This window comes from Oncorhynchus kisutch, linkage group LG2, assembly GCF_002021735.2.
Source record: "Oncorhynchus kisutch isolate 150728-3 linkage group LG2, Okis_V2, whole genome shotgun sequence".
In the NCBI taxonomy this organism is placed as follows: Eukaryota; Metazoa; Chordata; class Actinopteri; order Salmoniformes; family Salmonidae; genus Oncorhynchus; species Oncorhynchus kisutch.
The window spans coordinates 19,738,244-19,882,422 of record NC_034175.2 but is presented as its reverse complement, the minus strand read 5'-3'; the positions used below and the strand labels follow the sequence as shown (position 1 = coordinate 19,882,422).

At 42.0% G+C, this 144,179-nt stretch overlaps 2 protein-coding genes across 4 annotated transcripts; both read right to left on the bottom strand.

Annotated features, from left to right (window-relative positions):
- Positions 1 to 53,012: 53,012 nt before the first annotated feature.
- LOC109908957 (inactive phospholipase C-like protein 2) lies at positions 53,013 to 107,102 on the bottom strand. Of its 3 annotated transcripts, none has more exons than XM_031790104.1 (7): positions 106,741 to 107,102; positions 105,678 to 106,119; positions 72,780 to 75,263; positions 67,927 to 68,130; positions 62,274 to 62,349; positions 57,802 to 57,911; positions 53,013 to 54,996 (listed from the first exon to the last, which is right to left on the bottom strand). In XM_031790104.1, exons 2-7 carry the CDS (start codon positions 105,924 to 105,926, stop codon positions 54,790 to 54,792), a joined length of 3,330 nt encoding a protein of 1,109 aa, XP_031645964.1. In that variant the 5' UTR covers positions 105,927 to 106,119; positions 106,741 to 107,102; the 3' UTR covers positions 53,013 to 54,789. The 3 variants fall into 3 exon arrangements, with proteins under 3 accessions (XP_031645964.1, XP_031645966.1, XP_031645971.1); XM_031790106.1 differs by having other exon boundaries at positions 107,000 to 107,057; XM_031790111.1 differs by lacking the exon at positions 106,741 to 107,102 and having other exon boundaries at positions 105,678 to 105,968; positions 106,096 to 106,119.
- A 3,860-nt stretch (positions 107,103 to 110,962) lies between these two features.
- Positions 110,963 to 118,076, bottom strand: LOC109903725 (cysteine-rich venom protein-like). The gene is made up of 8 exons (XM_020500616.2): positions 117,963 to 118,076; positions 117,543 to 117,642; positions 116,047 to 116,147; positions 115,720 to 115,810; positions 115,271 to 115,413; positions 112,113 to 112,201; positions 111,906 to 111,988; positions 110,963 to 111,732 (listed from the first exon to the last, which is right to left on the bottom strand). The coding sequence occupies exons 2-8, from the start codon at positions 117,604 to 117,606 to the stop codon at positions 111,590 to 111,592; spliced, it is 714 nt and encodes a 237-aa protein (XP_020356205.2). The 5' UTR covers positions 117,607 to 117,642; positions 117,963 to 118,076; the 3' UTR covers positions 110,963 to 111,589.
- Positions 118,077 to 144,179: the final 26,103 nt, after the last annotated feature.

Sequence of the window (144,179 nt, the reverse complement as noted above, 5' to 3'; positions counted from 1 at the left end):
TAGGCAAATATGACATCAAATAGAATGTGGATCCATATACAGTCTTCAACCCCCAAACATTAATATGTGAGGGGAAAATAATGCTACAACTCCCCCTATATAAAATACCCAACACAAAATGTAAGACCAAATGAAACTAATGTATGTTTTATTAGATGCTCAGTGACAGTCTATGGGGATTGTATCATAGCCTATTGATTGAAATAAAAATGAATCCCATGTCGATTCATTTCGTGGCAAATCCAACCAATTGATTGCTGATGAATTAATTGAAGATGACATTGTGTCTTTGGTTGCAGCACAATGGAAGTTTGTCACTTTAGTGGCAGCTATTATTAAAAGAGCAGTAACCCGAGGCGACTAAGTAATCTAGTTGTTACACTCTAAATGCAGACCGTGTGTTAATATACAACAAGAAGGAAAAATACAGCTCCAATTTTGATTTGTCAGATTGACGTGCAGATAAAGCTGATACAGTATAATACAGTGATGGTATGACAATCTTGATGTTCGTTTTATGTAGATGAATCATTTTCAAATCCTTTTATCGATGATACCTCACGGAACATTTATGTTATGCTCTTGTTAATCCTGTTGAATATTTTCTCTAGTTTTTTTTCTCGTACTTGTCTATATTTGTCTTGTAAATAGGCTACTGAATATTTATCCTTGTCGAATTACAATATAGCTCAAATCTCATAATGTGATTAAATTCTTAAATGTTTTCTGCCTGTAACGTTCTTTAGCCTATTTGTTATTATTGCATTAGTTGTATTGACAACTATTGTTTTGATTAAGGTGATTATGCGACTTGATATTGTATTGATACAACACGATTGTGTGATCATTGTACAGGTCAATTTATATTGTAGATCTAATGACCCATTCATTTAGTGTCTGAGAACACTGAAGAATACTGAATACTGTACTTGAGGTCATATCCTCACAGAGAGATCAATCAACAAGGGCAGTCCTCTTGATAGTACTGCAACACAGTAAACCAAGCTATACAGTACAGTGCTTTTATCAAGATGCTTGAATAAAACACTGTATATAAATGTAGCCTCAAGGTAGGAGCGTTGTGCCAGTAACCAAAAGGTTGCTGGTTTGAAACCTGGAGCCAACAATATGAAAAATGTGTCACAAAATGATCTTTTGGTATTTCTTTTCATTCGTCCACTGTTGATATAGTCCCAAAAATGTTTTGCATATCAGAAGTCAAGTTTTCAAGATATTGGCCTTTCAAGAAGCAAAGTATCGCTGTCCACATCATCCAGATGATGATGCAAAATTATAGAGCGAGAGAGAGAGAGCACATAGACATACTGTCTTTAAAATAGAACATCTTACCAATCATGCCAGTAAACCAGCTACTTAAATTGCTTTTCTTTTCCTGAATGTACATGCTATATCTTAGACCGTATCTCCCACTGAACGCGAGAGGGTGAAACTGCAGATGGGCTTTGATGGTGTTGTGCGTTGAGGCAACAGTGAAGCCTCACATTATTGTAAACACTACACATGAACACAGTGCCATGTCCTTTAGTAGGTATGGTACTTTAGAACTGATCTCAGGCTTGATATGTTTCCCAGTATATCAACCTTGGCACCACCTTGGTACTGTAGGGCATTGGGCTCCGCCTGTGCAGGTTTGGGTCACAGGGGGGAGAGAACCGTGCTGGCCTGGTGAGCATTATTAAGTTTTCGGTGACATGAATTATGATAGATTATTGGTCAATAATTTAACATGTGCGTTAGATGGACTATATTTACAGGACCACCTGATGTTGCCTGAATAGAGGTTACACTATAGGGAGTAAATAAATAATACATCTCTTTTAGGCTGTGCTTTAATACCATTAAATATTCAGCTATTTGGATGATTGAATTTACTGCTAAATTACAGCTTCCCTGTTGATAGGACTAGGCGGAGAAGTGGCCGGTGTGTGCTGGGATGGGAAACCGGCCAGAAGTGAAGCAACGCACGCATACACACACACACACACACACGCGCGCTCTCTCTCTCACACAGACACACACCCGCACATACACACACACATACGCCCACCCCCAGGTGGCATATGCCAGAATAGACTGGTTACCTGATGATACTGTATGCATCAGTTGGCACATCTAGAATAAATACAGTACTATATTAACCCACGGTGGGCATGTTTCAGTTAGAGATTATTCACTGAACTGATTGCGTTCAGTCTCGCAAAAGAGGAATAGTTTTATTTTGCAACGCTGTATTAATCATATGATCCAAAATTATAGTAATACATCCACCTTTTTTAGACCATAACATGCAGTGTGATGATCATACTGTCCAGGGAAAGAAAAGGCAATGCTTCAAGACCTGATTCAGCTCCAACTCTACACATATTGTGTCTACCTGAAAGATTTGGCTTGGTATTGATATTTAGCACAACAATGATTACCAGCAATATTTTGGCATCCCGCCTCTGATTCCGGAATTGGTAACCAAAATGAGAAATGGTGCAATTAGAGGGGTTCACATACATTATTTAGCTCTCATTAGCTTCCTGTGACATTGCAGGCTCCGGACCAATGAAAAGTGTTGGCCGGGCTTAGGCAATTAGTACAATTAGTGGTGTCGGATCTGGCGTTGGTTCAGACCACATGGCCCGGAAGATACCAGCCTGGTGTCACTTGTGTAATTTGTAACTTTGCATGGGAAATAATGGGTTTGACTGGGGGTAGAGATGTGTCAACGTATTATTCTGTGCAACAAGGGTTGTATCATGGGGTACAGGTTTCCTGCAGGTTCCTGGATGGTGGGGGGGGAGGGAGTGGCCATTTTGACTCTGATGATGAGGAATAGGGACAGAGGTCCAACCAAGTGCTAATTAGCAGTCTGGGTTGTGTTTGTTTTCGTTAACGCATGTTTATGCTGATAAAGTTGGACTTGCCAAAAAATCCCAGTCCCACGTTGGTGCCCGCTCAAGCTGTTCTGCGTTCTCCTTTAGGAATGATGGGAAGTCTTGCTCAGTGCCACTGGTCACACTTGTAGTGTCAGTGTTAATCAGTGATTACTAGACATGTTACAGTGTTTTCTTCAGTCAATAACTGAGATTGATCATTATGTACAGATGTAGGATCAGAATTTGAGCCAGCTTGCTACAGTAGGAAAATAGTCCAGCAACAAGAGGAAATGTGAATTATTATGTGGATTATAGTTCATGGACATTTTGTTGATCAATGGACATTGATACATTTTTTGTTATGGCAAATCAAGTCTGATATTTTAAAGTGGAAATTACAAACTTTAGAAGCCTTTTTAAAAGTAGAATACGTTACAAGTTTGCATTTCCTGCACAAATTCTCAGCAACAAAAGAGGGATCAAATAAAGATGGTCAGTGATTAAGCATGTCTAGCAATCATAACTTGTCGTGAAAAGTCTCATTTGGTTTACCGTTATTTAATAGTCCACCTTAAGTCATATTACTATGTTATTCCAGACCTTGGACATGAAGTTCACATCCTGCTTCAAGTGATTAGGTCCAGATTCAGTATAAACTCATGGCTGAACATTATTTAAGAGCCCTGTTAACATTATGAGTGGGGGGAAAAAGAGCAAAGAAAGTAAACAGGTGTTGTGTACTTTAGAAAAAGCTAAAGCTAACGTGTTCCAGAATAGCGAGGCATAATTATACTGTGCTGGATTATGGAAAACATTTTGCATGTTAATTAAGCCAGCTATGTTCATTGATTTTCTGTTATAATACTTAAATTCACCATTAATAATTCATATTTCTGCCAGCCCTTCCATTTTTCACACACCTGGGTTGTTGTTGATTTGAATTAAGTGGATTTAAGATGTTTCCTCTAGCAGTGTCATCGCAGGGGATGGCTATTAACTACATTATGTAAAATAACTTTTGACAGTTTTGACACCCACATTATTATTATTTGTAATTTATAAATGAAACATGACACATCTGACTTGTTCTTTACATTCACAGATTAGAGGGGAAATGAAACACTCTTCACAATATTAGTGTCACGTCCTGACCATAGTTCCTTTTTTATGTCTCTGTTTTAGTTTGGTCAGGGCGTGAGTTGGGGTGGGCATTCTATGTTTTGTAGTCTAGGTTTTGTATTTCTATGTGTTGGGCCTGGTATGGTTCCCAATCAGAGGCAGCTGGCAAACGTTGTCTATATTTGAGAACCATACTTAGGGAGCCTGTTCCCACCTGTGTTTGTGGGTAGTTGTTTTCTGTTTTGTGTGTATCACCTGACAGAACTGTTTCGTTTGTTCGTTTTGTTCTAGTGTTCAGTTCCTTTATTAAATCTACCATGAACACGTACCACGGTGCACCTTGGTCCTCTTCACCTTCTTCCACCTATGACAACCGTTACAGAACTACCCACCAAAAAAGGACCAAGCAGCATGGTCACCAGGAGCAGCGTGGAATGGACTCATGGACATGGGAGGACATTCTGGACGGGAAGGGTTACTACACATGGGAGGAGATCCTGGCTGGAAGCGATCGCCTCCCATGGGAACAGGTGGAGGCAGCCAGGAGAGCGGAGGCAGCAGGTAAAGGGAGCCAGCGCTTTGAGGGAACACGGCTGGCAAGGAAGCCCGAGAGGCAGCCCCAAAATGTATTGGGGGGGGGGCACACAGGGAGTGTGGCTAAGTCAGGTAGGAGACCTGAGTCAACTCCCCATGCTTACCGTAGCGAGAAGTTGACCGGGCAGGCACCGTGTTATGCCGTGAGGCGCACGGTGTCCCCAGTGCGCAGGCATAGCCCGGTGCGCTACATCGCAGCACCTCGTATCGGCTGGGCTAGAGTGGGCCAGGAATAATCAAGTCGGCTCAGCGCATTTGGTCACCAGTGAGTCTCCTCGGCCCGGGTTATATGGCACCAGCCCTACGCACAGTGTCCCCGGTTCGCCAGCACAGCCCAGTGCGGTCTGTTCCACCCCGCCGCACTTGCCGGGCTACAGGGGGTATCCAGCCAGGGCAGGTTGTGCAGGCTCGGTGCTCAAGACCTCCAGTGCGCCTCTACGGTCCGGTCCATCCGGTGCCTCGTCCACGCACCAGGGATCCTGTGGCAGCCCCACGCACCAGGCTGTCTCTCCGTCTCCTCCCTCCAGGTGCTCCTGCCTGTCCGGCGCTTCCAGAGACGCCCGTCAGTCAGGAGCTGCCAGAGCCGCCCGTCAGTCAGGAGCTGCCAGAGCCGCCCGTCACTCCGGCGCTGCCAGAGTCGCCCTTCACTCCAGCGCTGCCAAAGTCACCCTTCACTCCGCCCTTCACTCCGGCACTGCCAGAGTCGCCCTTCACTCCGGCGCTGCCAGAGTCGCCCTTCACTTCGGCGCTGCCAGAGTCGCCCTTCACTCCGGCGCTGCCAGAGTCGCCCTTCACTCCGGCGCTGCCAGAGTCTCCCGTCTATTCGGGGCCGGCTGACGGGGTCCCCAGTCCGGAGTCGGTGGCAAGGGTCGCCTCTCCAAAGGCGCCACCTAAGTAGGCCCAGACTAAGGTGGAGTGGGGTTCACGTCCCGCGCCAGAGCCGCCAATGCGGACAGATGCCCACCCAGACCCTCCCCTATGGGTTTAGGTTTTGCAGCCGGAGTCCGCACCTTTGGGGGGGGTACTGTCACGTTCTGACCTTAGTTCATTTTTTATGTCTCTGTTTTAGTTTGGTCAGGGCGTGAGTTGGGGGGGGCATTCTATGTTTTGTAGTCTAGGTTTTGTATTTCTATGTGTTTGGCCTGGTATGGTTCCCAATCAGAAGCAGCTGGCAATCGTTGTCTCTGATTGAGAACCATACTTAGGGAGCCTGTTCCTATCTGTGTTTGTGGGTAGTTGTTTTCTGTTTTGTGTGTATCACCTGACAGAACTGTTTTGTTTGTTCTGCTTTGTTGTTTTTTTGTTCTAGTGTTCAGTTTCTTTATTAAATCTACCATGAATACGTACCACGCTGCACCTTGGTCCTCTTCACCTTCTTCCACCTAAGACAACCGTTACAATTAGCTCTAACCCTTCAGAGGGTCATCAGCATCATATGGTTCAGTGCAACTAGAAAGCTAGAGTCAAATGTATTTATTTTTTAAATTTCCTTTCTCAGGTTTTTGAAAAGAGGAGACAAGATGTTTCTTATCTGCCAACCTCACTTCCAGAACTACAAACTAGTAAATTAAATAAAATCAATGTTATTTGTTACATGTGCTGAATACAACAGGTTCAGACCTTACAGTGAAATGCTTACTTACAAGCCCCTAACCAACAATGCAGTTTAAAGAAAAATACGTGTTAAGAAAGTATTTACTAAAATAAACTGAAGTAAAAAATAAATGCATAAAAAAAAAAAAAATCTTGGTAGGCTGTTTGTGTGCACCAGTCAGTTTACAGTTTACTTACGTATATCATATTTCTAGGGAGGCGAGTGTGAGAGACAAACATCGAATTAGCCAAAACTATCAGTTCGTGTTTTTTGGCATGCTCTTGAATGCAGGTGAATGAACGATCCCTGCTTGTCCATTTCATCTTCTAACCCCATGTTTAACAAGATAGACTCTCGTCCTCACAGCCTAGGAACCATGTCCTCCTGCTGGCAAGCTAAATGACTATATCCCTCAAGGAGCCAACCTGTGAAACAATGATGGAACAAACAAGCAAACAAACCAACAACAACGGCCACCGCCGCAATCAAGTTTGTCCTTGAATTTCCACACCTGTGCTCGTGGAACGTGGCAAGGCCGTTTGTGAATTGGAGGAACGCGACATGTTTGTCCAGCGTCAAATCTGCGCGTGTTTATCCCCTCGTTTTTCCCAGCATTGTTTGTCTTCTCTTTGTGGCGCTGAAACGCTCAAATTGCATTTCTCAGATGTTTGTTCCCTGGAGGTGTGCGCTTGGCGGCAGGTGTCTGCGGGAAAGAGAAGGGGGGGGGGGACAGAGAGATAGCGAGAAAGATCTCCCACTCATTCCCCACAACAGTGTTGAATTTATGCTGAGATGCTTCATACATCTGCCATAGATGCTCCTTAGCAATGTAAATGCATGCTGATGATCTTGCATTTTCAATGTGGCACTCTTATATGCCTACAACGATTCTGAGTTAATTGTTTAGCAGAGGAACTGAAACTTCTAAAAAAAACTGTTTTGTAAGTGCATCTTCTTGTGCAATATGGCACAGATTCTTTCTCAGTCTTAATTCAAGATACTTAAGGAAACAGCTATAGATAACACCAGGGACATTTACACCACCAAATGCAGCAGAAACCACCTCCATTATTAACCAGATTCTCAATTCAATTAGCTAACCTTGACCTGAGCTTTATTGTATTCCTAGCAAAGAGCATTACAATACATTGCTGTCAACTCCTATCCTTTGAGCGGTCCCTCTGCAGGCTCTGAATAGCATATAATAGATATTGAACTGTAAATTTGAATTGAAAGCCCGGGTCATTGTGCCTCATTGACTTTAGACCACAAAAGCCAAATGATGTCTTAGTTGAGAGAAATATATCAAAGGATATCAACAATTATGAGTCATAAACACGCCTGGAGACGTGCCTGGCGGGCGTATAGCAGCGGGAATTAGCATGTTGAGCTGATAAATATGCATGTAAAGACGCTCCCAGAGGAATAACATGCGTGTGATTGATAGCTTTGGAATTGAAGGATGTGTAAATTCCTTTTATTCTGTGGTTGTGTTGTTGTACTGCCGAAATACATCTCACTTGTTAAAAGTTTTACCAACTTTATAATCCTTAATGCCACATCTGTTTTCTGTCTTTATAGCGCCTGTAAAACGCCATTAAATTATTACCACCAGCTGGCCTCATTGCACAATAACCTCACTTATCTGTTATTCTCCAGGAATACTTTTGATTTATAGACCCTCTTAGAATAAATGATATTTTATACATATGTATATATAAATAAACAAGGGGAAATGTGTTCTCTTAAATAATTCATGAGTTTTACTTTGAATAAGTTACTTGGTAGAAGTTTGAGTTGAGCTTGTATGATAGATTTGATGCTAGATTCACCCTACGTGGATGATGGACTGAGTATATGTTATTGATGTATAACTATTTGTATGCTTTTACATACATTCAAATGGATATACATGTGGAATACAGTATGTGAAAATTAGCATTTTTGTTTTAACGAACGAGTATGTATTTATTTACTGTTTTGTCATATTTTGTCATATGCAAAATACCTTTTACATTTGGAATAAACATTATTTCCAGAATATTCCTAAATGCACTTTACTGTGGATTGTATAGTATTGGGATTTAGATTTGGATGTCTTCATTCTATTCATCTAAATCCTTCTTTAAATGAAAAGTGTTATAAAGTTCTTAAAATGATATGAGATTTCAAGCTCTTTGTATCATCACAACTCAAATCAAACTCTCCTAAACATTTCCCCTCTGAAGTATTCCAGCACCCCCTAATGTCAATATGACGTTATAGAAATGAAATGAGATGCATGTCCAAATAGATAAATAGAATATATTTCAACACCATTTACATTAAAACACCCCATTGCTTTCTAATCTATAGTCAACATTGTACAAAACAGTATTTACATAATTGTAGGGAAAGGAATCAGTTCAACTTTGGCATTCTTTGTGATTATGGGGGTGCAGATAAGCATGCAGCAAAGCCCTGGAGTAGCAATAAAAGTTGTTTGTTTAGCTGCTATACAGTCTGTTTATTTCTAGCTACACACAGAGGAGGTAATGATATATTATTGCTCAAGGTTAAGGGAGCGTCAACCTGCATGTCCTTTGAGCACGGTCCTCTTGGGTTTCAGCTTCATAAGAGCTCAAATACAGGGAGGAAAATAAACCATGTAAAGATTAATCAGACCTGTCATTTCCTTGAGGTGTTACTTTTGCATTTTGCATTGTTATTACTATTATCTATATTTGTATCTTTGTTACAGTTTTCTTTCAATTATATGATCTTATAGTGTTGGTGGTCATTTTTTACACTATATCAGCCATCATAATCACATATTCAATTAGTAGTGATTCCAGACACCTTGGCACTCTGCATCTCACTGATTCATTGTATATTTTTCTGTCAACCATGATGTTTGATTTTTTTTTACTGGTCACAACAACAAAACACATATTTTGGCAGAAAGAATTCTAATTAAAAAGGAGAACACACACACACCTATAGCATCAGTCTGTAGCTGGGATTAGAGGAAACCATGGGCTTGGCCAGGTTTCCATGTCAGAAGCAGTGTGTTTGTGGGCTTAAAGAGGCTCTTTTTTCACATCCTGCTGTTTCCCCGTGATAATTTCACATCCATTTTCTTGCGTTTAGGCATTAAACCCTCAGAAGTTAATTCTTTGTGTTTGTAGTGTATGAGACTGCACATTGGGGTTGAGAAACACACTCTACTATGGGTTCTCTGTAGAATAGCACACACAGTGCAAACCAATAATCCCACTGAGAGAGGTTAAAAAACATTACAGCCAATTTGTTCTCCAACCGTCCTCTGATTTGGCATTTTGTTGTATCATTTAGAAAGTTGATTTGATCTGTTATACATTTGGATGTGCATTGATGATGAAGTAATAGTTATTAAAGTTATTGCAAAGTCGGTCCACCTACAAAACAATGGGCCTTATAGCCTGTAGACTCACAACCTGATCTCAGAGCATTTTGTATTATTCTATATATAAATCCGAGGCACTCCATTTTGTATGATATGGTACAAATTCACAAAACGTATGGTATTTTTCGAATTCTAGCTAGGTGACTAACTGAAGCTAGCTGGGGTTTAGGGTTGAGGTCAGGGTTAAGTTTAGGAGTTAGGTTAAATGGTTAGCTAAAATGGTTAAGCTTAGGGTTAGGAGAAGGGTTAGCTAAAAGGGTTCAGGTTAGGGTTAGGGTAAGCTAACATGCTAAGTAGTTGCAAAGTAGTTAAAAAGTAGTAAGTAGTTGAAAAGTTGCTAATTAGCTAAATGCTAAAGTTGTCCGGGATGAGATTCAAACTCGCAAACTTTGCGTTGCTAGACGTTTGTGTTATACGCCCACCCACCCACGTTTTTGCCTTAAGTAACCATGTGTCTTATGTAAGTAACCATACCAAACGTAACATATCATACTAATTGAAGTGTTCCAGATTTACATGTATTATGTTACGTCTAATCTTTGAGACCAGGCTGGTAGACTGCACAGTGTGAATACCTTCCCTTTAATTTGTTCCAATAAAACAACTATTGTTCATAAAATGTCCTTGTCGGTATTAAATGCATTGGCTCCATAAAGCGTCGGTTCCGTCCCTGTGCGGCCGACACGTGACGCAAACCCCTTGTTCACGACAGCACTTGATACCCGCTCTCACTCCTACTATGCCCTGGTAGTTCAGTACATTGTCTCTTCTCCACTCACACAGAGGAACAGCCATCCTCTGTGTACGTGTGTTTGTTTTTCCCGATTGGTAAACACACTCATTTGGTGAGAGTAGCACAGCATCTGATTTCCCATGGGGCCCCTGAGGGCCTTGAGCACTACCTGTCAGCACACCTGAGCTCCTCTCCTCTGCATTACCCAGCAGTATCGCTGACTCCACCGCCTGTGCTCACACAACCGGCAATACAAACAGGCACAAGGTTGCCTTGAGAGGGGCATCAGCATCATAGGGCTCAGAGTTAGTTAGGGGACTATAACTAACTCACCAGGGGAGGTGGTGACCATGTATGGTGCTGTTCAATGTTTACTGCGTGCTGGATTGGGGAGTAAGTTGTTATTTTAGTGACCAAAATGTGCAATTCGAACTCCGACCTGTGAGAGGAAGCAATACTTAACACAGCGTCTAGTCTGCTGGAAAGCCACACAAAGAAGATGTCATTTATGTCCACTACACTGTATGTGAATATACAGTATTATGACATTCTGAGGCTAGTCAATGGACATGTAAGACATATATAGTATTATGCTGTCACGTGCAGGGTTCATACTGTGGCAAACGGAGTGTTTCATGTTCCCTCTGAGCATTGCCTACTTACTTATCATGACATCTCCTGCCACAGCCAGCATTTCACACCTCCTGCTATGTGTAGCATTGTCATCTATTTTTAGGGGCAAAATGTCACAATATAACTAAGACTTAATTTACAAATTAAGAACCTGAGAAATAGATATTTTCAATGCCTCAAATCTCTGAGAGGTGGGAATATTTTGAGATGGTGTTGTGATCTAGCATATTTTTTTCTATTTTACTTAACTTGCCCTTTTGATAGTTAGACTGATACTCATTCTTTGCACAAACCACTTATAAAAGTATAACAGATTCAGTGTGCAAACATCACCTCTATGGTATTTTACAAGGGGTTGAGGAATAGTTAATCTGGTTGCTCATATGTTCTTTTACGGTGGTGCAGAACATGTCAAATGCTGAAGATGATCATAATCAGATCATGTCATATCTCTGAGCTGATTCAAAACTTTCCCACAATACAGCTGGCATGTCACTCAGGTCTGGTTTATCTAATTAATCCATGTCACCTACATGTATCTTCAACTGTCTAAACAGCACAGCCTTTGTTAATGGCTTCAAAAGATACAGTGTCAGGAAGAGGTCACAATCTGAGGGTTGACTGTACACACAAATAGGACAGGATGTGAATGGATGAACATGCTACTCTCTAAGGACAGAATCATACATATTAGTAAACTCGGCAAAAAAAGAAACGTCCTCTCACTGTCAACTGTGTTTATTTTCAGCAAACTTAACATGTAAATATTTCTATGAACATAACAAGATTCAACAACTGAGACATAAACTGAACAAGTTCCACAGACATGTGACTAACATAAATTGAATAATGTGTCCATGAACAAAGGCGGGGTTGAAATCAAAAGTAACAGTCAGTATCTGGTGTGGCCACCAGCTGCATTAGGTACTGCAGTGTATCTCCTCCTCATGGACGACACCAGATTTGCCAGTTCTTGCTGTGAGATGTTACCCCACTCTTCCACTAAGGCAAGTTCCCAGAAATTTCTGGGGGGAATGGCCCTCACCCTCCGATCCAACAGGTTCCAGACGTACTCAATTGATTTGAGATCCTGGCTCCTCGCTGGCCATGGCAGAACACTGACATTCCTGTCTTGCAGAGAACAAGCAGTATGGCTGGTGGAATTGTCATCCTGGAGGGTCATGTCAGGATGAGCCTGCATGAAGGGTACCACATGAGGGAGGATGATGTCTTCCCTGTAACGCACAGCGTTGAGATTGCCTGCAATGACAACAAGCTCAGTCCGATGAGACACCGCCCAAGACCATGACGGACTCTTCACCCTCAAATCGATCCCGCTCCAGAGTACAGGCCTCGGTGTAACGCTCATTCCTTCAATGATAAACGCGAATCCGAACATCACCCCTGGTGAGACAAAACCGCGACTCGTCAGTGAAGAGCACTGTCTGAGCACTGATGGAGGGATTGTGTGTTCCTGGTGTAACTCGGGCAGTTGTTGTTGCCATCGTGTACCTGTCCCGCAGGTGTGATGCTCAGATGTACTGATCCTGTGCAGGTGTTGTTACATGTCGTCTGCCACTGCAAGGACAATCAGCTGTTCGTCCTGTCTCCCTGTAGCGATGTCTTAGGCGTCTCACAGTACAGATTTAGCAATTTATTGCACTGGCCACATCTGCAGTCCTCATGCCTCCTTGCAGCATGCCTAAGGCACGTTCATGCAGATGAGCAGGGACCCTGGGCATCTTTCATTTTGGTGTTTTTCAGAGTCAGTAGAAAGACCTCTTTAGTGTCCTAAGTTTTCATAACCGTGACCTTAATTGCCTACCGTCTGTAAGCTGTTAGTGTCTTAACAACCGTTCCACACGTAAATGTTCATTAATTGTTCATGGTTCATTGAACAAGCATGGGAAACAGTGATTAAACCCTTTACAATGAAGATCTGTGAAGTTATTTGGATTTTTAGGAATTATCTGAAAAAGGAACGTTTCTTTTTTTTCTTAGTTTATATTCATACTGCAATGTGATCAAATCTTTTGCCATGAGAATTATGAGTTAAAATGTAGCTTTCCGCTTGGTTTAAACTTTTGTGCAAGGCAAGTACACAGATTGGTGTCATGACGTTGCCCTCTTTGGGTACAGCAAGCCCCATCCCCCTCTCCCTGCCTCCCCCTTTCCTCCTTCAACTAGGCTGCTGTGGTCAGAGAGAGGTCGTAAATTCCTGAGGATCACCTCATGGCCACACAGTATAGAGATAGAGTGAAGTTTCATAGAGAACAAAGGAATTTCTTCCACCTCACAGAACTCGAGGTCCGGCAAATTTCATGTTCCGGAGAAAGTATAAAAGATCGGTGAAGAATCCAGCTACGAACTAGTCCGTTTGTTACATCTTGGGGAACCTCATGGGAGACGGTGTGGCCACATTACCATAACGCTGTTTATATAATAGCCTCAGATATGATTGTTGTATAAGATGAATGAGTGAGTATGATACTGTTTACACAATTTTACAATGTGATTTTGGACTGTTTAATGAAGGAAAACTCAAAAAGGGAATTGGAGTTAACTAAATCAGAGGATAGCCCCTGAGCCCAGTTAGGGTCATGCATCCTGGGACAGCCCTTTTCTGCAATTCTGAATAAAAGGCAACTTTGAGAAATTATCACCAGACTATGTTTCTCTCAATCACTTGAGTACAAAGGTTGCAGACCATTGCTGAATCTTTTAACCATGCCACATGGTTAAACTCTTAGACTATCGATACCGACAGAATAAGAACAAGTCTTTGATATTAATTACTAGTCTGCAGCTAGGAATTCAGTATCATTGAATGCGAAGAACGACAACCACCGAAACATCCATCTACAAAAACATGAATGAATGTCGCTCCGAACTATCCCCTCTAACCAAGTCAGAGAGAGAGATCGATAAAACTCTCCAACAGAAACAAACTTTTCAACAAAGATCCCAACGACACACAGAGCGTAAATATATATATTGATTGCAATTGTTCCCGAATGAGTGAGCGTTAATGTGCAAAGGATTAACATTTCAATTGTTATAATTATCAACTTTGTAGTGTCTCATCTCACTTGACCCCCACTTCCCCTTTTGTCTAACAAGCCGCGATGCCGGTTTAGCCCACTAGGGCACATTCCCCTATCATTTCTTGTAACCATATTTACATTGTTTGTTTGTATATGCATTTCTGTGATTTACTTAGTTAGTAATAAATAAATGATTTAAGACAATTGATGTATGGATGACTCATAGTGAAGACTGGGTTCGTGCAGATAACCAACAATTTACGACATTTGGAATGAGAGTAACATGAGGTAAAGTAAATAATTCATTAATTCGAAGACTAATTGATCAGATAAAATATCTGAAAAGTTATTTTAGGAAATGATAGCTTTGTAATCTGAATATTTTCCTTGGTGCCCCGACTTCCTAGTTAATTACAGTTACATGATTAATAATTTTGATCGCGTAATACTAATTACAGAGAATCTTTGATAAAAACTAAAAGTCTTCAATTAATGATAGTAAAGACACGACAGTGGCTTCATGGACATTGCAGTGAGCAGATGTGTCCCTCCCCCACAAAGACATAGACCCAACTTCTCAGTGTAGAAACTAGAGCGTGACTGCAACATTTGAATATGAAATAGCAACAGATTTTGTTTCAGACACCTTGCACTGTGTGCAAACAAAGCCACCAATTCTACCAGAGAAAGGGAGAGAATTTAAAGCGTCCCTTTGTCATTGTTCAGAACAGTGTTGTCTTTGTTTCCACTTGTCTCCTTTTCTTGAGAGAATGGGATGAAATATTTTTAAACAGTAATTACCTGGCTGGGATCCGGCAGAGAGAGGGATTAATGGGTGATTGTGGTGCATCAGGTTCTGCATCGTTTGTTAGAAGGTAAGAAGAGGGAAAACGCTACAGACTGTATACAGCAACAAGGAACAGCTGATTTCTGGTGTAACCGTCTTTTCTTTATCCAAGCACAAGTCTCATGCCAAGTCCATCACAAATGAACAACACCGATTTAGCCCCCCGCCTCCCTCCAAATCCATTTGGAAGATGATTCTCTTTTTCCCAATCCTGTTTTTTTGTGCTATATTTTACCTGTTTGTCTCACAACTTGTTTCAGAGTACAGAATTCCACAAATGTGTAATCATGTCTCTGTGTATTTTTTCAAGAACCCTGTTTGGGTATAATTGACAATCGAAAGCCATTTCCAATCAAATCAAAAAATCGAATCAAATTGTATTTGTCACATGTGCCGAAAACACCTTACAGTGAAATGCTTGCTTAGAAGCCCTTAACCAACAGAGCAGTTTTAAGAAGAATACCTCCCCCCAAACAATGATAAAGTAACAAATAATTAAAGAGCAGCAGTATATACAGGGGGTACCGGTACAGAGTCAATGTCACATGTGCTCCTTCTCCGGCCTCTAGTTCACCAGGCTGCGGATTATTGTGCACACCTATCACCATGTCTGTGCCTTGTTTGTATTTTGTATTATGTTTCGTTTATTGATTAAATTATTCACTCCCTGAACTTGCTTCCGACTCCCAGTGCACATGTTACAGAATAACGCCTCACCAAAGAGAAGCATCAGGGAGTGTTTTTTTTGTGTTGGAGGTGATGTTGGGTCCGGGTGTCAGTTCCGGAGCTACCAGGTTGGCCTCAGCCGGTTCGTTGGACTCTCATGCCTCAGCTGGCTTGACAGGTTCCTATGCCTCGGCAGGTTCGACGGGTTCCCCTGCCTCAGCTGGCTCGACAGGTTTCCATACCTCAGCGGGATCGATATGCTCCCATGCCTTTGCTGGCTCGACGGGTGCACATGCATCAGCAGGCTCGATAGGCTCCCATGCCTCAATTGAGTGAACTGGTTCCCGTGCCTCGACAGAAGCAAACAAGGAGTTTTCATCCAGATCGTCAGGTTCTCACAGGTTTCTGCACCTCAGCGGGGCGTCCTGTGCGTCCTAGATTGGCGTCCTGTGGCTGGAGCCGCGCGCCAGGGAGTGGGTACGGTCATGTATGCTCTCTCTCTGGCGCTCTAGGTCAACATGATCCCGTGCCTCCTGCCAGATTGACAGGTTCCCGCTCCTCAGCAGAGGTGACTGGTCAACTCCTGATCCCCAGGATCGTCATTTTGGTCGTCGTCTTGCTGCTGGAGCCGCGGGTCGGGGAGGGGGTACTGTCACGTGTGCTCCCTCTCCGGCATCTAGGTCACCAGGCTGCTGATTATTGCGCACACCTGTCACCTTCATTATGCGCATCAGCGCCTAATGACACTCACCTTGACTCCATCACCTCCTTGATTACCTGCCCTATTTATGTCACTCCCTTTGGTTCCTTCCCCTATTGTTTCTGTTTCATGTCTGTGCGTTGTTCGTGTTTCTTGTTTTGTATTAGGTTTCGTTCATTCATTAAATGTATTCATTCCCTGAACTTGCTTCCTGACTCCCAGCGCACACATTACAGTCAATGTGCCAGTTAGTTGACATTATTAAGGTAATATTTACACGTAGGTAGAGTTATTAAAGTGACTATGCATAGATAATAACAGAGAGTAGCAGCAGTGTAGAAGAGTGGGGGGGCAATGCAAATAGTCTGGGTAGCCATTTGATTAGATGTTCAGGAGGCTTATGGCTTGGGGGTAGAAGCTGTTTAGAAGCCTCTTGGACCTAGACTTGGCGCTCCGGTACCGCTTGCCGTGCGGTAGCAGAGAGGACAGTCTATGACTAGGGTGGCTGGAGTCTTTGACATAACTTGGGCCTTCCTCTGACATCGCCTGGTATAGAGATCCTGGATGGCAGGAAGTGTGGCCCCAGTGATGTACTGTGCCATACACACTACCTTCTGTAGTGCCTTGCAGTCGGAGGCCGAGCTGTTGCCGTACCAGGCAGTGATGCAACCAGTCAGGATGCTCTCGATGGTGCAGCTGTAGAACCTTTTGAGGACCCATGCCACATCTTTTCAGTCTCCTGAGGGAGAATAGGTTTTGTCATGCCCTCTTCACAACTGTCTTGGTGTGCTTGGACCATGTTAGTTTGTTGGTGATGTGGACGCCAAGGAACTTGAAGCTCCCAACCTGCTCCACTACAGCCCCATCGATGAGAATGGGGGCGTGCTTGGTCCTCCTTTTTCTGTAGTCCACAATCATCTCCTTTGTCTTGATCACATTGAGGGAGATGTTGTTGTCTTTACACCACACGGTCAGGTCTCTGACCTCCTCCCTATAGGATGTCTCGTCATTGTCGGTGATCAGGTCTACCGCTGTTGTGTCATCGGCAAACTTAATGATGGTGTTGGAGTCGTGCCTGGCCGTGCAGTCATGAGTGAACAGGGAGTACAGGAGGGGACTAGCACACACCCCTGAGGGGCCCCTGTGTTGAGGATCAGCGCGGCAGATGTATTGTTACCTACCCTTACCACCTGGGGGCGGCCCGTCAGGAAGTCCAGGATCCAGTTACAGAGGGAAGTGTTTAGTCCCAGGGTCCTTAGCTTAGTGGTGAGCTTTGAGGGCACTATATTGTAATTATTTCGCCACTATGGCCTATTTATTGCCTTACCTCCCTTATCCTACCTCATTTGCACACACTGTATATAGATTTTTTCTATTGTATTATTGACTGTATGTTTGTTTATTCCATGTGTAACTCTGTGTTGTTGTTTGTGTCGCACTGCTTTGCTTTATCTTGGCCAGGTTGTAGTTGTAAATGAGAACTTGTTCTCAACTAGCCTACCTGGTTAAATAAAGGTGAAATTAAAAAATAAACGCTGAGCTGTAGTCAATGAATATCATTCTCACATAGGTGTTCCTTTTATCCAGGTGTGAAGTGGCACTGTGGAGTGCAATAGAGATTGCATCATCTCTGTAATCTGTTTGGGCAGAATGGGGTGGGTCTAGGGTTTCTGGGATAATGGTGTTGATGTAACCCATGACCAGCCTTTCAAAGCACCTCATGGCTACAGACGTGAGTTCTACGGGTCGGTAGTCATTTAGGCAGGTTACCCTAGTGTTCTTGGGCACAGGGACTATAGTAGTCTGCTTGAAATGCACTCATAACTTATGACATAATAAGCAATATAATTAGACTAAGCTTTATCTGGGCTTGATAGCCAGCTAGCTAGTAAGCTAACTGCAGGCTAACTATGCAGAGTATTGCATCACGGGAGACTAAATTCACCCTGGGAATCGTAGTATGCTATAGACGAGGGCAATGCAGACGCTTCAAAATGCCAAACAAGGAATTGTGCAGTATGATGAACAAAAACAATATAACATTTAAATGTGTAGCAAATATTACAATTTTACAGTGCATTCGGAAAGTATTCAGACTTCTTGACTTTTTCCACATTTAGTTTCAGGTCTCTCTAGAGATGTTCAATCAGGTTCAAGTCCGGGCTCTGGCTGGGACATTCAGACACTTGTCCCAAAGACACTCCTGCGTTGTCTTGGCTGTGTGCTTAGGGTCATTGTCCTGTTGAAAGGTGAACCTTCGCCCCAATCTGAGGTCCTGAGAGCTCTGGAGCAGGTTTTCATCAAAGATCTCTCTATACTTTGCTCCGTTCATCTTTCCCTCGATTCTGATGTTAACTGAGGAGTGGCTCCCGTCTGGCCACTCTACTTTAAAGGCCTGATTGGTGGAGTGCTGCAGAGATGGTTGTCCTTCTGGAAGCTTCTCCCATCTCCACAGAGAAACTCTGGAGCTCTGTCAGAGTGACCATTGGGTTTTTGGTCACCTCCCTTCTCCCCTGATTGCTCAGTTTGGCCAGGCGGCCAGCTCTAGGAAGAGTCTTGATGGTTCCAAACATCTTCCTTTTAAGAATGATGGAGGCCACTGTGTTCTTAAGGACTTTCAATGCTGCGGAAATGTTTTGGTACCCTTCCCCAGATCTGTGCCTCGACACAATCCTGTCTCGGAGCTCAGCTGACAATTCCTTTCACCTCATGGTTTGGTTTTTGCACAAAAGCATGCTCAAGTGGCAGAGTCAATATCCATGATAAACTAGTGTCTCTACAATACTAACAGCATAATAACTGGTCATAAAGTGGTGGTATTGTCCTTTAAATTGTTGAAGTTGAAGAACACTGCTAATCCACATGATACAAGAGCTCGCTAAGACCTGTTTTCAAAGTGTCTCTCAGCTCTGTACTGTAAGACATTTAGAAGTACAGGGAATGAAAAGTTGTGCTGATGCCAGAAGAAGAGGTGCTCTCACAGATGGTGTGTGATTCAGACAGTGAGGACTGTTACATGCACACAATATGATAAATAGTCAGATTAATATAAATTTGATTTAAACGTTTAGATGCTTTGCAAGAAGAATGATTTTCCTAATAATCCAATTTACAATGAACACATCTAAAATTAGGCTACCTGATGGGACTTTGATAAATGCAGAAAATCGCCAGTGAAAATAAATGTTCTATCACAGCGACCTTGTCATTTTTGTGAAGCATATTTAAGGTCATATTAGCATCCAGCTTATCGTTCCTATCTTTCAACACTCACTTTCTTTACTTATCCGTAATGTGTACAGTATTTATTGTCTGTTTGTTGACTGTGATGGTCAACCAGATCATGATTATGAGGCTTCCTACATCCAGAAATGTTCTTTCTACTCTGTCGTTTGGGGAATTTTCTCCCCATAAGCATTGTCTCTGTAAGTTGTTGAGAAAGTGACTACCTGTTTGAAAATGAGGGTCATGGAATTCCTTTTCTTCTTCTGCGTGACTTTCATCACTTCTGTTCAACTAGCTGCAGATTTGCGAAATTGTGCCTCAAAATGAGCATACTTCAATGTTCAGGTGAACTTTCTCTTCATGTGCAGCATCCTACAAGCTAATGAATCTAAAGGTATTATCACCTTATAGTGGGAAATGCCACAGTTTGAAACATCAGTGGTTGTTTTGGCAGAGCTTCAATAGACAAAACAAAGCTTGGAGACAGAAGAAAATCAAAGCACAGTTTTGACTGTTATAGAATTGTTTTGTCTAGTCTTTGAACAGAGACAGGGAAACTATCAAGGTTGTTTTACGTTTGTGAATTTGGTTTAATTGCTCATCTGTTCAGTGAAGCTGTTCTATGTAGGTTCATGACATTAGTTTGTATTGCAAGTTGAGTAACAAGGAAATGAGTGACACTTAACATTACTGGCCTAATACCGGAATGAATAATGTGGAATGAAGACGTTAAATATCCCTCTACTGATTGATACTGTAAAATACAGTTTGGCTGCAAGACAAGGACAGTCTAAAACAGGACAAAGGATTCACTACGATGTCAGATACCTTGTACCTTTTGGCTTTTTTTCACTACATTTTGTATTCACCTTATCTTCCTTTTTAAAGGCTTGAAAGAAAGTTTCCCTCTGCTTTCTGCCAATAAAGGTCTGTTTTTTTTATTCATTACAGAAGCAACATAAATAAACTTGATTTATAGTAGGCCATAAAGCAGTGCATCCCATAACCCGCCAATGCAATCTACTCTCTAATTACAACTCCAATCATAAAAGATCAGAAGAAAATGTAATATAAACAAAACTTCACATAAAGTAAGCAATATTGTAATGATGAACACAGATGGAACGATGCCTTTAAAGTTGTTTTTACATTTATCGGTAGATATCACAGATTATTATAGAAAATTGTCAGAAGTTTTGATGTAGCTAATTGTGATGAAAGTTCCAATTTGGGAAAATACACAGGATATTGTTTAATTTCTCTGGTGCCACTTTCTTTAACCAGTGTACATGTCAACACATGAAAATATAATTAGATGAGTAAGATTAACACAATTAAAAATATATTCTGAACAAAAATATAAACGCAACTTGCAGCAATTTCAAAGATCTTACTCAGTTACAGTTCGGCCCACCCATTTGGGAACAAGGCCCATCACACCTAGCAACAGCGCTGCTGGACATTCCTGCAGTCAGCATGTCAACTGTACAGGGGCATCCAAAAGTATTCAACCCCTTTGACATTTTTCCTATTTTGTTGCCTTATAACCTGGAATGAAAATGGATTTCTTGGGGGTTTGCATCATTTGATTTACACAACATGCACTTTGAAGATACAAAATATTTTTGTGTGTGAAACTAACAACAAATAATAATAAAAAAAAAGACAGCTTGAGGGTGCATGACTATTCCCCCCCCCCCCCCCCCCCCCCCAGCTCCTCCAGCTCCTTCAAGTTGGTTGGGTTACGCTGGTGTACATCAATCTTTAAGTCATACCACAGATTCTCAATTAGATTGAGGTCTGGGCTTTAACTAGGCTATTCCAAGACATTTAAATGTTTCCCCTTAAACCACTTGAGTGTTGCTTTAGTAGTATTAGGGTCATTGTCCTGCTGGAAGGTGAACCTCCGTCCCAGGCTCAAATCTCTGGAAGACTGAAACAGGTTTCCCTCAAGAATTTCCCTGTATTTAGCACCGTCCATCATTCCTTCAATTCTTACCAGTTTCCCAGTCCCTGCCAATGAAAAACATCCCCACAGCATGAAGCTGCCACCACCATGCTTCACTGTGAGGATGGTGTTCTCGGTGTGATGAGAGGTGTTGGGTTTGCGTCAGACATAGCGTTTTCCTTGATAGCCAAAAAGCTCAATTTTAGTTTCATCTGACCAGAGTACCTTCTTCCATATGTTTGGGGAGTCTCCCACATGCATTTTGGAGAACACCAAACGTTTTTGCTTATTTTTTTCTTGAAGCAATGGCTTTTTTCTGGCCACTCTTCCGTAAAGCGCAGATTTGTGGAGTGTACGGCTTAAAGTGGTCATATGGACAGATACTCCAATCTTCACTGTGGAGCTTTGCAGCTCCTTCAGGGTTATCTTTGGTCTCTTTGTTGCCTCTCTGATTAATGCCCTCCTTGCCTGGTCCGTGAGTTTTGGTGGGCGGTCGTCTCTTGGCAGGTTTGTTGTGGTGCCTTATTCTTTCCATTTTTTAACAGTGGATTTAATGGTGCTCTGTGGGATGTTCAAAGTTTCTGATATTTTTTATAACCCAACCCTGATCTGTACTTCTCCACAACTTTGTCCCTGATAGGTTTGGAGAGCTCCTTGGTCTTCATGGTGCCACTTGCTTGGTGGTGCACTTTGCTTAGTGGTGTTGCAGTCTCTGGGGCCTTTCAGAACAGTTGTATATATACTGAGATCATGTGACAGATCATGTAACACTTAGATTGCACACAGGTAGACTTTATTTAACTAATTATTTGACTTCTGAAGGTAACTGGTTACACCAGATCTTATTTAGGGGCTTCATAGCAAAGGGGGAATACAAATGCACGCACCACTTTTCTGTATTTTATTTTTTTAGGATTTTTTAAAATAAGTTATTTATTTAATTCACCAATTGGACTGTTTTGTGTATGTTCATTACATGAAATCAAATTAAAAATCCATTTAAATTACAGTTTGCAATGCAACAAAATAGTAACAACGCCAAGGGGGATGAATACTTTTGCATGGCACTGTTTACTCCCTCAAAACTTGAGACATCTGTGGCATTGTATTGTGTGACAAAACGACACATTTTATAGTGGCCTTTTATTGTCCCCCGCAAAAGGTGCACTTGTGTAATGATCATGCTGTTTAATGAGCATCTTGATATGCCACACCTGTCAGGTGGATGGATTATCTTGGCAAAGAAGAAATGCTCACTAACGCTTTTTGTGCATATGGAACATTTCGGGTATCTTTTATTTCAGCTCATGAAACATGGGACCAACACTTTAAATGTTGTGTTTATATTTTTTGTTCAGTATATATACACTTCACCATCATATTTTAAGTGCGAGCACAATTTTTCTGTGTGAAAGGGATTGTCATTGTTTTACATGTTCACTGATAAGATAGTGATGCAGGCTGGAGTCTGCAGTGAAGTCGACATTAATGTACTCTTTGGCAGATGCAGGATACAGATCGAATACAACAATCCCACTGCGTTTCACTGCCAGTGGAACCAGTTCTTTCCAGATAAAGAAGTCACATCAGAGGGGGTAATCAGATACAACGTTACATGGGAATTCAACATGGATATCTGCCATTAGGATCACAAATCAACAACAACAACCAGCAGACAAATGAAGGAGAACAAAAAAGATGTGCAGATAGAGGAGAAGTGTTCATCTTCTGTGTTGTGTCTAATCCTGTTGAGAGGTGTAAATACCTACCTTATCCACCACCTTAAAAAGTGCCATTCAGTCACTCTCTGGTACAAACTCAAGCAAAACAAGATGGCTTCCTTCACCTCCCCGTTAACTAGTGACAATGTCAAAGTGGGTTGTACAAGTCTATACCTTGCCATGTAGATGAAATGCAATTAAATGAGCAACTATACAAATGCATATAAACATGTCAATGACGGTTTGTAGTAGTTATTTTTTTAAACAGTTATTTACTTGTTGTTTATCTACTTAGGTAAAAACATGTTTTAAATGATCGCTACAGTCTCTTCATATCCACAAGCATGTCAATCTGATTATGCAATCTATTTTCTGACAATTTTCTGGAAAAAAAATCAAATTGAACAAAATTCTTTCCCTTTATCCATCCTCAATTATAGGAGAATTATTAACATCTGTTTATACAGACATCAGGATAATTCACTGGTGCCTTAATGGCCTCTCCTGTTGTCATTTACGTGGAAAATGAACAATTAACCAGATATAGGATATATTTTCTCCGAATTTCATCCAACATCCATTTATTTTGATGTTTACTACAACAAAGTTCAGCGTATTGACAGTCTTTCACTGTTAAATTGACGTTGGTGATGAGACATATCTGCTTAGCTAAACGAAAGGTCATTAAAGAAGGCTGTACAATGACAGGTGGACACTGAGGACAGTAAGGAAATGCCATCTGAAGCCATGAAACAGCCTCAAGAGACCCTCTCAGTCTGAAGACAAAACATTCATGTGTGGTGTTCAGTATATCCTTGAGTGAATGCCACTGGAAATATTGTTGGTTGACTATACAAATACTTAGCTGGACATCACAATGATGAGCTGCACGCAAGCACACACACACACATATATATATTTACACACAAATACACACACAGACACACAAAGTCTTGTATAACTAATCACAATTCAGTCCCGTTCAAAATCAACCCTAGCCCCTATCCCTAACCCGAAAACGAACCTTAGCTCCTAACCCTAAACCTAATTCTAACCCTAAAAAATATTTTAATCTGAACATTAAACCCCCTAGAAATAGCATTTGATCAATAACAAAATGTCCCCAGTTGTTTGTTTACTATTTGTGTGGGGACTTATGGTCCCCACAATTATAGTTAAACACACACACACACACACACACCCTTGCTGACATCATATTGTCATGCCCTCCAGCACCCCGCAGGTAGCTGTCTCAGACATCCTTCCGCTACAGAGCCATAGATCATTTGAAAGATCCAAAAGTTACAGTTGACCAACTGCCTTCTTGGCTGAGAAATACACACAGGGTGTGTGTGGGGTTTTATCGACAAAGCCACCATCTGGTGTCAATGCCTTAGTCATTCACCATGACCAATTGTGTTATTAGATTATTGAATAATTACTGGGTTGATCATGACTACACACAGCATGCATTTTCACTGTCTTAGCTATTTTGTCAGAGGTCAAAGCCAGTGGGAATATTCACGTGACAACCATAAACATAGATTAGATAGAAGGTTAACAATCATTCATACACGCCTGATTGTTTGTCAACCAAATTGATAAGTTGGATTGAACCAGGCTTTCTAGACCATGTTTGATAGCTATATCACATAGTGTCAACACACTAATGTAGCTTTCAGACAGAATATTCTCTTTACTGGACTGAAGGACGGCTCTAAATGAGTTCTTAGCTACAGCATGACTCACATACTGTTCTGGGCAGTGAAGGATATTTTATTAATGAAGTCTGCACTTTGTTTCAGGTTAAATTCAGCCTGAAACGGTAAGGAACTATCGTTAACACCACCCACTGCCACACCACCAAGGTAGAATGAACTAAATGGTATTTTATGTAGGAAACTTCTTTGAAGTGGATGTCAGCATGTATTTTGCCAAAATCCTATCATGAGTAGTCTGTCGGTTGTGAGTAGATTTGACAGTTTGTGGTTTACACCAGTGAGATATTGGTAGACATTTGCACCCTCCCAACTTCTCAAGAATGTTACCTCTTTTGAGAGGCTTGAGCTTCAAAGAACCACCTCATATTGCACTTTAACTGTTAGTGCAACAAAAGATGCAGGAAATAAATTGACCTTTTAGATTCGTACGTAAGTCACGTCTGCAAAAATAAGGTACAGGTGACATCCAGAGTGAACCTGAATCGTTTTACAGAATACTGTCCCTGGTTTAGGTGAACATTTCTGTTGGATTCCGTTGACCTTTTAAACATTATTTTGTATTAGCAGCAACATTGTAATCTCCTGATCCTGTCGACTCCAGATGATGGTGTGGAAGCTGAAGAATAAGTATTACATATAAGAACTAATGAAACAACTCAATAACAAGTTCACAATGACGTGGAGGAATTTATTTGACGGGCGTTACGAGTTATTTTGGTGAAGGCGTTTGTCCTTTAGCTTGTGTACGGGCTGTGTTATATTCCTGTCATGGGGCCTTACGCTCCACAGGGAGTAAGAAAGAGGAGAAGAAGTGACTGAGTAACATTCATGTCATGTACGCCTCTTTTTCATTCCACCACTTTATTTTGAATAGTGAGTTGAAGTGCTGGGTCTATGGACTGTTATCTTGTCATCCGTGTGCGTCCCTAAGATGTATTTGACAGCTTCTCTGACTTTTAAGGCTGAGGGTTTTATTGTAGTTTGAGCCTCTCATTGAAATGATTTATGTGGATGGCACAGATGTTGTTCAGATCCTGCTTTTTCATTCAATTACTGAATCCATCTTGCTGTTTTAATGATCCTATGAAAAGCCCATATCCCTCCTCTTCGACTCCTCTCTTCAGACCATATTAAGGCCCCTGATGGCATGGCAATGTTGTTATCAGGTGCTTCTATGTTGCTCAGAAGTGAGTCGACTAAGGTTGGAGGATTTTGAATAAAACAATTAAAGGGGCAATATGCAGAAATCACTCTGCCATTTCCTGGTTGCAAAAATTCTAATAGTTCACCTAATTTTCATAACAAGCAATGTATAGTGTAGAGAATCATTGTAACACCTAAACCGCTGTGAAATATATTTTTAGTAACCAAAAATATAGTATTTTTAGCTGTTTGAAACTGGTGTACAACACCAAAAGTAACGGACACAAAAACGACACGTAACAATAGAAACGTAGAAATATCGCACATAGAACATGTCTACCGCTTCATAGACTTGCTTTCAATGAGAATGGAACAGAAATATATGTCACATTTCTATGTGAATTTGGTCGGGTCACCCAAAAAGTTACATATTGCAGCTTTAAAGAAATTATACATGTCTTACTTGGGTTAATGACAATAATGGCCTTTTTATCTGTTATAAATTATATTAATGGTAAATCAGTGTAGTTGCTTTGTTGCAGGTTTTGTTCAACCGTATGTAACGTGAATAGACCTCTATAGGCCTACTCTTTTTCTTGCTTTAAGTGTAAATTATATGATTTTTGAAGGTTAAAAGCATGGTTTTGAAGGTTAAAGACAAGTTATATCTCTCCTCACGCATCGTTGAAACAGAATTTGCACTCTCTTGTCTGTCAACTGGTTTATGAGTGTTTGTTGGCATAACAAAATGCACTGCCTCCCTCAGTTCTCCAAGCAGTGCAATACTCTCCTGTGAAGATCTCTCCTCCTGGTCCTTGGGGTATCAGATTCCAAGCAGAAACTAGCTACCTGCTTCCTTTTCTCTGGGTGTTTTTGTTTTTCTCTCTTAAGTGGCGGCGCTCTCCACGGTTCCAGGAGACCTCATGCATTTTTATTGCCATCTGGAAAATTCCAACAGGTCTTAACAAGAGGACTCACTGTAAAAATCTGTTTACTGTAAAGCAGTCATTCTCTGGCCGAGACCCGGTATGAGAGAGAGAGAGGGAATAAAAAGCACAGGTTAAAATAACTTGAATCTCCTAATAATCTCAGAGAGAGAGAGAGAAACGATGTGTGTTTGAATGTCACACCAGAGCAGATAACCCACTAAGTATCCCTCTTCCCCTCCCTCCCTCCTTCCCTCTTCCTCCCCAAGAGCACCAGAGTTTGATGAGTCGTCCCAGACGCTAGCTGACATTTTGTCCCCACTCCGACCGGATGCTGCATGAAAAATGCAGTCAAGCAAGGAGCCAGGAGGAATACCCAGTCCCCCAGTGTGTGTCTCTCTGTGGGGAGTGCAAGGTGAGCAGAACTTGAGCTTGTCATGGCTCTACGCTCCTGACAAACATAAGTAGATGCTAATGGCAAAATCGTGACAGAGCAGAGTCCCACCACCATATGGCTAATTGCCACAACAATATCTTCTGTGTTATTAATCACGTTTTCATAGCGTGCCATGATAATTGGAATAATTAGAGAGGGAGAAGGCACAGGGATGCCTCTGCGACAATGTCCCCTGCTCGCCAAAAACAGACCTGCAAAATATGTCACTTTTCCCCTTACCCTTCACCTTGTCCTCCCTTGGTCCTTCTTATACCCCTTCCCCTTCATCATCTTATTGTCTTTCCCTCCTCTATTCCCACCTACCTCTATCCTTCCTTCCTTCTCTCTTTCCATCTCCTCCCTTCCTCCTCTTCCTCCTCTTTTATCTCACTAATCGCTCTCTAGTTCCCCATATCCCCGTGTTGTTTACAGTTTTGCTGTGAGGAATGGAGGGAGTAATTAATGAATACAGTTCCTTGCCTGTCAGGAGGACCTTGGTTGCTAACTTGCTGCTAGCTGTGGGCTGTGGTGCGGGCATCTCAGGTAGCTGAATGAGGCCACATGCCCCACATATAGACAATGGAGGAGATACTTTTAACCCTTTCTGGTCCAGTACACTGCTGTCACATTGGTTCTGTATGTGCTCTGTATGTTTGTGATGGTAATAAAAGGCCTGTGAATCTCAGTGGACATTCTTCAGACATTAGTATCTCAGATTGGCCATATATAGGCCATGTTTAATAGTGCAAAGAAACATTCGGATGCTTGAGGTAATGTCCCTGTAAATCTCTCAATGTTTGTGCAGGAGCAGCCTCGACGTCTCTGCTACTCAAACTGTCGTTTAAATGCCTAACTTTATTGATTCTGCCAGTGAGTCAATCAATAGAACATCTGTAGCATTACAGCTATTTCCGTCCTCGATGGCTACTTCTGCCAAAATAACCGTAGAGAGATCAAACTTTTTCCAGTCACTCGTAATGAAGACATCTTCCCTTGACCTGCACGACCTATGTCTGGAAATAATGAGAGGAGGGTTAGGATAGAACAACAGAGAGAGACAGAGAGAGAGAGAGAGGGAGAGAGAGAGATAGAGAGAGAGGGGAGAGAGAGAGAGAGAGAGAGAGAGAGAGAGAGAGAGAGAGAGAGAGAGAGAGAGAGAGAGAGAGAGAGAGAGAGAGAGAAGGAGGGAGGGAGGGAGGGAGGGAGGGAGGGAGGGAGGGAGGGAGGGAGGGAGGGAGGGAGGGAGGGAGGGAGGGAGGGAGGGAGGGAGGGAGGGAGGGAGGGAGGGAGGGAGGGAGGGAGGGAGGGAGGGAGAAAGAGAGACTGTTACAGATGAGTCATGGGCATTTGGAGCAATAAGCCCCAGAAAGATAGAGAGCATCTGCCATTATAATGTTCTGTAGGAGAGGTCAGGCAGAGATAGAGAATACAGTACTGTTGTCCACAGTGAATGCATTATGAGGAAATTATTTAACCATTGTTTGTTGTCAATGTTATTACCAAATCACATAGTTTGATACTCGGATGAGAGCAATAAATGAGTGTACAGTATGTTTTCCTACTCTCCAAAATGAAATGTGAAGTAATAGAGTTAACCCTCTGAAGCCATTATTTTTGAGCTCATCCTGTAAGGCACTGATTTAGGCCTAACGTTTGACTGAAAAAGTAGTTTTGGCTCCACATTCACTGTTGTCTCTAATCGCTTGAGGTCTCGTTAATGACTTGACTCTTCATTTAAATGAGTCCCATCCCCAAGGCCTCTTGTTAACACCATTCACATCTTGCTCAATATCTTTTATCAACACTTCAAACCACGTTGCCAAAGCCCTGCTATTTTTTGCTCCCATCGTCTGAAGGGGAAAAACCCATTGCAGTTTGTCTGTGACATGATCTGTTTATGGTTGACTAGCAGAGGTGTGGATTATGCAGAATAAGCAGAAAGAGGGTGTAACACACAACTGGAGGGAGGGGCCAGTGCTACTCTTCTCTCCCCTCACTGTTGTATCAGACAGTAAATGTCAAAGCAGCTGCTTCTCTGACCATAAACCAGAGAGCTGGGCCCTTAATTATTTCTCTGTGGAGTGGAAAAGATCCCCAACAAAGACCTCCCCTGGGAGAGGGTTAGTGCTATCTGGGATCCTTGGTACATCCCTACCCAAACCCTAATCTTAACCACTACCCTAACCATAACTCTTACCTAACCCTAACCTTAACCATTTTAAATGTAAACTTTAATGGGTTAGGGACGTCCCAAGGATCCCGGATAGCAAGGTCCCCTGGGAGAGAGGAGGGGATGGAGGCTTGGATAGGTGTGGGCGGATTTTGGCACAGCCACTGGAGGGTGATGCGGTAGTGGGACTGTATTGTAGATAGAACTCCAGCAACACAGGCTAACATGGTAACCCAGTAAGACAGAGCTAACTGAAATGGTGACACTTCCTGTAATATCCGTAGATCCAAGATGCAGGCATTTTGTATGGGAGCATTTCCTTTCTATGTGTATTTTCTGTGATACTTGCCTTCTGGTATGAGACATATTTTATTACATGTTCTACAGTTTGGTATGATTGAATGTTTATCCATTAACAGCATATCAAAAAACATAGGTTAAAAGAGATGTTGTAATGTGTAATGTGCCTCTGAGAGTACATGGGAAGGCTTTCCGTCTGCTGTTGAGTGTCCGCTCTGGGAGATAGGCCTGTGCGTTCACCATACAGATAGCAGCTCTTCTCTATAGAGGTGAGCTCTAGGTGCCTCCACATATTAGTTTGCTTTCCACTTAATGAGGCAGCGGAGCATGAAGGTCCAAGCACTGCTAAATGCTGTGTTCATTAAACCAATGGTGCTTAATGATGACGGTAAAGACAGCCACGACCTGCTCTGCTCGGCTCACTCCTGCTGGGGACTGCCATTACGGTTACAGCCAGCCAGCTGGAGGACAACATGGGAGGGTGTTCTCCCTGGGACTATAGGCTGCCACAGGGACATCTAGCAGGGATAAATGACCACACCGGTGTAACGGTTTTGCTTCCGTCCTTCTCCTCGCCCTTTACTGGGCTCGAACCAGGGACCCTCTGCACACATCAGCAACTGACTCCCTTGAAGCATCATTACCTATCGCTCCACAAAAGCTACGGCCCTTGCAGAGCAAGGGAAACAACTACTTCAAGTCTCAGAGCGATTATCAGCGAGCACCCCGCAAACTAGCCAGCCATTTCACACTGGTTACACTGGCAATGGTAGTGTTTTTCAAGTAGAGATGAAGTACGGTTGTTTGTGAAAATAATGGATATTGGTTTATAGTTATTGTTTTGAGTTTACTTGAGTAACTTTAACGGGGTAATTTGAGTCTTGCTTGATGTATTTCATGGACACATGCAGGATTTCAAATTGCATTAGAATATTTTCAGGTTAAAGAAATTGTCATCATAAAATGTAATATTTGTGCTTTTTAAGGGCAGTGCAATATCGAGTGACATCACCATGTGCGTTGTGCAATGTTGCTGGCTAAAAGAGGTAACATGCTTACCCAGGATTCAGCTCTGCATTCACAACCACCTGCACTATACCCTGTTTAAACTAAAGTTACTCTGTGACAAAGTGCAAAAAGCCACCGGAACAAAAATATCCTCTTTCCAGTAGTATTCAATCTTAGCCCACTCTGTGTATTTTGCTTGAAAGAGTGTGGACATTGGAGTCTGTGGACTGCATCAGTGCCCACACACTGCCAGCCATCACCACAGGCTATGTGCTTCATGCAGATCCCAAAGGACAAACTAATGTATCCAAATATATTTACAACAGATGTTGCATTTTATTTTTCATGATAAAAACCCATTTTAGAAAATTTACTTCATAATGGGTATTGCATGTTTTTTTGTGTGCGTGCGGGTGTGTGAGGGTCTTCAAGTACAGCGAGCGAAGTACCCCACCTACTGGCGGTAAATTGCAAAGACTTTGCTTATATTGACCCTGAGTTGAAATGAAATCGATCAAAACAAAGTTTAAATAAGCTGTGAGTACTGTATGCCAAGTTTGCCTACTATGTCAACTGTCATCGTGCCATCTGGAATGTTGATACTGCAAGTTAAACTGTTATCAGGTGATGTTTCATTTGATAGGCCTATCCCCTGGTGTTCATGAGTAACATGTTCTTTGAAACAATTTAAGAAAATGTGTGATTAAATCAATGTGTTAAATCAATGTTATTAAATCAAATCCTTAAACATTTTGCTAATTTGAAATTGGATTAAATCTGAATCAGATAAAACAACTATTCTGTACAGGAACGTATTCAATCGGAGTAATAAGTAACCTTCAACTTCACACCTTTGAGTAAGTAGTTCAAGGACTTTGACGAAGAACACTCTTCACAAGTCTTCATCAAACTCCGACGCCGGTATGTGTGCTTGTGCATTCTATCACTTGTGTTCTAATCACCTGAGTCAGACTTGGATGATTAGACAATGGGAGAGGGAGAGAAGGGGGGGGAAATTAAACAGAGGACACATGGAGAGTAAGAGAAAGAGAGGGGGAGGATTAGGTAAGGAAGAGGGCAAGTGGCGCTCTCATGGAGCCTGATGTGGCTAGAGAGAACGAGAGAGAGGCAATAGAGAGGTGATAGAGAGGCAGAGCAAAGGAGAGCAACGCGGGCTAAGTGAGCCCTTTATAAATGAAAGCAGATGCCTGGCATTATGAATTTGTTGGGTCGCAGATGGAGCGTACAACGATGATCGTGATCACTCACTCACAAGCCCTCGACTTGTACATGTTTCCCCCTGCTGAAACAAAAAAAGAATCATCCCAGAATACAAGCGAGCAGGGCGATAAGGAGGAGGACCTTTCAAACGAGTGATTAGTGAGCCTTAACAAGGCCCTTCTCAACGAAGAGGGGAGAGAAACACTTCACGTGTTTTTCCTTCCTCCTCTGCTTTTTTTAAAGCCTGAGCATTGATTGATCTTGGCGTTGGTGCTCGGTGATTGATTGGATTGCCTGCGGAACATCATCTCGCTAACTCTGCGAGAGGGGAGTTTGTCAGTGCAATTGATCTTGTTGTAAATTAAATGTTCCATTTCCAGTGCATTTTATTGTTAAATGCAGTTCATTAGCTACACAGAGATTTATCACCAGTTTTCCAGTCTTCTCCAGTCTCGTCAGTGATGCCTTGATTTCTCTAAAGAGAGTTGAACTGAGGAAAGGATGATAGAGGAAGAAGAGTGATTTAAAGTCAACTGATGCTGGGTTCAAAACAACAGGGAACTCAGGGAATAGTTTTGAATGGTCATCCAAGTCAGAAACATCTTTCTAGAGCTCTGACTTTCTGACCTGAAGATCACTGACGTCATGACTTGAGCTAACTTTTTTCCGAGTTCCAAGTTGTCTTAAAAGACTCATTTGGTACAACATTGCTGCAACTTCCTCGAAATACCCAATATCCTGCTTCTCAAAGTTCATACAACTGAAAAATTACATTTTTGACAATGCATATAACTGTGCCATATACAACTGTCCTTGCATAATATGCGTCTCTCTGTTTCTGTCTCTATGGCTCGCATGCACGCACGCACGCACACACACACACACACACACACACACACACACACACACACACACACACACACACACACACACACACACACACACACACACACACACACACACACTAACATACACAGCCCAATTAAAAGCTGTCATTTGAAGAAATCTTGGGTGTCCTCGGCTTCCTGTCTCACCAGATGTTATTGCGCACCTGCAGGCTACAGTGCTACTCTCTCTCTCCCTCTCTCTCTCTTTTATTCTCTTCTTTCTTTCTGCACTTCATCCTTACTGTGAATAGTCTTTTTAATGCAGTTGGCCCTCTGGGGACCGGCTGGCGCTCTGAGTCCCAGACACATCAAGGACAGAGCTGCACCTCTGTTTGCCCCTGTCAAACAGTCTGTGTGCAGGGACAATTACAAAAGCAAACTGGAGCCACTGGGTTTCCACAGAAGTACAGGCATAATGCTATGAGTTATGAAAAGCAACCGCTTGTTGATTTATTAGTAGGCAGGCCTTCTCTGTAATGCGTGTGTGTGTAGTAATACTACTTTGGAGTGTGCTTATATTTGTCCTATTTCACACACGTACAAGTGTACATTAATATGCAAGTGTGAATTGAACATGTGTTTTTTGCATATCCCAACTCTCCCTGAGACACCTTCAGAGAGTGGGGTCACAGCCAGGGTCTGTCATTATCAAACGAGAGTGGGGTCACTCAAGGGTACATTGACAGATTTTTCACCCTGTTGGCTCGGAGATTTGAACTAGCAACCTTTCGGTTACTGGCCCAAAGCTCTAACTGCTAGGCTACTTGCCGCCCTGCGTGTGTGCATGTGTGTGTGTGTGTGTGTGTGTGTGTGCGTGCGTGTGTCTGTGTAAGCCACTTTTGTGCTGACTTTGACAGTAATTGCTGTGATCAAGTCTCCAAAAGAGTGCAGGACTGTTATAGACACATGCACTTGTTAATAATCTAATTTCATAATGTTGTGCATGTTTTGTAACTCATCAAAACTCGGCATACTTGACATGGGCAATTAGCAAGCTGCTAATGTTGGACAGACTGTGTGCTTGAGCTATACCACCTATATTAGTTCTGATGTACAAAACCACCCACACTCATTAAGTAACACAGTAGTGTACAGTACATGCCAGTTATTATAGTGCTTAACACTTTCTTAGCTTAGTGTAGATGCAATTTGATATTTAAGATGTAAGAGACATCATTTCGGCCTACCACTAAAATGCCGTATGATGTACATCGTAAAATCTCACAGTATTTAAATCAGAACCTGCGGTTTAATTTGATTAGAAAAGGGACACATTGGAAACATCTTGTCTTCCACACTTGGTTTTTGGTGATGTCTTGCAGTACCGCGCGTCCTCAGCCATAACAAATAGTACACGTTGTCACAGTTGTCCTCGTAGGGCTACACGGGAGCCTAACATTGCGCTCATCCATATTCATCCCTTGGAATTGGGGATAGTGACATATGGTTGGTACTCTTGTACATCCCCCTGAACGAGAGACACACATTCGAAATTGGATTTAACACTTGAATTCCCCGTTGACCAGCGCGGCTGATACAATTACCATCCTGGAGATGCCACACACACACACACACAGGGCTAATCCAATTAGAACACAGCCACTGTGCGTGTGCATGTGTGTATTTGTGTGTATTTGTGTGCGTGATTAAGAGAGAGGGAGAGTCTGGTTCTGGTACTAATTGTTCTAGTTGTGGACTGGTCAAATCACTCTCCAAGTGAGCTATCCCTCATCTCTGTCTTTCTTTTCCCATCTCTCTCTCTCTCTCTCTCTCATCTATACTGTTCTTCATCTTCTATACTGTGGCACTTTGGTTACCCCATGCAAGGGAACTTTTAGCAATGTCTCGCTGATAAGAATCAATTACTTTAAATGATCAATGTATCTCGACGTCATAAACAGAACCAATGCATGAATGAGTGCCATGTGTCTGCTGGGCCGTAGACGAGCAGTAGATGGGGATATTTGCTATGTCTCATCCATTTATCTCTGTCTAGCTCCTGTTACAAGTGATTCTATCATGGAACAGAGGGAGCCATAAGCATCACATGTTGTGGACAAGCTCACCAAGTGTTTGCACAACACATGTTGTACCTACAGTACCAGGCAAACGTTTGGACACACCTACTCATTAAAATGGTCTGACGGTGAAGTGGACAGACTCGGTATTCATAACCCGAAATAAAAAATGATCTCACTACAATACATTTGAACAGAAAGTTAGCAAATATAGACAAGATCTTGCTACTATTGTCACACCCCTGATCTGTTTCACCTGTCTTGTGCTTCTCTCCACCCCCCTCCAGGTGTTGCTCATTTACCCCATTATTCCTGTGCATTTATTTATTTATGTTTTTTTTTTACCCCCAATTTCATGGTATCCAATTGGTAGTCTTGTCCCATCGCTGCAACTCCCGTATGGACTCAGGAGAGACGAAGGTCGAGAGCCATGCGTCCTTCGAAAGACAACCCAGCCAAGCCACACTGCTTCTTGACACAATGCCCGCTTAACCCGGAAGCCAGCCGTACCAATGTGTCGGAGGAACACCATACACCTGGCGACCGTGTCAGCGTGCATGCGCCCGGGCCTGCCACAGGAGTCGCTAGAGAGCGATGGGACAAGGACATCCCGACCGACCAATACCTCACCTAACCCTGACGACGCTGGGCCATTTGTGCGTCGCCCCATGGGTCTCCCAGCTGCAACAGAGCCTGGACTCAAACCAGGCTCTCTAGTGGCACAGCTAGCACTGCGATGTAGTTCCTTAGACCACTGCGCCACTCGGGATGCCCCCTGTGAATTTATACCTGTGTTTTCTGTTTGTCTGTTGCCAGTTCGTCATGTCTCGTCAAGCCTAACAGCGTATTTTTCCCGTACTCCTGTTTCTCTCTAGCCCTTGTTTTTCTAGTTTTTCCGGTTTTGAACACTCTGCCTGCCCTGACCCTGAGCCTGCCTGCCGTTCTGTACCTTTCTGACTCTGCCCTGGATTACCGACCTCTGCCTGCCCTGATCCTGAGCCTGCCTGCCGTTCTGTAACTTTCTGACTCTGCCCTGGATTACCGACCTCTGCCTGCCCTGATCCTGAGCCTGCCTGCCGTTCTGTACCTTTCTGACTCTGCCCTGGATTACCGACCTCTGCCTGCCCTGATCCTGAGCCTGCCTGCCGTTCTGTACCTTTCTGACTCTGCCCTGGATTACCGACCTCTGCCTGCCCTGATCCTGAGCCTGCCTGCCGTTCTGTACCTTTCTGACTCTGCCCTGGATTACCGACCTCTGCCTGCCCTGATCCTGAGCCTGCCTGCCGTTCTGTACCTTTCTGACTCTGCCCTGGATTACCGACCTCTGCCTGCCCTGATCCTGAGCCTGCCTGCCGTTCTGTACCTTTCTGACTCTGCCCTGGATTACCGACCTCTGCCTGCCCTTGACCTTTCGTCTGCCTGCCCCCTGTTTGGTTAATAAACATCTGTGATTCGAACTGTCTGCATCTGGGTCTTATCCTGAGGTCTGATAACTATGTCTATTTAACTCTTTAGTCATATCCCAGTTTACCTATTTGCTTATGGCCTTGCCTACACCTAGGGACTAAATATTACATTTTATTTGGAACGGCAAACCAGACTAAAATAAATGGGCCTATTTATATAATGAATATGAATTCGGAGGGAAGAAATGTTTAAATATTAAAACATTAGACCTCTCACTAAAGGCTTCAGTCATGCAAAAGTTGTACTTGAATCTGAACTGGTTCTCTAGCAGATTAGTTCAAATGTAATATTTCTTACATTGTTAGCCCAGTGTTATTACATACAGCCGGAAAGAACTATTGGATATCAGAGCGACATAAACTTACCAACATTACGACCAGGAATACATCTTTCCCGAAGCAGATCTTTTGTTCACACCACCACCCAGGACATTGGCTCTGATTCCAGAGGCCAACCCAAAACAACGGGTTGGAGAAGAAGTAGACGGAGTGGCCTCTTGGTCCGACTTCGAAGGCATGTACACCACCCTCCACTTCTGAGTATAATTAATAGCCAAATGTCCAGTCTCTAGATAACAAGGTAGACACAATTAGGGCAAGGGTTGCTTTCCAGAGAGACATCCGGGATTGTAACATTCTGTGTTTCATGGAAACATGGCTCTCTTGGGATATGTTGTCGGAGTCGGTACAGCCACTGGGATTCTTTATGCGTCACGCCGGCAGAAATAAACAACTCTCTGGGAAGAAGGGCGGGGGTGTATGCTTTATGATTAACGGCTCATGGTGTAATCATAACAACATACAGGAAGTCAAGTCCTTTTGTTCACCTGACATAGAATTCCTTACAATCAAATTCCGACCATATTATCTCCCAAGAGAATTCTCGTCGGTCACAGCCGTGTATATCCCTCCTCAAGCCAATACCACGATGGCCCTCAAGGAACTTCACTGGAAACCATACATCCCGAGGCTGCATTTATTGAAGCTGGGGATTTTAACAAAGCAAATTTGAGAACAAGGCTACCTAAAATCTATCAGCATATTTATTGTAGCACTCTTGCGGGCAATACACAGGATCACTGCTACTCTAACTTCCGCGATGCATGCAAGGCCCTCCCTTCGGCAAATCTGACCACGACTCCATTTTGCTCCTATCGTTCTATAGGTAGAAACTCAAACAGGATGTACCCGTGACTAGAACTATCCAACGCTGGTCTGACCAATCGGCATCCATGTTTCAAGATTGTTTTGATCATGCGGACTGGGAAATGTTCCGGGCAGCCTCAGAGAATAACATCGATTTATACTCTGATTCGGTGAGTGAGTTTACAAGTGCTTTGGAGATGTTGTACCCACTGTGACTATTAAAACCTAGCCTAACCAGAAACCTTGGATAGATGGTGGAATTCACTCAAACCTGAAAGCGCGAAACACTGTATTTAACCATGGAAAGATGACTGGGAATATGGCTGAACATTAACAGTGTAGTTATTCCCTCCGTAAGGCAATCAGCATTCAACACCATAGTACCCTCTAAGCTCATCATTAAGCTTGAGGCCCTGGGCCTCAACCACGCCCTGTGCAATTGCGTTCTGGACTTTCTGACGGGCCTCCCCCAGGTGGTGAAGGTAGGAAACAACATCTCCACTACGCTGATCCTCAACACTAGGGCCCCACAAGGGTCAGCCCCCTCCTGTACTCCCTGTTCACCGATGACTGCGTGACCATGCACACCTCCAACTCAATCATCAAGTTTGCAGAGGACACAACAGTTGTGGGCTTGATTACCAACAACAACGAGACAGCCTACAGGGAGGATGTGAGAGCACTCGGAGTGTGGTGTCAGGAAAACAACCTCTCACTCAACATCAACAAAACAAAGGAGATGATTGTGGACTCCAGGAAACAGCAGAGGGAGCACACCCCATCCTCATCGATGGGACAGCAGTGGAGAAAGTGGAAAGTTTTAAGTTTCTCGGCGTACACATCACGGACAAACTGAAATGGTCCACCCACACAGACAGTGTGGTGAAGAAGGCGCAACAGCCCCTCTTCAACCTCAGGAGGCTGAGGAAATTTGGCTTGTCACTAAGAAAACCCGGACAAATTTTTACAGATGCACAATTGAGAGCATCCTGTCGGGCTGCACCACCCACAACCGCAAAGGCTCTCCAGAGGGTGGTGCGGTCTGCACAACGCATCACCAGAGGCAAACTACCTGGCCTCCAGGACACCTACACCACCCGATGTCACTGGAAGGCCATAAAGATCATCAAGGACAACAACCACCCCAGCCACTGCCTGTTCACCCCTCTACCATCCAGAAGGCGAGGTCAGTACAGCTGTGTCAAAGCTGGGACAGAGAGATTGAAAAACAGCTTCTATCTCAAGGCCATCAGACTGTTAAACAGCCATCACTGACACAGAGAGGCTGCTGCTTACATACAGCCTCTAAATCATTGGCCACCTTAATAAATGGATCACTAGTCACTTTAATAATGCCACTTTAATAATGTTTACATTCTTGCATCACTCATCTCATATGTATATACTGTCACACCCTGGCCATAGAGAGGCTTTTATTCTCTATGTTGGTTAGGCCAGGGTGTGACTAGAGTGGGCATTCTAGTTTCTTTATTTCTATGTTTTCTGTTTCTATGTTTTGGCCCGGGTATGGTTCTCAATCAGGGACAGCTGTCTATCGTTGTCTCTGATTGGGAATCATACTTAGGCAGCCTTTTTTCCTTTATATTTTGTGGGTAGTTATCTTTGTTAGTGGCACTATAGCCCTAGTAAGCTTCATGGTCGTTTCTTTGTTTCTTGTTTTGTTGGCGACATTTACATAAATAAAAGAACATGTACGCTCACCATACTGCACCTTGGTCCGGTCATTTCCACGATGACGTCTGTGACAGTGTGTACAAACTTTTGACTGGTGCTGTAACTATTTCCCCAATCATCTTGAGGGTAAAGCCTTTCCTGTTGTGACATTTCTGATGAAAACATCTGCTTTTGAAGAATGTCACAAAATATTACTTAAACAAACAGTATGAGCCCGAATCAACAATTCAGCAAAGTAATTTCACAGTTGGATGCAGTGAAAACAGGACAGATAACACCACCATTGCTTAAATGTGTGACATTATAAAATATTTTGTGAAGGAAATGCTACCTGCAACTTTCATAGAAAATGATATGCTCCACATTCACAGTTTATGCTCTGAAAATTGCAGTCAGTTCAAGAAAGCCAAAAACGAATAGTTCAACTAGGGCATGTTTTTAGAAAGAGGCATCATAGAATTCCTTTCACTGCAAGCATCGCAAGAAAACAAGATTTGTAAAACATGTCAAACTTTCAGCGGTCAAGCTTTAATATCATCCATGTTCCAAAGACATTACCTGTGAAGATAGACAGGCCAGCAGAGAGCTGTTTACCCAAGAGCTTGAATCTATCCTGCGTATATAACATACACCTCTCTGAATTATCTAGAATTGTTAGCATTTTCAGATAATTACCCATTTGGGAAATCGTACACACTACATGGCAAGCTCTGGTATATATCGACTACACTCAAGTATCAAAATCAATTGTGGGCTTTACCTTAGAGAAAGCCCAAGATTTCATGAAGCAAGCTGTGTTCTATCTGGTATCATACGAAAAGAAACACAGTGAAAAAGTACTCAATTTTCTTCAGAAAGACAAAAGTAATCTGTGCTCTGACAAATGCACAAAGAATGACTCATCTGTGTCTTAACTTCTAATTTCAAAGGCAACCAAAACTCTTCCATCTCCACTTAATAAAGAGGATTATAACATATTAAGCAATGACAACAAGTGGTTCAATGACCAAATAATTTAAGGGTACAATTATCTTTTGATGTCACATCTGAAGGAACAATTTGTGTTAATTTCCCCCGCTGTCTTTGTGAGTTGCGAATGACAGTCTGTTTTGTGACAGCAATGAGGTTATGCCAAATGTGCCTGGAACCGAAATGGTGCACTATTGGTGGCGTTTTGATCATGTGATAGTGATAATCTATCAGCTGATCCACCCAAACAGCTGAAACTGAGTATTTCTGTCTGTAATAAAGCCCCTTTATGGGGAAAAACTCATTCTGATTGGCTGGCCCTGGCTTCCCAGCCTATGCCCTCCCAGGCCCACCCATGGCTGCGCCCCTGCCCAATCAAGTGAAATCCATTGATTAGGGCCTAATTCATTTCAGTAAAATCTTAGAAATTGTTGTATGTTGAGTTTATATTTTTGTTCAGTATAAATATGCTAGCATGAAACAAACTAGATTTTACATGATATGAGATTGTTCTGCTGGTGACATCTTCCTCTTACCAACAAGCAGTGGAATTGCCCTATTCTTTGTCTGTAACAGTGAAAGACACACGTGATCTAAAAAGTTTTTTTCTACCAGTATTCAAGTTTCCCCGCCCAGCGCCCACAACCAGTGACCACTGCATACAGGTCAGACGAGTGCACTCTTGGGGCATGTGGGCGGGGATGGGGAATTTTCAGAGATTCAAAATCTTATGAAATTAGCTAGTTTAATGTGCAATTCGTTACCTTTAAAAATAAAAACATTTAAGAGACTCAAAATAAAATCCACCGAAGTGCGAGGACCAAAGGGCAGGTGCTTGGGCCCTATCAGATGCCTGGTATTGAGCTAATACAAGCTGCCCAGACCACCTGACACCTGAGACAGAGGTAATACAGCCCGCATTACGTCACCTTACCTGTTATAATGGATCTGCTTGTTTGGGTTCATTCCCTACCTGTATGTGTGTCTGTGCTGATGAAGGGGATACGGCTCAGTGTGTGTGAGTACTGGGAGGCAGGTATTAGCCCTGACAGATCGCACCGTTAATTGCTAATTGTGTTTCTCATTAGGTGCAGGGGTGACAGGTGTTGTTAGTGTGTTGTGAGTTTTCCGGTGCTCTCCCATGACTTGTGCTAACTCCCCCCGTGCTCCACCCCCGATCCACGCTCTAATGGCTCCCCCGAGATCTGCCATCAGCCCCTGCCCTGGGCTCCATGCAGAGAGAGGTCGACTTTAGATACTCTGTAACAGCCGTGCGTGAAGTCGCAGTGGGATGTGGTTTCCTGTATTCTTTTGTTTGTCAATTCCCTTTCACAAATAGACTCAATCTATTTTTCTCAGTGGTTTGAGTAAAGTAATATATACATAATAACATTTGAACTATGGTTCATGGAAACATATTGGTTCTTAAGGTAAAGGCAGAGAGGCCTTCTGAATATTTCAATGTTGTTCCTTTGTTTTGGCGTCTTGGGTGTGGTCTCATTTTCATACTCTAACTGTATACTTGACATTGACAATGCTCTCTTTCCTTTTTCTGCTGATACTTATACTTATTCAAAGAATACAACACCAACCAGCTATACTCAATGGTACATAGTGGTCCATAGTTGCTTGCTTCAATGAATCCCGAATAAAACAGTATTTTGTCGCGCGCAATCAGAATAATTTACTATGGAGATAAACCCAGTTCTCATTACCTTTCACATCACAAGAAAGAGAGTTCTAATGTACGTATGATGTGAGGGTTTCAAATGAATATTAGAAAAGGGGTTCCCCAAGGCTCCAATTTAGGGCCTGTTTTGTTCAGCATTCATCTAAATGATATCGGCAAAGCTGTGAAATACCATTTCACTGCAGAACATATGACATTCTATAAAATGTGGACAATACAATGTTTGAGTTTCCATAGTTAGTTCCATGACATTACAGAAATGGTGTTCCTACGATGTCCCAAACTGTTTTAAAATAGTAAATAAATCGTCATGGCAAAAAAAATCTATGCCTTCTTCTACATTATCTTCCTGGATGCAACTGGCTTTAACCCCGAGGTCCTGGCCTAACCACATGGCTGAATCAGTGGGTCAGTGGTGGCAGTGATAGCTTGTCTAATAGAATATCCTGGGTTGATTGTTTTGGTGATTGATAATTATTATTGTTGCTGAGACCCTGGTGTCCCCGTTTACCTCTCCTTGCTCCTCTGGTGAGCTGTGTTTTCACCGGCTACTAATTACAACCTGAGGCCCTGTCCCCACATGGCCTGAGTCTGACACGTCCCCCCAGTGTCACCTCTGTGTCCCCCACCATTGCCATTAGCCGCACTTGGCAGCCAGTATTAGCCCAGATATTAGCGCCTCGCCGGCCCACCTGCTGCCCTTATGGGACACTCTCATTGGGCCCCTATGTGTGTCTGTTCTGTGCTATTGGGGAATGGGGACTATCGGGGCACATTGCGTTAATAATAATAATGGCCCCCCCAGGCACTATCCCAGTCCCTACGTACACAGTCCCGCTAACGAAGTGTCTCAGTCAGGGTCCTGTGCGCCTATAGCCCTTCCCCAGGGTACGGCATGTCTAGTCCACACAATGCACAATACCGCCAACCCCTCATCCCCTGATCCCCTCCTGCTTTGTTAGATTGACTCTTCCTCACATCCCCCCCTCCCTCTTTCTCTTTCTATGCTCCCTGGTCTTCCTTTGATATCACCTGAGTGGGCTACTCTTGACTTTGCCTCTGTAGCAGACGCTCCCTCCATTTCTCCCTCACTCCCCTTGTGAGAGTGACTCCAGGGAGACCCCCCCCCCCCCCCCTCCCCACACACACACACACACCTCCTTTGTCGTGAGATCACTCTACCCCTCTGGGTCTTTTTATTTTCCTGTTCACACAGCAGATCCATCCAGTGCCAATTATCTCATCATTTCCACCAACTAATTCACCATCAGCCTCAGCATTGTGCCCTTCTTTCTTGCCACTGCAAGTTATTTGTAAGGTATATGATGTAGTGGTATATTTCCATAGAAATGTCAATAGCATTTTTTTTTATTGCTTACTTACCTCATGTTTACTTCTGATTAACAATGCTCAGTGGACAGGACAAACATCTTGTTATATTGCCCAAGCCGAAAAGTGTTTAACCAAGCTTTTGAGGCCGACATCAAGTGTTCTGATTTAACTTCTTATGCAACAATTGAATTTATATACACTGAAGAAAAATGTAAATGCAACATGCAACAATTTCAAAGATTTTACTGAGTTACAGTTCATATAAGAAAATCAGTCAATTTAAATAAATTCATTAGACCCTAATCTATGGATTCCGCATGACTGGGAATACAGATCTGCATCTGTTGGTCACAGAAACCTTAAAAAAAGGTAGGGAAGTTGATTAAACCAGTCAGTATCTGGTGTGACCACCATTTGCCTGATGCAGCGCGACATATCTCCTTCGCATAGAGCTGATCAGGCTGTTGATTGTGGCCTGTGGAATGTTGTCCCACTCCTCTTCAATGGCTGTGCTACGTTTCTGGATATTAGCAGGAACTGGAACATTCTGTCGTACACGTCGATTCAGAGCATCCCAAATATGCTTAATGGGCGACATGTCTGGTGAGTATGTAGGCCAGAGAAGAACTGGGACATTTTCAGTTTCCAGGAATTGTGTTCAGATCCTTGCAACATGGGGCTGTGCATTATCATGCTGAAACATGAGGTGATGGCGGCAAATGAATGGCATGACAATGGGCCTCAGGATTTCGTCACGGTATACCTGCATTCGAATTGCCATCGATAAAATGCTATTGTGTTCGTTGTCTGTAGTTTATGCCGGCCCATACCACAACCCCACAGCCTCCATGGGGCACTCTGTTCACAACATTGACATCAGCAAACCGCTCACTCACATGTCTGCCATCTGCCCGGTACAGTTGAAACCGGGATTAATCCGTGAAGAGGAACACTTCTCCAGCATGCCAGTGACCATCAAAGGTGAGCATTTGCCCACTAAAGTTGGTTACAATGCCGAACTGCAGTCAGGTCAAGACCCTGGTGAGGATGACGAGCACGCAGATGAGCTTCCCTGAGACGGTTTCTGACAGTTTGTGCAGAAATTCTTCAGTTGTGCAAACCCACAGTTTCATCATCTATCGGGATGGTCTCTCCTCAGACCATCCTGCAGGGGAAGAAGCCAGATGTGGAGGTACTGGGTTGGCATGGTTACACATGGTCTACGGTTGTGAAACCAGTTGGTTAAATTCTCTAAAACTACATGGGAAGCAGCTTATTGTAGAGAAATTAACATTTCAGTTCTCAGGCAACAGCTCTGGTGGACATTCCTGCAGTCAGCATGCCAATTGCTCGCTCCGTCAAAACATGAGACATCTCTGGCATTGTGTTGTGTGACAGAACTGCACATATTAGAGTGGCCTTTTATTGTCCCCGGCACAAGTTGCACCTGTGTAATGATAATGCTGTTTAATCAGCTTCTTGATATGCCACAACTACCAAGTGGATGGACTATCTTGGCAAAGGAGAAATGCTCAATGAAAGGGATGTGAACAAATTTGTGCACAAAAGCTTTTTTTTGCGTATGGAAATGTCTGGGATCTTTTATTTTAGCTTAAGAAACATGGGACCAACACTTTGCATGTTGAGTTCATATTTTTTGTACAGTATAGATTCCAAATATAATAAAGTGCCATTGTCAACTCCTTTCGGAAAATCATGAATATCTATGACAATGGAACAACCTCTACTGTACTTCAAATCAGCCCATTCTGTTAAAGCTGTGATAGGTGTTAACAATAGACAGTACCATAGATCTCTGAGGTTTTCCTGGAGTGCCATGATGCCACTCACGCTGATCCCTCCTGGAGGCTTGGGCGGGTGTCAGTGGACGCTGGTACGGTGCACAGATCTGATTGAATGTGACAGGAGATCCCTGAACAAGGCTGAAGTGTCCAGTCACATCTTTGTCCCCATCACACAGACAGATGTGTCGAGTAGATTTAAGTTATGTACTGCATGTCTATACAAGTTAAATCTAATTTAATATGTCACGCACGTCCTACTCAAACTCTCCATGAGGTGACCTGGCAGAACATGACAAAACAGTCTGTGATATGATTTCTGTAACATTGTTCTCACGCCTTTGTGTGGTGTGGATTGACACCATTACATACTGTAGTATGTATTCTCCAGCTTTGTCTTTTCACTATCGCATTGGTCTTTTTCTAATGATAAGGGGAGGATTCCACAGTAAACTGAATTTGAAGTTGTTTCAGTCACACTTTATTTGGATAGCCCCATATTGATGATCTACAGATGGTCACACTAGCAACAAACTATCTGTTGAAAAGCAAATGCTTGCTAAGGTTACGGTTCGGGTTAGGTTTAGAATAGGGGTAAGGGTTCAAGTTAGGGCAAGGGTTAGGCTAAGGGTTAAGTTTAGGGCTAGGATAAGGGTTAAGGTTAGGGCAAGTTTTCGTGGATAGTTAGTTGAGATGTTGTTGACAGTTATTGAACATCTACTTACCATCTACTCGGGACTATCCAAATAAAGTGTTACTGTGGTTTCTTTTAACAGACGTTCAAGCTATCTATACTGTGATTGATGTATAATTTGTCCATAATAAGGTTCCACTGCCATTCCGCTCCTAGTTTACTCCTTGCCGTTCATCGTGTCACTTCATAACTTAAATAGCCAATAATCTGTGCAACACAACAACAGTCTATTTAGATCTTCTCTTTCTTCTGGCAAATACTATTTAAACAACCTGGTAAACATGTCTGTCTTAATTCATTATTCTCCTCCCCATCATGATCAAGCCTCTCGATTTAATGAGGCAAATAGATATTTCTGCAGTGATTGTCTCTCTCCCTCAAAGTATTAAGACTATTAAATGGACACATCTGTTTTTAATTAGGAGCTAAAGTCACCTCGACGCTGCCTTCCATTTTAATGTACTTTGAGCAGTGATTCCATCATGCCCCCCCCCCCCCCCCCCCCCCGACAAACAATGCAGTGTTTCTCTGCGGCTCTCTGTAAACAATGGCCTAAAATGAGATAAATAAGGAAGGATGAAACAATTCTACCGGCATACCAGAGACACTGCAGTACACAGAAAGGCCTATCCAGGGTTTTGTCCAGCAGTATAATGACATACATTAGATAATTGTCCCATCCTTCTTTATGTAATTCTAGACAATAGCACCTCAAGGATTTGTCCATAGAGAGAGTAGGCAAAAGTATAGGCTGTTTTGGTTTGGTTCCTGTTGCTAAATCAAATCAAATCAAATGTATTTATACAGCCCTTCGTACATCAGCTGATATCTCAAAGTGCTGTATAGAAACCCAGCCTAAAACCCCAACAGCAAGCAATGCAGGTGTAGAAGCACGGTGGCTAGGAAAAACTCCCTAGAAAGGCCAAAACCTAGGAAGAAACCTAGAGAGGAACCAGGCTATGTGGGGTGGCCAGTCCTCTTCTGGCTGTGCCGGGTGGAGATTATAACAGAACATGGCCAAGATGTTCAAATGTTCATAAATGACCAGCATGGTCAAATAATAATAATCACAGGCAGAACAGTTGAAACTGGAGCAGCAGCACGGCCAGGTGGACTGGGGACAGCAAGGAGTCATCATGTCAGGTAGTCCTGAGGCATTGTCCTAGGGCTCAGGTGCTCCGAGAGAGAGAAAGAAAGAGAGAAAGAGAGAATTAGAGAGAGCATACTTAAATTCACACAGGACACCGGATAGGACAGGAGATATAACAAACTGACCCTAGCCCCCCGACACATAAACTACTGCAAATCAATGTTGATTGGTCGCATACACAGTTTTGCAGATGTTATCGCAGATGGAGCGGAATGCTTGTGTTTCTAGGTTCTATGTGGCCTAATAGCATCTTTATAGACACAAATATCAATACATTTTGTTTGGTGGCCTTACAAATAATGCCAAAATATCAGTGGTCCTCAAGGTGCATAAGGATCTACTGATCATTTTAGGGAAACGCAGTGCATTGTGGGATGCTGCTTTTGGATAGTTGAGGAGGGAAGCAGGCAGGTGTGAGACTCCGGGAGGCGGCTCTCAGAGCCAGGTCCCTGTAGAATAACCCATCATTGGAAGCAGAACTCATGAGTATCTTCCGTGTAGGGATGCTGTGGCGCTTGACTTAGCTCCACCTGCCACCTAGTGGAGTAGAGGAGCTTTTGTGAGAGAGACTGTTGTAGCTCAGGCTTTTACGTTTTAACCAGTGCATACGGTATATGAAAGCTAGTATCTCAGGTCTTGTGCACTAGATATTAGTCTGGCCATTTTGAGCAACTGAAACCATTTGTTTGTCCTTTTGAAAGGCTTTGTTGGTGAGGTGTTCTTGATTTTTTTCCACAGCTGACAATGGTAGACATTGAAAGGCATGTAATTATCTATGTGGAACACATGCTGTGTATTTGTTTGGGGTCTGAGTTCAATGGAACAGGTTAATTATGCATGACATTGTGTCTTGTTAGGTTGGCCAAAGTGGGCTAATAGACAGGCTCAGTCCTGCATACTTGTTATACCCTATAACAGATACAGGTGTGTTGTGAGAATTTGAATTACAAGTTAGCCTGTTGTGTATGCAGGCAGAGAAATAATTATCCACAGGGCAAATCATGTTTATTTTAGATTGTCTTTTACAGAGGAACCCAAATGAGGCTGTGCTGTACTTTTAGCACCCGAACAATATAAGATGACTTATGTGCTCGTTATAGAGGAACAACATGCGAATATATAGCCCACACATCTAGAACTGACATCCCAGTCAGTATGCAACTGTCCACCTGTATGGATGTCTAAATCTTGTTCATGATATTCCCTTGTGACAAAATGATGTCTGCAGTATCGCCTAAGGCCACTGAAGGTCAGTGTAACACCTCTTATTGAAACGTTCTTAGAGGGATGTGGAGAGCATTGGTTATTACCTTAAACATCACAAGCACATGATAATGATACCATTGTTTGGGTAGTACCAAACATGTTCTAGTTTGGAAAGTACAGCTGTTTTAGTTGTTTGGTTGTGTCCCACATTTTCGTATATTTATTTTGGTAGGCTACTATACACAATGTACAAAACATTTGGAACACCTTCCTAATATTGAGTTGGACCCCTTTTGCCCTCAGAACAGCCTCGATTCGTCAGGGTATGGACTTTGCCATGTGTTGAAAGCATTCCACAGGGATGCTGGCCCATGTTGATGCAAATACTTCTCATAGTTGTGTCAAATTGCCTGGATGTCCTTTGGGTGGTGGTCTATTCTTGGTACAGACAGGAAACAGTTGAGTGTTAAAAAAACAACAGCAGATTGGCAGTTCTAGACAGACTCAAACGGGTGAGCCTGGCACCTACTACCGTACCTCGTTCAAAGGCACTGAAATCTTTCGTCTTGCCCATTCATCCTCTGAATAGCACACGAGTAATCCATTTCTCAATTGTCTCAAGGCTTAAAAATCCTTCTTTAACCTGTCACCTTATGTACATTAATTGAAGTGGATTTAACAGGTGACATCAATCAGTGACCGTAGTTATCACCTGAATTCACCTGGTCAGTCTATGTCATGAAAAGAGCAGTGATTCTTACTGTTTTGTATACTCATTTTATATGCCATGGGTGGGTTGTAATGGTAGCCTAATGTGATCTAGGCCTTTTTTCTCAAAATAACTTTGATCCCTCCCCTAAACACCCCTCCCCACACTCCTTTTCACATTTGTAAAAGCATTAATGGGTAGGCCACATATGACATCTATATCCAGTGAATTTCTTTTTGATCACTCAAAAGCTTTCACAAGTCCTTTAAAATGTGTATTTTTGACTCAAGCAAAAACGATCTGAGGCCTAGAGGAAGAGAATCGCTCATGTCTGAGGATGACACTCTGTCACAGTTTTCAGTAATGAGTCATTCAGAGATCCAGTCAAGGGGAGATAGTAATGATGTTTATGAAAGAAAGTAGAAAAATTGGTGTTTTCAACCCCCACTCTGTCTAGCCTGGAATACAAACTGGAATACCCTGTTTTACTTGAACACTTTAGATTCCAGGCTACATTATAATAAATAATTGATTAGATGTATATAGCACTTTTTTACCAACTGAGGTACTCAAAGTGCTTTACATAGTAAGATAGAAACTCCACCACCAATGTGCAGCAGCCACCTGGGTGATGTACAGCAACCAGCATCTGATCTTCCATCCAGGGTGCGATCAGGACCGACCCTGCTTAGCTTCAGAGGTAAACCAGCAGTGGGATGCAGGGTGGTAAATGTGTCCTATTGAAACAATAGATCATAAACCAGACAGGAACCAGCTGCTTCAGCAATTACGTTAATATTCTTCCTCACGCTTATTGGTTCACCCACCATTCTAATCGAGTAAGAGGGAACAAGACGATCGCACACGGTAACTGATACTGTAGGTCATTTCCCTCTGGTTCGATTGAGAACGGAACAACAATGTACTATACAGAAATAAAGTGTTATGACATTTTCATAGCACTTTATGTTTGTATAATACGTTGTTCTTCCTTTGTGATTAATAAGTGTGGGGAGGATCATGTGGTTCATCACGTCCCGGTTCAAATCCCGGGATACTGCTTTTGTCCAAGGCAGAAGGATGAATGACTTCACCACACCATCGAACCATTACATCAACTGTTGTCGTGCTATGTCCTGTACGTCTGCATTGTCCTCTGAGAATGTGGCGTTATGTGGAAGTCAAAAACAGAACACAGTTGCAGTTTGTTAGGGAGCAGGGAAAGGAAGCCAGGGCTAACAGCACTGCACCAGCCACCAGCCCACACAGAGGCACGATGTTCATTGGCAAGAACAAGTAGTTATTGTGTCGTGCCATGATAAACCTGAGTTCGTGCAGCAGTGTGACAGTGAAAGGAACGGAAGACCAGTCAACGCTGGGTTCTTTGTCAAGGTTCTGCTAGGTTAGTTACCAAAAGCATGCACAGTATTCCTCTAACAAATTTTAGGGTCAAGATGGTAGCTGGGATTCTTGATAGTCTGACATGGCATCGCCACTTCCCAGGTATCTCAATTGTATGTTGATATGTAAATACTTGACTGTTTTATGATCCGTGTGCATGGTACACATTGTTCGAAATGACAAATTCATCTGTGAGAGTGTGAGAACATTGGGTGGTCAAGCTAACAAGGAGAGCTGTTCAATGTTATTTTGACAATGCAAAACTTGAAACTCTTGATGTCTACTTTACAGTTTAACTAGACAACTTGTTAAAGAATGACATAAACAGAATGCCCTGCAGACCTGGCTTGCATACATGTGTTCCATTAAGCTTCTCTTGAGATAAGCACACAATTTCTCCTGTATAGCTTATAGTTAAGGGGGAAAACAGGGTATTGTTCACTACATTGTTAGCAGCAGACATTCCCTGGACATGCCAGCCGCTAGCTAAACTGATAAGCAGCTAGCTATCTATACATCTCTTTATGTGGAGGCAGAAAAATACTCTATGTGTTAGCATTAGCTTCGTAAGTGCTCTATTTATCTGTTTGTGGGCCTTTTTCTCTGAATACTCTTTCTAGTCTTGAGGCTTATGCCCCCGGTCATGATTGCGGTGGTTAGTCTGCAGAGAGGCGCATAGCACTAAGTGCTCTGGATGAGCAACACAGGCTTTCTACAAAGGGGACCGTCGAGCGAGAGCAATCCGCTCTGGGACGTGCAGTTTAGTGACTGGCAGAGCATGAATTATTCAACGTGGGAAGATAGTGTATCTTTCTAATACAAGGCTACAGTTTGTTCAGCTGCCTCTGGTTATTCCTAGAGAACATTGCAAAGAAGCCTGACCCATAAATCAGTTATGGATCAAAAGGCCTCTTTTCTCTGTGGGTTAAGAAACATAATTGCTCTTGCTCAGAACAGTGGCAGGGGTAGAATAGGAGTTTGAGTGAGCATTGAAAAGGGATGAATGTGGATCGATGGGAGCAGAGCTGAGAGAAGGTACTGGTTGACCTTAGCGCCATAGCCTTATATCAGACTGCTTCTCCAGCAGTTCAATCCAAGGCATCTCCATGCCATCACACCGTGGCATGCCGGCCGGATGCAGCTCCCTAGCATGAGGCCTGGTCCACAGCTAGACTAATGGCCTCCACTGCTTCATCATGAAGACCACAGGGAGACTCGCTTCGCAGGCCAGACCAGCGACCAGGGGATTGCACGTACATGTAGTCTACAGTGGCATGGAAGCACAACTGCATATAAACAAAGCAAATATAACACATGAGAGGCTGTCTGTCCTACAGCAAACATTGGGTAGTTCATTTATTAGCCAACGCATCACCCACTAAATATCTAAGTCTAGACCTATCACAATGTTACAAAGCAGATCTATTCCAAACGTTCAGATTTATTCATGGGGAATGCGTCCTCGTTGGTTGTTGACGTGATCTGCAAGGCCCCGTCTTGTCTGTGGAGCGACTGATACTAACCAGACACTGTTTGTCACGGGCATCCAGAATGGCATTCGAATGGAATCCATTCCCTTCTCTTCTTTGTGCTTGTTCAACAGTAAGGTTTTTATTAGTTTATACACAGGTGGCCTTGAATTCAGTTGGTTATTTAAAAAAAATACATTATACCCAGATTTGAGTCATTGCTATAGATGGTGCAGCTGAACTGAAATGAATCCCAACTCTCATTATGAGGACTATGTATAATTTATAAAAAAAGTATGACAAAAATACTGTTCAAAAGGTTCATCCTCAACATCACCGGGGGCACACTACCTGCCTTCCAGGACATCTACAGCACCTGGTGTCACAGGAAGGCCAAAAAGATCAGCCACCCGAGCCACTGCCTGTTCACCCCACTACTACCTAGAAGGTGGAGTACAGGTGCATCAAAACTGGGACAGAGACTGGAAATAGAAGCTGTTTCTCTGCCCATTACCATGCCCTGAACCTTAGTCACGGTTCTAAACAGCTACCACCATGTACTCATGTACTCCTGTACACCCTGCAGAGACAGAGACTGCTGCCCTGTGTACATGGTCATTGAATACTGGTCACTTCAATAATGTTTACATACTGTTTTACCCACTGTACATACTGTATTATAGTCGTGGCTTATCTTATATAACATTTTTTGTTATTTGTTAAGGATTTTTAAATATTTTTTATTGCAAGGTATTACTGCACATCTACAAGTCAGTGTACGCGACCAATAAACTTTGCTTTGATCTATTCTAAATGCTACTGTGTGGTGCTGTACTCCAGTTTGATTTACTCAGGACTCTTTCTGATTTTCTAAGAACATGTCCCGGGGCTTTTGTCCTGTGAAGTGTTGGGGTGCTTGTTTTTCCTGTGACGACAAGTGACCACCACAACGCAGTGGTCTATCAGGGAAAAACAAATATAGTGACAAAAAAAGATTGTCTGTGTATGTTTGCATGGGTTATCAGCTGTGCGTGCATGTCTGTGTGTGTGTGCGTGTGTATCTGGGAACATGTGCCAGTCACGTCTGTGGTTCGCTAGATATCCCAAGGCTCTTTCCACTCCTATCAGCACACTGTAAACTAATCTATAGCGATCCTTCAGTTCCTCCAGCAGCTCCATGTGATGGCTGGGATATCCAGACCCTGCAGTCTCTGTCTGCCCTTAAACAGTAATAGCATGAATACAACAGAAAACAGCACACTGTAGAATGTTAATGAATGTTCATACGGTCTGTCATTGAATCTGACACCAGACACCATAAACGATTTGACGTAGTTTATTCTGAAGGTTTTGGGAATTAACAGATAAGAGCAAAACCGGTATTCAGTTCAACCATCTGTAAAAATGGTTAACAGCAGTTATAAATACAACTGTCATGACACTGAAGTTCATGAATTACTTTTTGTCCCAGTGTGGGCCCAGTTAAAACACTGGTGGTGAGATCCAGAGGTAGTGGTGGGTGGCTAAAGTTGACTAGGAGCAACACTGTTTCAGCACTGTGGAGAGAATGAACAGGGGGACAAATACAAAACTAGAAGCAACTGGTGGGGAAAAGCAGGTTAAGATGGATGTGAGGAAGAGTGTCTCTTTCCTCACCATCCATCCCCTTTGTTGACTGATTTGTAGCAATGAGGCACAGTCGTACATGAAAACGTATTCATGAATAGGGTGCTAGTTTGTTACCAGGACTGGTTGAGAAGCTATTATTACTTTGTACATCCCACTCAACCCTCTCACATGGAATGGTGAAATGACACCAAAACGTAGGCCTAACGCGTTACTCTCTCCATGGTTCCTTCCCAAAGCAGTTGCTAGTTGTGCTTGAGACTCGACTGCCACCCTTTGGACCACACACTGAGGTTTAAAGTCTCTATCCGTCCCTCGGTCTCGACAAAGGAACAGTGGGAAAGTGTCAAGGACACCTCCATTTCACATCTGCACAGACAAATAAAATAGTTATTTTTCATGGACGAGCCATTTCCTTTACAAAATAAATCTTATTTCTCAAGAATACAATAATAAAATGAAGCACGTTGGAAAAAAAGTAACAGAACTCCATATATACACATACTATTTTGGCAGACAAAAACATGGACAAGTTCATTATTGTAAACAGCGCTCTCCTCCCTTTTCTTCTCGCCATTGTTCCTCTTCCTGTTTCCTATTACATTCACAGCTCTAGTTTCTGGTTGGTCAGAAACCCGTAAATTGTGCTTAAGAAATCCTTGAACCGTTCAGAGCGGCTCTCCTAAGGTCAGACCCTGGGGTCTGCCTGTAAATAAGTGCACTGTCTCTACAGTAGGTCACTGCTTTAAGACTGTCCCGTGGCTGCAAGTTCACGTGGCCCTCCTAGTTGACCATCTTGAACATCTTGCTGTTGGACGTTGAGGTGGGCAGGAAGGGTTAAGGGCTTTTTGTGTGGTACCGGGTTAAGCAAAGGGAGGTTTGAGTGGGACTGGGGTGGGAATGGAATGGTTGTATACGGCGCTGGAATAAGAATAGTTGTGTGGCAACGGCACTAGAACAGGTATACTGTAGTCAGGTGTGTGGGACTGCGGTAAGGAGATTTATGTATGCCACTAGGGTAGGGAAAGGTGCTTGGGGGTATGAGTGCCACTAGGGTAGGGAAAGGTGCTTGGGGGTATGAGTGCCACTAGGGTAGGGAAAGGTGCTTGGGGGTATGAGTGCCACTAGGGTAGGGAAAGGTGCTTGGGGGTATGAGTGCCACTAGGGTAGGGAAAGGTGCTTGGGGGTATGAGTGCCACTAGGGTAGGGAAAGGTGCTTGGGGGTATGAGTGCCACTAGGGTAGGGAAAGGTGCTTGGGGGTATGAGTGCCACTAGGGTAGGGAAAGGTGCTTGGGGGTATGAGTTCCACTAGGGTAGGGAAAGGTGCTTGGGGGTATGAGTGCCACTAGGGTAGGGCAAGGGGCTTGGGGGTATGAGTGCCACTAGGGTAGGGAAAGGTGCTTGGGGGTATGAGTTCCACTAGGGTAGGGCAAGGGGCTTGAAGGTATGAAGGGTTTAGGGCGTAAGCCTTCAGTTGTCCTCCTCAGAGAGCTCGTCCTCCCCCGTGGCTTTCTCGGGGATGGCGTCCAGGCTGCGTGGTCGGGTCCTGGACTCGGAGCCTGCCGTGCTCCCTGATGGCCCGTCCTTACTGAGGTTACAGGTTAGGGCGGCGTAGTGGATCTGCTTCAGGTTCTCCTGGACTTCACTCTTTGCGTGCTTCAGCAGGTCCGCCTGGCCCTGGAGGGAAGGCAGGGACATGACAGGAATGGCAATATACAGACAATGGAGCATGTATCAACAACTTGAATCTCCAGTTTAAACAGAAATACAAAGGGTGAAACCAATAATACTTTAAAAAGGTCTCGAAGCGAAAGAGTAGTGTGGTACTAACTGTTTAATCTTAGTTGTATGCGGTCAGACATTGGGGTCCTACATCTCCCCAATACCCACGGAGCGTAACCGCTGCTTCTGTGTATAATGAATTATGCAGCGTAGCCAAACACTCACCAGGCACCAACTCAATTTCCCGGGGACCATGTATAAATGATGAGCCCAAACGCTCATGAGGTGAGCATGCAATTAATGCATGCAAATATCACAAATAAATATGCGGAAGGTCATTCCTCGATAATTTTCCCTTGCATGGACACAGGGATTAAATGAACGGCATGAAGACAAATACATCAGACTGAGTGTGTACAATCTAACTAACTCAGACATAGGCTCTTACTCCACCGCGCTGCAGCTGAAAAACAAATGTCAATATAAACCTTATGTCCCTTCTGTAAACAAACTGTTTTCCTCATTTAGTGAAGCTCAACTGCACTGTGGAATCAGAATCTCTGAAGTGTTTGCTCGGAAGTTGTTTCTTGAATTTAAATTCACTACCTATGCCTGCCCTCAATAAAACAAAACATTAAGTTAAACCTCTTACATGTAACTAAATACAATCGAAAATGTAATCTACGTAATCCCAAAAAGTAATTATTTATCATGAGATAAACAATAACTAGTAGTGCTGCATACTCCAAGATTAAACTCACCTTTCTGTTAAAAATAGTTATACATTGCAAAGGTGTAGTCACTTTTGAGGACACAAGCTCAAGTACACAGATCATATTTTATGATTATTTCCTATTCAACAAAACTGTATGAACAAAACTATTAAGAGTTCACCTTCCTTATAACTGTAAAATACATATTGGTATATTTAGTGTTAGAGAAAATGTGCCTGTTTTCTAAAGGTCTCTCTTGATCAAAACGTCTGCCCCCATCACTGTGAACGTCTCACAGAGTTCTAGCTTGGCTTCCTGAACTCGCCTTTCATCTCATTTTAATATTGTCCATCTATCAAAGTACGTTTTGTCAATCTATTAATTATTTTAGAAATATCACATTTCCATAAGTAATCAGACCCTTTACTCAGTACTTTGTTGAAGTACCTTTGGCAGCAATTACAGCCTCGAGTCTCCTTGGTATGACGCTACAAGCTTGGCACACCTGTATTTGGGGAGTTTCTCCCATTCTTCTCTGCAGATCCTCTTAAGCTCTGTCAGGTTGGATGGGAAGCTTTGATGCACAGCTACTTTCAGGTCTCTCCATAGATGTTAGATCGGCTTCATGTCCGGGCTCTGGCTGGGCCACTCAAGGACATTCAGAGACTTGTCCCGAAGCCACTCTTGCAGTGTCTTGGCTGTGTGCTTAGGGTCGTTGTCCTGTTGGAAGGTGAACCTTTGCCCCAGTCTGAGTGCTCTGGAGCAGGTTTTCATCAAGGATCACTGTACTTTGCTCCGTTCATCTTTGCATCGATCCTGACTAGTCTCCCAGTCCGTCGCAGACGGACACCCCCACAGCATTATGCTGCCACCACCATGCTTCACCGTAGGGATGGTGCCAAGTTTCCTTCAGACGTGACCCTTTGCATTCAAGCCAAAGAGTTCAATCTTGGTTTCATCAGACCAGAGAATCTTGTTTCTCATGGTCTGAGAGTTGTTAAGGGCCTTTTGGCAAACGAGCTGTCATGTGCCTTTTATTAAGGAGTGGCTTCTGTCTGGCCACTCTACCATAAAGGCCTGATTGGTGGAGTGCTGCAGAGATGGTTATCCTTCTGGAAGGTTCTCCCATCTCCCCAGACAATCTCTAGAGCTCTGTCAGAGTGACCATTGGGTTCTGACCAAGGCCCTTCTTCCCTGAATGCTCAGTTGGCCGGGCGGCCAGCTCTAAGAAGAGTCAAGGTGGTTCCAAACTTCTTCCATTTAAGAACGAGGGAAGCTACTGTGTTCTTGGGGACCTTCAATGCTCCAGAAATGTTTTGGTACCCTTCCTCAGATCTGTGCCTCGACACAATCCGGTCTTGGAGCTCTACGGACAATTCCTTCGACCTCATAGCTTGGTTTTTGCTCTGACATGCACTGTCAACTGTGGGACCTTATATAGACAGGTGTGCTTTTCTAAATCATGTCCAATCAATTGAATTTACCACAGGTGGAATCCAAATCAAGGAGTAGAAACATCTCATGGATGATCAATGGAAACAGGATGCACCTGAGCTAAATTTTGGGTCTCATATCGAAGGGTCTGGATACTTGTGAAAATAACGGTTTCCGTTTTTTAAAAATAAATTTGCAAACATTTCTAAAAACGTGTTTTTGCTTTGTCATTATGGGGTATTGTGTGTAGATTGCTGACGATTGTGAAAAAAGTCAAGGGGTCTAAATACTTTCCGAGGGCACTTTAGGCTTCAGACAGGAGTTGACAGACAGTCGGAAGAGCAAATTAATGGTAGGAGGGAAATCCCTGCTGCAAGAGGTGTCAGATGTCATATCCTGCTTCATACAGGCAGATGAGATACTCCTGTGTCTGAGAATCAGGGCTACCTCTTAATGCAAACCATTTTGATCTACGGTGTCCACAGATCGATTTATACGCAATGGTTTTAAACGGTTTACTGGTAGCTAAAATAGATTAAACAAAAGCTAAAAACTGTCACACAAAAAAGATTGCAAAAACAAATTACTCAAACTAGGTGGTCATTATCCTTACCTTGAGGATGGTTATGTTCCAGGTGAAGCTCTCCACAGCCTTGGCCAGCTTCCTGCCCTTCAGGCCCTCCTTCACCGCCATGTCATGGAGGTTCTCATGGAACTCCATCGCTGGGGAGAGAGGAGTCAGGGGACACATGAGTTTTACACTGTATTCACACACATTTGTCCCAGAGGCTAGCATTGACGTACAATGTTCAATGCATTTATATGCTAGGTTTGCATGAAATGCCAATTGGGGTTAGGCAAGTGTCAGCACTATGGGGAAAAACCTTAAGTTATAAAGCCTCCACACATTTGGTTTCATTCTTGACATGTGAGACAATGATAAAACACCAACACACATTAGATGATCATACGTTAAGTATTCAACCATCTGTCTCTCAGTGTGCACACAGTATTAGAACTACCTGGATCAGTTTTTGTTTTCAATGTCTATAGAAAACAGCTGCCCAGCAGACAACATGAGGACGGAAGCAAGGCTGGTGAGGTCAAGATGGAGTGAGAGACATCTTCTCTTGAGAGTGTGAGAGAAAGAGAGCAAGACTAGTATGGGCAGGGCAGACAGACATGACATCCCCTCACTGTGGATTAGCATCAAGGCACTGAGCAGAGGAGGGACTTGTCTCCCGAGGAGCTCCCTTCCTCCTCTCCTTCCACTCTTTCCTCCTCTCTCTCTGATGGAGTGCTGCTCTCCGTTAGGATACACAGACGAACATTGCTGGGAGTGGAGTCCACAACATCAGGGCAACAGCTGAGGGTCTACTAATAGCTTCACCAGACTCAGCTGATGGCGCACACACACAAGCTGAAACGGTCGGACTGAGCATGCTCAGATCTATCGCGGCGCTCTATCAGCTCTGGGTCGGTTCCCAGCCCTGTTGATGTTGTTTCCATGGCAACACCAAATACCGTACATGTGAGATATACGGTGGGGTGGGTTGGATGTTGATGATGATTCTGAGGAGGTCTGTGATATTGGCACTTCAGCAGTTAGCACATACCTGACCTAGATGAAGAGTCGAGACTGAGAAAACGGCCAAAGGAATGTTCACAAATTAGGCCCTGGCTGAGGCTAATATTGTATTCTTTTACAGAGAATGGTTAGGGCATAGACTTAAAAAAAAAAAAATTTATTGGACCATACACTGTGCTAATAATCTGTTACTCCCAGCCTTTATGATTTTGTTCACTGTGAAACATCGTAATGATTCCGTAATGATTATCCCCCACCCTCAGGTGCTGTGCTGCTGCAACTACAGTCACTGCTGTTGTACTCATGAACCATGAGTGTGCTGGACACACACGCACACACACAACCAACTCTCAGTAGGGGTTGCTTAGCAACGCAGTGTAGAGTTGGGGGTGTGTGGCGGGGGACTAATTCTGTCATTCTGAGCAAGCCCTTTCAAACGCAATTCTCGGCAAGCTTATGCTCGCTGACAGAGACTGTATGGAGCCACCAAAGGTTCTCAGTCACCTTTGACAGTCCATAACCGAGCGGCAGGTAGGAAAGGGGTTTGCCGTGGCCAATGACAATACATCAGGGATTAGCTTCTTTAGATGGTGTAATCTTCTCCCTCGTATACCTGGAGCTCAATAACTGTCAGTACAATGAACTTGGACCAGTGCCCAGTCAGAGGATATATTCATGAAACCGTTTCCCCAAGCTGTATTGTACCAGAGGCTAAATGTTGGTATCAAACGGTGGCATGTGTGTACAGATATGTTATAAAAGATGATCTGCCTGTTTACTAGCTTTATTAATAATGGATTGAATCGCAAAAGCAACACATTGATGGATTGTCCCCAAACCTCCTGAACAGATGATGCATTTGACCCTGTAGAATATCACCTACTGTATTTAATGGCCACAGGTCATTACTGTAATGGGGCTTTTCCATTCATCTTATGTTCCACATTTTCTCTTTAGCTTGTTTTCTAGGCAGCTTGTAAAAGTTAACCTAGGTGGAATCTGTTATAAGCATTACTCTGTCCAGACTAGGTGTCTTTTGGGGTTCAGCTATTGAGTTGTCCCAGATGTTATTTGGTACCTGTGTGAGTGTCAAGTATTGCATTTGATCTGTGCGCTTCAGACAGTAAGTAGTGAGCTTTGTTCATTGTTACCCAGGGGGTCTTTTGAGGCGGGTTGTTCTCTCTGAGTGGTTATGATGGATTACACAGAACTCCAGTAGCTGTTGCTGGAATGTTCTGCTCACTGTCCGGAGGGAATACAGTTTGTATTGTCCCATTTTCCACTCGCACTCACAGCTGACAACACGTATCGATGAAATTATAACGTCATTTTCTCGTTGCTTAGTTTACCATCTGCTGTGTCCTATTTTGCAAAATGTTGGTGGTTGAATCCAGCCCAGTAGATTTGATATGATGCCTGGTAGTGACCAAAAGCCTTGGACGGCCAATGTGGAAGTCCATGTTTAACCTGTTAAGTAGTCATGTGTGCCCATATTAACTAATAAAACAATACAAATTCATGAAACATTTCCTACCTTCACTAGCCTATCGTTTTGGCTTAACTGAGTGGCCTAGTTAGGTACAATTTGAAAGAATTTCTGTATTTGAGGACTCACATGTTAGAGTGAAACGGTGCTGAAGGCAAAAAGAAGTTGGTGCTATGCTGTTTGTTCTGATACACAACTAAAACCAAACTTAAAAAATTTTCAATGCACTTGATATACTCCTCAAAGAACACACACCTTACCCGAGTTTGAAATGATGTCAGTGCTTATAAATGTAACATAATTCATATTCGAGTAATTAGTAAACAAATGCAAACTTTAAATCGAGTACTGTGTACGTGTGCCCATCCTAAGTTACTTTCAGGTTCATTTTCATAGACATTTCAAAGATTAGAGGAAAATAACCATACATTGATAAAGTGTGATGGGTTCATATGAACTTTGAAGAGGAATGCTTTCAGACTATGGACACAATATACTGTAATACTATAGATCTAACAAGCACCAAAAGTGAGCACAAATCCGTATCTCCCTTCTGCCCAGAGTAAGAGATGTTTTTGTTGTCTCTTTCAGCACTGTTCCTTCAGGCAGTTCACACCTTAACTCTCAGACTACCAATGGCTAATGTCTCGGGCAGCAGCTTGAAGGCAGGTCCTACTGGTGTTGTGATGAATACTAAGAAGAGGAGATGACGGCGAGAAGCCATTGATTTGCGACACACACCTCAGTTAAAGAAGACACTTCTCCACCCCCTTGATGAGCCAAGACAACAGACTATGAATATTTTATATGTCATCCATCTGGAAACCAATAAATCCCAGCCCCCGGAACGATGGCCTGTTTTTCCTCACTCGGTGCTCCAAGCAAGCTACTCCATGAGAAATGAAACATAAACAAATCTTAGATGGGAAACGTTGCTGAAATGCGCTGCATTAGATGAAAGACACAGACGTCTAAATGATCCTGTCATTGAATATGATTTTATTTGTACTGTAGTAAATCTACAGGTCAATTGTATGCTGCTTTTAAAGCACACAATTTAGTTTTGCAGAGTTTGCACCGTTAGAGGTCTTTCCACCTTGTCGAGTTCCCCTCATAATGGGGGGGAAGGAAGAGAGGGTGAACATTCTGAAAGCTTCTCAAGCCAAGACTCTCCCACCTTGGAGCGAGTAGTGGAGGGTGGGATCTCTGCCAGCGTGTTCCATTGATGAGCTGCCAATCACCCTATCAAGGCTCCAAGATCCTTCCGATCCCCCACGCCCCAGAGCAGAATGGATTAACACTGCCCCTGTTCAAGTTAAGTCATTATGCAGGGCCAGAAGGCTATTCTCACAGAGACTCTCACCAGAGGAGCGGGATAAACAGTGCTAAGCGCACAGATATAATAAAATTACAAGAGCACACAAGCTGCAATATTCATATCAAAGTGCAAACACAGAATTCTAACAATGAGATCAATTATTTTCCAATCAATTGCTCAGACAAAAAAAACAACACTCTTTTTTATCCATTCTGGTAAATTATTCCCTTTCAATTGTTATTAGATGGGCTTGATCTCATTCTGCACGTCTTGTAGCGGTGCGGTTCCTGGTGGAAACCAGGCATAAAGAGACCGCAGCCGCCTGCCAGTCTTTGATGTTGTTCTGTTCAGAACCTGGGTGTTTATCACCTCAGCTGCAACCCTCCTAATTAGAGGAGCAGCGAGGCCCGACGCCGTGAGAATCATCAAAAACCAGGCAGAACCAAAGCAGTGTTTCAAAGCAGCCGGGTCACAGAAATGAGCATGAATCAAATGTTAATAACTTATGTAACAGGGCCAGCATAATCAGTCCATCTTTTTTGTTAGCTGCTGCTCTCTATGGCATACTTCAGATGGGGGGGGTGATTGTATATGAAAGGAAGTAGGGAAGATCTGAGGGACAGTGGATCTTTGCAGAGAAATGGGCTTTTCATGCTAAACATCGCTCTTTAGTCATCTCTTTCCCTCTCTTACCTGCTTTCTGGGTTAGCAGTATTCGGTCGTAGGCTCCCGCCGAGTTCTCCAGCAGAGTCTTGCTGGTCTGGATCATCTGTCAGGAGAGGAGAAAGCAGACAGTCCAGTTGAACCTCTTACTCCCTTTACAGCAGCCTGGCATCCTGCGGTAGTGAGCTATCTTCATTTTTTGGGGGGTTTGCGGAGTATGTATCCAGTGCAAGAGAGAAAGAAGCCTTGGCCCTTATTACAGAGATAGAAGGGCCAAGCAGTGGGAGTTGTGCTGAGGCACGGTAAAAACAGAGGGAGGGGAGTGTATCCGAGCATGTTACTGAAATTTGCAAGACAACTAGGGTATTACAGTAATTGCATGTTATAATATGATGCTCCAGTCCTGTTTCAGAGTTGGTCTGAAAACATGTGATTTCAAGAGTAGGTTATTATTGTTTATTACAGCAATCTGTTGTAGAGAGGATAGGCCTTGTTCAGAAGCATAACACAGCCTTATCTGTGGCATTACAGCTGGGTAGCGGACTGCTAAATTTAGCTCCCTGCCTTAATTGAGTGCACACACTTCTGACCTTCATGACTGTGTTAAAATGGTCATGGTGGCTCTGATCACAGAGGCCCATTTGCACTTCTAATGCCTGACCAAAAAATAAAACACCCCAAAATACATCCCTGGTACATCGGGGGTATTTCGGGAGGTTAATGATGCGTGTGTTTACTGTCATGGATCCTGGTAAATACCCACTGCGTGACCCAGAAGCCGTACACACGGATATGACCATCTGGATCTTTCTCCCTTATTACCGTCTCTCGGAGTGCAATTAATACGATCATCTGAAGGAAATGATGTATCATCTAAAATTAGAATAGGTTTCTTAATGCGATTCTGGGGCGAGATGACACAGTTACAGCAGCCTTCCGTTTCAATTAGTGGTACGGGTGTTGGGCTTTATATTCGCTGCTCTGGCGTAGTTGACTTCTACATTCCCTCAGTGACTTAAGAGCACTGCAAGGTCACATAATAAAAGGCAGACAGTCTTGTTCCATTGCCAAGGCAGACCGGGCGGGAGCTTGGGGTGGGGAGCGTGGGCAGCTGTTTCAGCAGAGCTCCAGTTGCCAAGTCAATCTCCGACGGTCGGCCGGTGACCCAACAACATGCCCCCGAGATCGATCCCCGTTGCTGTGCCAGATTTCCAGCCAGTGAGAAAGAAGAGAGTACCTATTTAGGAGCATTGAGAGCAATGTGACAGGCGCTAAGGGGATCGGCAGCACTGTGACTGTGTGTCTGTGACAGCTTGTCCATGGTGGACTGCTGGGCTGGGCGTTCCACTTCAGGCAGTGAAAATGGAGATGGTTTCAAACAGTGACTCCAGCCCTCTACACCCAAATGGGTATATTAGGAAAAAAAACAAATTAGAACATGTTCTTTGGTGATAAATCAATTTGAAAATTAGGAGTGATTTACAAAATTATTTGAAAGCCCTGACAATTAACAATATGGCCTATATATTTATTGAGGTGGGCATTCAAACCTAGTTTTATGAGGGGCAACCCAGAGCATTCCTACAGTCTGTGATGAGTGTAACACGTCGTGACGAAGCTGAGGGAGGCGTGCAGGGTGTGTGAGGGAGGGGGGGGGCTGTTTGTGACAGTCCACAGCTGCAGTAACAGGGCTGGAGGCTGTCAGGCACACTGATTACTTTACTAATGGGTGAAGAAATTATAGCCTTGGGTGACAGACACAGCAACATGGGGAGGTATTTATAGTGGATTGAGAGGTAAGTGGCTGAACTCAACACTGGCTTTGCTCACTAAAGACTAGCTATGGTGATGTGTATTTAGTGGTGCTACTGGGAGTGTTTTACAAGGCTTCATTAACAAACTAGTACTTTGTGACACATTGGTACTTCCCTACATTTCTTCTAGAAAAATCGACAATTTACAACACGAAGAACAACACATTCAATTAAGATAATTTCTGCAGAGGAGCACTGTGATGATACTGGAAGAGTCCACATGTTATTTTCCTCTGCAAACAAAACAAGTAATAATTAGAAAAACCAGACAACCCCATAGTAAAATAGTGTATATCTATTTACCTAGTCGGCTTGATGTTGTGTGTCCTATGAGAGAAATGTTCCTCTCAAAGCGCATTCAAGTTATGACTGCCATAGGGAGGGAAACCTGCAACCTGACAAGCAGTCAGTGCACAACAATTCTTCATTCAATCGCGGGGGAAAATGGCATTTGTTAAAAAGAGGTGGATCCCGGCTTTCCATTCAGACGTATTTATTTCTCAACTCCTAAATATTCTGAAATGCACCATTTTAAACCCAGAGTTTTTAGCAGCGTCATGGTTGAGTACGATACCACTCAGCAATTCACCTCGAGTGCACAGGGAGAGTGGACCAAAACGTAACACTGGTCAATTGTAGGGTAACTTGGAGTGACTTCAATTGTGATGAGACAGATTACATACAGTTGAAGTCAGAAGTTTACATACACTTATGTTGGAGTTATTAAAACTCATTTTTCAACCACTCCACAAATGTCTTGTTAACAAACTATAGTTTTGGCAAGTCGGTTAGGACATCTACTTTGTGCATGACAAGTCATTTTTCCAACAATTGGTTACAGACAGATTATTTAACTTATAATTCACTGTATCACAAATCCAATGCGTCAGAAGTTTACATACACTAAGTTGACTGTGCCTTTAAACGGCTTGGAAAATTCCACAAAATAATGTCATGGCTTTAGAAGCTTCTGATAGGCTAATTGATATAATTTGAGTCAATTGGAGGTGTACCTGCAGATATATTTCAAGGCCTACCTTCAAACTCAGTGCCTCTTTGCTTGACATCATGGGAAAATCTAAATAAATCAGCCAAGACCTCAGAAAAAAAATTGTAGACCTCCACAAGTCTGGTTCATCCTTGGGAGCAATTTCCAAACACCTGAAGGTACAACGTTCATCTGTACAAACAATAGAACGCAAGTATAAGCACCATGGGACCACGCAGCCATCATACCGCTCAGGAAGGAGACGCATTCTGTGGTGAGAAAAGAACGCACTTTGGTGCGAAAAGCGCAAATCAATCCCAGAAGAACAGCAAAGGACCTTGTGAAGATGCTGGAGGAAACAGGTACAAAAGTATCTATATCCACAGTAAAAAACGAGTCCTATGCCGACATAACCTGAAAGGCCGCTCAGTAAGGAAGAAGCCACTGCTCCAAAACCGCTATAAAAAAGCCAGACTACGGTTTGCAACTGCACATGGGGACAAATATCGTACTTTTTGGAGAAATGTCCTCTGGTCTGATGAAACAAAAATAGAACGGTTTGACCATAATGACCATCGTTATGTTTGGAGGAAAAAGGGGGAGACGTGCGAGCCAAAGAACACAACATGTATTTGGCTAAGGTGTATGTAAACTTCCGACTTCAACTGTATTTGGTTGAGCAAGAATAGTGGCAACCAGGGAAAATGTTGGGGGAATAATATGTAACATGAAGTGGTTTCTGTGAGAAGCACAGGCAGGGGGCATGTCAGCATAATTTATTCATTCTCTCAGTCCTTCTACATAAAATGTACACGACTTGATCTTCTTTCACTTCATATTTTCATCACAATTGCTGAGGACACGCAAGAGTCAATGTCTAACACTTAACTCATGATCCAAACTTCACTGACGGCTGCCCATGACTCTCAGTGAGTGAGACACTTGAGTAAAATTACACGACTCATCTGTTCGCAGGTTAGTTAGCACATTACCGTCATGCTCTGTGTGGGGGTTCTAAAGTCAAGAGAATGAGACATTATGAATACATTAGGTAAATGACATGGAATGCTAATGGTGTACTAATGCAGTCTGTACCCTTTGACCTGTGTTTCTGCAGTGGATAATAAGCTTCACCAATACTTCTCCAGGATTTCTGCTTTGTGCACAGCACACTGCAAACATGTCTGACACAGAAAACAGCTGGTGTCAAATATAAATATCAAGGTATGAATATTTTAAAGCGTATTCAATACATATTCAGAGAAAATAGGCTACAGATTTGAGGATGAAATATCAGATGCTCCTAAAGTGTTTTTTCCATGGCCACTTTGGATAATCTAGCAGAGCTTTCATGTTGTTTTTATCTTGCCCACTGTATTGAGCAAATAGAGTAGATAAGTAATGAAATATTCAAAATGGGGGACGAGGGGAATTCTATAACACTCGTATTATTAAGGTACAGTGGGGCAAAAAAGTATTTAGTCAGCCACCAATTGTGCAAGTTCTTCGACTTAAAAAGATGAGGCCTGTAATTTTCATCATAGGTACACTTCAACTATGACCGACAAAATGAGAAAAACAAATCCAGAAAATCACATTGTAGGATTTTTAATGAATTTATTTGCAAATTATGGTGGAAAATAAGTACCCCACAGGGTGAGATCTTGCGTGGAGCCCCAGATCGAGGGAGATTATCAGTGGTCTTTTATGTCTTCCATTTCCTAATAATTGCTCCCACAGTTGATTTCTTCAAACCAAGCTGCTTACCTATTGCAGATTCAGTCTTCCCAGCCTGGTACAGGTCTACAATTTTGTTTCTGGTGTCCTTTGACAGCTCTTTGGTCTTGGCCATAGTGGAGTTTGGAGTGTGACTGTTTGAGGTTGTAGACAGGTGTCTTTTATACTGATAACAAGTTCAAACAGGTGCCATTAATACAGGTAACGAGTGGAGGACAGAGGAGCTTCTTAAAGAAGAAGTTACAGGTCTGTGAGAGCCAGAAATCTTGCTTGTTTGTAGGTGACCAAATACTTATTTTCCACCATAATTTGCAAATAAATTCATTAAAAATCCTACAATGTGATTTTCTGGATTTTTTTGTCTCATTTTGTCTGTACCTATGATGAAAATTACAGGCCTCTCTCATCTTTTTAAGTGGGAGAACTTGCACAATTGGTGGCTGACTAAATACTTTTTTGCCCCACTGTACATTGATTACGGTGAGGTGTAAGGCGTAATAGGTCTGTATTGAAATAGCCTCAATGACACATTATAAACTGGGTGTTTCCAGCCCTGAATGCTGATTGGCTGACAGCCGTGGTATATAAGACCGTTTACCATGGGTATGACAAAACACGTGTTTTTGCTGTTCTAATTACGTTGGTAACCAGTTTATAATAACAACAAGGCACCTCGGGGGTTTGTGGTATATCGCCAGTATACCACGACTAAGGGCTGTGTCCAGGCACTCTGCAATGTGTTGTGCATAAGAACAGTCCATAACCGTGGTATATTGGCCAATATACCACAGAACCTCATGCCTTATTGCTTAATTATATAACTTCAGTCCATTGTCAACATTGATTAAATTAATTGATTAAAACAACCCACCCCTGCCCTACTACCTAACCCTCTAACCCCATGTTACCATTCAAATCCCACTACACCCTCCTCTTGACTTGATTAGAGTCAAGCTCATTTTCTAGGTGATTTGAGGTTGTTTTTACAACCAGCATATTAGTAGTGGTCTAAAATCTCAGATTTCAAGTCCTGGTCCTAAAAAAAAAGTCCTCTATCAACTAACTTTATAAAACAAAGGAAATGTTTAAAAAAATTATTTTAAAAAACACGATACTGTTCAAACAAAAGTCCTCCTGTACTCACCATGTCATAGGCAGTGACCACCTTCTTCAGGACATCTGGTAGCTGGCCCTGGGGCTCCATGGTGGGGTACTGGTCCTTGAGGTTGAACACCAGGAGGGGGTTGCTGTCAGCCCCCGTCAGCCGGGAGGACAGGGCCAGGATGCACTGCTTCAGGTTGGCCACTGCCGAGAGGCCACACAGTTCCTTGAAGGGCACTATGGCATTCTGCAAAGGAACATGAAAGCTTGTGTTGGTGTCCGTTTGATGATGAACTAAAGGCTGTTGTTGTATTGAAGACAAAGAACACTGGACAAAGTGGAAGATAAAAAAACAACTCAAGCTTTCATAAATGGACAAGATGCAGAATCTTGTACTGCAGACTAGGGATGTGACAAATTAAACCATTTTGTTAAAACGATAAGAAACATTCATCAAATTCCATGTGAATTCACGATGCAGATGTGCTGCTGCCTGCAACGGTTTGGGTCCCTTTCAGATGGTTAAGCATTAATGTACCTCAATTCCACCTCGCAATGTTTGCATTTCCTTCTCAAAGTATATTGCCTACAGGACTTTGCCGCTGTCGCTTGCCTTTCTCAGCCATTTTTCCAACTGTTAACAACAATGACGTAGTGGTGGAGAGTCGACTTCAAAATAACGTGTCAACTCCCATTTCTGAGTGTCAAGATTAAATTCCGCTAGGAATCGACTCCTAAGATTTTGTATTTTGGGAATGGAGGAGTTGCCGTACTATTTTGGGAGTTGCCGTACTTCCGAAAACACTTATTTCATAGCGAGCTAACGAGGGACAGAGAGAGAGGGGAGGGGCACAGGATAGGCAGGTCGACCAACAGGCAGACAGAGTCAGAACTGTGCACTTGGCCTAGGCTATTTATCGGCAATCAAAAGCTCTATCTCGCAATGCAATATCTCGCAATTTCTTGGCCTGCAATGTCTCGCAACTTCAGTAAAGCAGGGCCTATCATCAATGAAAATGCTAGGATATTGAGATGAGAGAGATGCAACACGTCACTCTCACACAGTATCTGCACATATGCATAGGTTCACTTCACTGTTCACAGCGTGGTAGCCAGGGCAGCAAAACAGTAGTGAAGTGCCTCGTGCTTCAAAGCTCTTAGGTGTTGAGGAAATTGACCAACTATGCTGTTTACTTTCTGGATCTACATAAAAAATAAAAATAAACTTTTCCAGTTAGGGATTTTTATTAATGTTAATGATCCCAATTTCTTTAACGTTAAAACATTCACACCCCTAATGCAGACAAAGTTGCAAAACATTATTAGCCTCAAGGGTACTAGGGCATGAATGACAAGTGAATTATTACAGTTCAGAGTTCCCATTTGTTTTCATTTCAGTTTGGTTTTTAGTCATTTAAGATAAAGCTCACTGCTGTGACAAAGTTCACTTGAGTAATTATCTCATTCAGCTGGTTCATTTGATTCATTATGAATGAAGATCAGCGATTAGATGATTCCTAATGTTTTCAATTATCTAACGCAGAAAATAACAACTGAGCTCTGTTAAGTTACCTAAGTTAATGTGGCCTATGTAGTTACTAATTAACAGGCTAGAAGCAGAAGTATAATTACAGAGAAACACCCTGTGATAGGAAGTGGTTAAGAGTACTTCTTACCTCCAAGAACCTTTGTTGGTTTTTGTTAGTCATTCGATAACACACACACGCACGCACACAAATCCTAACCTTCCCGTGAAAGGCCCAATTTAAACAGTGTGTAAACAACCGGGAGGACAAACAGCCACAGAGAGAACGCCCAAGATGTGTTAGTCTCAGGGCCAGTGGCCTGTTATCACATAATGACTGCAATGTAAACAGAGTGACCAAAATAAACCCTAATACACAATGCATAATGCACCACAAAAGACCAACCACACAGTGGGGGAACAATCGACTATGCAACTTCCTTCTGACACATTTCTCAGTATTGCTTCAGACCAGAAAAGACCAGCCGTTTGAAGTAGGCTAGCTCATGGGGGGCCCAGTGGGAACCTAGTGAGCACACAGGAATGCACAAAAGCAGATGTAGGTGGATAGTCTGAACAGGCAAATTGTCATGTGGGTAGTGGGTAACAATAGCCTACTGTTCATCTTGTCGATATCTTTCTGTTTTGTCCTTTTTCAACCAATAAAAGATTGATCATTGCTGCTAACAGTTTACAGAGTGAAAATTTGAAGTAAAACACCATATGTGTTTTTTGCTCTTTTGAAAATAGGTGACGCACTAGTCTCGTTTCCACTCCACTTCAACATAATTTGTGGTAATCTTTCCTTTAGACAGCATACAGTAATCTCCTTCTAGAATTATTACTGACAAGCCCATAAGCGCCACAGTGCAGTATTACATAACACGTTTTCCATTTGATATATTAGAAGGTATGCTCATAAGCCACTACCTGGATATCTGAATATCAACCCCGGGCCTCAGCGCTCCAGTGGGGATTTCACCAGTCTGGCTCTGAGCTGCGAAGTCTCCTCGAGTCTGTGTCGACTGTTGTGCAATACACATGGATTAGATCAAATCTGCTTAAATCAAGTTTGGTGGCTTTGTTTTCTCTTGCCAAAGGGAGCTTTATTTTTAGATGCTACACAGTCTTTGTAGTAAATCTCGCTGTGATCCCCGCTTGACTCTAGGGGTCAGTGTTCATATTCTAACAAAAACATTCCCATGTAGGAGGATGAGTAAATAAACTTGGATTCAAACGACTCATCCACGACTTTATTAAAACATGCACATTCCCCCAAAAAATATATGACATAATGTAGGCTAGCCTGGCCAATAGAAACTAGGAATACATTGGTGATTTTTTACAAGTCAATGCTTAGGGATGGATCGGAATTTACACAATGGTTACTCAGGCCTACCTGTCTGACAGACAAAATTAAGCTATAGGCTGCTATAGCCATAGATTTGTCAGTCAATTCCTACACCCATCACGCATTCTTTAAATATCCTACCCCGTGTCAGTGAAGGGCTGTTAAGTTAAAACCAACACTCGGAATTGAGAGGGTATCTATTATTTTTTTAAATGGCAAAAAGCACAGGCCTACCCCTTGTTAGCTTAAGATTTTGAAGAAAATTTTATGGGATCCGATTATATAAAGTGATCGATAACAGTGCTTTGGTCCGCAATGTTTTATGCTAGAAACAAGCTGTAAAATATCCAGGAAAGACATGACACAGATTATTCCTTTCTTTGACATTAAGAGGCTGAGCTATAACCTTCTATAGCCGATGAGACAAAACAGACTTTGATTGGGAAGTAATCTAAATCTATCACTATCAATTGATTAAACTGTTCACTATGTACAATAGAAGATGTTTAAACCCAGACAGCTCTTGTTGGGTTAAGCCACAGAAGAAAAGTAGTCAGCAGTTAAAGCTTACATTTGTATGTGTCGGTAGGCCTACTCTGTCTGGGGTGGAAAGGTAGGCCTACTCTGTCTGGGGTGGAAAGGTAGGCCTACTCTGTCTGGGGTGGAAAGGTAGGCCTACTCTGTCTGGGGTGGAAAGGTAGGCCTACTCTGTCTGGGGTGGAAAGGTAGGCCTACTCTGTCTGGGGTGGAAAGGTAGGCCTACTCTGTCTGGGGTGGAAAGGTAGGCCTACTCTGTCTGGGGTGGAAAGGTAGGCCTACTCTGTCTGGGGTGGAAAGGTAGGCCTACTCTGTCTGGGGTGGAAAGGTAGGCCTACTCTGTCTGGGGTGGAAAGGTAGACCTACTCTGTCTGGGGTGGAAAGGTAGGCCTACTCTGTCTGGGGTGGAAAGGTAGGGCCACTCTGTCTGGGGTGGAAAGGTAGGGCTACTCTGTCTGGGGTGGAAAGGTAGGCCTACTCTGTCTGGGGTGGAAAGGTAGGCCTACTCTGTCTGGGGTGGAAAGGTAGGCCTACTCTGTCTGGGGTGGAAAGGTAGGCCTACTCTGTCTGGGGTGGAAAGGTAGGGCCACTCTGTCTGGGGTGGAAAGGTAGGGCCACTCTGTCTGGGGTGGAAAGGTAGGGCCACTCTGTCTGGGGTGGAAAGGTAGGGCCACTCTGTCTGGGGTGGAAAGGTAGGCCTACTCTGTCTGGGGTGGAAAGGTAGGGCTACTCTGTCTGGGGTGGAAAGGTAGGGCTACTCTGTCTGGGGTGGAAAGGTAGGCCTACTCTGTCTGGGGTGGAAAGGTAGGCCTACTCTGTCTGGGGTGGAAAGGTAGGCCTACTCTGTCTGGGGTGGAAAGGTAGGGCTACTCTGTCTAGGGTGGAAAGGTAGACCTAACTTTTAAAAGAACCATGATCAGATTCCTAATCATTTGTAAACAGGGACAGCTTCGTTGCAAACCAAGTACACCGATTTGGCATTGGAGAAATATGATCAAATGAACACATAAGCTATCGCTCAGTCCATTCTTAGCCTGTAATTTTAGTCATTTGTGTCGTATTAAAAAAGATTGTAGAATTGCCTGACATCTTTCTAAAAAAAAATTTTTTTTCAGACCTGCAAATACAATAATAGATTCATGCAATGCTTTTACTATAAAGGAGATCTTTCCACTTCTACTGTTGTCCATGGTGGTCTGTGAGCCCACAACATTCTGGCCCTCAGCCCTGTGCGCTATAAAGAATTCCTGCATTGCCATGCGATGCTCTGGTCTGTCCAAGACGTGAGGGTAAACAGTAGACATGTTCTCTGCTATCCACTTTGTTTTAATGACTATTTTGGGTATAGGGGATGGTCACTTATTTTAAATAAAAAAATAAAAAATAACGTTCAGTGAGGGATTAGGTCAAATATATTTTTCATTTCAGAGAGGTCCAATTTTCTCCAAGTAACCCTTATTACAAATAATGTTCACTCCCTTACCTGCATGTTTTCTCTGAGGTCGGTGGCTTCCCTCAGTGGCAGTATGGCTGTCTTGAAGATGTCGTCCACAACCTTGATGACCAGCACTCTCATGGTGGCGTACTCCCGACTTCTCTTGCCCTTACGCACAGAGAGTCCCCTCTTGTGAGGCTTGCCCCCGCCCCTTCGGTTGGTGATGGCCACATGGACGAATAGCCAGGCGTGGGGAAGGACTTCCCCCGTTAGCGATTGTAACGGTATGTGCCGGAATCCCGGCTGGAGACACTCGAAGGGGATTGTGTACTGGCCGATGAACTCGTCGCCAATGTAGTCATCATCAAGCACCACGAAGCGCACCATGGCCAACTCAGGTAGGTTTATCTGAAACTCAAAGCTTTCATCAAACAGTGGGTTCTCCCCATTCTGATTGACAGTTTTAGTCCTTTGCTCTGCACAATCAGCAGGGATGCCATGTATCTCCACATAGACATAAGGGTCAACAACATCTCCTTTGGAGCCTGAGCCTTTGGGTTTGGGGAAGTTTTGTCCACTTATGATCTTTATGTGCAAGAGCTGAGGAGACACACCAGGTACTGAGTCTTTAGTGTTGGCACTGAAATATGACACCTGCTCTCTCATTATGGCTGGTCGCAGCACATACCCACAGTTCCCATTCTGACGGAACCAGCCAATGTTTAGGTCCATCATCAGGCCGGGGGTCTGGTAGTTCATTGCCACGATCTGGCAACCACACTTCCAGAAGTCCTGAGGGTTCATGTTACTAGAGTCGATCCGCATTGGGCTGGGGTAGACTCTCGCCAATAACTTCTTGTTGTAGTTAACAAAGTCGCCTGGAAAGTCATTGGCACAGCGACTGGCAAAGACCTCATTGAACGAGCAAAGTTCCCAGTGCTTCTGGCTTTGGAAAGCTGTTGGGAAGTCTTTGAACGCAATCGATTTACACAACGTTACCAGGTCAGAGAGGTCCTTGGACAGCTGGAACTTTTTCAGTGGGATGCTCTGCTGTTCGTCGGCTTCAATGTTCATTCTTTGTGACATCTCAGCCCCCTCATCCTCATCAGTCACTTCACCCTCCGAGCTAATGCAGGTTGTGCCCAGCTTCTTCCCCTTCAGCAGGATCTTACACTTGAGGTCAAAGGGTGAGGGCAGGTAGCTGTCTTCAGGTGAAGGTGGAACCATGTAAATCTTGTCACCAAGAATCTTTTTCAATTGCTGAAACATGACCCTCTGCTGCTTTAAGGAGCAGTGGTTCTCCAGACACAATATCAGGGGAAAGTCAGATGCAACAAAGGCATATTTGTTGATGACGTCACAGACACTGCAGAAGACTATCTGCGAGGTCATTGTGTGGCCAGTGTAAATGACAGGCTCATTATCTGGTCCATCCCAGACATCTAGTTCTACACTTCGACAGCCCATCTTGAGGGCACGGATGTACCCTGTAATGTCAGAGGGGCCTCTAAACTGATCCTCGATCAGGTATGTGTTGTGGGAAGCGTTGATGTAATAGTGGGACAAGGGCTGGTTCATGTCCTGACACACTGTTTTTTGTTCCGGGTCAAAGATGTGGCACTCTGGCGACATGAGATAATTGGTAAACCCATCAAGGGAGAGCCAGCCCTTGAGCTGCCCCTCTTTGGAAGGTTCATAACTCTGAATGACCTCCAGACTGGTGTCTTCACTTACTTGTGCCATACCCTGCTCAGCCTCCAGAAACATAGTTAAGTCCTTGGTATCTAGAAATTCCTTGTTGCTAGAGAACTGGACAAGAAGGAAATACATTTCTGGTCTTGTGCAAAGGTCATGAAAGACTTCAATGAACTCCTCCTTAGTCACACCACATCCCACCTTATCTTTAGATTTGTGAAACTCCTTAAACTTGAGTTCAATCTTAACGTTTTTGAGTCCAGGGTTTAGGTTTTTAATTAGCTGCACGGCAGCACATAGACTAATGTGCTTGCTGTTGTTGGCATCAGCCTCCTCAAAGAGGTCCCCGAGCCAGGAGGAGCGCATGTTGTTCTGGTTGCTCTCAATCATATTCAGTGTGTGTTTCCCATAGGATATCAGGTATCTAAGCCCGGTCACCCATATGTTGGCCATATCGGCAGAGTTTGCAACCAAGTCCAAAGACTCATAGTTCTCCCCATAGATGATCGAGAAGGCACAGTCCTCTGATATCTGATCATATATTCCGTTGGTCCTAAACGTTTCTGTGTTTTTCCCTGTCCGCACCTCTTTGATGGACTTGACATCAATTTTGGCTTTCTCTGACTCTTTTTTGGAGGGTTCCCACCTTAGAGACTGCATGTCGGCGTCCAGGAGGAAGTAGCGGTGGTAAACGCGGGAGTTGGAGCGGACCTTCTTCAGTTCCGAGCCGTCCACCATGGCGTTGATGCAGTCGCTCGCACTGCTGATCTTCTTCTCAGTGGGCATGCTGCTGAACGATACCGTCTTCTTCCTCTCTTTGCGCAGCCTCGAGCCATCCTGAGGAAGATAAAAAGGAAAAACCTGAATACCTGTTCTGTAAACAAGTAGAAAATAAGTAAATCACTTTAGATTTAGAGGTAAAAAGAGGAGCCTGATACTCTTTAAATCACTTCTCTGAGCTGGAAGCAAAATATTTAATTTATGAGATATACTATAAGCCAACTCAAAAAGTGGGAGTATTCCTGACTCTTTATGACTAAGCATTTGCGCATGTGTCTGCTTATTGAAATGGGTTGATTATTTCACTGCTATTTGCTATGAAATCTGTTTAACTCCTTAGCATTCCTTGATGATTGGAGCTGCCTAATGTCAGTGTTTGACTTCTGACTGCAATTCTTTTGGGGCAGCTGGTAGCCTAGTGGTTAGAGCGTTGGGCCAGTAATCAAAAGGTTGCTGGATCGAATCCCCGAGCTGACAAGATTTTAAAAAAATCTGTCCTTCTGCCAATGAACAAGCAAGTTGGCCTACCGGCAAACAGTGGGTTGTCATTTTAAATAAGAATTTGTTCTTAACTGACTTGTCTCGTTAAATAAAAGGTCAAAATGAAATAAAAACATTTAAAATTGTGAGCATTGCTTTTCACGGAGAAAATTATTTACTAAATTAATCTCTATTAAACATTATTTTACCTCTCAGGCTTAACCCCAGAGTAACTATGTATTAATTAAGCACAGTTATGATTTATTAGTTTCAGAAGGACCAAAAAAAAGATAGCCACGACGAAAATAGCCACGAGGAACATTGTGAAGTATAAAACATAACGTTCAAATATTGGGCATGGCAGCCTGCTAATTCTCTTTGTCCATGTTGCTGCTGGTGATGGCAGGCCTTTATGGTCTAGAGGTCATCAATGTTTCCTTTTCAGCCCTACCTCGCAGAGACCAGAGGGAGAGAACTATCGAACTAAACTCAGCTCAATAAAATTAAATAATTAAAACATTTCTGTGAAATGCGTGCAGTTAAATTCTTGACTCTGGGGAAGCAAATCACACTCCAATCAAAGAGGAAGCGGCCAGTATATGGGATATAATCAGTTGGGCTTAGGCAGTAGGGATGGGGATTTGAAATAATTTCACTATATGAATAGTATCGTGAATTTTTGTCATTTATTTGGATATTCTAAATACGTGTACGTTTTTAACCTGAGCACTGCTGCTGCGCGAGGGAGAGGCCCAAACTACATTTTATTGGTTGTGTGCACAGATTTGCAGATGTTATCGTAGGTGCAGCATTTCCAATGTTATTTATCCTCCCATACAACAGTACCGGTCTTGACTGGAGTAGCATAGAGAAGCTATAGTTAGCTAGGCTAAATGCTGGGCTTTCTCCCCAACCCCATTCCAACAATATCCTACCTGTTGGTTGCTCGTTTTAGCCTACTCCTTATCATTTTGCAAACGGTTAATTCCATAATTGTATTCCATCTTGCATTGAATTAGTGAACTCTCACTCCATTTGCTACCTGTTGAGCCTCTTTGCCACTTCGATTGGCCAACATAAACAACAAGCTACACATGACACCTGAAGGCTACCGGTCGGCTAGCTGTCTTTTTAATGGGGCACAGGCAGCACACCAGGTTAAGATGAATTACATCCTCTAAGGAATGTTGCCATGCTATCCTAGTGTCTATAAATATTTGACCTTGGATAAGTGCTTCATACTGAAACTATAGGCTGTAGAGAGCTTAAAATAACTTTAGCAAAGCTCTAACTCAGCTGAGAGGGAACATAAACAATTGTTAAAAGGGGCATGTTTCAGTGGGTTAATTCATGCATCATAATATACCATATCTACTGCTGTCCATATCACTCTTAGTATATCCTGTTTAAATTAATCAAGTGTACATACATATAAATTGCATTTGGATTACTGTTACAGTGCTATTCAGGTTTGTTCCAAAATTTGTTGATATCTCGTGTTTGTTTTTTGGGGGGATTATTTGACATTTTACTGCATTGTTAGGCGCTAGTAACATAAGCATTTCACTGAACCCACTATAACATCTGCTAAATTGTGTATGCATACAATAAACTGATTTGATGAGATGCTAACAAAGAGGTCAAAGCAAAGTTGAGAGCAGCATACCATATATGGTGCGTCACATGATGTGAAGAACACTGTTTGTTGACATATCTTGTGTATACGTCTTTCCTAACTCCCCCCAACCCCTTCTATTTTTCTTGAGAAGTGAGGACCGTTACCTTGAAGAATCTCCTTGAACAATTGTGTTGCTCGACTTAAGGTGCCCGTCACAGTGCATTCTGTGTGAACCACAATGAGTCCCCCCCTAAAAAGGATACAGCCCACACAGATCTAGTGGTGTATTGGCTACGTGCGTGACATTTCCCAAGTAGTCTGTATCATTGTTGTGTTCCAGTACCTTTATTTTTAACCTTTCCACATTCATCCAGATTCAAGCTGAACTAAATAAAACATGAATTCTGCATCAATTGACTAGCATCAGATGAAGTCTCCAATGCATGCTGAAAGTGCCTGACTTATGAATGAATAGATTCCATTTCCATTTGCTGATGAAAAGATTAATGACATTACTAAGAGGTTCCAATTTGTTTTCACCCAATATTTTGGATGCCTTTTTTTTTTTAAGGCCAATTGGAAGTTTAAAATGGGCATTCAAAATACATAGACAAGCGTGCGGCTGGTTCTCATGTAAGTTGTTTATACTGAAATAAACAGCATACATATGGAGCTTTAGATGTGGGGAAGGCTTCAGCGCCCATCGTCCTGCAACCAGCGCACTGCCATCCCTGATCGAATGGCCTGCGACGTTCAATGTCCCAAGGCCTGCCATGTGATCTTGCCCACGCTTGTGTGCACTTACTAAAGAGTAATGGCTCTCATGAAAGTCTATGTGCTTCTCCCCCAGGGCAAAGGCCATTGAAAATGTATTACCTTTGGGTCAAGAAAAATCTGACTACCCTTGTTGTAGAAAGAATTGAATGACAGACATTAACTGCTGAATATTAAAGTTTATGATTGACTATGAGCACCACCAAATATATTCAGAAAAATAAATAAAAAATAAAACATGTAAAGTGTTGGTCCCATGTTTCATGAGCTAAAATAAAAGATCCCAGAAATTTCCCATACACCCAAGCTTATTTCTCTCAGATTTTGTGCACAAATTTGTTTATATCCCTGTGAGCATTTCTCCTTTGCCAAGATAATCCATGCACCTGCCAGGTGTGGCATATCAAGAAGCTGATTAAACAGCATGATCATTACACAGGTGCAGTTTTGTCACAATGCCACAGACGTCTCAAGTTGAGGGAGTGTGCAATTGGCATGCTGACTGCAGAAATGTCCACCAGAGCTGTTGCCAGAGAGTGTAATGTTAATTTCTCTACCATAAATTGCCTCCAATGTCGTTTTAGAGAATTTGGCAGTACGTCCAACCGGCCTTACAACCGCAGACCAAGTTTATGACGTTGTGTGGCGAGCAGTTTGCTGATGTCAACTTTATGAACAGAGTGCCCCATGCTGGATGTTGGGTTGTGGTATGGGCAAGCATAAGCTACGGATTCAATGGTAATTTGAATGCACATAAATACTATGAAGAGATCCTGAGGCCCATTGTTGTGCCATTCGTCCCCCACCATCACCTCATGTTTCAGCGTTGTAATGCACAGCCCTATGTCACAAGGATCTGTACACAATTCCTGGAAGCTGACATGTCCAAGTTCTTCCGTGGCCTGCATACTCGTCACCCATTGAGCATGTGTGGGATGCTCTGGATAGACGTGTACGACAGCGTGTTCCAGTTTCTGCCAATTTCCAACAACTTTGCACAGCCATTGAAGAGTGGGACAACATTCCACAATCAAGTCTGATCAACTCTATGCAAAGGAGATTTGCCACGTTATGAGGCAAATGGTGGTCACACCAGATACTGACTAGTTCTGATCCACGCCCTAGTCTTTTTTTAAGGTGTCTGTGACCAACAGACGCATTTCTATCTTCCCAGTCATGTGAAATCCATAGATTAGGGCCTAATGAATACATTTCAAATGACTGATTTCCTTATATGAAGTGTAACTCGACTAAATCTTTTAAAATTGTTGGATGTTGCATTTAGATTTATTTTTACAATGTATTCCTATCAACCATGTTGAATGGCAAGCTAGTTTGAGTAGAAATTCTAACATGCTTTGCTGATGAAAAAAATGATAACATTTTTGTCAAAACGGTTACATAGCCTAGAGTTTGTTGATTTTGTTGTAACACTTGAGGTTTGGAGACCAATTCTATTATGCTATAAGATTTAGCTAAATAAGAATCACAGGCTGTGAGTACACTACAGACTTCATAGCCTACAAACAATAGTAGGCAAGGTCACATATTTTCTTTAGTACGGTATATGAAAGTGTTGACACGTCTGATGCTGTGGTTCCTCATCCTGGTGAAAGAATAGCAACAGCATCCTGACATTTTATCTATTCAAGTTGGCTACTTCCTGCCCCTCATTCTCATACTTGAGGTTGAAATGAGACAAAAGGAAAGGCCACATTAAGCCATGAATGCACTTTTAAAAAGACAAGCCTCTCTGTAGGCAGGGCTAGAGCTTTTCTTTCATTCTATAGTCTGCAGGTGTACACAGAGGGTTAAAAAGGTGCAACTCAGAGGATTTCATGTTCAAAACAGTGCTGGGAGACATGTTCAGAAATATAGGACTACGTCAGAGAGATATGAAATGATCCTCCAATACACTCTATAGGCCTACATCTCAATTGTATGACCGGATTCCAAAACATAAACCATTGTAAGCATGTTTGGGTGGTATGGTCCACAGATTGTAGCCTATGTATCTTCTACCTTTGAGAAAGCTTCAGTATTTCATATGATTAAGTGGTGATTGTGATGAAGAACTGCTGGTGAGCTATTTTGTTTAACACCATTACTGGCAGAGGTCTAAACTTCACTGTAACCCCCACTTGTCTGGTCTTGTAGATAAAGGAAATCAGCACATCTGTGTTTACAACCTACACATTAGCACATCTTTACAAGCTTCACATTAGCACATCTTTACACGTTATACATTAGCACATCTTTACACGCTACACATTAGCACATCTTTACACGCTACACATTAGCACATCTTTACACGCTACACATTAGCACATCTTTACACGCTACACATTAGCACATCTTTACACGCTACACATTAGCACATCTTTACACGCTACACATTAGCACATCTTTACACGCTACACATTAGCACATCTTTACACGTTACACATTAGCACATCTTTACACGTTACACATTAGCACATCTTTACACGTTACACATTAGCACATCTTTACACGTTACACATTAGCACATCTTTACACGTTACACATTAGCACATCTTTACACGTTACACATTAGCACATCTTTACAAGCTACACATTAGCACATCTTTACACGTTATACATTAGCACATCTTTACACGTTATACATTAGCACAACTCATCATAGCTGTTTTAACAAAGCCAGTCACAGAGAAATGAGTTGAAAGTTTAAAAAATAATAATACAAATTGTCCAGTCATTATAAATGTGGCTTGGCTCTGTGCGTTAAAAAAAAGGAGGACTGTTGCATCACTATTGGTTTCAAACACCAAATTCTAGATTGAGGAGCGCAATATAAAAATATTGACCAACACTGCATTAGATTTAAACAAACTCATCCACAAGCGTATGCTGTGGTTAAGGAAAAAACATTAATACAGTAGATTATCGCGATATTTTGTGATTTTATATTGACTCCAAGTACCGATTTGTAATGTCAGCGATCGCTAGTCAGGTGTACCTGCCCCAAAACTCTGGTATATCATCCTATAACTAGTTCCCCATATTTTTCATTGTTTTAAATGGTGAGCCAACATGTTGTGTACTTTTACCTCTCATGGCTTTCTACTGTCTACTGTCCCTCTGCAGCAGACATGTAGTGTAGTGAACAATGTGTTTGAAACATCAAATCACAATAAATTCACAGTATTCAATCGCAACACATAAAATTGTGATACATAGAATCGCAACACATCGGCACCTAAGTATTGTGATAATATTTAAATCATGAGGTCCCTGGCAATTCCCAGCCCTAGCTAGGAGAAGCATTGTCTCTACATGAACAAACTCTAAAATGTTACTCGTGCCTTCAATTATTTTGGCATTTCCAGGAAAAGCCTTTATTTAACTAGGAAAGTCAGTTAAGAACAAATTCTTATTTACAATGATGACCTATCCTGGCCAAACCCTGACGACGCTGGGCCAATTGTCCGCTGCCCTATGGGACTCCCAATTCTGGCCGGTTGTGATACAGCCTGGAATCGAACCAGGGTCTGTAATGAGGCCTCTAGCACTGAGGTGCAGTGTCTTAGACTGCTGCGCCACTTTGGAGCCCCAAGACATCTTTTGAGAAGGAAAGGAAAAGTGGTCGTTTTTGCTCTTGGCAACTAGGATCATACTCATAGATCACGGCTAGCCTGGTTGTCATAAATGGTTAGAAACATTATAGCTTTGATACCTCAGGGCCTTGACATCTGCAAAACCTTAAAAGTCAAGCTTATCAGCTGGCAAAGTCTATGTGGAATTTACGAGTTAGATTTAACCTAGTCTACAAATGCAGGTGAAAGTCTCAACCATGACATTCTTCAGGGTTTGGCAGCATGAAGCCATGAAAACTGACTTCAAGGAATACATGGCCTTCCAGAGACAAATTAATCTCGTATCAACACGTCACATCTGGTGACAGGACTCTGGCCATGTTGATCGAACACTTTCTCACCCTTGCTCTGTGGTGTAACTGAAGAGAAGGCAGGCTGTACTTTAATGGGTACTAATCAATCTCAGGGCCCCACCACTTCATTTTAACCCCCTGCAGAGCCTAACCAGAGTTAGGATCTAATCAAAAAGTAAAGAATTCAAAATAAGTACATCACTCCTGACAGAACTGCTACTGGAGGAGCTTTCCTGAGGCTTGGAAAAAGCCAAAATGCATGACTGAAGATAATCCGTGTGATCTGGACAAGAATCTTGACTTTGTCTTTGGAAGGAGTTTTCATTCGTGTTGGCCTTTAGGTGTGGCTGCTAATCAGGATTTCCTCTTGCGCTCAGTGAGGACTGGCTTCAGCTCCCCAAGCAAGAAAACGATACCACAGACCCCCCCCCCCCCCCCCCCCTCAACTGTGGTTATTTCCTGAAAATACAATTCTGTATCTTATGTAATGGCCAAAGTCAGCAGGGTGTTTTTTAGTTACTTACACATGATTTCATTAAGACTCAAAATTATCCTGAAAGGGAAACATTTCTTGATTCTAAAAGGAAAAAGAATCCTCAAGAACATACTTTTTGGGGATGATAACGACAACCATACAATCTCCAATGTTTCAATTCAGCCTTCTTACTTTTTTACTTCATTACCAGCATACTGGTCCACAATCCATTAATAGATTCTAACTGGAGATTAAAATGTCCAATTTCTGAAGCAACACCAAATCTCAGTGTTTTGTTATTCTACGATGATGCTGTATCCAGAAAATCCCAGGAGTCTTGCTGACCTGAGGTGCTGTCGTAATTAAGAATAACACAGGCCCAATTATCATCACGCGTAGGCCTGCGTTGGCAAAGCAACCATGCTGAGAGGTCCACACCTGACTCACTCCTGTGTGTTGGACAATTTGCGGAATACAAGTAGGTCATAAAAAGCAGACGCCAACCTCACCAGTGTATGAGAAATTATATTGAAATTCTCCCTTTATTTCCAGATACTGGATGTCCTGATTTCCTTTGCAAAATGTATAGGCCTAATACATGGGCAGGTCAGATTCTGCAAAGGTCTACACCTGGAGTTCCTGTCATTTTGTACATAGGTATCAATTGGGTATTTCTGGGAAAAGTAAAACCACAGAGACATGATGTTCGATAAATGTAATAACATAGGCCTAGCTAAACCTGTGCAGGGCTTAGCGTTGCATGGGGAGATGGAGAGTATTTTTGTCTCCCTGCATTAGATTTGAGTGTGTTCAGCTGCCAAAAACTCCCGTAGGATTCTGAATTCCCTAATTGACTGAAACCCCCTTTACTGGTTCAATGAGCAGTTCAGGACTGTCTGTACATCTGAAGAATGCACAGGGGACTCATTACAGTCCAGACCAAATGCATTGTATAGAGCTAGCAGTCTTCAGCAAGAGACCAACCACAACTGCTGCATAATGTGATCATCAATATTAGTCTACATCTATTCTAGGCTAAATACTATAGAATCATCAACACCGACATTTGACTTTATAAAAACGCTTTAAACATTCAAATGATTTTTTATTTATTTTACCTTTATTTTACTAGGCAAGTCAGTTAAGAACAAATTCTTATTTTCAATGACGGCCTAGGAACAGTGAGTTAACTGCCTGTTCAGGGGCAGAACGACAGATTTGTACCTTGTCAGCTTGGGGATTTGAACTTGCAACCTTTCGGTTACTAGCCCAACGCTCTAACCACTAGGCTACCCTGCCGCCCATGATAATGTTACCAAGGCACATTCAACAGCACTAAACTCCAGAAGTGCAGGTAGGTTGGCAGCTAAATATGTCATCTTAAATCTTATTATAGCATAAAAAGGGGATATTGCTCATCATTTTGTCCCTTATCAGGCACTCGTCTCAATAACATCAAATGTTCAAAAGGGAAAAGAGCATTGGCTTTGATACCTGAGCCCAGACTGAACTTTCCCCCCACCCCGAAAAACAACGTGAAAAAGCCTCCCTATGTGGAGAAGGCTCGTGCCCCCCACTCTGTGACCTCATCTACCACTCTCACCCTTCAAACACCAGGGTTCATTAACATCCACAGAGCAGATTGAGACCATAGTCACATGTTAAAGAGCACATCTGAAAACAGCCATTAGGAGTCAGCCATGCTGGCTTAGGTTTTACTGTATAAAAGCGTAATTTAGATGCATTAATAGGCTAGGAGTCGCCGCTGCTCCACAGCGCTCAGGACCTCAGACTGGGGCAAAGGTTCACCTTCCAACAGGACAAAGACCCTAAGCACACAACCAAGACAACGCAGTAGTGGCTTCAGGACAAGTTTCTGAATGTCCTTGAGTGGCCCAGCCAGAGCCCGGACTTGAACCCGAACAAACTTCTCTGGAGGCCTGAAAATACCTGTGCATCGACACTCCCCATTCAACCTGACAAAGCTTGGAGAGGATCTGCAGAGAAGATTGGGAGAAACTCCACAAATACATGTGTCAAGCTTGTAGCGTCATACCCAAGAAGACCCGAGGCTGTAATCACTGCCAAAAGGTGTTTCAACAAAGTACTGAGTAAAGAGTCTGAATATTTATGTAATGTGATCATTCAATTAGCAACATTTTCTAAAAACCTGTTTTTGCTTTATTATGGGGTATTGTGAGTAGATTCATGAGGGGGGGAAAAACCTATGTAATACATTTTAGAATAAGGCTGTAACCTTTTATTTATTTATTTTATTTCACCTTTATTTAACCAGGTAGGCAAGTTGAGAATAAGTTCTCATTTACAATTGCGACCTGGCCAAGATAAAGCAAAGGAGTTCAACACATATGACAACACAGAGTTACACATGGAGTAAAACAAACATACAGTCAATAATACAGTAGAAACAAGTCTATATACGATGTGAGCAAATGAGGTGAGATAAGGGAGGTAAAGGCAAAAAAAGGCCATGGTGGCAAAGTAAATACAATATAGCAAGTAAAACACTGGAATGGTAGATTTGCAGTGGAAGAATGTGCAAAGTAGAAATAAAAATAATGGGGTGCAAAGGTGCAAAATAAATAAATACAGTAGTGGAAAGAGGTAGTTGTTTGGGCTAAATTATAGGTGGGCTATGTACAGGTGCAGTAATTTGTGAGCTGCTCTGACAGCTCGTGCTTAAAGCTAGTGAGGGAGATAAGTGTTTCCAGTTTCAGAGATTTTTGTAGTTCATTCCAGTCATTGGCAGCAGAGAACTGGAAGGAGAGGCGGCCAAAGAAAGAATTGGTTTTGGGGGTGACCAGAGAGATATACCTGCTGGAGCACGTGCTTACAGGGGACTTTACCTAGCAGGGTCTTGTAAATGACATGGAGCCAGTGGGTTTGGCGACGAGTATGAAGCGAGGGCCAGCCAACGAGAGCGTACAGGTCGCAATGGTGGGTAGTATATGGGGCTTTGGTGACAAAACAGATGGCACTGTGATAGACTGCATCCAAGGGTATTGGAGGCTATTTTGTAAATGACATCGCCGAAGTCGAGGATTGGTAGGATGGTCAGTTTTACAAGGGTATGTTTGACAGCATGAGTGAAGGATGCTTTGTTGCGAAATAGAAAGCCAATTCTAGATTTAACTTTGGATTGGAGATGTTTGACGTGGGTCTGGAAGGAGAGTTTACAGTCTAACCAGACACCTAGGTATTTGTAGTTGTCCACGTATTCTAAGTCAGAGCCGTCCAGAGTAGTGATAATGGACAGGCGGGCAGGTGCAGGCAGCGATCGGTTGAAGAGCATGCATTTAGTTTTACTTGTATTTAAGAGCAATTGGAGGCCACGAAAGGAGAGTTGTATGGCATTGAAGCTTGCCTGGAGGGTTGTTAACACAGTGTCCAAAGAAGGGCGAGAAGTATACAGTTTGGTGTCGTCTGCGTAGAGGTGGATCAGAGACTCACCAGCAGCAAGAGCGACATCATTGATGTATACAGAGAAGAGAGTCAGTCCAAGAATTGAACCCTGTGGCACCCCCATAGAGACTGCCAGAGGTCCGGACAACAGACACTCCGATTTGCCACACTGAACTCTATCAGAGAAGTAGTTGGTGAACCAGGTGAGGCAATCATTTGAGAAACCAAGGCTGTCGAGTCTGCCAATGAGGATGTGGTGATTGACAGAGTCGAAAGCCTTGGCCAGATCAATGAATACGGCTGCACCGTAATGTTTCTTATCGATGGCGGTTAAGATATCGTTTAGGACCTTGAGCGTGGCTGAGGTGCACCCATGACCAGCTTTGAAACCAGATTGCATAGCAGAGAGGGTATGGTGAGATTTGAAATGGTAGGTAATCTGTTTATTGACTTGGCTTTCGAAGACCTTTATAAAAGGCAGGGTAGGATAGATATAAGTCTGTAGCAGTTTGGGTCAAGAGTGTCCCCCCCTTTGAAGAGGGGGATGACCGCAGCTGCTTTCCAATCTTTGGGAATCTCATACGACACGAAAGAGAGGTTGAACAGGCTAGTAATAGGGGTGGCAACAATGTTGGCAGATAATTTTAGAAAGAAAGGGTCCAGATTGTCTAGCCCGGCTGATTTGTAGAGGTCCAGATTTTGCCGCTTTTTCAGAACATCAGCTGACTGGATTTGGGAGAAGGAGAAATGGGTTGGCTTGGGCGAGTTGCTGTGGGGGGTGCAGTGCTGTTGACTGGGGTAGGGGTAGCCAGGTGGAAAGCATGGCCAGCTGTAGAAAAATGCTTATTGAAATTCTCAATTATAGTGGATCAGTGGTGACAGTGTTTCCCATCTTCAGTGCAGTGGGCAGCTGGGCGGAGGTGTTCTTATTCTCCATGGACTTTACAGTGTCCCAGAACTTTTGAGTTAGTGTTGCAGGAAGCAAATTTCTGCTTGAAAAAGCTAGCCTTGGCTTTTCTAACTGCCTGTGTATAATGGTTTCTAGCTTCCCTGAAAAGCTGCATATCACGGGGGCTGTTCAATGCTAATGCAGAACGCCATAGGATGTTTTTGTGTTGGTTAAGGGCAGTCAGGTCTGGGGAGAACCAAGGGATATATCTGTTCCTGGTTCTAAATTTCTTGAATAGGGCATGCTTATTTAAGATGGTTAGGAAGGCATTTAAAAAAAATAACCACTGACGGGATGAGATCGATATCCTTCCAGGATACCACGGCCAGGTCGATTAGAAAGGCCTGCTCGCTGAAGTGTTTCAGGGAGCGTTTGACAGTGATGAGTGGAGGTCGTTTGACCGCTAACCCATTACGGATGCAGGCAATGAGGCACTGATCGCTGAGATCTTGGTTGAAGACAGCAGAGGTGTATTTAGAGGGCAAGTTGGTTAGGATGATATCTATGAGGGTGCCCGTGTTTTGGGGAGGTACCTGGTACGTTCATTGATCATTTGTGTAAGATTGAGGGCATCAAGCTTAGATTGTAGGATGGCTGGGGTGTTAAGCATGTTCCAGTTTAGGTCGCCCAGCAGCACGAGCTCTGAAGATAGATGGGGGGCAATCAGTTCACATATGGTGTCCAGAGCACAGCTGGGGGCAGAGGGTGGTCTATAGCAGGCGGCAACGGTGAGAGGCTTGTTTTTAGAGAGGTGGATTTTTAAAAGTAGAAGTTCAAATTGTTTGGGTACAGACCTGGATAGTAGGACAGAACTCTGCAGGCTATCTTTGCAGTAGATTGCAACACTGCCCCCTTTGGCAGTTCTGTCTTGTCTGAAAATGTTGTAGTTAGGGATGAAAATTTCTGATTTTTTAACAAATTGTGGAAAAAGTCAAGGGGTCTGAATACTTTCCAAAGGCACTGGGTGTGGGAGTCAGTCTGTAGCAGAGCCCAAAGGCAGTGCAGAGAGCAATGTGCAGTCTAGGATGAAAGTGCAGGGTGCATAGACTGAGTGGGAAGATCAATGTAGAACAGGTCTAAAGAAGCATGATATGAAGAAAATGTAGCATACTCTGAGTTGTCTTTATGTTAGGTCCTGACATGGCTATGCCAAATGGCTGTGCTCTACACTAATTAATTTAGCAGACAAGATTTGTTTAGAATTCCGTGGCATTATTTTATATGATTTTATAGTATAAAAAATACAATTGAACAAAACTGAATAAAACAGAAAGGATATTTTCTCCAAACAATTTGAGTGCACATGAGGCGATTCTGTGTTGAGCGGTTAACAAAGAAATAGGTACTGCTCTGTGATTAATTTAGAGTTCTTAATGTAACTTTAGTTCTACAAAAGGTGGGCTATATGTTTAGATTTTTAATACATTGTATGGCTGCATGATGCAACTAATGATGATTTGAAAATAATTGCTTGAAAGGCATGAGCACTGCTGTTTTTTTTCCCCCACAGGCTGTACACACTTCATCAGTCTCTCATACAATGACAAGCACTTGATAATACCTCGAATTTCACAGCGGCATCCCTTTTGTGTGGCCGTAATGCACCCTAAAAAAATCCATGCCTTTTGCGGCCAGTGGCCGTTGTACCCTTGGCCTGGAATGCTGCGTTGTGCCCTTCTCCCCGAGTGTTGCGCGCTATGAAGCACCTCTCACTCACATGGCACTCCATCACGTGATCAGGTCTTTCTCACAGGATACAAGTGAAGACAGACACATCGGGGACGCAACTGCACGCCTCATCTAATTCCGAGGTGCATATTGAAGATATTGGAAGAACTGTCCACATTTACTTTTCGGCAGCCAACAAGATGAGTAGGCCTAACGAACAGCAAAAACACCAGCCTATGTCAATCTATCCACCATAGTACAAAAGTTGACCTTTTCTATTCTGTGTGAGAAATAAATATTCCAAACCGTCTGGGACAGTTGTGGGATGCGATAAGATCCCAAATGAATACATCCACCAGCATAAAAAAAAATGTTTTTACGCAATGTGGCTGATATAACAGATCAGAACGTTTAGCTTAAAATGTTGATAGCCAAATAGTTTATTTCTTCATATTATAAGAGCAGAAATGTGCACATGGCAGTATGCTATAAGCATGAATGTTCCATTAGCGGGAAAACACCATTATAAAAAGTCACCGCAAATGTGATTATGCATGTAACATTTTTTTTTATAAAAGGTGCATTTTTATGGTGGAAATGATCTTCCCTAAACTTGAAACTCACGCACTGCTTATGTATGCCAGTTAGGTTCCACACCCTTTGTAAAGTGGATTAATGTGCTTAATTTTAAGAAGTTATTTGCCCACTTTAGTGATACAAACCTTATCAAAACATATAGGCCTATGGACTATACTATGAGGTGTGCAACTATGATTCGACAAAGTCGCAAAAAAAAGTCAGTTTCTTGCCTTATGCTGGGCATTATTCACAAGTTATAATATGTCATTCATATTGTCACCCATCAGATTATTATTGATGTAATCTTGTCTTTACATAATAATGTGTGAAATGTGTTTTGATTTACAATGGGCCATTAATCACGCACCTGTCTCGAATCAGGGGTAGTGGGAAAAATACATGTAATCTATGCACTTAAATAGGGAATGGAGGACACTTTACCCGTGGTTCATTTTCATGCCAGCCAGGTAGGCTATACTCCTGTTGTAAAGATAAGCATTGTGCTTAATATTAGGAAAGTTGAGAAAAAAAGGGGGAAAAAGTAGGCCTAGCCTATAGAAAGCTGATAAGATACTCCTCTTTTTAGTAGAGGCAATCACTCTGTTTTCACACGCAATTGTATAGCCTATAGAAATTATGATCAAACATGAGCTCATGATTAGATTTTCGATAACATTTGCATTGATGTCAGAGTGATTAGAGGGACAAACGAGTGCCGAGTACCAGGCAGTCAGCAAGTTTGGTAGGCTACTAATGACAATCAGCAGCATGAGAGCTTAAAGAAGACTAATTCCATGGAATTTGACTGCCTTCGTGACCGTCGGTGTGGTGGTAATACAGTCACCGCAACAGCCCAACTCCAGGTGGTAATACTTATAGTAATTAGCATACCTGATAATATGGACCATGCATAGGCTATATGCATGGTCCAATATGTTCAAATAATTCTAACAACAAAAATTTGAATAATTTCTAGAGGTGGAAATATAATTTCAGATGGGTCAGCATCATTTTATTTTCATTCATTTTGGAGTAGACTGTCCTGTTAAAAAGTCCCTATACATGACAATTATCTGGGGTGGATGCCGGAACCCCAAAACAAGGGGGGCGGGGACGTGGTGAAATTAAACGGATGGCAGTTGATGAAAATAATTCAGGAAGTCAGAAGATCAAGTCAGGAGATCAAGATTTCGCCAGTAAAGTGACATCATTGCACCAATGTTGTTTGACATAAAAAGCATACAGCGCCACCATAAGATTTTTTGCACAGCTCTGGTACACTATTAGCCCGGTATAGCTGGAAGCCTGGTATATCCACAGCAGCTTCAGGTGTGTTGTCATTTAGCCAAGATTCAGTGAAACAGAAATGACAGAAGTCCTTTTTTGTTCTAATCAGAAGTTGTAGCTCGTCGATTGAGGCGAGTAAACACATATTGGAGAGGAAATGACCTTGGGAGCAGGGCACGGCGACCTCGCCTTCTCCCCGGCATTTCTCTCCCTCGTTCTCCGACGCACAGTCGCATAGCCTAAGTTAGAAATCCGACTCTTGGTCTGTGGTTTTCAGCAGTATATTGTCAGAGGACAGAATCTCAGGACAAAAACCAGCTGGTAATGTGTCCCTATTATTCAGTAGCTCATCCCGGGTGAAAGAAATTGCAATCCAAAAGTGAACTAACAAAAACAGTAAACACAGAAGCAGCTCCAAAACCCTGATGGTTTCCTCACTGGGTGCCTCACACAAAAGGCACACCTGTTGTGGTAATTATCTGGGCCTGGTTCTTTTCTACTGCAGTATTCAGATTTCCCATTTCAATTAGTTCACAGCTACTTCAAAAACATTGACTACAGTGATAGAACACTCACATTCACATGTGAAGTTATGTAAGACTAAGTAATGTGAGTGTTCTAAGACTAAGTAACATGAGTGTTCTAAGACTATGTAATTACCAACCACAGTGAATTGGGCCATTTGCACTACACCAGTGTTTCCCAACCTCTGTCCTCGGGACCCAAAGAGGTGCACGTTTAGTTTTTTGCCCTAGCACTACACAGTTGATTCAAATAATCAAAGCTTGATGATTAGTTGAATCAGTCGTGTAGTGCTAGGGCAAAAACCAAAGAGTGCACCTCTTTGGGTCCCGAGGAAAGGTTGGGAAACACTGCAATACACCAACCACTTCTTATTTCATAACAAACATGCAGCCCTTGCGTGATCAAATACTGAGCTTTAGGAAAGCAGAATGACAAAGGGCCAAGCTGGGTTACCAATCAGACAGGCTTTACAGAACAGAGACAGGCAGTCAGAAGAGAACTGCTGCAGCAACAGGACGTCGATAGAGCCCCTGAAGCTACCCAAATCCAAATGGATTGATTTAGCTCCAGTCAAGCCCCGATGCACTCCTCACACAGAGTGTGATTTGAGTGAGGCAATCAATGGATACATCACTAGTGTGTGAGGAAGCTAAGCAACTTCACAGACACTGTCACAGCTATTTTATCAAGAGGTTTGAGTCCTTTAATCCAGTTATTTATTATTATCTTTTCACATTAGAAAAAATTTCCCCCATCCATTTTATTATTGTTTATTAAGATAGCCTATATTAAAGCCTATATTAAATCCACCATCTTGATTTTGTTTAATTTGAGGGACCTAGGATTGTTAAGCTCAATTCCTGAAATTCTATGTAGTTTAACAAGACTCATTACATATTTTAGGTAGGCCATTTAATGATGATCCTAATAATAAAAAAATTAAGAAAACGAAGTCTAGACCCGTTTTCCCCAAATGTTATTCCGCTACCAAATATATTTTATATGAACCCTCAATTTAATGATTCATATTATTTTACAGAAAATGAATAGATCAACTGATTGCGACAGAGTCACACATTGTATAAGATGACTTCACAAGGAAAGTAAAAAATATATATACACTCCGACTTTAGAAGGTCATAGCTCAGCTTCTGAACATCAGACACAAACCAAAGACAAAAAACGCTTGTTTCTAGCCTAAAGCGTTGCAGAGATATAAATTGTATAAACCGATCTACAACGATTCATAATTTAAAACATGTTTTGCCCCTCAAATCAAGGAAAGTCCTGTGACCCGCCAGGAAACTTTGGCGGCCACCGGTGGGGGGGCGAGACCCATATAAGGGCCTGACATTAACTATTTTAGATACAAAAATCAGTCATCCATAGGACAAGTAGCACCATTTTTACATCATTGTAAGATGCAAGGAACCACTTCACAAAATGAAATGCGTTACTATATTTAACATAGAGAATCAGACAAAAATGGAGGCTACACTCCGTCAATTGGCTTCTTTGCATATTCCAGCCCGTCTCAAAATACAACACAACCCTTTTAAAGGCTCTCCTGAAGGATGGTTGGCCACCCTTGGTAGCCTATAAAATATTGCAACATTACAATCAAATACTTTTTATGCCTTTATAGAATAAGTCCCCCCAGGGATTGAAATTGGAGGCAATAAAAAAAATTGTATTTGGTTCAAAACGGGCTCTGGGGACAGTTCTGGGAGGACAGATCGGGTCGTTTAGCTTTAAAAAAATGTTGATGAGTTTTATATTTTCATATTATAAAGCTCAACAGTGCACACATGGCTGTAGGCTACACGCGAATGTTCCAAAATGCAATTAGAGGGAAGACGCCATTCTCAAAAGCTATGACTAGGATTATGCCTTCGGCTGCTGGACAATAACATAAAAAAAAATAATAATAATTAAAACATGAGAAAAATGCTGGGTTCAATAGCATGTTAAGTGTTTATAAATGTTGAGAGAATTATTTTATCAAGGTCCAATTTGAAACAAGGTAATACATGCTCAATGAAATGACAAACATCCAGGTTTTAAACAATTATGATTAAATAGTTAAAATGCTGACCGCCTCCGCTCATATTTAAGTTGTCCCAGACAAGCGGACAAGCGTTAATGTCGAGCCCTGCCCTAGTTGGGAACCCCTGCTTTAAATCTGACCTGAACCAGATTTGTATTAGACTACAATGCGATGAGAAACAATAGCCAATATGGGAAATGAAAGGTAGACCTATGTGCAATATCAAGATCTCATCAGTTATAACATTGATTTACGATGAGAAAGTGTGACCACTTACATTTTTGTCAATAGTCTTCAAGCGAAAAAAAAAAATCTTTATAAAATGCATTGGGTAGAAGCCAATTAATCCTGGTATAAATTCATATACACATCTTAAAATGACCGTGTTTTCATTCATTTGATTATATAATCTTAAAGCCCATTCAAAAACAGTATGGGACGTAAGGCAAAATGTGCAGTCATCGTAATTGCATAGGTCCAAACCAATGCTAGCAGATAGTGTAATGACAAAGTCTATGGTTAACGCTTGTTAGAGGCAGTTTCGTTAGCCAATGCTAACTTCCTTCATACTGGACAGACAAAAATGGTATCCACGATTAATCTGACTCCTACCAAAATCCCAAAGTATCACTTTAAAAAAGAGGCAAGCAGCAATAAATCATAGGTGTCATGTCACACAATTTATATCCACGAAGGTGAGTGAGCAGCTTCAGCATCTAATAAGTAATCTTTAATGAGACAAGCCTAACTCATCCTGCTGGAAGGCTTATTAACACCACAGTACTGCACTGTGAATAAAATTGGGCCCTACTGCTTAGTTTTTGCCAAGGGTATCAAGATGCCCAAATCCTGCATAAACTTTATTGCGATTACGGTTTTGCCGATTTAACGGCTGCATAGCTAGAAGAGCCCTAAGGTCCAACAGGAGAAGAGGACAGTGCTGGGGCAGAGGAAATGTGGTCAGGTCAAAGAAATCCATATGCCAATCATGAACAAATTAGGATGTGAGAAGAGAAATCTTGTGAGATCAATAATTGTACTAAAGTTGTAGAGTACAATGCCAACACGTCGTGACAGTGACTGCCTTTCTTGCGTTCAATCACAGATCAAAATATGCCGGCTGTGTTTGAGATCGACTAGCCTACATTGCAGTCGGTGACTGCAGACTGAACAAAATGTATGCTATCGAATAGTTGTGTCATATCCTGGGCCAACTCTTGAAGATGTATGGCAGGGGTCAGTAACAGGCGTCCCGTGGGTCAAAACCGGCCTGTGAGTGGTTTCCCCCCCTCCAAAGATTTTTGTAAAAAAACAAACAAGACTAATATCAAGGATTTCAGTTTTTCTGGGGGGAAAAAAATGTGTGTGGGGGGGGGGGGGGGGGGGGGGGGGAATCACCAGTAAACATTTCTACCAAGTATTCCCACAAATAAAAAGAGAGATGTGATCATGTCAATGTAAAATATTTACAAAATTATTATTTTCAAATATAATTTATTTTTGGGATTACTTTTTGTACATTTTGCAATGTACAAATAATTATAAATTATCTTCTGGACCCCGGAAAATCCGCTCTACAAAAATCAGACAGGTGCTAAGATCTGTTAATAATTGAAGGTGTCAGAAATGTGTATACCTGTGTTCACACTCTTATGCACTTCCCTTCCATTAATGGTGGTCTACTACAAACTTTACCCTGGTAAAGCCACTTGAGTACTGCCAAGTCATCTGTGGTCCCCCTGAAATAACAGGTTATAGCCGGTAGCTCTCCGTCAAGTCCCCAGCCCTGTAAATGAGTGACATCTTAGTGGATAAATGAATAAATAATACTGCAGGCTTGGTAAAGTGTAGCGAGTCAAATACAGCACACAGTGAGCAACTTGAGACAGCACCCAGACCAGGAATGGTGACAGAAGATCTTTAAATCAGTGACAAAAAAATACAGTTTTGGCTGATGCCGTTGGAGCCCAACCAGAGCATGGCATTTTGGTAAATTAAGCAACACTCAAAACGGTGGCATGCAATATTTTAACTGAAAAGGTAATGCCATAAGTCCTCATGGTGGATAACAGCATGTGGTTGGGTAAAATGCCAGTGTAATCCTGGTGTGGTTAAGCAGGTGCTGAGAGACAGTACATAAGAAAATAAATGGCAGTAAGCCTGACATTCCAATTTTCTCAAGGGAAGTTGGTACATTGGGGATAGACAGTCTTCCAGTGGTGTGTATTTGTGGATGCGAAGGGTAGCCAGACTTCCCCCAAAAAACTACCAAGAAAGAAAACATTGCAAATCATTTAGAATCTTTCAACTCTGTGTTTCATAATTTTCCTTCAAATCACAGGAGGCTGAATGTATCTCACTTGAGAAAGCATTTGAGCGAGCGAAACAGCACCCCTCTGTCTCTGTAGGCCATCTATCTGATGCGGTCTTGACTGAAAGCGTATGACATTGTTGCAGCCCGTAGCATTGAATGCAAGGGAAGCCAGCAAGTATTTGGCCTCTCTGGATTAAACAAAATAGTATAAAATAATAGCCAATCAGTTTGAGCTCAACCACCAATGGTCCTGGCACACCCCAAAAAAAAAAATATATATATATATATTTTTTTTTTAAGTGTCAATGGAAGCCAGTTTGGGTTTGGTGTCACTCCGATCAAATCGCATTGAGAGCAAACGTCAGACAGAAACAACTTGAATTGTTGCATCTCGATTTGTTGTCCTCCGGTGGCAAACTAGCTAAAATTGTCCCTTTCCTAAATTAGCCATGGAAATAGGCATTTGGACTTCTGGTATTTTATTAGTATCCCAATTAGCTGTTGCAAAAGCAGCAGCTACAGTTCCTGGGGTCCACACAAAACACAAAACATAATACAGAATGACATGAGACAAGAACAAAACTACATAAAAACATTTTTTAAAGGCACACATAGCCTACATATCAATGCATACAAACTATCTAGGTCAAATAGGGGAGAGGCGTTGTGCCGCGAGGTGTTGCTTTATCTGTGTTTTGAAACCAGGTTTGCCGTTTATTTGAGCCATATGAGATGGAAGGAAGTTCCTAGCAATACTATACGTATTCTTGAATTTGTTCTGGATTTTGGGACTACGATAAAAACCCTGGTGGAATGTCTGGTGGGATAGGTGTGTGTGTCAGAGCTGTGTGTAAATTGAATAGGGAAACAATTTGGGATTTTCAACACATAAAAGGAAGAAGTGAAGCAGTCAGTCTCTCCTCAACTCTCAGCCAAGAGAGACTGGCATGCATAGTATTTATATCAGCCCTCTGATTACAATTAAAACGTGCCGCTCTGTTCTGGGCCAGCTGCAGCTTAACTAGGTCTTTCCTTGCAGCACTGGACCACACGACTGGACAATAATCAAGATTAGACTAAACTAGAGCCTGCAGAACTTGCTTTTTGGAGTGTGGCATCAAAAAAGCAGAGCATCCTTTTATTACAGCCAGACCTCTCCCCATCTTTACAACCATTGAATCTATATGTTTTGACCATGACAGTTTACAATCTAAGGTAACACCAAGTAATTTAGTCTCCTCAACTTGTTCAACAGCCACACCAGTTTTTTTCCATCATTCCTTATATCATTGATCTTGGCTTCATAATAAAGTTTTCTTTTTGTAAAGTTTAGTCCCATCATTTCTCAATTTGCAGTAAGTAAGCCAGTCAGATATACAGCCAGACTTATTAGCCCCTCCTTTTGCCCAATCTCTTTCAACTCCTCATCAATTCATGGGCCCTTAACAGTTCTAACAGTCAGTTTAACAGATGCATGTTCATCAATAATTGGAAGAAGCCAATTCATAAAGTACAGCGTCTGGGTGCTCCTCATTAATCACATCAGACCAACAAATATTTTTATCATCCACATAAGAATCACAGCAAAATCTTTTGTATGATCTCTTATACACTATTTTAGGCCCATCTGTTGGAACTTTGGCTTTCCTGGATATAACCACTATATTGTGATCACTGCATCCAATGGGTATGGATACAGCTTTAGAACAAAGTTCTACCGCATTAGTAAAAATGTGATCGATACATGTGGATGATCTTGTTCTTGTAGTGTTTGTAAACACCCTGGTAGGTTGATTAATAACCTGAACCAGATATTACAGGCACTGGTTACAGTAAGAAGCCTCCTCTTGAGCGGACAGCTTGATGAAAACCAGTCAATATTCAGGTCCCCAAGAAAGTAGCCCTCTCTGTTTACAGCACATACACTATCAAACATTTCCCACATATAATTTAGATACTGACTGTTAGCACTTGGTAGCCTATAGCAACACCTCAAAAGAAGGCTTTAGATGTACAAAGTGAACCTGCAACCACAACACTGCAATAACACTTGACATGATCTTCTCTAAGCATTACAGGGATATGGCTCTGAATATATACAGCAACACCTCCCCCATACGCATTTCTGTCTCTTCTAGAAATGTTATATCCTTGTATTGCTACTGATGTATCATCAAATGAATTATCGAAGTGAGTCTCAGAAATGGCTAATATATGAATGTTATCTGATGTTAGCAAGTTACTGATTTCATGAACCTTATTTCTAAGGCTACATATATTAATAATGGGCTATTTTCAGCCCTTTCCTGGGTAGCTTATCAGCGATAGACATAACATTGAAAAGAGCAGACAAAGCAAGAGAAAACAATATACAGTTGAAGTCAGAAGTTTACATACACTAAGATTGGAGTCATTAAAACTTGTTTTTCAACCACTCCACAAATTTCTTGTTAACAAACCATAGTTTTGGCAAGTCGGTTAGGACTTGTTTGAAGGTAGGCCTTGAAATGCATCCACAGGTACACCTCCAATTAACTCAAATGATGTCAATTAGCCTATCAGAAGCTTCTAACGCCATAATATAATTAACTCAAATTTTCCAAGCTGTTTAAAGGCACAGTCAACTTAGCATATGTAAACTTCTGACCCACTGGAATTGTGATACAGTGAATTATAAGTGAAATAATCTGTCTGTAAACAATTGCTGAAAAATGACTTGTGTCATGCACAAAGTAGATGTCTTAACCGACTTGCCAAAACTATAGTTTGTTGACAAGAAATTTGTGGAGTGGTTGAAAAACGAGTTTTAAATGACTCCAACCTAAGTGTATGTAAACTTCCGACTTCAACTGTAGGTTGTAATATTGCTTTTTATCTGGCTTCCCCAGTGATTATACCCACGCACTACTACTGCGGTCTCCCCTAAAAACGTACTACTGCTCCTCTGATGAAAAACGGACCTATGACCAAGTAGCTTGGCATGAAAATGGGTTGGCCTTCAAACTTTCTATTTACCAACACATATTTTCCGGCTTTTCACTGACAGCATACTAGGCCTAGCTTCTTTCATTTTAACAGAGGCAAAATATTGCCGCAGTGCTTAGTTCCTAACATTCTTGCAGCCATTGATATAGCATGGTGAAATATTAATTACAAAAAATAAGATGCACAGTGCATGTGTGACAATTATGTATGCCTACCTGCATCCGATGGCCGATTACTGAAATAGCAATCATAATATAGCCTTCCCAATGATCAGTAATTATAGGATTAATGACGCATTGCTCCCGCAATCCATTTGCTACATGTTCACTTCATAGCTTTTAGGGCTGACCCCATTAAGTCGACTGGTCCAATGTTTGGTCGATAGGCTGTTGGTCGACCAATATTTATTTTTAGTCAAGCAGTGGAAAATATTTTTTTAAATATGTATGGTACACGAGACACCAGTCTGATTCACGCCTGTCTGAGTGGACTAATCCATTGCAGAGGCCGCAGGGATGGCACACCAGTAGTACATTTACCATTAATTCCCACTATTTTTAATCTACAATGTTTGTTTGGTTAAGGTCATTTCTGTTAATGCATTCAATATATTATTACTACAGTCTCACCATCGTCCTTGTAGGAGTGGACACATTGTTTGCAGAGCACACAACCTAGGCTACACTGATTTATTTAATTCCATTTACAAATTTATTCATTGTCTTTTGTTTGTACTGTAGCGCTCCTGTCAACCTTGACTACGGACACACACCTGATTATGCATAGAAGTAAGCCTATAGGCTACCTGGCCTGCACACAAATGCAGGCCTATAAAATGTGCCCCTTTGGGGATCTAATACAAATTCTCAAAGTAATTTTTTCTTCTCCTCAAACGGCAAGTAAACAAAGTCTGTTTTTACATCCATTGAGAATGACAATAGTTCCTCAATGTAGCTTATTTGAAAATTCTTTCCAGCTCTATCCCTTTAGATAAACACTCAGAAAGGGGAAAAAAAATGTCATGCCCTGATCCTGTGGAAATATCAAAGTAGGCCTACCTGATTACTTCTTATCCCACAAATATCCTACAGCTGTGTCTCTCTCCGGAGCTCACTGGCACAGGAAACTGAGGGCCCAGAATATTTTAATAGTTGAAAATGTTTCAAGATCCTTGCAGACAGGCCATGCTTAGCCAAGGAACAGGATATTTATTTTTATCAGGATAATATCTACCTGCGGACTGCAATGTTTATTTGTTGGCTTTATGTACGCCATTTTTACATATCGGCAATGGCAATAGAAGTTAAATGTTTTCAAATGTAATCTTCATTCAAGTAGAATTTTGATTAACCAGATGACATTGATTAAGATATGAAGACTATTATAAAATTTAAAATAAAAACTGTTCCACGAAAATGTGCATTTGAAAATCAGAACTGGCATGCAGATCAGTAGAATAGAATGATAACTTTGCACTCCAAATGAAAAAAGGTTGCCGACAGCTGGTGTAGCCCATTACCGGCAACTTCAGGAGTATAGAAACTGCCATAATCTGCAAAGGCACGCAGCAGCGGGAGGAAGAGGGTCAGAACAGGTTATTATTATTCTGGTTAGGCTATATTAAACTCTGGCTCCATCTTTAGTAAATTTGTGTGTCTTCATTTAAAAAATTGCCGTGCTTAAAGCATCAGACAAACGCAGTAGCCTACATATAGTTGATTTTATTCAAACATAGGGTGTGTCTATATATGAAAAGAACAGACGACTCTCGGTCGACCAAGATTTTTTTGTAGTCGGGGACAGCCCTAATAACTTTGCACATTTTAAATTAGCCAGTCGGTTGCTAATTGATTTAATTTGAATAGTAGCTAGGGATGGGCACAGTTATTCAAATATCTGAAACGGTTAGTATTTGAATACTTGTGTATTTTTTTAGGCCTAATTTAATTAGGAATGAAAATACCTTGTCTTAAGTAAATTATCCATGTGACATTGTTACATACAAGGATGACATTTGAAATTCCTAAATGTAATAAAACAAAAGTTTAAATGTACTTTATGACCTGTGTCCCATAATTTAAAAATATATATTTTAAAAAGACATGCATACTGGTAGCCAGCTATGCCGGTATCTTACACACATTTCACAAGTAGCTTTTAGATTTTGTCAGCCTATCAAAACTGCTCTACAGTCCAAGGTTCCATGTGTAGCAAGGGAAGTGAGAGATCTCTATAATCAATGCAAAATGGAATAAAAATTACAGAATTAAACGTTAGTTATATGAGAATGAGTGAGCTACAACAAACAACCAACAGGTATGCTGTTTAATCTGAATTATGTTAATTGTTTTCAAGGACAGGAGAGCGCAGCATATTGTAGCCTCAATTACCTAGATAGCTAGCTGGCTAACTTAGCTAGCTGAGAAATCTTCTCTACATTGATTTGATGCAGTCAAGTAGGATTGAGCAATATGGCCAAAATATCATACCACGGTATAAAAAAAAAGGAAAAAAAGGACAGTAACACGATATTTTATGTTTTTGAATAATATGTATTATTTTGTGTATGTCCATCATCCATTTAGTATGATATGTTACAAATTTGTTGTGGCTAACGTTAGTTAAGTGGCTAGATTTAGGGGTCAAGGTTAGGGCTAGGAGTTAGGTTAGGGTTAGCTAAAATGGTTAAGGTTAGGGAAAGGGTTAGATAACATGCTGCTAAGAAGTAACAACGCTGTTAATTAGCAAAAATTGGCCTTGAGATTCACACACAACCTTTGGGTTGCTAGATGTTAGGAGTCAAGGTTAGGAGTTAGGTTAGGGTTAGCTAAGAGTGTTAAGGTTAGAAGGAGGGTTCACTAACATGCTAAGTAGTTGCAAAGTAGCTAAAAAGTAGTTGCAAAATAGCACATTTTGCTAAAATGCTAAACATGTCCATGATGAGATTCGAACACACAACCTTTGCGTTGCAAGACGTTATACACCCACCCTGACCATGCAAACCCTCCTTTTTGTTTTTGCCTCAAGTAATCTTCAATCTTATGTAACCATAGCAAACATAACATATCATTCCAATTTCAGTGTCCAGGATGGATTTACGCTTACCATGTTATATCTAGTCTATGACACCAGTGACATTTCGCATTCAACAGGGTTTGGTTAGCGCTAGGGTCCAAGAAAGATCAGGCATCATAAACTGTTGTAGGCTGGTGTCATGTAAACTACTCAATATTGACAAATAACCCTGATCTTGAGAAAAGGGAAGGGAAAAAAATGCTGCAAGGGATTCCTAAGCTAACTAAGTATAAGTATAAGGCTCCCCTTGAAATATGGAGCATCTGAATTGAAAGAACATATTGCTTCTCCGGTTCTTGCCTGGACCAGAAGAGAAGATTGATTTATTTGCAGTAGAAACTGGAAAAAAATACTAGGCCTACATTTTGCTTGGATGATCACTAAATCAGGGACATGCTCTGAGCTGTGGTTTTGGCAACAAGATACAGAAGATAATTGATAGCCATCAAACAATGAAGGGACCATGTTAAGGGAACTCTGTGAAAAAATTATTTAGCCACAGGTTCATTCAAAAATCTGTAATTTCCAGTGGTTGGTCAAAACTGAACAGAATTTTAAAAACTGTTAGGCCAAAGCTACATTATCATTCACATGTGTAGGCCGTCATTGTAAATAAGAATTTGTTCTTAACGGACTTGACTAGTTAAATCAATATAAATCTGGATTTTTACACCTCAAGCAGTATGATACAGTGGTTTTAATTGTGCGCGTCTACTTATGATTATATTTTGAGCACATACTGTGACCTGACCCAAGCTAGGCCTCTCACACACTCAGCAATACCACAATTTTGGAAGCCAAGTTTCAGCCCACTGTGTGTGTGTGTGTGTGTTAATTTGAGAAAGTGTTATTTTAAGTCCCAAACACAAGTTGTTTTTTTGGGTTATCTGTACTTCACTATTTATATTCTTGAAGTCTTTTTACTTCACTACATTCCTAAAGAAAAGAATGTACTTTTTACTCCATACATGTCTCCCGACACCCAAGAGTAAATTGAATTGCTAGCCGTACAGGAACATTTTCAAATTCATGCACTTATCAAGATAACATCCCTGGTCATCCCCATTGCCTCTGATCTGGCAGACTCCGTGTTGGAGTGTGCCCCTGGCTATCCTTAAATAATTGTAAAAACATAAATTAAAATACAAATACAAATTTAAAACCCAATTGTGCTGTCTGGTTTGCTTAAATATAGGGAATTTGAAATTACTTACTAGGTATATTTCAGCAATTACATTTACTTTTGATACAAGTATATTTCAAACCAAATACTTTTAGACAAGCAGTATTTTCATTGGGGGACTTTCACTTGAGTAGTTTTCTTTAGAGATATCTTTACCTTTACTCAAGTATGACAATTGGGTATTCTTCCACCACTGCCGACCACATCTTCTCATCATTGCAGAAAAACTATTCTGCTTTAGTAGGTAAATAGCTTATTATATTACTCAGGGGTTGGAACCATTTTCAAAGAACATGAAAAAAAAAGAACAAACCATTTTGAGGAATGGAAACAAAAGTGATCTCTAGTGTTCGAGAACAGAACCATTATTTTCAAATCTTAAGAACAAGTTGTTTTTCTTTGTTCCAGAAATATTACACATTTCTAGTGCATCATTCTGTAATAATTCATGTAATATCCTAAACACATTCCAATCCACTTCATGTCAAGCCCCCTCCATCCCCACATCACAGGGGGCATAATAATGGCCGGAACGAAGCAAATGGAATATCAAACACATGGAAACCATACATTTGATGTATTTGATACCATTCCACTCCAGCCATTACCACAAGCCTGCACTTATCTGACCAATCAAACATGTAAACAAATATCTTAGCCGTTCCACAGAAAGCTGCTCTCTGAAAATTGGTGGAGTAAATGTAAAAACCATGTTGATTTCAAAGGTTAAAAAATTAAGGAAAACGTTCGTGTGCCAATGGGGATTTGCGCTCCATAATACAGTTGAAAAATCAGTGTTCATGTTATGAGTGTGGACAGAAAGTGAAAGTGCCCGTCTTCTCATTGGAAGTGCTTAGATCTTTCATATAAATTCAATCTTGAAGGCTGTACACAATTAATTATACAGTGAACAAAAAATAAACACAACATGTAAAGTTTTGGTCCCATGTTTCAGGAGCTGAAAAGATCCCAGAAATGTTCCATACACACAAAAATATGATTTAGCTCAAATTGTGCACACATTTATTTACATCCCTGTTAGTGAGCATTTCTCCTAGAGCAGGGACGAGCAACTCCAGTCCTAAGTGGTTGTCTCACCTTTCCCCCCCAATCCCTAGCAAACACATCTGATTAAACTAATTGCAGTCAAAACTAAAAGATCACTCATTGATTATTGGAGTCAGTTGTGTTAGCTGGGGCAGAAATGTGAAAACAATCAAGCCACAAAGGACTGGAGTTGCCCATCCCTGGGCTAGAGTGTAAGCCATAAGCAGCTTAAAATCAAAAGATGCCAAGAAATAAGGGATAGACCTACATAAGCTGTTTCCATTAACTTGTCCAGTGATTTTATTGTTGTTGACATTTAGAAAGTTTGCATAGAAATTGCAACAACTGCCTTTGTTTCTACTTGTGACAAAAACAGCAGGCCGTAATGATGTCACCCCCCTGCCTCCAAAAAAAATGTAACATTCGCAAAAACCGTGTGCCGAATAAAACAATTAAAGTGTTTGAACTGTTTCCAAAATCCATTTAGGGAAATTGTGCATTAATAAATGTGACAGTCTGTATGCCTTCCCACCTACAGTATGTTTCATGTCTCAGGTAGCCCGCAAAGGCCAGCATGGATAGAATGCAAGAATTTACTCATATTTGCCATATTCTAATAATTCTCATGTGCCAACGTATCGCCATGGTCTGTGCCATTGTGCAGCTTGCACTCCTGTAGAGCTGAAATAATTGAGTTGTGAAACTTGCATCCAGCCAACCAGAAAAGCAAGGCGAAACAATTCAGGCATTCTTGAAAGTCAAAACAATCCTTGTTCTGCAAAGAAACATTTTCATTTTTGCAAGCAGTAGACATTTAGAATTAAAATGTGTAGTGGAGCTTTATAGTTATGTGTGACATGTGCCCAGAGTACCTTAAATTATTCAGCAATAATTTATTCTGAAAAACTGTTTCCATCATAATTCCTCACAAAGAAAGTTTGACAAAAGACAAATCCACACATTGAATGGATAGAAAATGTTGTCGATCTTTAGAACATTTCTTCAATAGCTGCTGTTTCTATTACACGTTGCAATGTGTTTTTGTTGAGACATTGCTTTAATTGAATAAACCTGGGTTAATGGAAACCTGCCTAATGAGCAGCAATAAGCTAAATACAAAAATGCTGTGAGTTTAGCAATGCAAGACCTAGGCTACACTTGAATGCAATTTGTAGGCCTATTTAGGAATTTGTAGCCTTCCCTTTCAGGGAAAACAAGTCAAACGAACAAACTTGCAACACAGTCAATATGAGGAAATAGGTGAATGCATCATTTCCTTCATGAGGCCATCTGTTGTCTAATATAGAGGCCAACTGACAACACTATTGTAATGAAGACAACGGAATACAAAGCTGAGAAGTCTTAATGAGGAAAATCCTTGTCTCGTGATGAACTGCTTACAAAACCAATGTGTTCAGACAACAATGGCACCAATTTAATTTGGAAACTGTTCTTAACCACAGCAATTGGTCCTGACTTTCCCAAATGTGGAATGGCAACATATGGTAAACGTCAAGCACTCAAGATTGTTGTTTGAAAGATGTCGCAAACGGATCATTTTGGTCTCCAAATTCAATTCATGCAAAGCATTCAAGCAATGTTTTCCAACCGAACGTATTTGTAAGAACGCCTGTAACCTAGACATTGTTGTCCCATACTAACTCCCTGTGTCTTCATATTAAGGTCTCATCTTCAATTTCATAAATGAGTTAGTGAGGACTTGGCCTAGGATATTTTTAAGCAATAGTATTCAATCTGATAATGGAGGTGTATCCCCTCCTAGTAGTCGCCAATTCTGAATTCAGCTAAATATCTCAGATATTTACCATGAGCTGACAACACAGAAGTTAGTTAATTTGCTCTGAATGGTGAATTGACACTGAAATTCAGACAAGACCTATACTTTAACCTGACTGTTTGCATTGTCACTGTGTGTGTGAACAGTGTTTTTTTGGATTGCAAGTGGTCGTATGGTCGAGGTTGCTGAACCAATGTGCATAACATGTACACTTCGTGGAAGATCAAAATCTAAGGATGCATCCACTATGCTAACCATCTAGCCAACCATGCATCCCTCTTCGCGTTTTCAAATCCGTATTACAAATATGATTTACCTTTATAATGCTGCTCCTGCGTGGTATTCCAGATTTGGAATCCAATCCGACAGAGGAGTTGTTGGCTGTTTCAAGCCCTGGGCTGTCGGGTAACGTTTCTGATCCAACCATGTTTGCCGGTATCCCACAGTCCCCATTGAAGACCGATACTTCGCACTGCGTCTTCCCGTCTGTTTGATCACAGGGCAAAGCCGCCGAATCCCCAGTATTCGATGGAGATGAGCAGTCGTTCTCTCCAAACTCCGCCATAGGCACTCCACGCACACAGAAAGACCAAGCGTAGCTGTCAACCTGCAATGTAGGTGTTTCACTTGCAACGCTGTTGTATTTATCCAATGTCCTGGCTTGCTAGCTACCTCGTTATAACATCTGCACAAAAACGTTCCGTATCATCTTTCGGTCCATATTTGACTCGTACCTAATGTGCTCCATGGATTGTGCTCTGTAAAACAAAACACACCATTAACAAGAGACACTGAATATTAATAGATTCAACGGTTCAATGCTAGACATTATCATTTGAAATTGCATGCACACAAGATGTCTAATAAATGTGACTTTGAATAGTAACTGACTACCGTTAGCTAATTACATGCAAACAGTACAATTGCATTCAATGGAATTTTCAATTGGCAAAGCTGTCGGTATAACATTGCAAAATTATGTTTCATAATGGATGCATTAGCTAGCGTTAGCTACATCGTCTCATTTGAAATTGTCTGGTTAAGGCATTCGATAGTTAGCAGCCTAGCTAAGCTTCGTTAGTCAACAAGTTAGCCATATTTACAATCGTCACGGATAGACGTGGCTGGTTTGTTAGCTGCTGTGTATATCTAGACTAGAGCTAATTTAGTTATCGCTAGTTAACGTAGTCAGACATCCGTACTCTGCCATGTTACGTGAACTGACAAATTAGCCCACATTTCATAAACTTGCCAACATTAACTTGCTAACATTAACTAACCTGGCAAGCTAATACTAGAGCCAAATATGTTCTAACTAACCCTCTCGTATTTGTTCTACAGCCACCCATGGCAACATAATGTCGTGTTATCACACTTGCCTTGCTTGATAAAGTCTTGTAGAAAGAGAACAAAGTTCCATTCTGCTGTGCTATCCAGCTGCAACGACAAGACTACTGTTCAGTCCCTGCACCACCAGTTGCTGCATTAGCTAGCTTGCAATGTAGCTAGCTTGTTAACAAGTAGTCACCGACTAAACCCAACTGTCAATACATTTGCTATCTACATCAAATGTATCTAGCGAGCTAACCGTTTAGAAAAATTCGAAAAGTGAACGAATTACTTGTAACGACAACGAACCTTCTTTCAATCAAACTTTGCTCATAAAAAAAAGGTAATCGATCAATCCGGTTCTCTATAATTACACTAGATGACTGATGAGGGCACTGTTTTGATGCCACCGCCCCTACGTCCTGGCACGCACCCAACACAGTAAAAACAAAATCATTTTGGAAGCTATACAAATGCAATTATTCATGTCTAAACCATTTTTTCCCACGTTTATTCTATTACAGACACCTTCATACATACTTTAAATATATATTATGTGAGTTAAACATACTTTATATATATATATATATATATATATATATATTAATGTATTTAAAGTATGATTTTTGAAAGTATTAATGTTACTGACCCCACTACAACAACAAATACTTATGCATGTAATTTTGTCCTTGACACGTTTAACTGAAATACTGTATAATTCCATTCATTCCTATGGCGGACTCCGTATTCTGGGGAGTGCCAATATGGTCGACCGGTATTTTCAAAGTCCCTCATTGGCCAATACGTAGGATATACAATCCAGGGTTTATTTTTCGTGCATTCGGAAAGTATTGAGATCCTTTCCCTTTTTCCATATTTTGTAACGTTACAGCCTTATTTAAAAAATTAAAAATAAAATGTAATTCCCTCATCAATCTACACACAGTACCCCATAATGACAAGACATGTTTGTCGGAATGTGTGCAAATGTATTAAAAACAAAAAACAGAAATACCTTATTTATATAAGTATTCAGACCCTTTGCTATGAGACTCGAAATTGAGCTCAGGTGCATCCTGTTTCCTTTGATCATCCTTGAGATGTTTCTACAACTTGATTGGAGTCGACCTGTGGTAAATTCAATTGATTGGACATGATTTGGAAAGACACACAACTCTCTATTTAAGGTCTCACAATTGACAGTGCATTTCAGAGCAAAAACCAAACCATGACGACAAAGGAATTGGCCGTAGAGCTCCGAGACAGGGTGGTGTCGATGCACGTATATGGGGAAGGGTACCAAAAAATGTCTGCAGCATTGAAGGTCCCCAAGAATACAGTGGCCTCCATCAATCTGAAATGTAAGAAGATTGGAACCAACAAGACTCTTCCTAGAGCTGGCCGCCCGGCCAAACTAAGAAGGGCCTAGGTCAGGGAGGTGAACAAGAACCCGATGGTCACTCTGGCAGAGCTCGAGAGTTCTTCTATGGAGATGGGACAACCTTCCAGAAGGACAACCATCTCTGCAGCACTCCACCTTTATCGTAGAGTGGTCAGACAGAAGTCCCTGCTCAGTAGACAGAAGTCCCTGCTCAGTAGACAGAAGTCCCTGCTCAGTAGACAGAAGTCCCTGCTCAGTAAAAGGCACATGACAGCCGGCTTGGAGTTTGGCAAAAGGCACCTAAAGAACTCTCAGACCATGAGAAATAACATTATCTGGTCTGACCATCATAGACCCTGTGCCCAATAAAACTAAGGTAACCTGCCGAAATGACTACCGACCCGTAGCACTCACGTCTGTAGCCATGAAGTGCTTTGAAAAGCTAGCCATGGCTCACATCAACAACATTATCCCAGAAACCCTAGACCAACTCCATTTTGCATACTGCCCCAACAGATCCACAGATGCAATCTTTATTGCACTCCACACTGCTCTTTCACACCTGGACAAATGGAAAGACCTATGTGAGAATGCTATTCATCTCACATCTCAGCGTTCAACGCCATTGTGCCCTCATAACTCATCACTAAGCTAAGGACCCTGGGACTAAACCTCCCTCTGCAACTGGATCCTGGACTTCCTGACGGGCCGCTCCAGGTGGTAAGGGTAGGTAATAACACATCCGTCACGCTGATCCTCAACACGGAGGCCCCTCAGGGGTGCGTGCTCAGTCCTCTCCTGTACTTCCTGTTCACTCATGACTGTGTGGCCAGGCACGACTCCAACACCATCATTAAGTTTGTCGATGACACAACAGTGGCCTGATCACCGACAATGACGAGAAAGCCTATAAGGAGGAGGTCAGAGACCTGGCCGTGGGGTGCCAGGACAACAACCTCGAGAGCATGCTGACTGGTTGCATCACTGCCTGGTATGGCAAATGCTCCAAAATCTACAATGGAATGGTTCAAAAATAAACACATCCAGGTGTTAGAATGGCCAAGTCAAAGTCCAGACCTGAATCCAATCGAGAATCTGTGGAAAGAACTGAAAACTGCTATTCACAAATGCTCTCCATCCAACCTCACTGAGCTCGAGCTGTTTTGCAAGGAGGAATGGGAAAAAATTTCAGTCTCTCGATGTGCAAAACTGATAGAGACATACCCCAAGCGACTTACAGCTGTAATCGCAGCAAAAGGTGGCGCTACAAAGTATTAACTTAAGGGGGCTGAATAATTTTGCACGCCCAATTTTTCAGTTTTTGATTTGTTAAAAAAGTTTGAAATATCCAATAAATGTCGTTCCACTTCATGATTGTGTCCCACTTGTTGTTGATTCTTCACAAAAAAATACAGTTTTATATCTTTATGTTTGAAGCCTGAAATGTGGCAAAAGGTCACAAAGTTCAAGGGGGCCGAATACTTTCGCAAGGCACTGTATATGTTCCTTCGATAGCATAGCCTATCCAGTTATTGAAACAGATAACAGTATAATTCATTGTTTTTCTTGTAGCAGCTCTTATTCTCTTTAGCTATTCAAAAATGATCCATATAGTTTACATTCTAATATTTTAGTCAAAGTTAATCATGCCTGAGTTTATGTGCAGGAGGGTATGCATTGCTGAAGTTTTTATAGCCTACACATGAGACATGAACATAAACAGTTATATTGAACCTTTTTTTAATCAAATTCTAGACAATAAATATACTGCAGAATACCTTACCTCTATATCAGTGTGCCAGTTCCACCTTGTGTTGCCTTCTCAAGGTTCTTATTAGAAGTCATGTGTCTTTTTTCTGATAAAGGATCAGTTCACATACATCAATGTTGTAAGGGACAGGAGAAGGGACGGTGTACACTAACTGTTCAAAAGCACATTTTTTTTGTCCATTAAAATAACATCCAGGATGCTGGCCTTCTGGGCAGAGTTCCTCTTTCCAGTGTCTGTGTTCTTTTGCCCATCTTAATCTTTTATTTTTATTGGCCAGTCTGAGAGATCGCTTTCTCTTTGCAACTCTGCCTAGAAGGCCAGCATCCCGGAGTCGCCTCTTCAATGTTGACGTTGAGACTGGTGTTTTGCGAGTACTATTTAATGAAGCTGCCAGTTGAGGATTTGTGAGGCGTCTGTTTCTCAAACTAGACACACTAATGTACTTGTCCTCTTGCTCAGTTGTGCACCGGAGCCTCCCACTCCTCTTTCTATTCTGGTTAAAGCCAGTTTGCGCTGTTCTGTGAAGGGAGTAGTACACAGCATTGTACGAGATCTTCAGTTTCTTGGCAATTTCTTGCATGGAATAGCCTTCATTTCTCAGAACAAGTATAGACTGACGAGTTTCATAGTCTAATAGACTGACGAGTTTCATAGTCTAAAGAAGGCTTGTTTTATTGCTTCTTTAGACAGGACGGTAGTTTTCAGCTGTGCTAACATAATTGCAAAAGGGTTTTCTAATGATCAATTTGCCTTTTAAAATGCTAAACTTGGATTAGCTAACACAACGTGCCATTGGAACACAAGTTGCTGATAATGGGCCTCTGTACCCTTATGTAGATATTTCATAAAAAATCAGCCATTTCCAGCTACAATAGTCATTTACAACATTAACAGTATCTGCACTGTATTTCTGATCAATTCTATGTTATTTTAATGGACAAAAACATGTGCTTTTCTTTCAAAAACAAGGACATTTCTAAGTGACCCCAAATTTTTGAACGGCAGTGTATATCAAGCCTGCAGACGGTCATGTTATTCTGATACAGAATTTACTGTTGTACAACAGAGGCATCTGGTGGTGACGCTGACTATCTGATAGTGAGTTGTAAAACCATTAACACAGAGTCCATGAATTAATCTTCATGATCATTTAATGTGATTAAGGAAAATAATAAGGGTTATATATTTCTGTCATGTGCAAACATTTAATGTTGATAGAGCAAATGGTGAGCAGCATGAATCAACTTAAAGTTAAATGTGTTGAGGTATTGCAGTTCTGTATAACCATATTACTGTATGGTTAATTAGCTAAATGATCAACATGTTCACTGTTACTGTAACTGATGGAAATATTGCTTCTCAAAATGTAGAGGATATTCTTATTCAACGTCCATGCAAATCAAAAATGGATTTTCTTTGGTGAAATGGGTATGAAGACATTGAAACCAATGAAAGGGAACAAAATCAATTGCAACGCTTCAAACTAACATTAGTTACTGTAGGTTATACACCTTATGTTACCCCCAGAATAAGAATCATGTTTTATCTGTACCTTAGACCTACAGTGATAATTAAAATATTATTAGTGATAGTTAGTATTTTTCAAATGAACTGACTTTACCAGAAGTACAGTAGATAGATCAACCAGGTTTTATGTTTTTTTTTCTTCTTCTCATAGACAAGGAAACAACAAAGGAATCATTCAAAGTTATCTTTCAGGGGACCATTTTGGAGAGGTCTGGTGGTTTCACTTCTTTGCTATTGGGATGATTTTGGAGGTGCACAGGCAGAGGGCGGGGCACCAGGCGTACACCAAAGGATTACTGCACCCGGCCTGTTTTTTCAAGGCGGCACAATTGACATACTTGTTTATGTAAGGACAGGGATTGGCTGAAATGACACATAAGAAGAAACATTGGCAGTCAATTCATTGTATATTGACCGTTTACATTTGGGGATTATTGTATATTGAACCTTGTGAACATGTTTTTGAAACACTAACATTGCTGAGTCACATGGTTAAGATTTTAGACCACATGCATTTCATCATGTCTGATACTTACTGCAAAGCTTATTTTCGCAGGAGTTGGGGCAGTCGGCACATGTAGCTCCTTCCTTGTATGGAGCCACTCCTTTGTAGTTTCCCCTGTTAACCAAAGTATTGGAATGATCGCTGGATGATGCCGACCTTCCACTACCAGTTACAGTAAATGGGGTGAAATTGTACATGGGTGTTAGGTGCATTTCTGGGTGTGATTAGTGCAACATACGCTCTGTAATACTGGCATCCATAGAAGTAGACTGAGCCAGGACACAGGGCCACACCACAGCCAACCTTGTATGAACTGTTCCAAACCACCTACAGGTATATGGAAGGAAACACAGTTTAGTGTTATCCGAGTTTCATTGGCGAATAACCATAATGACACTTGTCGGTAACTACACACCACTCTGACTACCATACAGCACAGCAAATCAAATCAATTGTTACTTGTCGCATCCACATATGTAGCAGATGTTATTTCGGGTGTAGCACAATGGTTAATAACAATATACACTGAGTAGACAAAATGTTAAGAACGAAGAACACCGGCTCTTTCCAATGACGTAGACTGACCGGGGGTAAATCCAGGTGAAAGCTATGATCTCTTATTTATGTCACTTGTTACATCCACTTCAAACAGTGTAGATGAAGGAGAGGAGACCGGTTAAAGAAGGATTTTTATGCCTTGAGAGAATTGAGACCTGGATTGTGTACGTGTGCCATTCAGAGGGTGAATGGACTAGACAAAAGATTTAAGTGCCTTTGAATGGTTTTATGGTAGTAGGTGCCAGGTGCACCAGTTTGTGGGGAGACAACTCAATATTAGGAAGGTGTTCCTAATGTTTGGTATACTCAGTGTATGCACAATACAATGACTGAAATTGCTACCAAAAGAAATGTCAATAAGTTAGTAATCTATTTTGTAAGTATATATTCCTTTGGTGTCAATAGGTATATGTGATTAAATATCCCGGAAAATATACATGACAGAATAGGAACTGTAGTGTTGGTGTGTGTTTCCTATCTGACCCTAATTAGTGGTGGACATGTAAAATATATTTAAAAAATAGTCCATTGTGGGTCCTTTTGTACCTAAAGGTCTAGTGTTGACTGTTCAGAAGGTATGTTTGAATCTGTTCAGAAGGTATGTTTGAATCTGTTCAGAAGGTATGTTTGAATCTGTTCAGAAGGTATGTTTGAATCTGTTCAGAAGGTATGTTTGAATCTGTTCAGAAGGTATGTTTGAATCTGTTCAGAAGGTATGTTTGAATCTGTTCAGAAGGTATGTTTGAATCTGTTCAGAAGGTATGTTTGAATCTGTTCAGAAGGTATGTTTGAATCTGTTCAGAAGGTATGTTTGAATCTGTTCAGAAGGTATGTTTGAATCTGTTCAGAAGGTATGTTTGAATCTGTTCAGAAGGTATGTTTATTTTTATATTGGTGTTTGTTTATTCAAATTTGACAGCATGTGTATTACTTTGAAAGTTAGGCCACTGCAGTTGTCTTTGATGTGTTTGGAGAGACGTTCATGGGGGTCCAAGCAGTATATTGAAACTGCCCTCCTTTAAGGTGACTGTTTAAGTTAATGTATTTTGTATTTCTAAAATAGTTACTGTTTGTGTAGATATAGTGGCTAACTGCTCTTTTCTTTCATGCAGAAGTTGTTTGTCACTGTTTTCGGTTGTGAACATGGTCAGTTGTCACTGGAAGCACTGTAGATATTTAGAAAATGATACAGCCACCCAGTGAAAGGAACTGAGGTGTGTTTTTGCATTGTTTTACTGTACATTTTTTTTAAACAAGCAAACTTTTAGCTGATTCATTAAACTTCTTGTTCTTTTTTTTATCTGCCTCAGACAGTTTCTCTATAAATGGGCCTATAAAACCTGTAATTTGGTCAGATGTTACGCAGCGCATTCAGAAAGTACTCAGACCCCTTGACTTTCCCACATTTTGTTACGTTACAGCCTTATTCTAAAATGTATAAAATACGTTTTTCCCTCATCAATCTACACACAATACCCCATAATGGCAAATTATTAGCAACTTTATAAAATAAGAAACTGACCTTTACATAGGTATTCAAACCCTTTACTCAGTACTTTGTTGAAGCACCTTTGGAAGCGATTACAGCCTCAAGTCTTCTTGGGAAGACGCCACAAGCTTGGCACACCTGTATTTGGGGAGTTTCTCCCAATCTTCTCTGCAGATCCTCTCATGCTCTTTCAGGTTGGAAGGGGAGCGTTGCTGCACAGCTATTTTCAGGTCTCTTCAGAGATGTTTGAGTGCGGGCTTTGGCTGGGCCACTTAAGGACATTCAGAGACTTGTCCCGAAGCCACTCCTGCGTAGTCTTGGCTGTATGGTTTTCATTAAGGATCCCCCTGTACTTAGCGCCGTTCATCTTTGCCTCGATCCTGACTAGTCTCCTAGTCCCTGCCACTGAAGAACACCCCCACAGCATGATGCTGACACCATCATCATGCTTCACTGTAGGGATGGTGCCAGATTTCCTTCAGACGTGACACTTAGCATTCAGGCTAAAGAGCTCAATCTTGGTTTCATCAGACCAGAGAATCTTGTTTCTCATGACCTGAGAGTCTTTGGGTGCCTTTTGGCAAACTCATAGCGGGCTGTCATGTGCCTTTTATTGAGGAGTGGCTTTTGTCTGGCCACTCTACCATAAAGGCCTAATTGGTGGAGTGCTGCAGAGATGGGAGTAACTTCCAGAAGGACAACCATCTCCACAGAGGAACTCTGGAGCTCTGTTAGATTGAACATCGGGTTCTTGGTCACCTCTCTGACCAAGACCCTTCTCTGGGCGGCCAGATCTAGGAAGGGTCTTGGGGATTTCAAACTTCTTCCATTTAAGAATGATGGAGGACACTGTGTTCTTGGGGACCTTCAATGCTGCAGACTTTTTTTGTTGTCCTTCCCCAGATCTGTGCCTCGACACAATCCTGTCTCGGAGCTTTACAGACAATTCCTTCGATCTCATGGCTTGGATTTTGCTATGACATTCACTGTCAACTGTGGGACCTTTATATAGACAAGTGTTTGCCTTTTTCAAATCATGTCCAATCAATTGAATTTACCACAGGTGGACTCCAATCAAGTTGTAGACACATCTCATGGATGATCAATGGAAACAGGATGCATCTCAATTTTCGAGTCTCATAGCAAAGGGTCTGAATACTTATGTAAATACGTTTTTGTTTTTAATCACTTAGTCATTATGGGGTATTGTGTGTAGATTGGTGAGGAAATTGTTTTATTTAATCCATTTTAGAAGGCTGTAACATAACAATGTGGAAAAAGTCAACAAGTTGAATACTATCTGAAGGCACTTCATGTCATAGTGTATCTGCACATAAGATGAATTTTACCTGTGTGTAGTGGCCGATGGATTTACCATTGATAGATCCATTGGGATAGGAGTAGTCTATGACCTCACTGTGCCAGGCTGTAACGATTTGAGTCCAGTTCTTAGAAGCGGAGGACATGAACAGGTTCTCACCCATTTCGTAGTCTGTTCAGAAGTGAAGCATGCATGGAAAAGTTGACTAAATAGGTGTGTAACAGTGAAATCAAACTGGAACAGTTGACTAAAATGTCTTTGAATGCAGGATTTAAGATGTCAACAAATGTAAGCTACCATAAAATGTCACTGGTGATAAGAACTCATGACATATCAAATATATTTGAGCTTAAGATCGCGCTCACATTGATACCATTGCAGCCAAAGTCTTGAGTTGCATGAATCAATAAAATATATTTGTTTTAGTTTGCTCTACAGCAGGGGACGAACAGGAGATAGACAAAGGGGAAAACGTACCGCCAAGCATGCGACTGCTGGGTGGGCCATGAGCCATGGAGCAGGTGTCAACCCAAGCCTGAGCACTGGCCGCTGCCTCCTCGCTCCAGTTCTGCAGATCAAATACTAACAGTTCTAGAATAAAGCCATCCACATACTAGTGTCCAAGGAGTATTTTGTGGCCACTGTATTTTCTCTACCTGTACATAGACTAACCATATAGGGCTGCTCAATGAATTACATATCAGGGATTCTATTCTTTATGATGGATTTTGGGGGATACTATGTTGGAAACATTGATTCTGAGGCTTGTTACTGGTGGAAAGTACATGAATTATGAAAGTTTACCATCTTGAGCATGTCTCTAGCAGTTGGCGTAACCGCTCTCCGGAAGGCGTTGTGCTGGTTAAGGATCTCAGCCTGAACTGCTGTGCTGTCTGGGCAAATATCTATACATACACACACACACATTATATTGTGGGATTATATGCACATTACTTACTCCACATGTAAATACTTCACTAAACCATAATACAAAGCAACTATTTACTCCTAATGTCTTTGCCAACGTCTGGACAATGAGTCCCAAATCAATCCACTTTCTTTTGTAAAGACAACACATGATGAATTAAACATTGTGTGTGATGACTAAATCCAGTTGAATTCATTTATAATCATGTTGGTAGAGGATAGTGAAAGTCTACACACCGTTTGCAAAGTCTTCACATCAAATTGAAAGGGATTACATTTTTTCCTACAGTACAGATCTACATAATCTACTCCACCTTTTTGAAGTTTACACTACCAACTCTTAGGGCAGCATATGCCAATTTTTTTGTCAAAATTGCTCAAGCGCAGTATATTTGGTTGGGAATCATTGATGGAAAGCATATTTAAACCTCTTTTCAAGCAAATATATGTCAGGACTGAGTCCAGACAACTCGGCAACACAACACCTTGGAAATCCAATCAGGTGTGTCTTTGACATAACATTATGTATAATTGTCTCACTGAAAAATACAACTCTGTCCCAGGATTTTCAGAAGACTGAGGAGGGTTATTTTTGTCAATGTTTACCTGGGCTTTGAGGCTTTCATATTTATTTTGAAATTGACGTGCTCCCCAGTCCCTGCCGATGAGAAGCAATACCTATAACATGATACTGCCACCCTAATACTAACCCTGAGGTAGTTTTTTTTTTCTCTGGAAAATTCTACCTGTTTAATGCCAAAGAAACATCCGAATGGCTTTCCAAGAGTTGTTTACTTGTTCCTGAATGGTCCAGTCTCAGTCCTGAATGAAATCTCCTTAAAAAAAAGGTTTGACTATTGCTGTCCATCAATGATTCCCAGCCAAAGTTAATGACAAAACAATGAATACATGTTACCCTAAGAGTTGTGCGAAGTTGGTAGAATCTTATTCGAAATGATTCAATGCTGTAATGGCTGCCAAAGGTGTTTTAACCAAGTATGAACTCTGGGGTGTCAAGACATATGCAATCAAGACATTTTCATTTAATTTTGAATTGATTTGGAAAATGTTCTATAATTGTCTTTTACTTTTAAAATCTGGAGTAGGTTGTGTAATCCCTTTTTAAATGTTCAGGCAGCAAAATGTGGAGACTGTGCAACGAGTGTGTACACTTTCACTGGGCACTGTGTTAGAATGTTAGAAAGGAATTGTACTTACTTGACTGTGGACACAGCAGTAGGAGATGGCTCAAGGGAAAGAATGAAACGCTTTCAGAGTAAGACCTTTCATAAATACTTTAACGTGTAATTGGTTTCATGTCTAATGTACTGTTTCAGATGACATATGTTATTTTCAGTAATTAGTAGGAGTACTTACCACATTGCACACAGTGTACACTTCATGCAGTGTCAGGATGCAAACCAATAACGCAAACATTGTGCCTGAAATCCAGGAGAGAGAGACTGCACCTATCTAAAATAAGAATCCACATGATCAGAATGGAGTACATTGCCTTCGTTTGCCTGTTGTCAGAATCTTTGTACAACTGTATGCTAGTATCTATTGCATTTTTGTTACTGTATTTTAACATCAACTTTTGTCTTTTCCCACTAACATATTCACATTGATAGCCATAAGCAAAAATGTTACTAACAATAAAAATAGCCAATCCTTTGAGAATCAAGAGATTAGCCTTTGCACATCATGGAGATTGATGACCTCATATTTGAACTTGCATGTTCTCGAATAGTAATGTAAAGATCTGTACTTCTTGCAGAGCGAAGAGGCTTTACCTGCTCATGGGTCTTCAAGGAGGTTGAGTGGCGCTTGGTGCTGTTCTTTTTCCTTTTATATGGCCAACGCCGGGCTATATTCGTGACTGTGGTAGGCTCACCTTTTCTTTCACTACTAATGAGGCAGAGGCTGTCAATATTACACAATAAATGCAGAACAACAATACATCCAGAAACCAGTATTGAGAAGCTGACAGAAGTAAATATGTATTTGTAAGCGCATGGGGTGTAGTTTCTCCACTGCAAACCTCCACAAAGAATGGAGAAGCGCTCTGTAAATACTAGTGTAAATAAAAGAACAATTATGGATGGCGTTGACTGCATATGAGTGGATGCATTTCTTTGTTTGGAATGGAACGCCAATTCTGAAAGTAGGGACCTCACAATGACAAATAGTCTTCCTTGAGTTTGTTCTAGCTTGGCAGGATTGTCAGTCAGATTAATTAGCCTTTAAAGACTATGCCTTTGGTGCCTGTCCAGCCAATGTGTCTGGGCCACAATAATGTCTGTTTAGTGCGTATGACCAAATCCTGTTGTATAAATTCAGTCAATATAGAAGGATTTATCCTTTGCATAATAACGATCTGCTCGGAGGTCAGTAGGCATTTCTTTAAAAATGGAATGCATGACTTGTTGGCAACTGACATAAATAACAAAGTTGGATATCATTTTGTACACCTTATCACGATGCAAGGTGACTTTGGGTGTTCAGAAAGGCCCCAAACAAATAAAGGGAATACATAGTCAGTTGTACAACTGAATGCCTTCAGCATTTAACTCAACCCCTCTGGTGTGGGGGGTGTGGGGGGCTGCCTTATTAATCAACATCCACGGCACCCGGGGAACAGCGTGTTAACTGGCTCGCTCAGGGGCAGAACAACCGATTTTTAGCTTTCGGTTACTGGCCCAATGCTCTAACCACTAAGCTACCTGCCACGCTCAATAATATTATTTTATTATTCTTATTACTTCACTTTATATCAAGATCTTGTTTTAATAAACTTTCATGAATAAACCAATAAATCACTGAATTGACTGTGTATCATTACAAATACACAAATGTCTGTCATAATCAAGGTGTAATTAGTTTTTTCCAAACCGATTCCCTCTATCCCTAAAAGGCTGAATGAAATATGTGTCGAGTTTACATAGAAAGTCAGTAAGTAGATGCAACATACTTATAATGCAATGCGAGAACATGCCGAAACCAAACACCCACGTCATGTCTTTTGATATCATATCACCTTACCCTCATTCACTTCTGTCAAGAACACTTGTGATGTTTGTATATTTAACTGGGTGTTCCTCTCTACATACTATACATGTTTGGGTGCAGCAAATACAATGTATTTCTCACTGACCTAAATATACTGAATAAAAGTATACACTCAACATGCAACAATTTCAAAGATTTTACAGTTCATATAAGGAAATCAGTCATTTGAAGTACATTCATTAGACCCTAGTCTATGGATTTCACATGACTGGGAATACAGATATGCATCTGTTGGTCATAGATTCCTTTTTTTAAAAGTATGGGTGTGGATCAGAACCAGTCTGTATCTGTTGTGACCACCATTTGCCTCATGCAGCGCGACACATCTCCTACACATTGAGTTGATCAGGCTGTTGATTGTGGCCCGTCGAATGCTGTCCCACTCCTCTTCAATGGCTGTGAAATGTTACTGGATATTGGCGGGAACTGGAACATGCTGTCGTAAGCATCGATCCAGAGCATCCCAAACATGCTCAATGGGTGACATGTCTGGTGAGTATGCAGGCCATGAAGAACTGGGTCATTTTCAGCTTCTGGAAATTGTTATATTTTTGGTCCTGATGTGGTAAAATAGTTCAAATAAATTCACAAGCCATTTTATAATTTATATTCTTCAAGACTCAATGGCTATACAGTATTTAATTTAAAAGTCCTAAAATGGATGTACCAATCCCTGATAGCCATTTTCAAATAATATTTACAGTTTTTTACAATTGCTAACAAAGTGTTTACCTATACTTAAGATACTTTTTCTAAACTCTTAACACAGCAACACACCTACATCACACAATTAGCCAAATAGTCAATTTTCTGCTCAAAATCACATTTTGTTTATTAAATACCAACTCCACATTTCAAAATGCAAAAAAACTCTCTCTACATACACTAACTCTATAAAAACACATCAAACTCGACTCAAAATCCAATCATTCTGTCAAAACATTAGCACATGTTTTCTATCCAAGAGGAACATGTAGTCAATCACAATGACTTTCAAAATACTAACAGTTGATGGCATTACAAAAACTGCATTACTTTTCATGTTTCAATTCTACCTGCAGACAATAGACAATGTGAAAACCATTGTTTTTATAATTCAGTTTCCTTCTACTGTAAACCACTCTACATGTTTTGGTTGAGAGTGTCAAATGTGTGCATTTTTGGTAACATACTATCTAAAAGTGAACGAGTCATCTTTACTTTATAGAATGTACAGTAGAAAGAAATTGTAAGTGACAGAATTGCTGCAGTAAAAGCTTTATTAGCAACATGAAATTGCTGCCAGTGATCAACAAGAAATCCAACATGGCCTTTGGTTTCAAATGTGTACAAATAAAACACAATTACAGTACAAAAGGCACGGAAGGGAAAAAACACAGAAATGCCCCGTCCTGTTCTAATCTATACCATCTTAAGCATTTGACCACATGTCCTCGTCCACATCGCATCTTATGTCGTTTCTCGCTATGCACCTTGGATAGAAACGCTTGGCCTGCCTTATCCACCCCTGGCAGTCTTCAGCTGAGATGTCTCTGCAGCCGGCATCCATTGCATCCAGGAGGGTGATTTGGTCATGTGGCAGATGATCATACACTTTCCACGTCCAGGCAGAAAAAAAATCCTTAATGGTGTTGAGGAAAGGTGAGTAGGGGGGAGGAAAGGCGAATAGGTTGGGAGGAAAGGCGAGTAGGTTGGGAGGAAAGGCGAGTAGGTTGGGAGGAAAGGCGAGTAGGTTGGGAGGAAAGGCGAGTAGGTTGGGAGGAAAGGCGAGTAGGTTGGGAGGAAAGGCGAGTAGGTTGGGAGGAAAGGCGAGTAGGGTGGGAGGAAAGGCGAGTAGGGTGGGAGGAAAGGCGAGTAGGGTGAGAGGAAAGGCGAGTAGGGGAAGGAAAGGCGAGTAGGGTGGGAGGAAAGGCGAGTAGGGTGGGAGGAAAGGCGAGTAGGGTGAGAGGAAAGGCGAGTAGGGGGGAGGAAAGGCGAGTAGGGTGGGAGGAAAGGCGAGTAGGGTGGGAGGAAAGGCGAGTAGGGTGGGAGGAAAGGCGAGTAGGGTGGGAGGAAAGGCGAGTAGGGTGGGAGGAAAGGCGTGTAGGGTGGGAGGAAAAGGGAAACCATTCTTGAATAGGCTGCAAACCAGTTTGTGATTGCATGTGAATGGTGGAATGCTACATTGTCCCATGCGATCACAAATGTCCTCATGTTTCCTCCCACCTGTTCCCTTTCTGCTTCTGGCACCAGTTGTTAGTGGAGGTAATCTAAACACAAAAGAAGGTGCTCAGTGTTGCAGGGCCCAATCTGGCATTTCTGCAATACCAAGCCAGCACTCGAGATTGCGGTCATTGTGATTTTTGCTCTTCTCTGACCCGACACATCAACGGTGGCTCTTTCCCCGATGACGTTTCTTCCCCGCCGATGTGTTTTTGCCAGGTTAAACCCTGCCTCATCTACATAAATTATTTCACATGGGGTCTGATTAGCCTCCACCTCCATCACTTTCTGAAAGAAATCAAACACAGTATGTGTAAATGCTTTTCAGTTTTTCCTATTGTATGTACTGTAACCCATGTTTACATGTAGAGTAGCATAGTGTAAAACTCACTGTAGAACAAGACATCTTGGATGGACACCATACCTGGACGTATTGGTGCCGGAGATCCTTGACCCGCTCACTGTTTCTTTCAAAAGGAACTGCTTACAACTGTTTCATTCCAACTCTGTGTTTGGTCAGAGTCCCAGCCAATGGTAGTCAGGTTGATGCTTTCAACATTGTGAAATGCCAGGTTGTCCTGGTAAAAGGCAACAGAACAGGATGTCACCTTTTTGAGGCTATTTTCATGCACTTCTGTTTTACAGGTTGGAAATTAAAGCACTTTATCTAGTTCCTAAAGACTTCTAAATGAATCCTGATAATACCATGATTTCTTTTGAATGAATAATGGTGAGTGAGAAGGTTTGAGGCTATAACAAAACATGCTAACCTCTTACTTTTAAAAAATCTGCAACACACTTATATAATGCAATGAGAGTATATGCTGAAACCAAACACCCACGTCATGTCTTTCGATGTCATATCACCTTACCCTCATTCACTTCTGTCAAGAACACTTGTGATGTTTGTATATTTAACTGGGTGTTCCTCTCTACATACTATACATGTTTGGGTGCAGCAAATACAATGTATGCTCTCTGACCTAAATGTACTGAATAAAAGTATAAACTCAACATGCAACAATTTCAAAGATTTTACTGAGTTACAGTTCATATAAGGAATATATAAGTAAATTCATTAGGCCCTAATCTATGGATTTCACATGACTGGGAATACAGATATGCATCTGTTGGTCATAGATTCCATTTTTTTAAAGTAGGGGTGTGGATCAGAACCAGTCTGTATCTGTTGTGACCACCATTTTCCTCATGCAGCACGACACATCTCCTACACATTGAGTTTATCAGGTTGTTTATTGTGGCCCTTTGAATGTTCTCCCACTCCTCTTCAATGGCTGTGCAAAGTTGCTGGATATTGGCAGGAACTGGAACACGCTGTCATACGTGTCGATTCAGAGCATCCCAAACATGCTCAATGGGTGACATGTCTGGTGAGTATGTAGGCCATTTTATTAGTATTTTTTTATTTAACCTTTATTTAACTAGGCAAATCAGTTAAGAACAAATTATTATTTACAATGACAGCTAAAGGTCTCCTGCTGGGACGGGGGCTAGGATTAAAAATAAATATAAATATAGGAAAAAACATTTCTGTAACGACGTTCTTCATTTGTTGAAAGAGAGGACCGAAATGCAGCGTGGTGGTTACTCATGTCTTTAGTGAATGAAAAGTGCGATACATGAAAATAACTAATAAATACAAAAACAACAAACGGAACGTGAAACCTAATTACAGCCTATCTGGTGAAACTACACAGAGACAGGAACAATCACCCACGAAATACAAAGTGAAACTCAGGCTACCTAAATACGGTTCCCAATCAGAGGCAACGAGAATCACCTGACAGCTGATTGAGAACCGCCTCAGGCAGCCAAGCCTATACAACACCCCTAATCAGCCGCGATCCCAAATACAACAAACCCCAATACGAAATACAACACGTAAACCCCTGTCACACCCTGGCCTGACCAAATATATAACGAAAACACAAAACACTAAGACCAAGGCGTGACAGAACCCCCCCCCCCCCCCCAAGGTGCGGACTCCCGGACGCACCTCAAAACCAAAGGGAGGGTCCGGGTGGGCGTCTGTCATTGGTGGCGGCTCCGGCTCGGGACGTGGACCCCACTTCATTAATGTCCTCGTTCCTCCCCTTCGCGTCCTGGGATAATCCACCCTTGCCACCGACCATGGCCTAATAGTCCTCACCCACAACCCCACAGAACTAAGGAGCAGCTCGTGACTGAGGGGCATCTCGGGACTGAGGGACAGCTCGGGACTGAGGGGCAGCTCGGGACTGAGGCAGCTCGGGACTGAGGGGCAGCTCGGGACTGATGGGCAGCCCGGAACTGAGGGGCAGCCCGGAACTGAGGGGAAGCCCAGTACTGAGAGGAAGCCCAGTACTGAGAGGAAGCCCAGTACTGAGAGGAAGCCCAGTACTGAGAGGAAGCCCAGTACTGAGATGAAGCTCAGGTAGGTAGTAGGCTCCAGTAGATCCTGGCTGGCTGGCGGATCTGGAAGATTCAGGTTGACTAGCGGATATAGCTGCTCCATGCAGACTGACAGCTCTGACTGCTCCATGCAGGCTGACAGCTCCTTGCAGACTGGCAGCTCTTTGCAGACTGACAGCTCTGACTGCTCCATGCAGGCTGACAGCTCCTTGCAGACTGGCAGCTCTTTGCAGACTGACAGCTCTGACAGCTCTGTCGGCTCCATGCAGGCTGACAGCTCCTTGCAGACTGACAGCTCCTTGCAGACTGACAGCTCCCTGCAGACTGGCAGCTCCTTGCAGACTGACAGCTCTGACTGCTCCATGCAGGCTGACAGCTCCTTGCAGACTGGCAGCTCCTTGCAGACTGGCAGCTCCTTGCAGACTGGCAGCTCCTTGCAGACTGACAGCTCCTTGCAGACTGACAGCTCCTTGCAGACTGACAGCTCCTTGCAGACTGGCAGCTCCTTGCAGACTGGCAGCTCCTTGCAGGCTGGCAGCTCCTTGCAGGCTGGCAGCTCCTTGCAGACTGGCAGCTCCTTGCAGACTGGCAGCTCCTTGCAGACTGGCAGCTCCTTGCAGACTGGCAGCTCCTTGCAGACTGGCAGCTCTGGCTGCTTCAAACAGGCAGGAGGCTCCGGCAGCGCTGTAGAGAGAGAAGGCTCTGATAGCGCTGAATAGGCGGGAGACTCCGACAGCGCAGGAGAGGAGGAAAACGCTGGCTGCGCTGAACAGGCGGGAGGCTCTGATAGCGCTGAATAGGCGGGAGACTCCGACAGCGCAGGAGAGGAGGAAAACGCTGGCTGCGCTGAACAGGCGGGAGACTCCGACAGCGCAGGAGGGAAGGATGGCTCTGGCTGTGCTGAACAGGCGGGAGACTCCGACAGAGCAGGAGAGGCGAGGCGCACTGTAGGCCTGATGCGTGGTGCGGGCACTGGTGATACTGGAGCGAGGACACGCACAGGAAGCCTGGTGCGGGGAGCTGCTACCGGAGGACTGTGGAGGTGGCACAGGATGTGCAAGGCTAGGGATGTGCACAGGAGGCCTGGTGCGTGAGGCTGGCACCAACTTCACCAGTCGACTAACACGCACCTCAGGACGAGTATGGAGTGCTAACTCAGGTGCCATCAAATCCCTGACACGATCCGTCGGACGAATATGATATCTATAGCACCAAGCTAGCAACTCCCTCATTACTCTCCACTCCACTTTCCCCATTAACTCCTTCACAGTCTCATCTTCGCTCACCTCTAACACCGGCTCTGGTTCTGGTCTCCTCCTTGGCTCCTCACGATAAACAAGGAGAGTTGGCTCAGGTCCATCTCCTGACTCAGCCACTCTCCCTCTGAGCCCCCCCCCAATACATTTTTTGGGGTGACTCTCGGGTTTCGCTCTGCGCCGCCGTGTCTGTTTCTCCAACTCCATTCACCTATAGCCTTCTTCGCACTGTTCCTCTCTGGGTCGGCCGCCCACCTGTCGATTTCTTCCCACGTCGTATACTCCATGCTATTGCTGTCGATAACGTCCTCCTTTCGCTGCTCCTGCTGTCGCTGCCTGTTACCACGCTGCTCGGTCCGTATGTGGTGGGTGATTCTGTAATGAATGAATGGTGACGATACATGAAAATAACTAATAAATACAAAAACAACAAACGGAACGTGAAACCTAATTACAGCCTATCTGGTGAAACTACACAGAGACAGGAACAATCACCCACGAAATACAAAGTGAAACTCAGGCTACCTAAATACGGTTCCCAATCAGAGGCAACGAGAATCACCTGACAGCTGATTGAGAACCGCCTCAGGCAGCCAAGCCTATACAACACCCCTAATCAGCCGCGATCCCAAATACAACAAACCCCAATACGAAATACAACACGTAAACCCCTGTCACACCCTGGCCTGACCAAATATATAACGAAAACACAAAACACTAAGACCAAGGCGTGACAATTTCACAACAAGAGAGACAACACAACATTACATAAAGAGAGACCTAAGACAACAACATAGCAAGGCGACAACACCATGGTCACAACACAACATGATAATAACAACATGGAAGCAGCACAAAACATGGATCAAACATTATTCTTTTACCTTTATTTAACTAGGCAAGTCAGGCAAGTCAGTTAAGAACAAATTCCTATTTCAATGACAGCCTAGGAACAGTGGGTTAACTGCTTTGGTCAAGGGCAGAAGGACAGATTTTTACCTTGTAGGCTCAGGGATTTGATCTTGCAACCTTTCGGGGACTAGTCCAACTACTCCTGTGCCTGGTCAAGCTACTCCTCTCCCTGGTCCAACTACTCCTCTGCCTGGTCCAACTACTCCTCTCCCTGGTCCAACTACTCCTCTCACTGGTCCAACTACTCCTCTGCCTGGTCCAACTACTCCTCTGCCTGGTCCAACTACTCCTCTCCCAGGTCCAACTACTCCTGTGCCTGGTCAAGCTTCTCCTGTCACTGGTCCAACTACTCCTCTCCCTGGTCAAGTTGCTCCTCTCCCTGGTTCAGATACTCCTCTCCCTGGTCCAATTACTCCTCTCCCTGGTCCAACTACTCCTGTGCCTGGTCAAGCTACTCCTCTCCCTGGTCCAGCTACTCCTCTCCCTGGTCCAGACATTGTTTTCTCTCTCTGCTCCTCTGTATTATTCTGTATACACACTGAACAAAATAAATCCAAAGAGTCCCCTTTTTACTGTGTATGTCCTTGTAATTGAAAGAACTTCAACACCTGGCTATGTCTTTGATTGAGATTGGAATCAGCTGTGGTTGGTCTATCTTACACAACTTACAGTAAATCAGCTATTTCTCAATGTTTCAATGATCTGTTCATTCAAAAATGCTTATCAGCTGTTTCAATATAGCTTTTGAGATGCTGTTGTTGCAGAAGTAGAAGCTTTATACTATATTTAAGATTTTGAACATTAGATCTTCATTTCTGGCATGCTCTGTGCAAGCATTTGTAAATAAGACAAAAAAAGATCCATAACTTTGGTATTGGGTAAGCTTGTATGTAAAGAAAATTTAAGCATTTTAGAAATGTGTTAATTCACTGCATATTCTGTGTTAACAACATGAATTGTGTTAAAGGTATGGTCCACAACAGACGTTGTTGTGTGCTAATGTTGTGCTAATTGTGTTTACAGTTTTGAAAATGTGACTACAGATTGGACAAAAGGATGTTAGTGATGTAAAAAACTGTAATCCTTGACCCCCCCTCACACACAGTTGTATGACCTATAGATATTAAACTATCCTCAGACTCTCAGACTGCACAGTTCCATTTGTTCAGTGTCTCTTGACTATTTGAGCCATGTGAGGCTGTACCTTCAGTATAAGGGCATTCTCACTTATAAAAAGGATGAGGCAGATACACTCTCCTCAATATGGCCCTCGCTTCATACTCGTCGCCAAACCCACTGGCTCCATGTCATCTACAAGACCCTGCTAGGTAAAGTCCCCCCTTATCTCAGCTCGCTGGTCACCATAGCACCTCCCACCTGTAGCACACGCTCCAGCAGGTATATCTCTCTAGTCACCCCCAAAACCAATTCTTTCCGCCTCTCCTTCCAGTTCTCTGCTGCCAATGACTGGAACGAACCACAAAAATCTCTGAAACTGGAAACACTTATCTCCCTCACTAGCTTTAAGCACCAACTGTCAGAGCAGCTCACAGATTACTGCACCTGTACATAGCCCACCTATAATTTAGCCCAAACAACTACCTCTTTCCCAACTGTATTTAATTTTTATTTATTTATTTATTTTGCTCCTTTGCACCCCATTATTTTTTTATTTCTACTTTGCACATTCTTCCATTGCAAAACTACCATTCCAGTATTTTACTTGCTATATTGTATTTACTTTGCCATCATGGCCTTTTTTGCCTTTACCTCCCTTCTCACCTCATTTGCTCACATTGTATATAGACTTGTTTATACTGCATTATTGACTGTATGTTTGTTTTTACTCCATGTGTAACTCTGTGTCGTTTTATCTGTCGAACTGCTTTGCTTTATCTTGGCCAGGTCGCAATTGTAAATGAGAACTTGTTCTCAACTTGCCTACCTGGTTAAATAAAGGTAAAATAAAATCAAATAAATACAAATATGTATTTGGACAGTGAAGCAGAAATGTACAATTTGGCTTTGCATTTTGGATTTTAGATCAAATGTCTCATGAGGCAACAGAACAGGATGTCACATTTTTGAGGGTATTTTCATGCATGTCTGATTTACAGGTTAGAAATTAAAGCACTTTATCTAGTTCCTGAACACTTCTAACTGAATCCTGATAATACCATGATTTCTTTTGAATGAATAATGGTGAGTGAGAAGGTTTGAGGCTATAACAAAACATGCTAACCTCTTACTTTTTAAAATCTGCAACATACTTATAATGCAATGAGAGAATATGCCGAAACCAAACACCCACGTCATGTCTTTTGATGTCATATCACCTTACCCTCATTCACTTCTGTCAAGAACACTTGTGATGTTTGTATATTTAACTGGGTGTTCCTCTCTACATACTATACATGTTTGGGTGCAGCAAATACAATATACAGTGCCTTGCGAAAGTATTCGGCCCCCTTGAACTTTGCGACCTTTTGCCACATTTCAGGCTTCAAACATAAAGATATAAAACTGTATTTTTTTGTGAAGAATCAACAACAAGTGGGACACAATCATGAAGTGGAATGACATTTATTGGATATTTCAAACTTTCTTAACAAATCAAAAACTGACAAATTGGGCGTGCAAAATTATTCAGCCCCTTTACTTTCAGTGCAGCAAACTCTCTCCAGAAGTTCAGTGAGGATCTCTGAATGATCCAATGTTGACCTAAATGACTAATGATGATAAATACAATCCACCTGTGTGTAAATGCACCTGCACTGTGATAGTCTCAGAGGTCCGTTAAAAGCGCAGAGAGCATCATGAAGAACAAGGAACACACCAGGCAGGTCCGAGATACTGTTGTGAAGAAGTTTAAAGCCGGATTTGGATACAAAAAGATTTCCCAAGCTTTAAACATCCCAAGGAGCACTGTGCAAGCGATAATATTGAAATGGAAGGAGTATCAGACCACTGCAAATCTACCAAGACCTGGCCGTCCCTCTAAACTTTCAGCTCATACAAGGAGAAGACTGATCAGAGATGCAGCCAAGAGGCCCATGATCACTCTGGATGAACTGCAGAGATCTACAGCTGAGGTGGGAGACTCTGTCCATAGGACAACAATCAGTCGTATATTGCACAAATCTGGCCTTTATGGAAGAGTGGCAAGAAGAAAGCCATTTCTTAAAGATATCCATAAAAAGTGTCGTTCAAAGTTTGCCACAAGCCACCTGGGAGACACACCAAACATGTGGAAGAAGGTGCTCTGGTCAGATGAAACCAAAATGGAACTTTTTGGCAACAATGCAAAATGTTATGTTTGGCGTAAAAGCAACACAGCTCATCACCCTGAACACACCATACCCACTGTCAAACATGGTGGTGGCAGCATCATGGTTTGGGCCTGCTTTTCTTCAGCAGGGACAGGGAAGATGGTTAAAATTGATGGGAAGATGGATGGAGCCAAATACAGGACCATTCTGGAAGAAAACCTGATGGAGTCTGCAAAAGACCTGAGACTGGGACGGAGATTTGTCTTCCAACAAGACAATAATCCAAAACATAAAGCAAAATCTACAATGGAATGGTTCAAAAATAAACATATCCAGGTGTTAGAATGGCCAAGTCAAAGTCCAGACCTGAATCCAATCGAGAATCTGTGGAAAGAACTGAAAACTGCTGTTCACAAATGCTCTCCATCCAACCTCACTGAGCTCGAGCTGTTTTGCAAGGAGGAATGGGAAAAAATTTCAGTCTCTCGATGTGCAAAACTGATAGAGACATACCCCAAGCGACTTACAGCTGTAATCGCAGCAAAAAGTGGCGCTACAAAGTATTAACTTAAGGGGGCTGAATTTTGCGCGCACAATTTGTCAGTTTTTGATTTGTTAAAAAAGTTTGAAATATCCAAAAAATGTCGTTCCACTTCATGATTGTGTCCCACTTGTTGTTGATTCTTCACAAAAAAATACAGTTTTATATCTTTATGTTTGAAGCCTGAAATGTGGCAAAAGGTCGCAAAGTTCAAGGGGGCCGAATACTTTCGCAAGGCACTGTATGCTCACTGACCTAAATATACTGAATAAAATGTTGTTGTTGCAACATGCAACAATTTCAAAGATTTTAGTGAGTTACAGTTCATATAAGGAAATCAGTCAATTGAAGTAAATTCATTAGACCCTAATCTATGGATTTCACATGACTGGGAATACAGATATGCATCAGTTGGTCATAGATTCCTTTAAAAAAAGTAGGGGTGTGGATCAGAACCAGTCTGTATCTGTTGTGACCACCATTTGCCTCATGTAGCACGACACATCTCCTACACATTGAGTTAATCAGGCTGTTGATTGTGGCCCATTGAATGTTCTCCCACTCCTCTTCAATGGCTGTGCGAAGTTGCTGGATACTGGTGGGAACTGGAACATGCTGTCGTACGTGTCGATCAAGAGCATCCCAAACATGCCCAATGGGTGACATGTCTGGTGAGTTTGCAGGCCATTTTATTTTTTTATTTTTTATTTAACCTTTATTTCACTAGGCAAATCAGTTTAGAACAAATTCTTATTTACAATGACAGCCTACCAAAAGGCAAAAGGCCTCCTGTGGGGACGGGGGCTGGGATAAAAAATATATATATATATATATATAAATATGGGGAAAAACACACATCACGACAGGAGAGACAACACAACACTACATAAAGAGAGACCTAAGACAACAACATAGCAAGGCAGCAACACATGACAACACATCATGGTGGCAACACAACATTACAACAACATGGTAGGAACACAACATGGTAGCAGCACAAAGCATGGTACATTCATTATTGGGCACAGACAACAGCACAAAGGGCAAGAAGGTAGAGACAACAATACACCACGCAAAGCAGCCACAGCTGTCAGTAAGAGTGTCCATGATTGCGCCTTTGAATGAAGAGATTGAGATAAAACTGTCCAGTTTGAGTGTTTGTTGGAGCTCGTTCCAGTCGCTAACTGCAGCAAACTGAAAAGACAAGCGACCCAAGGATGTGTGTGCTTTGGGGACTTTTAACAGAATGTGACTGGCAGAATGGGTATTGTATGTGGAGGATGAGGGCTGCAGTAGATATCTCAGATAGGGGGAGTGAGGCCTAAGAGGGTTTTAGAAATAAGCATCAACCAGTGGGTCTTGCGACGAGTGTACAGAGATGACCATTTTACAGAGGAGTATAGAGTGCAGTGATGTGTCCTATAAGGAACATTGGTGGCAAATCTGATGGCCGAATGGTAAAGAACATCTAGCCCTCGAGAGCACCCTTACAGTACCTGCCGATCTATAAATTATGTTTCTGTAATCTAGCATGGGTAGGATGGTCATCTGAATCAGGGTTATTTTGGCAGCTGGGGTGAAAGAGGAGCGATTACGATAGAGGAAACCAAGTCTAGATTTAACTTTAGCAAAGCCTGCAGCTTTGATATGTGCTGAGAAAAGGACAGTGTACCGTCTAGCCATACTCCCAATTACTTGTATGAGGTGACTACCTCAAGCTCTAAAACCCTCAGAGTTAGTAATCACACCTGTGGGGAGAGAGGCATGATCTTTGTTTTTGAGGTATTCAGAAAAATATTAAGGGTAGAGAGAGCTTGTTTGTAGTGCATTTAACACCAAATCTGGGCAGGGGCCAGCTGATTATAAGACTGTATCATCTGCATATAAATGGATGAGAGAGATTCCTACTGCTTGAGCTATGTTGTTGATGTAAAGTATTCAAAGCACTCTTCCTTAACCACGTCTCAGTAATGACCAACACATTGGAGCTGTGAACCCACACTTTCAATTGAGCCATTTTAGGTAATAAGCTTCTAGCGTTAATGTGCAGAAAACACATGCTTTTACGAGAGCAGAAATCAGTGAAGCAGATATCAGAGCACAAGTCAGAATTGGGGCTAGCAACGGTAGATGGGCCAGGGTGTACATGCACATTTCCAGATATCATACACAGTAATACAATCAAGGCACGGCATAGTACAGGGAGAGCTCTGCAGTGCTGATTTATGACATCTGAATGTGCATCAGATGGCAACAAGATCGTATTGTACAGCAATTACATCAGGCAACATGAAATCAAAGCCGGCGAGAGGTGGTTAGAATAGGATGGGAGGCCAAAAGTCTGTATAACCAATAGAGAGTCATAGTCCCAATTGTGGGAACAAACATAGTCTGTCCCACGGTTGGTTAAAGAAAGTTTGTAGTCAACAAAGCATGCAGGAGTCATGAGGAAAATAGCAAAATAGCAAAATGCACAAGAAAAAAATTATATATATAACGACTTGGGACTAAGTTCAGAGTCATTCGCCCCAACAGTGTGCCATGGAAGAACTGGGTCATTTTCAGCTTCTGGAAATTGTTCTATTTTTTGTCCTGATGTGGTAAGACAGATTAAATAAAATCACAAGCCAATTTATAAGTTATATACAAGTCCTAAAATGGATGTACCAATCCCTGATTGCCCCTTTTAAATAATATTTCATCCCTGACCCCCCACCCACCCCCTCACACATAGTTGCATGACCTATAGGTATTAAACTATCCTCAGACTCTCAGACTGTACAGTTCCATTTGTCTCTTGAACATTACAGCCATGTGATGCTGTACCTTCAGTAATAAACACTAGAGGGCAGTCTCACTTATAAAAAGGATGAGGCATTTGTATTTGGACAGTGAAGCAGAAATGTACAATTTGGCTCTACATTTTGGATATTACATCAGCAACAGAACAGGATGTCACCTTTTTGAGGGTATTTTCATGCATATCTGTTTTACAGTTTAGAAATGAAAGCACTTTGTCTAGTCCCTGAACACTTCTAAATGAATCCTGATAATGCCATGATTTATTTTGAATGAATAGTGGTGAGTGAGAAGGTTAGAAGCTATAACAACCAATAATAGGAGTTTAGCAATTTTAAGCCATGCATGGTTTTTCATTGGAGGCAGACAAACCAATTCATTCCTTTCTCTTTTGAGTAATTGCTTCTTCCATTTTTTGTGGCAGAGATGTGATGAGTTGTTTTACTTTTGTATTGAACATACTGTACATTTCCATACAACTTTGTTAATTGTTATTGTGACAATTCTACCATCCTTATTTACAATATCATTCATAATGATTACCTTCCTTATACATTTGTTTTCCAATAAATGGGTCTTTCTTCTATCGGTATTGTCACGCCCTGACCTTAGAAGGACTTTTTATTTCTCTATTTGGTTAGGTCGGGGTGTGATTTGGGTGGGCATTCTAGTTTTCCTATTTCTTTGTTTGGCCTGGTATGGTTCCCAATCAGAGGCAGCTGTCTATCGTTGTCTCTGATTGGGGATCATACATAGGCAGCCTTTTTTCCCACCTTATTTTGTGGGATCTTGATTTTGTATAGTTACTGTGTAGCCTGCAGAACGTTACGGTCGTTTATATTTTGGTGTTCATCAAATAAAAGTAAAATGCACCCCACCCACGCTGCACCTCGGTCCAATCCTTCTCTAAACGATCGTGACAAGTATATTGGAGTTTAGCTGTAATATTGGTTCTGCCTCTTCTGGAGGGTGAAATTGGAATTGGAACCAACTCTGTATGGCTTAATTTTAAAAGGAGGACACTTTAAATAGGGTTTCATTGTCACGCCACCTGAAATGGTTGGTTTTAAATATGTATAATGGCAAAAGGCTCTATTTTGAACAGTGGATGTGCCTCTCTTAGGCTACATTTACACAGGCAGCCCAATTCGGATCTTTTTTTCACTAATTGGTATTTTACCCAATCAGATTAGCTCTGAAAAAGATCTGGTGTGAAAAGTTCGATGTGATTGGTCAAGAGACGAATTATTGCAAATAATATACACTTGAGGACTTGTGAGGCATTTGTTTGTCAAACTCAACACTCTAATGTACTTGTCCTCTTGCTGAGTTGTGCGCCTAGGCCTCCCACTCCTTTCTATTCTGGTTAGGGACAGTTTGCGCTGTGCTGTGGAGAGAGTAGTACACAGCGTTGTACCAGATCTTCAGTTTCTTGGCAATTTCTCGCATGGAATAGCCTTCATTTCTCAGAACAAGAATAGACTTATGAGTTTCAGAAGAAAGTTCTTTGTTTCTGGCCATTTTGAGCCTGTAATTGAACCCACAAATGCTGATGCTCCAGATACTCAACTAGTCTAAAGAAGGCCTGTTTTATTGCTTCTTTAAATGCCACAGCAGTGTTCAGCTGTGCTAACATAATTGCAAAAGGTTTTTCTAATGATCAATTTACCTTTTAAATTGATAAAGTTGGATTAGCTAGCACAACGTGCCATTGGAACACAGGAGTGATGGTTGCTGATAATGAGCCTCTGTATGCTTATGTAGATATTCCATAAAAATCTGCTGCTTCCAGCTACAATAGTTATTTACAACATTAACAATGTCTACACTGTATTTCTGATAAATTTGATACAGGTTGTCAATATTTTTGCTTTGCCACATTGAATGGTGGGGTGCCTCCAATTTTGTACTTTGTACTGCCCCCTGGTGGTTCCTGCTTCAGTAGGAGAGACATCGGTCCCTCTTTTTTTGTGTCTGACAGTTTTCCATTTATATATGAGTAATTAAAACATGATAGTAATGGATCTTTCAGTAGTTCATGAAATGTTTCTCTCTCTATTGGAATGTCATCGAGGCTAGGGGTTTTACCCATCTGAAATGAATCAATTGCATCGATAATTAATTTTGTGTAATTAGACTTTCCCAAGAATCTTGTTTTTTGTCACATAGTTTTTTTTTTATAGTAGAAGGATATCACAACTCATCGTGAAGCAAGGTTGCATGAACTTGACAATAGAACATATATTTACAATATTTTACTTCCTCGTTCAAAATCTCCCTTGGTGAGAAGGATTTCTCCAATGTTTAACTATTTTCTGTAGGTCATTTTTTGTGTGATAATATATATTGTTGTTCTCCATCCAATTTGCTCAGTTTTCTTTACATAAGTGAAACTTGATCTTTCCTGATTAAATTAATTTGTTTTGTGTCTAGATTAGATTAGATTTCTGTAATACATTTATCAATACCATTGATGTGTAATGTTAGGTTTTCTATTTCTGTTGTAAGTCTTTTCTCCATTGACCAATACCATTTTTGTTTTTTTGGGATGAATATTTATTTGAATGGCCTCTAAAGTCATCCCATACAATAAGTGGGTCCACTGAACCTGTATTGTGCAAGAAAAAGCCTTATGAATTCCTTTGTTTTTGTTAAAGTACTCTCAGTCAATAAACCCTAGTTACATTTCCAATATGTTCCAAATGTTTCTTTGGAGTTCTCATCATTATGTTTCTCTGTTTAAAATCTAGCAAATGAACTGTTACATTTCAAGTTAGCGCAATAATTTGAAAATTGAACGTGTGAATGTGAATTGGCGTTGACTGATCAGATCAAATGATGACATAAAGAGCCGTTGTTTATTAACAGTGAGAATCGCAGAATGGTGAACTTAACTAAACGACGGAGAGTTTTGACTGTGTGATATTAGATTGCTTCTTGTGTAAATATTTTCTGTCTGCTCAACGTGTGGAAAAGAACTATCCAGCTCCTACAAACATGATCTACATGATTCCATATGTGATATCCAAACTATGAAATGTATAAAATAGTAAAAATAAAGAAAAATCTTTGAATGAGTAGGTGTCTGTTTATTAATCTCAACTCAATTTCTCAAGATTTGGCAGTGTTCATAGTCATGCCACAATGACACAAAGTTCCATCTAAGCAATTTCTTTAGACTTATTTTGAGTATGACTCTTGTATAAAGCATTAATTAATGAAACACCAGCATGCACAAAGCTACGGCTAAAGCTAGGTGATGCTATCCCATTTGAATGGTTTCTGGGCTTGTATCCATGGGAAAATGCCAGTAGGGTTACAGTCAAGTATTAACACAATAACACCACCCAAGCATTCACTCTGATGACATCATGCAAATGTCCTTTGTTCTCAACATTATTATTTTTGACAGATTATGAACTGATTACCCAAAACTAAACACCGTGGCAACTACACTGTGGGAGATCATTACTGTTCTTCAGGCTTCAGTAAAGGAGCTATTCTGGCAGACTGTCTGCTTTTGATTTCAGTTGTGACTTATAAGAAGGGGGAAAACAGCTACCTAACCTTTACCATCAGTGTTGCGTATTATGTGGTGCTTGAAATCTTCTCCAAGGGCAGAGTAGTACTCCTGGAACAGTTTTTCATCCAATGTCACCTTTACCTGTAAAATGTACTTCAATGCTAAATATGACATATTAAATTGGATGCGTGTAGCCCAGAACAAGATGTGTGTTTGCAGCTCCTATTCTTGCTTTCAGGGGCTAAGTTTGAACTCTAATAAGGCTCCTGTTGTGTAGTAGAAGAGAAAATCTCAAGCTTTCAACAGAGGCATCATTAATTTGTGGCCCGAAGAAATGGTTGCCTTCTGACTGAGGCCCAACACCACTGGGAGAAGTGTATGGCCTTGGATGAAAGTGCCCTGTTTTGAGCATACAACTATAGTCTCAAAAATTATCAACCGGTTGCCCTATTGTTCAAAGAAATGGGCTGAGGCCAGGATTCTTTCAATTGCAGAATGGCTTTCCAGATAATGCTTTCAGAAGCTCTCACAATGTTCTAAGCATAACTGTGATGTTGTATGATCATTTTTGTCCAGAAATGCTGTGAGATGTACAGTTGAAGTCGCAAGTTTGCATACACTTAGGTTGGAGTCATTAAAACTCGTTTTTCAACCACTCCACAAATGTATTTTTAACAAACTATAATTTTGGCAAGTCGGTTAGGACACAGTAATTTTTCCAACAATTGTTTACAGACAGATTATTTCACTTATAATTCACTGTATCTCAATTCCAGTGGGTCAAAAGTTTACATACACTAATTTGGCTGTGCCTTTAAACAGCCTTGAAATACATCCCCAAGTACCTGTGGATGTATTTCAAGGCCTACCTTCAAACTCAGTGCCTCTTTGCTTGACATCATGGCAAAATCAAAAGAAATCAGCCAAGACCTCAGAAAAAAAATTGTAGACCTCCACAAGTCTGGTTCATCCTTGGGAGCAATTTCCAAACGCTTAAAGGTACCACGTTCATCTGTACAAACAATAGTATGCCAGTATAAACACCATGGGACCACGCAGCCATCATACAGCTCAGGAAGGAGACGCCTTCTGTCTTCTAGAGATGAACGTACTTTGGTGCGAAAAGTGCAAATCAATCCCAGAACAACAGCAAAGGACCTTGTGAAGATACTGGAGGAAACGAGTAAAAAAGTATCTATATCCACAGTAAAACTAGTCCTATATTGGCATAACCTCAAAGGCCGTTCAGCAAGGAAGAAGCCACTGCTCCAAAACCACCATGAAAAAGCCAGACTACGGTTTGCAACTGCACATGGGGACAAAGATCGTACTTTTTGGAGAAATGTCCTCTTGTCTGATGAAACTAAAATAGAACTGTTTGGCCATAATGACCATCGTTATGGTTGGAGGAAAAGGGGAGGCTTGTAAGCCGAAGAACACCATCCCAACCGTGAAGCACGGGGGTGGCAGCATCATGTTGTGGAAGTGCTTTGCTGCAGGCAGGACTGGTGCACTTCACAAAATAGATGGCAACATGAGGAAGGAAAATTACGTGGATACATTGAAGCAACATTTCAAGACATCAGCTTGGTCGCAAATGGGTCTTCCAAATGGACAATGACGACAAGTATACTTCCAAAGTTGTGGCAAAATGGCTTAAGGACAACAAAGTCAAGGTATTGGGGTGGCCATCACAAAGCCCTGACATCAATCCCATAGAAAATTAGTGGGCAGAACTGAATAAGCGTGTGTGAGCAAGGAGACCTACAAACCTGATTCAGTTACACCAGCTTTGTCAGGAGAAATGGGCCAAAATTCACCCAACTTATTGTGGGAAGCTTGTGGAAGGCTACCCGAAACGTTTGCCCAAAGTTAAACAATTTAACGGCAATGCTACCAAATACACTTAATTAGTATATAAACTTCTGACCTACTGGGAATGTGATGAAAGAAATTAAGCTGAAATAAATAATTCTCTACTATTATTCTGATATTTCACATTCTTAAAATAAAGTGGTGATCCTAACTGACCTAAGACGGGGAATTTTAACTAGGATTAAATGTCAGGAATTGTGAAAAACTGAGTTTAAATGTATTTGGCTAAGGTGTATGTAAACTTCTGACTTCAACTGTATGTAATGTATTTCTAGAAATGTTCCTTGGGATGGAAGTATGCTCATGGATATGCTTTTCATGCGGTTTTCAAATATCAGGCCATGATCAAAAGTAACACAAGTCATTTTTAACAACAATTGAGAGAGTTCTGACATGTTCATAAGCTTGTTATGACCAAGAACATCATGAGGCACAGCAAGGAAAATACATGTTTTTTGATAACATTTCCAATGAGTAATGCAAAAGATGTTTTAGAGCAGAATATTGAATGCCAAACTCAACTTTATTTGCACTCCGATTTGTCATCTAGTTGGACAAAGGAATGCTTCTCAGCCAATTTGTCAGCTCAAATGTGATGACTCTCTTGCGATAAACGTGAGAGTCCTTGTGATTTCTGCCTTCAATGTAAGCTCCCCTTTTCTACTGACTTCTCTGGGGCAATGACATCGCCTCTGGTCCTTTATTTCAGCAATTTCAGCCTGAGACGCACAAATACGGATGGAATCGTATATGACGTACATCATTGTCCATCAAAAGTACAACTCAAGACAACTATTTTCAGACGATTTGCCGCCATCAAAAGGTGGACCATCTCATTAACTGATGACTCCCATTGGAAAAGCATTGGGTCCATATGAAATACTCAGACACAAAATACTCAGACAACAACAGTGTGTAGCTAATTCTGGTGGCAATATCTGAACTGCCCAGCAATGTTTTTGCTGCTCTAGGAGAGAATAGTTTCCTCAATGATGCAAGAGCCCACACTTGCCCGCCCGTCCAGCATCACTACTCTGGACGGTTCTGACTTAGAATATGTGGACAACTACAAATACCTAGGTGTCTGGTTAGACTGTAAACTCTCCTTCCAGACTCACATTAAACATCTCCAATCCAAAATGAAATCTAGAATCGGCTTCCTATTTCGCAACAAAGCATCCTTCACTCATGCTGCCAAACATACCCTCGTAAAACTGACCATCCTACCGATCCTCGACATTGGCGATGTCATTTACAAAATAGCCTCCAACTCTCTACTCAACAAATTGGATGCAGTCTATCACAGTGCCATCCGTTTCATCACCAAAGCCCCATATACTACCCACCACTGCAACCTGTATGCTGTCATTGGCTGGCCCCCGCTTCATACTCGTCGCCAAACCCACTGGCTCCAGGTCATCTATAAATCTTTGCTAGGTAAAGCCCCGCCTTATCTCAGCTCACTGGTCACCATAGCAGCATCCCCGCACACGCTCCAGCAGGTATATCTCACTGGTCACCCCCAAAGCTGCCTCTCCTTCCAGTTTTCTGCTGCCAATGACTGGAACGAACTGCAAAAATCTCTGAAGCTGGAGATTCATATCTCCCTCACTAGCACCAGCTGTCAGAGCAGCTCACAGATCACTGCACCTGTACATAGCTCATCTGTAAATTGCCCATCCAATCTACCTCATCCCCATACTGTATTTATTTATTTATCTTGCTCCTTTGCACCCCAGTATCTCAACTTGCACATGTAACGGATGTGAAATGGCTAGCTAGTTAGCGGTGTTCGCGCTAAATAGCGTTTCAATTGGTGAAGTCACTTGCTCTGAGACCTTGAAGTAGTGGTTCCCCTTGCTCTGCAAGGGCTGTGGCTTTTGTGGAGCGATGGGTAACAATGCTTTGTGGATGACTGTTGTTGATGTGTGCAGAGGGTCCCTGGTTCAAGCCCGGGTATGGGCGAGGGGACGGACTCAAGTTATACTGTTACACACATGCATCCTCTGCACATCCTACCATTCCAGTGTTTAATTGCTATATTGTAATTACTTTGCCACCGTGGCCTATTTATTGCCTTACCTCTCTTATCCTACCTCATTTGCACTCAGTGTATATAGATTTTCCTACTGTATTATTGATTGTATGTTTGTTTATTCCATGTGTAACTCTGTGTTGTTGTATGTGTCAAACTGCTTTGCTTTATCTTGGCCAGGTCGCAGTTGCAAATGAGAACTTGTTCTCAACTAGCCTACCTGGTTAAATAAAGGTGAAATAAAAAAATTCATGTACACAGCAGACCCAATGCTGACCTCCCATAATTGATCTGTCCCATCCACCTGCACAGTAGTGTAAATTACATAATTAAGTAAATATGCTTTAAAGTACTACTTAAGTCGTTTTTGGGTGCATCTGTACCTTACTACCTATATTTTGGACAACTTTTATTTTTACTTCACTACATTCCTAAAGAATATGATGTACTTTTTACTCCATACATTTTCCCTGGCACCTAAAAGTTATATTTTGAATGCTTAGCAGGACAGGAAAATTGTCAAATTCACACAGTTATTAAGAGAACACACCTGGTCATCTCTACTGCCTATGATCTGGCGGACTCACTAAACAGAGAACACACCTGGTCATCTCTACTGCCTATGATCTGGCGGACTCACTAAACAGAGAACACACCTGGTCATCTCTACTGCCTATGATCTGGCGGACTCACTAAACAGAGAACACACCTGGTCATCTCTACTGCCTATGATCTGGCGGACTCACTAAACAGAGAACACACCTGGTCATCTCTACTGCCTATGATCTGGCGGACTCACTAAACAGAGAACACACCTGGTCATCTCTACTGCCTATGATCTGGCGGACTCACTAAACAGAGAACACACCTGGTCATCTCTACTGCCTATGATCTGGCGGACTCACTAAACAGAGAACACACCTGGTCATCTCTACTGCCTATGATCTGGCGGACTCACTGGACACAAACGCTTCCTTTGCAAAGTAAGTGTTGTTGTTGAGTATCTGGCTATTCGTAAATTTAAAAAACACATTGTACCATCTGGTTTGCTTAATATAAGGAATTTGAAATTATTTATCTTTTTACTTTTGATACTTAAGTATATTTTAGCAATTACATTTGATGTTGATACTTAAGTATAAAAACCAAATACTTTTAAACTTTTACCAAAGTAATATTTTACTGGGTGACTCACTTTTTTCTATTAAATTATCTTGACTTTTACTCAAGTTTGACAATCGGGTACTTTTTCCACCACTGCACCTGCATGAAGAATGACTTCCATGTTACGTTGCAATCACCTTCCCGTGTTGTTTTGCGTTCAATGTTCGGTCTGTGAACATCATGGGTTTCTGTGTCAGTCACCTATCTCCAGAGCGGTGTTCCCTCTCATAGACTGGTGTGAATAATGCATATGCAGCTATAGGGGGCCTCGACAGGGCCGTATTAAATATGTATAGTCACCATAGAAGTGCTGACACAACTTACCCACCAAAACATCCTCACACCCTGTACCTTACCCATAGTCAACCCCAACAAATTCTCAAGGAATATACTAGTATGTATAATATATTATATCTCTCTTTGAAATTACAATTTGTATTATCCATCCTGTCTTTTCTTCCACTTTTACTCCTTGTACACCCGTTCTTGCTTCCTCACCTCTCTTCATTTCGCTCTCTCCCTGACATTTCCCACCTCTCCCTCCTTCCCTCTCACCCTCCCTCTTTCCCCCAGCCTCATCCTCAGATGGATTCTTCAGTCAGTCGACTGGAACTGGTGCGGCTCCCGGAGAAGCCTTGAGTGAGTGAAAGAGAGTGAGAGGGAAAGATAGAGGGGCGGAGGGGCTGCGCCGAACAGAGGTTGGGTCAGAGCGCTCCGTCGCTTCAGACAATCACAAGAGAGAGAGAGGGAGGTTGATATGTGACAGGATGTGGTTTCCCTGAGCTTGCAGAACATAGCCGAGGCATACTTTGAGCATGACTTAAACGCACGCGCTCAAAGTGTTTGCTGCGCACGGTTAGCTAGTGAGCCTCTAGCGGGGATAGAACAAGCTGGCGGAGCTACTGATCCCATCCAGATTTGAGTCTTCTCGCTGTCTTTCTTTCCTCATTTGACCGAAAGCCTCAGTTCGAGCTGTATCGGCAGGACCTGAGTGAAGAATCGCAGAGGATCTGAGCGTGGACTGTTGCGCTGTGCTGTTCTGCTGTCAGTAGAATGTGTGTGATTGTTGGAGGAGCCGTTCCAGTGGCTTTCTCTTGATCTCAACAGTGAACTTTCCAAATCCTGTAGTCAACAGCTTCTGATCAGGTAAATCCCTCGTATTTCTACTTTAACTTGCATGTGTTTACCACTAGTCTACATCCTTATTTCTCAAGGCTTGAGAAAATAAATATGTAGCCTATAGGAAAAGACACTGATAAAGACAGACTGTACAACTCCTTGGACAGAAGTCAGACAACTTAGTGTTCTAGTTGTTTATAGCGTAACAACCGTTCAGAGGCAGATTAATGAGGACGCATGTATTAGTCAAGGGATGCCGCAAGCCACAAGTTTGGCTTGTGTGTAATGCCTTACAAGAAACTCCTGATCACCAATCCACACTCCTCCCATACACACATGTGTACACACACATAAACACCCGCTCATGCTCAGAGCAGTAATCATGCAGATCAATGAGCTGGTTGGTTTGAAGTCACATGTGTGGCACCAGAGGGGTGAGAATGCCAAAAATGTCTACCTGGATCCAATCACTGAACCCTGATGGTATTTCAAGATGTGCTTCACAAACAGGATTTAACCATAGCCTCTACTGCAGAGAGAGAGAGAGTGTGTCTGTGTGTTTTTGCCAGTGTGAGAGAAAGTAAGAGGGAGGGACAAAGTAGAGAGTTGAAGGATGTGAGAAGGGATAAGAGGTTGGGAGAAAGGAGAAGAGGGCAAGAGAGAGGAATGCACACAGACAGGAAGAGAGAGAAGGAATGAGAGAGAGAAGGAGTGAGTGAGGAAGAGAGAGAGTTCTGTGAGTGCTGTTTAAGTGAACTGTTAATCATTTCCAGCTGGTGGGTTGTGAGTGCTGGGCTGTTAACCCTTTATTGTTGCTGGGTCACGAGCTAGCACACACACACACACACACACACACAGAGATGGAAATACTTTTCACCAGAAACCCCCAAATTACTGCATCACAGACTAGCCACAAACCAAATATAACTGGCCAACTATAACTAGGAACTCACTATTGTGCGTTTCATAAAGTTGGTCATGTTTACAGATTTTCTGAAAATTGACGTCAGTCGTCCAGCTGCGTTGACGTTCAAATTTCCATTTGAATCCAGTTCCCATATGTTTGCTACCGGACCAGGGTGTAGAGATTTCTCTGGTACTGAGTTGAATTTGAATTGAATTGGCGAGTCTTGCTTGATTTAAACTTTAATTGATGTTCTACTCTCCACAGCATGTACAGTGCAAACATTCCCAGAGGGAAAAGGAAAACATTTACCACTAGTCTACAAGTTTCCTGCATTTTACAGTAAAGTACTTGAACCTAGTTCTATCTTCCAATGAAACATAGTTTAAACAATAACCAAAACTGAGAATTACTGAAATAATATTTCCATATTGAAAGATTCTACACACACAATCCCACACATACTGTATTTATCCCTATGTCCCTCCCTACAAGTACCTACCCACCGTATTTTAGGCCTTTGGATAAACAGCTTAGCTGACGGGTAATTCTTTGCACTTCTCCTGACAGCGATGACAGTCTAAGTGGATTATACTCTTGCATAAGCATCACATCTATGTCCTTTGAAATGCTTGGGTACATGATCTGTGGCAAAGATTGTTCCTTTTTCTTTCTTTAGGGATGGGCTTTTGAAGAGACCAATTTATTCAAGCCTTTGGCATAGCCTTAAATGACTAAGAATGGATATTAAGAGAAGTCCCTTTGCTGGAAGGAAAACATGGTGGTATCTAATATTCACTTGTTTTGTAGAGGCTAAGCGAGGAAGAAAACTCCCCCTTTGATACTGTATTTGTCAAAGGGAAATTGACTGGGTGGTCAAGAATTGCATCGGTATTGATCAAGTAATGTTCAAGGACTTGTCGATACTGT

Excerpts from the sequence above, each read along its gene's own strand:
- LOC109908957 (XM_031790104.1), bottom strand. The coding sequence starts at position 105,926 with ATGGCGGAGTTTGGAGAGAACGACTGCTCATCTCCATCGAATACTGGG. Across the intron at positions 68,131-72,779 it reads ACCTCAGAGAAAACATGCAG|AATGCCATAGTGCCCTTCAA; the intron begins GTAAGGGAGTGA and ends GTTCCTTTGCAG. Across the intron at positions 62,350-67,926 it reads TGGTCACTGCCTATGACATG|ATGATCCAGACCAGCAAGAC; the intron begins GTGAGTACAGGA and ends CTCTCCTGACAG.
- LOC109903725 (XM_020500616.2), bottom strand. The coding sequence starts at position 117,606 with ATGTTTGCGTTATTGGTTTGCATCCTGACACTGCATGAAGTGTACACT. Across the intron at positions 112,202-115,270 it reads CCATCGGCCACTACACACAG|GTGGTTTGGAACAGTTCATA; the intron begins GTAAAATTCATC and ends ATATACCTGTAG. Across the intron at positions 111,989-112,112 it reads GGATGCCAGTATTACAGAGC|GGGAAACTACAAAGGAGTGG; the intron begins GTATGTTGCACT and ends TTTGGTTAACAG.